This window comes from Heloderma suspectum, chromosome 3, assembly GCF_057233095.1.
Source record: "Heloderma suspectum isolate Gila_16-S chromosome 3, 16-S_ref, whole genome shotgun sequence".
Lineage (NCBI taxonomy): Eukaryota > Metazoa > Chordata > Lepidosauria > Squamata > Helodermatidae > Heloderma > Heloderma suspectum.
This window is the reverse complement of record NC_139460.1, coordinates 288,952,539-289,096,717: the sequence shown is the minus strand read 5'-3', so window position 1 is coordinate 289,096,717 and position 144,179 is coordinate 288,952,539. Positions and strand designations below refer to the sequence as shown.

General features: G+C 43.0%; 1 protein-coding gene across 2 annotated transcripts; it reads left to right on the top strand.

The window, feature by feature from the left end:
- The first annotated feature begins 35,889 nt into the window (after window positions 1-35,889).
- Window positions 35,890-133,461, top strand: PLOD2 (procollagen-lysine,2-oxoglutarate 5-dioxygenase 2). 2 transcript variants are annotated; one of them, XM_084847223.1, is made up of 20 exons: window positions 35,890-36,601; window positions 58,469-58,560; window positions 63,985-64,121; window positions 86,992-87,155; window positions 91,864-91,976; window positions 93,539-93,602; window positions 94,298-94,395; window positions 94,659-94,760; window positions 98,065-98,190; window positions 109,807-109,928; window positions 113,627-113,731; window positions 115,184-115,309; window positions 115,944-116,085; window positions 117,226-117,288; window positions 120,602-120,715; window positions 121,177-121,242; window positions 123,688-123,792; window positions 126,216-126,362; window positions 127,377-127,502; window positions 128,262-133,461. In XM_084847223.1, the coding sequence occupies exons 1-20, from the start codon at window positions 36,490-36,492 to the stop codon at window positions 128,415-128,417; spliced, it is 2,280 nt and encodes a 759-aa protein (XP_084703349.1). In that variant the 5' UTR covers window positions 35,890-36,489; the 3' UTR covers window positions 128,418-133,461. The 2 variants fall into 2 exon arrangements, with proteins under 2 accessions (XP_084703349.1, XP_084703350.1); XM_084847224.1 differs by lacking the exon at window positions 117,226-117,288.
- Window positions 133,462-144,179: the final 10,718 nt, after the last annotated feature.

The window sequence follows — 144,179 nt, the reverse complement described above, 5'->3', positions numbered from 1 at the left end:
TATCTAGTTCATTTTCCTTCCTAGATTCCCCTTTTTGTGATCTTCAATGACTTTGCCATCTTATGCTACTTTGGCTCCTTGGCCAAACTTAAGCTATAGCTGTGCTATGACACTTTATGATATGCCTTCTTAGACTACAGTTATACACTGGCAATATGATTACTATGTGATTAGCAGAGGATATATGCTTGCATATAAGGTTTTATGTACCTCCATTCTCCTTCAGTTTCAGTTTCTGAATTGCTGCCATACAAACATAGGTGGTGGGTTTCATTAGAGGTGGTGGATCACAAGTTGTACAGATTTGATTTGGAGGTTTGCTAACTCCTGATTCATACACATGGGGCTGGGTGGTTGAAATAGGAGAGTACAGACAGAGGTCCATTCTGGTAATTCTCTGTGTGAAGCAGTTTCTCATACAGTTGGGTAATTCTAACTATGTTCATGACAAATTTTTTTGGATGGAGTGGGAAGGAGGAGGAGAAGGGTCATGATGGTACGGTTGAATTGCCAAAAAAACACATGTCAAAGCACTTCACAAAAACAGCTTGCTAAGAAGCAGTGCTCCCTGATGTATGAATCAGGCCTCAGCAGGAACAGATGGAGAAAATCAGCTACTAACCAATGTCTGTAGCCACACCCACTTTTCTGCTGTTTTGGCCAAAGAGAAACTATGTGACAATCATCTTTGCCTCAAGCATTGCAAGACAGAGGTGCTCATCATGAAGGGTCCTAATTCAGCTATCGAGGTATGTCAACCAGGTCTGAATGCGGTTGCATTCCCTCTGAAGGAGCAAGTTTGTTACTTGGGGGTGCTTCTTGACCCAACCCTACTACTCCTGGTGCCCCAGGTGGAGGCAACAGTGAGAAGTGCCTGTTATCAGCTTCAGCTGATATGCCAGCTATGCCCATTCCTGGAACATGTGGACCTGGTAATGGTGGCGCACGTGCTTGTATCCTCTAGGCTTGATTTCTGTAATGCGCTGTACATTGTGGCTGCCTTTATATTTAGTTTGGAAACTTCAACTGGTACAAAATATGGTAGCCAGGTTGGTCTCTGGGACACCCCATGGAGACCATATTACACTGGTTTTCAAATCTTTAGATGGGCTGCCCATTTGTTTCCGAGCAAAATATAAAGTGCTGGTTCTTACATTTAAAGCCTTACATGGTCTAGGCCCAAGGTACCTTAGGGAGCGCCTTCTCCCCTACGTCCCAGTCCTCCACCTAAGGTCCCCTGAGGGCTATCTGTTCTGGTGCCTAATGTGAGACTGGCAGCCGCATGCAAGAGGACCTTCTCCTTTGCCGCCCCTCAGTTGTGGAATGACCTGCCAGTTGGAATGCGCTTGCTGACCTCGTTGAAGGTTTCTAAACAGGCATTAAAGACTATTATTCTGGCAGGCCTTCCCTGTTTAGAACTTTTGTTCCTTTTGTTGACTTTTGTATACTATTTTTAAGCAGTGTTGTTTTAAGTTGTGTTTTATTGTTGGATTTTTTAAAAAAATTGTTTTTAGTTCAAAGTTGTTTTTAGTTATATGTTTTTTGTCCGTATGTTTTTATGTAAATGGTTTTTAAACTCTGTATTTTGTATTTAAATGTTTTAACTTTTGTAAACCACCCAGAGAGCTTCAGCTATGGGGCAGTATAGAAATAATAACAACAACAACAACAATAATAATTATAAGCATTAGAACACTATGCGCTCTGTAGGGCTGCAATCTGATGCACACTTACCTTGGAATAAAGCCCATTTAATTCTGTGGGGCTTACTTCTGAGTAGACATGCATAGAGTTGTGCTGTACAGGCCAGAAAGGGGGACAGAATCTCTCAACTATGTATTGTAACCAGAAAGTACAGGAAGCTGAGAAAGTACAATCCCTATGTATGTTGCATGCCTACAAAAAGTGGTAGGAAATGCAAGGAAACTCCCAAGCATGCTGAAATCTTAACTTATCCCATACTACATCTGGTTTAAAACTCTAGCTCACATGTGCAAAACTGAATCAGTTAAAATAACAATTTTTATCACGTAAGAAGTAAGTTTGGAATATGCACAGTTTCTGGCTTTGTCAAACCTCCAAAAGAAGGTTGTTCCATTATCATTGTACAGCCATGGGTCATGTTTATCTATGCTCCTTACTATTTGAGCATAGTGTACACATGGTAGTGTTAAAAGTGGACAATGGGAAGAATAAGGGGAGGGTTCAACTCAGTCTTTAGCCATACGTGAGTGCACAAACACACACAATTATTTTTCAAATGCCCCAATAATAACTTTTCAAGCCCACAGCATACAGAATGCTCTGGGCTTGAAAAGTTCTGAAAATCTGGGCCATCCTGTAAACTAGGGCAACATCTTCAAGTGCTGAATTAATATTATTCCTATTCAGCTAGTTGCCAATGTGGAAGAAGGAATACTAGCTGTGCTGTTGAACACAGACAAGAACTTACTGTGCCCTGTGTGTCTTTTCCACTGAGCAAACTGTGGGGAGACAAGGACGGCTGTGAGCTAATGTGCAAAATCCCCTGAACACCAAAAAATCCCCCCAAAACGTCAAAATCCAGTGCTGCACTAGAAAAGAACAGTTAAAATAAACACGTTTGCTTTTAGATTCCTAATTCAAAGTTGTGCAAAAGTAGTTGAAACTGTATGCAGGATAAATTCAGTTAAATAAGTATGCCAACTTTTTCTTAATGTGTGTTCCTTTGAAATATTCACCTGAATAGAACACTATATAAGTACCAGGAAGGTGCTAGGAAAGAAAGTTCATGAAAAAAAATGAGGTTTTGCAGAGCAAACTTTATCATGCCAACAATGCAACATTATACGTGTCTCCTCAGAAGTAAGTCTTATTGAGGGCCAAAACAGACATTACTTTACATCCATATCTAGCATCTACATCTTTTAAAATTTTTACTCTACAGTGGGTTCAAGGGGCCCAATCCATATCTAAAAAGCCCCACTAAACCCCATGCTAGGATCCCAGCTGTTTCAAGGACCCTGCCTGTGCCTACTCTAGAATCAAAATAAAATAAAGACATAGCTGCAAGATATGGATTTAAAGTAATGTCTCCTTTGAGCCTGTGTTCAGTGAGACTTACTCCCAACTAAGTGGGTATAGGGTTGCTAACTAAACGGTTTTAATATCATGGCTAGCTTTTTTGCAATTAACTTGGAAAATGACTTTTGCGGAGGGCTTGGTCCCCAAATTAAGGCAGCAATTCTATGTACGCTTATACGGGAGTAAATCCCATGGAACACATGAGTAAATGCATAGAACCAGAGTGTACTAATTATCACTAAAATGCTTCTATTTTTCTAGAACATGATGGAAAGCGAGAGCAGGGAATGACTGTTTTCATAAACGAAACCCCCACCAGTCTCTTGTTCACACAGCAACATGAGCTTTACAGTCAGCAATACCTTTCAGCAGTACTATGAAGGAGACTGACCCAGTTCAGATGTCACACTGGCTGGGAATGACTGATGGGGGAGAAAACTGAATGAACCCTATCTGAGGCCTCTGGAAGTCTGACTGGAAATCACAGGCTTGTAAACCAGCAGCTTTTCCTCACTAAAATATCCAGTAATCTCATGCTGAGTCAACTCCAAATAGACAACCCAAACTGGCTGGAGGGAAAGCAGCCAATATGGAAAATGTGTGTGGATGGCGTACATGGAACAGAGTTCAAGCGCACAACATTTGTTTGAGGAAGATTATATCCAGCTCTCAAGGCCCAATATCATGGCGGTTGCTCTGCTGCACATTAAAAAAAAAAAATTGCCTGATTATTTAAGATTCTTTCCCACAATGTGCCATAAAAATATCCTTTCTTCTTAAAGCTGGGCCAATAATTATTGATTTAGGTCTGTTTAGGGTCATCTCAGGTTCCAGGAATGGGACCTTTCTTGCACCTCCAGATACATTCTGGACAGACAGAATGGCACCAGAGGCACACTCAATGGTTTACAACCTCCCTAAATGCTCCTGAGGTACCTTGTCTTTTCAGGTTCCTTCCCAGACATCCTGTCTTGCATCACACAGCATAAGAGAGTACATTCTTTGTTTGCAGAAGATTCCAGGTTCAATTCCTGCCATCCCCAGGTACAGCTAGGAAAGAATCCTGCCTGACACCCTGGAGAACCACTGCCAGGCAGTGTCGACAGTACTGGGCTAGATGGGCCAATGGCCTGACTCAGTATAAGGCAGCTTCCTATCTTCCTAAGAGCAGCAACTCTCTCCAGCTGCTCTGGCAGTCTGCCTTGAAAACAGAACAGCAGGGTGAGCAAGACTATCATCCGTTTTGTTATCTTAAACAACAGTCTTATTGAATTCAGAAAGGTGAGAAGATGTGGATTAATGGAGAATAGACACTGGCCTGGTTCACACATTCTAACCATAACCTATGGTATGAGTTCTTGAATTCCAGGTTGTCATGATGTGTGAATGTGGCTACACTAACAAACCATCGTTTGTTAAGCTTGAAAACCCCAGAAAGAGAACTCATGGTTTGTTGTTGGGTTGTGAACACTAAGTTGTTTAAACCATGGGCTGCCATTACATGACAACCGAGAACCATGGGTTGTTCATGAGTTGTTTTGCCAGGCTACAAAGGTGGTGGGCAAGACCGGTAAAACAACAATACAACAACAACAACAACAAGTAGTGAGGCGGGTGGCTACTAGGAGGAGGGCTTTTTTTGCTGTGGCACCCCAGCTCTGGAATGAGCTCCCTAGTGAGGTTCGCCTGGCACCTACATTGTATTCTTTCGGTGCCAGGTGAAGACCTTTTTATTTTCCCAGGCATTTTAGCATTTTAGCTTTCTAAATTTTTAGCTTTGCTGTTTTAAATCTGTATTTTAAACTCCTGCACTGCTGCTAGGTTTTATTGTGGTTGTATTGTTATATTGTGGTTTTAACGTTCTATATATTTTAAATTGTTTTATTGTGTGTTATTTGGTTTTAATTTTTGTGAACCGCCCAGAGAGCTTCGGCTATTGGGTGGTATAGAAATAAATAAATAAATAAATAAATAAAACAACACCTCAGTCACTCTACATGCCAGTACTACAGTGCTACAAAGGCATTTGGGATACAGGGAGGGAGCAGGCAAAAGAGGAGGGAGACAAACAACCCAGGGATTGGGAAAACCAACCAGGGTTTGTTTGATCACCTGCCAGGCAAATCATGGATAGAGCAACAAACCATGTATTAAATAAACCATGGACTAGTGTTATGCACAAACCAGACCAATGTGGGCCTCTGTAATTTACCAGGTTTAGTCAGGAAACATCTTTTAGCATAGGAAAAACAGCATCCAGAAAAATAAATGTAAGATTTCAGTTTGTTTTGAAGGAATTACATTACATACAGCTTTGCAAGTGTTTTCATAGTCACGCATAATTACAGACAATAAATCATTACATTGTCAGCAGCACTATGGTACAGAAGGGTATTATAAATCCCCTGGAATATTCAAGAGTTAGAGCATGGAGATATACAGTAAGGAGTTTTAAATCCAGTCTCTATAGACTGCTCACAGTTGCAATCCCTTTTCCTTTCCTTTGCACAGATGAGCCTTCTGCAACCTGGCACCTTCCAGATGTGCTGGTAGTGATAGGAGTTGTAGTCCAGCACATCTGGAGGGTGTCAAGTTGAGGGGGACTGGCATAGATAAGAGATAGACAGAGGGAGCAGAGGTAAAGTCCATGTATACTGCTACAATGTTAAGGACATTTCCTAAATTGATAGACAATGCAAATGCTCCTTCGTCATGTCTCTTACCTCTTTGTATTCCTGGAAGGGAAAATAAAAGTAGGTTCCCAGTGGGCTTTTATAAAACCATGGAAGCTTGGACAACTTTTATAAATACAGCTTCATGTTAGGATACCTGTAATCAGGGCTGGCCCTAGGATAAACAGCGCCCTGGACAAGGAATACCTTTGGTGGCCTTCCCCCTAGTCAGTTTGCAGGGTGACCCGGAGAATTTACGGGGCCTGGTGCAGCTGTGATGTCCATCGAGAATGACATTGCTCAAATCCTTGGTCTCCGCCAGTGTGTTACAGTTTGCACGAGCCAAAGTTTGAAAAACCACATTCTGAGCAGTGGCCATGTACTATGCAACACAGCAGAACTACCATAGGGTTTACTTACAATATTTTTTGTTTTATAACAGTTCCTATATTTTGCTAAGCATTTTTGATTTTATAATATCCATTATTTCTAAGTTCAAAAATAAAAATGGAAAGTTATAAATAAAAAAGGTATCCAGCTGACCTCGTACTACGGCTTTATTTTATTATTATTTATATAGTGCTTATAGTGTTTACAGTATTTGATGCTAAGTGTTCACTGATGCTACCTCAAAGGAAAGCTGTGTTCCACTGATTTTTTACCTAGTGCAAATGACATCAAAGTGAAAATTAAAAAATAAACACACTTGAAAGCTAATTGAAGGAAGATTGTTTTTGTAGTTAGTACCCAAACAACCAGTAGAACCTTAAAAGAAAGGTTATGGACACTTGCTTTTTGCCACTTGCTACAGACGCTACATTTTTTTAAAAACAGCCACTGAGCTCAGCTTGACATCCCCCTCAACTCGGCACCCCCTCAGCTTGGTGCCCTGAGTGACCTCCCAGCTCTCCAACCCCTAAGGCCAGCCCTGCCTGTAATTGTATAAAGGGAATTTTCTCACACTTGTAGGAAAAGCACCTTTATACGTTTGTAGTGATGCTGATTGTATCTCATTCAGGACTGGAGGGCTTCTTTTTTTCATGGCTTTTTTTCTCCAAACTTTATTGGCAACTCTTTCTATATAATATTATTTGTGGAATCAAGAAAAATGTCTCTCTCACACACACACACACACACACACACACAGCAAGTATTTAAAAAAGAAGCATAAGATTGTGTTGCTTTCTGCAATGGTCCTCCACATTGGAGGTTTCCTTGCCATGGCTACAACATCTAAAATAGCTTTCTATGTAGGTCCTCCACAGAGCATTGGGAGTTTCTGCCATTGCCTCTAGAACTTTCCTGTACTGGGACAGAAACCATACTAGACATATTATAAAAAATATGGGAAGGGAAGTCACCAACACGGAATTCCCAGCCACAGAGATGAGAAAATGTAGACTGCCATTACTGCCATTCCTCACTCAAGAGTCTTAGTTCTCTTTGCATTATTATATCAAATCAGGCTCTATAAGGACTGCAGGAAGATTTGAAGACCCTAAAGCAAGGAAGGGCAACATGTGGCCCTCCAAATGTTTTGGCCTACCAGTCCCATCAGCCCTAGCCATCACAACCTATGGTGAAGGATAATGGGAGTTACAGGCCAAAATGTCTGGAGGGCCACAAGTTACCCACCCCTGGCCTAAACGATATACAATATACAATGAGCATATTAATATAGCCAGCCAACCATCTTGCTACGTACATGCACACTATCCTATACACATCACAAATTTGTATGTTATTTTTTTTCCTCGCCAGAAGATTCATCAATGCCATTGAAATCTACGGACAGTCCCATATTGGATTTGTTGTGCTTTGTATTAGGTGTTTAAGGAGAGAAGAGAATAAATTGTGTACTATGTTCCAAACAAAGGATTAGTGAGGAAAATTTCATGCTGCCCCTTCTCAGCATTATATTACATTGGCTCCAGAATGGAGTGAAGGAAAATATTTTCCCATGTAATTTCAGAAGCCATTTTTATGCTATTATTGAATTTCCACAGGTTGTACCCCTAGCATGGCTTGATAATGAACACCATTAATCTCTTGTTCCTTGAGTACTTGAGTACCTGGGAGTCTATAAATTAAGCTATGAAAACATATCACCAGATTCACAACCTAGTTTAAATCAGAGCATTTGGATTTAAGCTGCTTGGGTTTCACTTTGTAGTTAATCAGGCTGTGAGTAAACTACTTCTAAAAGTGGTTTGGGAGAAGCTATGTGCTGCCAAAATACATAAATAGAAAAAACTAAATAATCGCAGTTCAGCTTCAGTTTACAGCTGAATGCTCTGATGTAAATAGGAAAGTATAATGGATTGTAGCCCCCCCCCCCCCCCGAGCCCTCGATTATATAAGGTCCAGATTAGGAATTCAAACTCTACAAGAATCATAAAGAGTTGTTGTTAGCGAGAGCCAACAAAAGGTTCTGAATACCATCCTACAAGGACAACAAAACAATTACCCTTATAGCAGTACTAGGCAGCAATTAAGGAAAAATGTCTGATTGAAGTTTAGGATTAAAGGAACCTAACAAAAATAAAATATATATTTTAGACACTAAGGTTACAATTACAGCAGTAGTTATAATCAGACTTTTAAAATCAGTAGTCAAGCACTTCATTTCTTTCCAAGACTGTAATCTCAGATACTTAACACACATTTATTAGAGGTTCCACATTATGTAGTCACAGAGTTTGCTAAAGCATGGTGCACCTCTTTAAGCCTTGATCTTTCTTGAATGTTTAGTCTGAGTACAGGGGGAATGGCGGGGGCGAAGGGGGAGGAGGAATCTCTTTAGCACCAGACGCGTTAATGTGTTTCCAAGGCATGTGGAGGAGAAGGTTAAAAACACTATAATGAAATATTTTTGCGTAATATTTGAGTGGAGGGTTTTTTCCATGAGACTGGGAAAAACAGAAAATCTTCTGAACTTTCCATTATTTCAGTCTTTTCATTTTTATTTTCCTGGTTCTGAATGAGACACGCAGTTTTTGTCATAATGAGTGCAATCTACATCCCACTAAAATCCATGGCAGAACTCCAGTGGATATTTGTACTGAACAATGTCAGTCTTTCCATGTGAGAAATTGGTTTATCATTTTAAAAGAGGTGAACATTATTTTCAGTGAGCTTGCTAAGAAACTGTTTTGTTAACTAAGATAACAAGCATGACATATTAGCACGCCAGGCCTTCCTGTCCTATTAGCTCAAAGCAGTAGCCCAAATAAATATCCCTGTAATAAATGCTCTTGGGTCATATACCCCCACCCCCACCCCAACAAACAGTACTCATAAACTGGAACTATATTTAGATCCAGTTCATGACAATATTCTAGACTTCTGGTGGGGCCAACCAATGATATTATGGGTTCATTGTACTAACCCAAGCGTATGTGTATGTGGGCAATTTAAATTCTCACTGTGGGGGAATGATTGAATGTAGGATGAATTGCAGGAAGAAAAGAATAAGCTCTGTCATTCCATAAAAGCCACTAATGATCACACTGGTGGAGATGCATGAAGAATGATTCACCCCAGACATGTTGACTTCCACCAGACATGTCAGATTCTCCATCTGTTCGAAGAATCTTCATAGCACTGAAGTGATGTAGTGTACCATTGTGAGAGATGTTTTCCTGTGGTTCTGTTCTCCCCCGGCCTTGCATGTTAATGCTAAAAAAAAAGTTAGTACCTCTTCAGATCTTTGAGTTTTGCCCAAACACCGTTTGTTTGCCTTCAATATTTTATTTGACTGCAGGCCCCAAATCGATGAAGCGTGGTTTCCTTGGCTTCATCCGATGCCACTACAGTATTGTTTGAAGGGTCAGCGCTACCTAGGCAGGGCAAATTGTGGAAGCCCTCCCCAAACAATTATTGGCTTCCCTCCTGGCAATGATCGAGGAGAAAGGACCTGTTCAGGTTTTCCTGCCTGCATGATCCTGCAAACTAGGGCGGCTATTTCCGCATCACCAAAAACAGAGCATAGGACACAGATATGCAAAATCCCCAGCATATGCTAATGTACATGTATAGATGCAAATTTAGAAATAATTACTATAATTTACATGGAAGTACAATATATGTCACCACAGTGGGAAAGACTTTGAGCAGGTGACCTGTGAGTCTGCTGTCCAAGTGCTAACAGTTTATAGGCAACTTCAAGGCTCCTTGCTCTCCCTTCTTATGGTTCTTTATCTTTAAACTTTAAAGAGGACTGTCCCCTGAAAAGTAGGACACATAGTCACCTGACTTCAAATATTATTGCAATGGACTAGGAAAAGTTGTTCCCAAGTCACTGTAACAAGGCATGAACAGGTCATACATCCAAAATGTCTGGCTATTTTAGCAACTTTCCCAACTTGGTGCCCTCCAGATGTCTTGGAATACAACTCCCAATATTACCAGTCAGCATGACTAATGGTCAGAAATGATGGGAGTTGTAGTCCAAAACATCTGGAGGGAACCAACTTGGGGAAGGTTGGGCTATATATCGGATCCAGATCTAGTCATACTTAAGATCAGACCCATGGAGCAGTATCCAATGGAGCACTTACACACCCACCAATGTTGTGATGCCCCACCCCTTGCTGATTCTGTTGCACAAGCAGTGGGTCCCACCAAGTGCATTGCACAAGAAGGACCCACCACTTGTGCAGTGGAGATTTAACACTTCCTAGAGGAAGCCAAAGGTATGCTGTTCAGGGCCACCCAAGACGGACAGGTCATGGTAGAGAGTTCTGACAAAATGTGGTCCACTGGAGAAGGAAATGGCAACCCACTCCAGTATTCTTGCCAAGAAAACCCCATGGAACGTATCACAAGGATAAAAGATATGATACTGGAAGATGAGCCCCTCAGGTTGGAAGGTGTCCAATCTACTACTGGAGAAGAGCAGAGGGAATTTCCAAGTAGCGCCAGAGAGAGTGAAACGGCTGGGCCAAAGCCGAAAGGACACTCAGCTGTGGGTGTGTCTGGAGGTGAAAAGAAAATCCGATACTGTAAAGAACAATATTGCTTAGGAACCTGGAATGTAAGATCAATGAATCAAGGTAAGCTGGAGGTGGTCAAACATGAGATGGCAAGATTGAACATCGACATCTTGGGAATCAGCAAACTAAAATGGACAAACATGGGTGAATTTAATTCAGGTGACCATTATATCTACTACTGTGGGCAAGAATCCCTTAGAAGAAATGGAGTAGCACTCATAGTCAACAAAAGGGTGGGAAAAGCAGTATTGGGGTACAATCTCAAAAATGATAGAATGATCTCAGTATGAATCCAAGGCAAACCATTCAACATCACAGTAATTCAAGTCTATGCCCCAACCACTGAGGCCGAAGAAGCTGAGGTTGATCGGTTCTATGAAAACCTACAACACCTTCTAGAACGAACACCAAAAAAGGATGTCCTCTTCATCATAGGGGATTGGAATGCTAAAGTAGGAAGTCAAGAAATAACCAGGATAACAGGCAAGCATGGCATTGGTGAACAAAATGAAGCAGGACAAAGGCTAATAGAGTTTTTGCAAAGAGAACACACTGATCATAGCAAACACTCTTTTCCAACAGCACAAGAGGCGACTCTACACATGGACATCACCAGATGGTCAATATCGAAATCAGATTGATTATGTACTTTGCAGCCAAAGATGGAGAAGCTCTATACAGTCAGTAAGAACAAGACGTGGACCTGGCTGTGGCTCAGATCATGAGCTTCTTATCGCAAAATTTCAGCTTAAATGGAAGAACGTAGGGAAAACCACTAAACCATTCAGGTATGACCTCAATTATATCCCTTATGAATATACAGTGGAGGTGAGGAATAGATTTCAGGGATTAGACCTGATAGACAGAGTGCCTGAGGAACTATGGACAGCGGTCTGTAACATTGTTCAGGAGGCAGCAACGAAATCCATCCCAAAGAAAAAGAAATGCAAGAAAGCAAAGTGGCTGTCTGATGAGGCTTTACAAGTAGCTCACGAAAGAAGGGAAGCGAAAAGCAAGGGAGAAAGGGGAAGATATACCCCACTGAATGCAGATTTCCAGAGAATAGCAAGGAGAGACAAGAAGGCCTTCTTAAATGAACAAAGCAAAGAAATCGAAGAAAACAATAGAATGGGAAAGTCTAGAGATCTCTTCAAGAAAATCGGAGATCTCAAGGGAACATTTTGTGCAAAGACGGGCATGATAAAGGACAAAGAAGGCAGGTAACAGAAGCAGATGACATTAAGAAGAGGTGGAAAGAATACACAGAAGAACTATACAGGAAAGATCTGAATGTCCCTGATAGCCATGATAGTGCGGTCACTGAACTTGAGCCAGACATCCTAGAGAGTGAAGTCAAGTCGGCCTTAGGAAGCATTAGTAACAAGAAAGTTAGCGGAGGTGACGGTATTCCAGCCGAGCTATTTAAAATCCTAAAAGATGATGCTGTTAAAGTGCTGCATTCAATATGCCAACGAATTTGGAACACTCAACAGTGGCCACAAGACTGGAAAAGGTCAGTTTACATTCCAATGCCAAAGAAGGGCAATGCCAAAGAGTGTTCAAACTACCGTACAATTGCACTCATTTCACATGACAGCAAGGTTATGCTCAAAATCCTACAAGCTAGGCTTCAGCAGTATGTGAACTGAGAACTACCGGAAGTACAAGCTGGGTTTTGAAGAGGCAGAGGAACTAGAGATCAAATGGCCAACATTCACTGGATCATGGAGAAAGCAAGAGAATTCCAGAAAAACGTCTATTTCTGCTTCATTGACTATGCTAAAGTCTTTGATTGTGTGGATCACAACAAACTGTGGCAAATCCTGAGAGATGGGGGTACCAGACCACCTTAGCCATCACCTGAGAAACCTGTACAAGGGTCAAGAAGCAACAGTAAGAACTATTACATGGAACAACCGATTGGTTCAAAATTGGGAAAGGAGTACGACAAGGCTGTATATTGTCGCCCTGCTTATTTAATTTATATGCAGAGTACATCATGAGAAACGCAGGGTTGGATGAATCACAGGTTGGAATTAAGATTGCCAGGAGAATTATCAACAACCTCAGATATGCAGACGATACCACCCTAATGGCAGAAAGTGAAGAGGATCTAAAGAGCCTCTTGTTGAGGGTGAAAGAGGAGAGTGCCAAAGCTGGTTTGAAACTCAACATTAAAAAAACTGAAATCATGGCATCTGGCCCCATCACTTCCTGGCATATAGAAGGGGAAGAAATGGAAGCAGTGACAGATTTTACTTCCTTGGGCTCCAAGATCACTGCAGACGGTGACTGTAGCCATGAAATTAAAAGACGCTTGCTCCTTGGGAGGAAAGCTATGGCAAACCTAGACAGCATAGTAAGAAGCAGAGACATCACCTTGCCGACAAAGGTTCGTATAATCAAAGCTATGGTTTTCCCAGTAGCAACGTATGGCTGTGACTGTGAGAGCTGGACTATAAGGAAGGCTGAGCACCGAAGAATTTACGCTTTCGAACTGCGGTGCTGGAGAAGACTCTTATGAGTCCCCTGGACTGCAAGGAGGTCAAATCAGTCAGTCCTAAAGGAAATCAACCCTGAGTGCTCATTGGAAGGACAGATACTGAAGCTGAAGTGCAAATATTTTGGCCACCTAATGCGAAGAGAAAACTCTCTGGAAAAGACCCTGATGCTGGGAAAGATTGAAGGCAAAAGGAGAAGGGGATGGCAGAGGATGAGATGGCTAGATAGCATCACCAATGCAATGAATATGGACTTGAGCACACTCCGGGAGAGAGCACAGGAAAGGAAGGCCTGCGGTGCTATGGTCCATGGGGTCACGAAGAGTCAGACACGACTGAACGACTGAACAACAACAACAGAGGAAGCCCTGAAATGAGTGGAAAAACCCATTTCTGGATTCAGACAGGTCAGTGGAACTCCCTTATGTGAGCTCCACTGATCTGCCGTGTTCCAGAAATAAGCATTTTTGCTTGTTTCCAGTTGCTCCCAGAAGCACTAAATTTCTGTTCTGCAAGCAGTGGGTACCGCTTGTAGAACAGAATTGGTGGGGCATACATAATCAGTGGGAGCATAACTGTTCTGTTGGATACTGCCCATTGAAATCAATGGGACTTAAATTAGTCATTCCAATGGGTCTATTCTTAAGTATGATGAAGTCAGGATCCAACCCCATAATCATTAATCAATTAGTCACCTAGATAAATTGATTAGAACCTTTCCAGCTATTTAAAACGCCCTTGATTAATGCAACATTTCTTTTATAATGGTAACTATTTTTTTGTAGTAGACTTATAAAAATGTGCAGGTGGTAGCTGCCATCTTAGAAGAGGCATTCTCCCTTTTTCACAAGGTGGGAATGTTTCTTCAAAGTTGTGCACCATATGAAACAAAGAAAGTAGGCCTCCCTGCCCCCTCATAGTATTGATTTTATTAATATGCCAATGGGAGGAGCAATAAACTCACATGGAACCTGGACCAGAGATAACACTACTGCTACATCGGTGGAACAGCTGCCATAGCCAATGTGTGTTCAGCTTGGGAGGGGAAAATACAGTACCAGAAAAAACAGAAAGCCGGGGAAAACAGCAGCCCCCACCCACAGCATCCTGGAAATTCCACCACCACTTACCAATCGAGGATTGTGCCAGCAACAGTGCCCGCACGCCATTTTGCTGGGTACGTAATAACAGTTGGCACATATTTCTTTTGATTATAATCTCACAATAGCAAATAATCAGAGAACACATACTTAGTATTACACACATTATACCTCCCCCATCCCCCCTGCTCCAGTCCTGCTGATTTTGCTCTGGGCTGTTTGTCAGAGCTTCCAACGTTGGCCGTATTCATTAATGGCCCGGTTTCCACTGCTGACAGTTCCATACTAGACCTCCCAGCTTGATTTTGTTATTATTGTGACCAGGTGAAAACGGTAGCACTGCTTGTCTGTGTATGTTAGTTAAGTCAAATATATGCAAATAGTAAGAGACTAACTTCGAGTTGTGCCAGCCGGTCACTCTGTTTCTCCGACTTATGGTTTTTCACTGTCTCATTTGATGATCAGTAGTAGAACACTTTTGTTCACAATAGGAGGTCCCAGGTTCCACCTCTGATATCTCCATCTCAAAGAAAACAGACTGACAAAGGCATCAGGCCAAAGTAGATGCTATGCTAGCTTTATTAATACAGGGCAAGATGGAGTAGAAGCTACAGTTCTGGGAAGTATCTCCACTATGACTGGTTTTCTGGGGCATGTTTGTTGACTGGGGCATGTTGGGAGTTATAGGACTTTTTTCTGTCTAAACATGGCTTCGAAAACCACTGCTGTAGCACAATACTCCGATGATCATGTTACCTATATATTTCCCTGCAGAGAAACAGCAGTGTGTGTGTGTGTGTGTGTGTGTGTGTGTGAGAGAGAGAGAGTGTGTGTGGGGGGGTGCCGAAAGCGAATAGTGCTGGAAGAAGCGAATAGACAGCCCTGATCTATCCCTGCAGCTGCATTTCAGTTAGATAAATGCAGTGCTTTTCCAAAAGGCATTTTCACTGGTGGGGAATGAACTCAGAAGAGCACTTTGAACCATGCAGTGTCACATTTAACCTTTCATAAAAATGCAAATTATATAATAATGCAATACGAAGAGGAATGTATTTTAACATTACATGTGATTTAAAGAAATTTAGCACCTACAATTAACCAAAGATGCTCAGATTTCTGGAAGAATAATTGTATGCACCATGTGCTAAATTTTACCAGGAACATTTTCTGCATTCCCTGCTTTCAGTATTTTTTAGCCATATCACTGCCTTTCTCCAGGTGTAATTCCATTCTCTGCTGAACCTTCCCAGCTTTAGGAAGTTTGGATATGTTTTTTTAAAAACAACTCCCTCAGTTCTTACCAGTATTTGCTTCCGCTGTTTTCTGCACAGTTTACAGGCAACATGTGTAATTTTTCCCATTCTTAAAAGCCTCGAATAATTCCAGTTGTACTGACTCTGTTTTCATTGTTTGCCTTTTTTGCACAGCACTGATGGTCAGTTTTTGGAATTTATTTCTTCTGATACTGCGATTTTAATTTCTGTGGAAGGGAATGTTTTTCTCTCTCATTTTGATCAGGTATTCTTTGAGGAGTATCACCCCCTCCTTTAATTCGAAAATGTCTTTTGCTGAATCAACGGTTGTAGCAACAGCAGTGTCTGAAGAGCGTCTGGCAAAAAGACTCATTAATTTAAGAACGTTTACAGTGGTGTGTTTCATTTCTATATTCTTCCTTTTTGCACTTTGTGAAGGGAGGAATGGGTTGCCCAAGGTCCTGACAGTGTAGTGTCGGCTTCCGCCAGCTGACCACAGCCAGCGGCAATAAATCACCAGCTGATAACAGGGCTGTAAACCTGTCCAAGGCTGGGAAGCGAAAAAGTGGTTTGTAGCAAGGGATGTTTTACCCAGGCAGTGGGGATCTCTACACCTCAAGCTTATTTCACATTCATGGTTGCTCACTCACTGAATTGTGTGGGTCCATTACACGACATCGTCACTGTCCAGTCATTATTCCACTATTTCCTCCCACCTATCCCGTGTTTTCCTCAAACAGAAAAAAATGGGGTATTTTTTCCAGCCCACGGAACAGGAGTGCCATGATCTCCACGTGAAATTCTCCCATAGCAGAAGAATCCGCTCTGCCTGCCTGCTGTGGGCAATTGTTTTTGGTTGTTGGCGGTGCAGTCAGGATGAGGAAGGAAGGCGCAAGGGCAAGAATTGCCTGCTGATTGCATCTCCTGCCTCCACATTTCTCAACTGGAGGGAGAAGAGGGTCAAATGCTTCCCTGCAATGAAGGGAGACACATCTTATCCCCCACCCCACCAAGCTCAGAAGCAACGTCCTCTGTTGTTTCAGAGCACCCTATTAAGATCAATGGGCTTACATGAGGGTTGCAGATTTACAGGGTGATCTTATGTCTACTCAGACGTAAGTCCCATTGAGTTCAATGCGGCTTACCTCCAGGTAAGTGCCCAGGATTGGGGCCAAGAGAAACCAGTTAATCTACAAAATCAAGATTCCGCCCCCCCCTTTGCACACATGCCAGGGAGGGAAGAAGGCGCTCCCTCAGTTCAAACCATGTGGCTGCCGTGAAAAGAAGCCTTTCTTTATCACACAACCGAAAGCAGGAGGGGTAGAAAGGAGTGTGTGTAAAGGCAGTCAGTTGTGATCCTGCATTTAAAACAGAAACAGAGAGCCCCATTTTAAATCAGGATTTTAGGCTGGTGTAGAGATGCCCAGTGAGTCCAAAGCATCGAGGCAAAGAGAAGCCCGTTATCTGATCCAGGGTCCAAAACACATGAGGAAACACATGAGGAAATACGTGCACGGCCGTGCATAAGGGCTGAGGCTGAGTCTGCCAGCCCCTTTTAATGGCCATGACTTGAGGCAGCTGTATCCAATAGGTCCTCCTGCCTCTGAGAGCCTCTCTGTCTTAAACATACAGAGGCTCACCTACACTGCTCCCGGACATGCAGCTGCCTTCGTTCTGCAGGGGTCAGTGGCATTTCACCCTCCAAATCCTCTGGGGAGACTGCAGCTGGGCTTGGAACCTCCACAGGGGGCTTGGGCTCCTTCTGTGCTGGTCCCTTCCCCTGGGTCCAGAGCCTGCTCTTCCCCTTCATCCTCAGATGAGTCTGAGGGGGGCATGACATGTAGGCAGGGACAAACAGTTACCCAGGTAAGGCACCACCACCCCTTATGTTCACCTCAGCCTGAGCCAGGGAACCTTCAGACCTCGCAGGACACCCCCAGGGCTTAAGAAATAGAAGTCCAAGCTGGCATCTTCTATCTCAATCCCTAGGCCTGAAACTTTAAACATTAGCAACAACCAACCAGGAGGCTCTGGATTTAGTGCCAAGGCTTAGTTGGAAGGAAGCACTCATCATAACTCTTGAGCTAAGTGTTATGTTTATTTACATAGGGAAGGGGGAAAAGGAATAACAAGGCATATAAGAACCAGAGTAACATTTGGTAACAATACTTCAGGCAGAAAATAACAAAACTTACCTACATATATCTCCACATGCCTAGGCATAGGTCTTCAAAAGGTGTTGCTCAAAGTCACAAGCCAAAAGCAAGATGGAAGATGAAGACGATACATGGATTTAGTCCCCCGCCCTGACAACTCTGAGGAGATCTCTGTTAGCCTAGCACAGGGTGGCTAGAACAGCATTCCCAAACCCTTAGTGGGGATGGGGAGGGGGGAGAAATACAGTTTCCACAGGAATACACCTGAGATCATTCAGTCCAGTTAACCGAGTCTTGCTCTGACCTTGGAGATAGAAATATGTCAAGATAACCCAAATGTAGGTGGTGGTATCACTACATACAACTTTCCCCTGCCGAAATGGCATCGTAAAGACAGTTAGAGCCTAAAAAGAAAATGGGGGTTCTTGACACACTTCTTTTTAGCATTGTGCACACATACATTTGAGTTTCCTTGGCTACAAAGTTAATCGCTTGACTCATACTCAAGTCGAAGCCTTCTTGGCACTTATATTCAGGAAGAGTGGGCATAGGGCTGCTTTCCTGTACTTTGGCTCTCACATTCCAGTAAATCCTTCCCTGTTGGGCTTCAGGGTTGCCTGTTGGAGCTGGGGACAATGGGGCTGGGAAAGTAAAAAAATACTAGACCAGACCATAATGTGAAGACTAGTAAAAGGTAAGGTGAGGTGGGGTAGTTGGGAAAAGATTCAAAGAATGTAATAGATGAGAATCTGCAAAGTAAATAGGAACAAACTCACTCTCTCCTGCTCTTCACTTTGACCTCCAAGGTACTATTTTATTTACTGTGTATTTAGCAAGTCAAGAGTTAGAGCTCCAGTCAGTGGGCTCCTGTCTGGGCGTGGGCCCTTGGCACATGCCTGACCATGCCTACCCTTGATGCCAGCTCTGCAACAACCTATGTGCATGAGGGACTTGGGGAGCAGTTCAACTTTCCCAGACTCTTTTCTGTCTACTTCCTGTTCTTAGACATAAACTTACTCAAGTGGAGAGTTAATATCTCATCAAGTTTCCATCATATTTCACACTCAAAAATCAAGATGGACAAAGAAGCAAAGGGACAAAGGCTCAGAGCTAAGAAAGGGACAGGACTAGGAGCTTCGTCTTAGGTCTGCTTCCCAGTTAGCACAACCCTGAGTGGTGCTCGAACAATACTTTTAGGGCAGTGTGGAAAGGGCACTTGAGGAATGGTGAGTTTGTGTTTACTGAGAAGGCGAGATGGGCAGAGGAGCAAAGGCACTCACATCCTCAGGTTCAAGAAAGAAGCTGAGTGAATTAAAAAGGACACTTTCCTGGTGGGGAAATGTGAATCTGAATCTGCTGGTGGGGGATTCGTGAGAGCTGGCAGTGGGATTTCTTCACTACTTTATATGTTTAGGCTGTCATGTAAATGTTGGGATATCCAAACACAGAATTTCCACCTCATGTGAAGTTTGGCCTTCAGGAAAGTCTGAAGCCATGAAAAGCCACTGAGAGCCAAGAGCACTGTGGTAGAGTAGATTTCAGTCCACGTGCCTAGGAGGAACCCTAGAGTTCAGGAACCCCTCAAGAAGAAGACATTAAGAGCAAACATGTTTCCCCCTGAATAACTGGTATGTTATTGTTGGGAATATTGCAACCCCATCTACAAGTTACAGAAAGGGAGCAGTGTGGGAGTTAGCTAGTTAATGCATGGGAATTTGGAGCATAGCTAGCCTTAGGATCTCTATAGCCTACAGTGTGGTTTCCTACTCCTCCCCTTCCTTCCCTCCTTCTCTCTCTCTGACCTCCTCCATTGCTGGGAGCAGTTGTTCTTGCTCCCACTACTGCTGGTGTTATAGAACGCAAAGAAATGGATGGAAAAAACTTTGTTTGAAACTCTACGCTGTACCTGCATTTTCATGCAAGAATATTGTGAGTAAACCATTTTACCTTTTCTTCTAAAGAAGAGTGTGGTCTCGTTTTTTGGCCTTGTGTGCATGTGGGACTGGTAAACACTCATTCTGTTCTGCCTTTCTAACAGGAGACATCTTTACCAAATAATTTCCATCAATTATGGTCTACTATGTATATATTTGCTGGAGGACTAAAACAGCTGGAAGACTAAATAGAGGTCGGCTATTAGTAAAGATGTCCCAATTTTGCAGAAAAAAATTCCAGGATGCCAGAAACATCTCTCCTACCCCTCAAACCCCACAAAATGGTACCACTCCAGAGTTGTGCATGTGCGTTTTCCTCGTGCCACTGTGGATCATCCCAGGCAGCAGAAGGCAGCACACAGCTATGGGCCTAAAGGGGAATTTGTGAAATCTGAGTGGGGATGCACAGTCCCAAGTTGTTTATTATATTTTGTATTGATCACTGTACAGCTCAGCTGGACTACAGGGAATACAGGTGACAAAAAAGCACTCAACAGAAGTGGAAAAGCAAAGCAAGACTGGTCCATGAAGGCACAATCTTCCTTATGCCTGCACTTCCATGCTTCTCAATGTTACTTTAATTTCCATGGATGTAACCTTTTGCCCAAATGAAGATTTTTGCATACTGAATATTTTATAAGCATGCTGCCTGGCAAGGGGGAGCTAAATTATGAAAGTATTTCATTCTTGGAAGTGTGCTAAAAATATCCATCTTTTGCTTGGAAGTCCTGTAGCCATAAAATATTTAGTATATATATATAAAAAAATCTTAATGTGTTAATTTGAAAAAATTAAACCAACATTTGGCAGTTCTTTCAAAGTTCATCCCAAGAAGGAGATAAACATGAGATATATCAGTCTGGACTTGAGCCAGAAAGCAGCTTCTCTATGCTCACAGACAAGGCTGAAGGATAGCAACATTTCACATTCTCCAGAGAACTGCACTCAGAAATCAACTTGCTCCAGTGACCACTTGTTGGTGCAGGGGTTGGACTCGATGGCCATGTAGGCCCCTTCCAACCCTACTATTCTATGATTCAGGAGTTCTGGTGGGCATCCAGAGCATGCAGTGAGACAAGGATGTCCCCATGACCCACCTCTTCAATGAAGAGAATGGAGAAGCCCAGTTCAAGTGACCCTGAAGCTGCCTGTTCACGGCCCAGGAGCCCTGACAACACGGGGCACTGAACTGGGAGACTATCCCTCTAAATAAAGGAAATTTAGAGCAGTGGAATCTAAACTTTGGTGTCTCCCTGTGTCAAATCCAGGTTTTGCAAAGACCTTAGGCAAGATACCATCAGTCTGAGAGGACCCCCGCATCCTCACTACTGTCCACTCAATTGCCCTCATCCTTCGGGCCTAATCTGCACCACTATTCAGAAGGAGAGGTGTGCTTCCTCCATGCCTATGTGCCCTGCGTATAGACACTTTTCAGCCAGTTTCACTCAAAAAAAGGTAAAGGTAAAGGTGTCCCCAACCAGTCGTGTCTGACTCTAGGGTGCGGTGCTCATCCCCGTTTCTAAGCCGAAGAGCCAGCGCTGTCCGAAGACGCTTCCGTGGTCATGCACTCGGTTCGAGCACTCGGGTCTCGAACTGCTGTCCTGCTGACTTTCCAGTCTGCAGTTCAGCATCTTATTCAACAAACAGTTCTTTATTGAACAGCCTCTTTCAGTGGAACAACAAAGAAATAACTCTCAGTCCACTGGAAATAAGGAGGTTGTCACAAATGATTTAATGTATTTAATGTATTATAATGTATTTACATAGCCTATCATGGTAAAGGCAGCCACGCAAGGATGCCATTTGCGGCCGCAGCAGCCTGGCCATGGCTGGAACTCTGGCTGCGGCCGGTGGCTCTACAGAGCCGCCGTGGAGCGGAGCCAGATGGGGAGGATTCCGGGGGGAGGGGCGGAGCGCCTCCCTCTGACCGCGGATGCCCCTGTGTGGAGCCAGGTAAGGGATTTGTACATCCCTAGTAAAAAGGGGTGACGCCTGGTAAAAACAAGAGTATTCTCTCCCAGGTCTTCTGAGCCTCATGCTTCTTTGCTGGCTGGGCCGAAAGTAAAGAAATACTCCTGCCCAAAGGAAACTCTCTACTACTCCATCTCAGACTGCTAGGATGTGGCTACAGTAGGCCTGGCTAGCAGATCCTTGATCTCTCCACCCACCAAAGAATACATTTTTAATACTTTAATACAATACAGATCTGGGGGCAGCACAAGACGGCAAGGTGAGTGAAGGCTGCTCATCCTTTTCCTTGCTTTTGTTACTGCTTACAGAGGGCAGGTGGGCTGGTGAAGAGAGCAAGGAGGAAGGGGAACAGGGCTGCTGCCTCCCCCCATGTGGTATAGGCCTCAGTAAGAGCCTGATCATACCGACCCCTGGCACCAGGCTTTTGCCTCCATTGGGAATGTGATGTTTGGGGATGGGCTTTACAGAGCCAACTCGACTGTTAGGCAGATGGTAAAGTTGGCTGCCTCAGTTGGCAGATGCTGGGGGATGCAGGTTCCTCCTGAGCCATCCAGCCATTCTGATCCTCAGCTAGTGAGGGGTAGGGTAGCCTTGGGATTTCCATCCTCGGATGCCAAAATGTCTTGCCGGTAGTTTATACTGGGAAAAAGTGACACCCCAGCTTGGTGTTTTCCAGATGTTTTAGAATTCATCTCCCATCAGCCCTAGTATGGCCAATAGTCAGGAACGCTGGGAGTTGTTACAGATTTTGCCTTGATGGAGTCAGGAAAAGAAACCTGATATTGATGTATACAAATCCCAGAAGAGCTGCTGCTGCTGCACTCTTAAGATGTTGATAGTCTTCATAGTGAATTTACCTAGGGCAACAGGTATCAGTCGAACTGTGGTGCTGGAGAAGACTCTTACGAGTGTCCTGGACTGCAAGGAGGTAAAATCAGTCCATCCTAAAGGAAATCAACCCTGAGTGCTCATTGGAAGGACAGATACTGAAGCTGAAGCTCAAATATTTTGGCCACCTAATGCGAAGAGAAAACTCTCTGGAAAAGACCCTGATGCTGGGAAAGACTGAAGGCAAAAGGAGAAGGGGACGGCAGAGGATGAGATGGCTAGATAGCATCACTGATGCAATGAATATGGACTTGAGCACGCTCCGGGAGAGAGTGCAGGACAGGAAGTATGGTCCATGGGGTCACGAAGAGTCGGACATGACTGAACGACTGAACAACAACAACAACAAAACCGGTATCAGGCCCCTGGAAAGCCTTTGTAAAGGGTCTGGGGAGGAAGAAATGGATCCAAGCCCAATTTTGGATGATTCCTTCCTCCCCCAGCAGCCCACACACACCATCCCACATTGTTCAGGAGGGCTTCCCCCCCCCCCCCCGCAACCCTCCAGATTTTCAGAGGACTAGCTGGTTGAACTGAGGAGGAGGAGATGGGGAACTTTCCTTCTGTGAACTTCCTCAAGGCTCCAATCCTGTACACGCTTACCTGGGAGTAAGTGCCATTGAACTCAATGAGTAGATGTGCATAGGATTGCACTGTAAATTAGCTAAACTTAGGATCCAAGCCTCTGTTACGGGCCATTCTCACCACATAGAAAGGAACAGGAATATTTTAGCTATGTCAGCTTGGTAACAATCAAGAAAGGATGGTTTTCTCACTAGGTTAAACTGGCAAGCACTGAAAGATATATAGAAATAATTCTGTATTCAGGATTTTCCCCATGGGATCTAGAGAGAGACTGCTCTTGGCATTGTCATGTTTGAATTATACGGTGCAGTTACATATTATGTATACAACACTTAATCTTCCAGGATTAATCTAAATGTTTAACTTCCTGTAGGCTTCTTTGGTGGTCTAAGCATCAATTATGGAACCTCTACACTTCCTCAGAACCACAGGTTCAAATCTCAGTAGGGCTGACTCAGCCTTTCATTATTCTAGGGCTGCAAGTCCAAGCGTACTTCCCAGCAGTGCTAGCCCCGTTCTGTGGTGATTCCACATTGCCTAGTCCCTGTGTGTTAACAACAAAATCAACATCTGGAAGCAACCTAGTAAACCAGCTTTCCCTAACCTGGTGCCCTCCAGATGTTTTGGACTACAGCTCCCAGCATTCCTGATCATTAGCCATGCTGGCTGGGGCTGATGAGAGTTGAAGTCCCAAACATCTGACAATGCTGTGTCTCTCTCCCAACCTTCATGTACTGTTGGGAGGGCTTTGCCTCGTTTCAGAAGGATTCAGCTGGCTGGAAGAGAAAGGGAGGTTGCATTTGGATCCTTGATGCCCCCGCCCCATGTTGTATGCCAGATTTGAACATACGAAGCTCTCTTCTGCCAGGTCTGACCCAGTACTGTCTAGTCTGACTGAGCGGCAGTGCTTCTCCGGAGTCTCAGGAAGAGATCGTGACAGCTCAGCTCCTTGAGATCCTTTAACTGGAGATGCCAGGTTTTGAACCTGGGCCTTCTGCATGCAAAGCACAGGCTCTGGCCAATCAGCAACAGCCCGCTCTGATAGCGTCATTTTCTTATTGCATGCAGCTGGGTATAATTCTATTTGGTGGATGGGAATCTGGTACTGAGAAACAGTGACTTGTCCAAGGCTTTTATGAAAATATAAAGCAGCCTTCGCCCAACCTGGTGCCCCCCAGATGTGTTGGACAGACATGCTAGCTAGGAATGATGGGTGCTGCAGCTAGGGATGTTGGAGAATTCTGCCATGGACTCCAGTGAGGCCGGATTCTTTAGAATCCGCCCCCCCCCCCGAGTCCGTGACAGAATGGCCTCCCCCCGCTATCCCTGGAAATACCCCCTGGAACTGACCTACCTGGCGGCAGTGGCGGATGCGGCAGCAGCGGCTCCAGCTTGTCTTCTGGCCGCTGCCGGGCTGCTGCAGCTGCAAATGGCAGCCGTCATAGCGGCTGCCGTTTGCGTGCCTGCATTAGACCATGATAGGCTACATAGATACTTACGTAGCCTATCACAGCAAAGAGTAGGGGCACAAATGGCGGCTGCTACGCCATTTGCACTCCCGCTCTTTGCTGTAATAGGCTACGTAAGTATTTACGTAGCCTATCATGGCAAAAGGCAGGGACGCAAATGGCGTAGCGGCCGCCATTTGTGTCCCTGCCTTTTGCCATGATAGGCTACGTAAATACTTACATAGCCTATCACAGCCTAATGCAAGGATGCAAATGGCGGCTGCTAAAACGGCTGCCATTTGTGGCCGCAGAAGCCTGGCAGTGGCCGGAAGTCTGGCTGCGGCTGGCCCTGGCCGGCGGCTCTGCGGCCTTGCTGCGGAGCGGAGCCAGCTGGGGAGGATTCCCGGGGGAGGGACGGATCGACTCCCCCCCCCCCACCGCGGATGCCCCAGACAAGGTGAGGGATTCATACATCCCTAGCTGCAGCAACACATCTGGAGGGTACCAGGTTAGGGAAGGCTGATATAAAGCCACTTTAAATCACAAAGCTGCCTTATCATTAGTCAAGCCATTGGGCCCTCTAGCCTAGTATCTTCTGCTCAGAGTGGTGGCAGCCCTCTAAGGCCTCAGGCAAGGATCCTTGGGATCTCTTAAACTGGAGAGGTCAAGGTTGGAACCTGAGCCCTATTGCATGCAAAGCATATGCTCTACCACTAAGCTACGAGCCATCCCACCACTGAGCCTTGCAGAACAGGGCACAAGTTAGCTGGAGCAGAGCCCCGAGACTTGGAAGAAATCCAATCTTCTCCCCCCACTTTTTTCTGGAAATAGCATTGAACAAAGAATATGCCAGGCACAGCAGGGTTTGTGATGTAAAGGAAACTTCCTTTGTCTCTGAGTAGTCCTCAAAGAGTCAAGGCACAGCTCTTCCACACTCTGGAGCCCCCCCCCCCCCGCACCTGTAAGCGGCTTTGATGAGTTACTCTTCAGATCTTGATAGGTAAGGTTCAGGGAGTTACATGATGTTACATTTTATTTTAAAAGCAACAGACTTGGTTCTTCTTTAAGGGTGCAGTCCTAGAACTTCCACCCTTGATGATCATGAGCCTCTGAACTCAGAGGCTTACTATCATTCACATCCAGAATGAGAGGCATGGCAGAGGCGATCTTCGCTTCCCCATCCTCCTGCTCTGCATTTTAGCTAGACAGGCTTTTTTGCCCATCCAGCTTAGGCATTCCAGGGTGGGAGGGAAGGAGGGTAGAGAGGCCTCGGGATAGCTAGTATCCTGGCCTCTCCAGTTCCCTCCCCTCCCTGCCCACCGGAACGCCCCCTCTACCCCCTCTCTGAGGACACTTTTGCCTTGGAGAGGCAGCCAGCACGGTTCTCTCTGCACTGGCTGGGAGGGGGAAGGTAGCATGGATTCCTGGCTCCAAGGTCAGAGCGCTGTCTCTTACCTTGGATCTGGGGATCTTAAGTATCCTATGGCCCCCTAGATGCTGTCTAGGAGCCATAGGATTGCTCTCTAAGAAATATACTATTGGAAACTAGAGTCAATTTGATTCTCTGGCCTAATCTGAGGGTTGGCCGCGCTCATATGCTGGAATGCTTGGCAAACATCTTACATGGTTGTTAAGATTAATGGAAGCTCTGAAAGGGGGGCATTTCCTTCTCTATATGTAAAAGCCATAAGCCTGGATCTCCATGTACCCAGGGCGTGAGTTATTAAATATCAATATTCCATAAGATATACTACAAAGATGTGGGTGGTGGCACCCTCCCTCTGAGGAATATAGGCAAAAGGGTGTCTTGCAGCCTGTCCTACCTTACAGGGGTGAAAGTACAGCCATGCGCATTGGTCACAATGCCCTACTGCCATGGACATCTGCCTGAATGGGCCAGGATGGCCTCTTAGAAAAATCCAAACCCATTCCTTGCTGCCTGGCAGTGAAGAGTAGATCAAGAAGCTGCAGCAAATACGCAAGCCATCCCTTTTATCCTGGAGTGGGCAACCTTTTTTCTGTTGAGGGCTGCATTCCCTTGGAAGTAGGGATGTCAGAGAATTCCGCCACGGATCTCGGTGAGGCTGAATGACAGTGCATTCGGCCCCCTGAAATCTGTGGCAGAACGGCCTGCCCCCCCGCCCCCCCACGGATCCCCCCCAGGACGAGACTTACCTGGGGCGGATCTTCCGGGCGGCTGCTGGTCTTCCGACCGGCTGCCGCCGCTGCCATTTCCAGGCTTGTGAAAAGAAAAGACGTGATAGGCTACGTAAAGATTTACGTAGCCTATCATGGCTAGGTTTAAAAAAAAGAGAAAAAAAAGACATGATAGGCTACGTAAATCTTTATGTAGCCTATCATGGTTGGGGGTGGGTTTAAAAAACAAACAAACGCGTACGCAAATGGCGGTGGCTACGGCCGCCGCCATTTGTGTTCCTTCTTTTTACCGTCTTAATCTACGTAAATATTTACGTAGACTATGACGGTGAAAATCAAGAGGAATGCAAACAGCGTAGCGGGCGCTATTTGCGTCCCCTTTTGATTCGCCGTTTTAGCCTATGACGGTGAATGAAAAAGGGACGCAAATAGCGCCCGCTACGCTATTTGCGTTCCCCTTGATTTTCGCCATCATAGTCTACATAAATAGTTACGTAGATTAAGACGGTAAAAAGAAGGAACATTTGCGTACACGGTTGTTGTTGTTGTTTTTTACCCAGAGCCCTCCGCGGCCGGAAATCTGGCTGCAGACGGCTCTGGCCTGGCCGGGCCGGCTGCTCCGCAGAGCTGCCGCGGAGCACAGCCGGCCACTTGAGGATTCCGGGGGGAGGAACGGAGCGCCTCCCCCCCCCGGCCAGGATTCCGGGGAGAGGGACAGAACGCCTCCCCCCCACCATCAACATAATCCGCAAAAGGTAAGTCACTTTCGTACATCCCTACTTGGAAGTAATGTCTCCTGGGCTGCATGCAGACCTCCCCCCCCACACACACAAACACACACACACACTGGTAAGATCATCACCCCCCCCATCCTGTCTTATGATTCTCAAGAGAGGGAGAGCACACTTGTGAGCATGGCATGATGATGGTCATTGTCAAGGTGGTGGACATTGGTCCAGCACCAGCCCTCCACTAGAGGCAGGGGGGACAGGGGATGACACACTGGTGGCTGCATGCAATAAGGCTGCAGGCTTCACACCTGTATTGATTCTTCCTCCCCAGTGTCCCTGACGTAGTGCTGCTCTGCAGTGATGTTCGTTTCAGGCGCATGGGGAAAGGATCAAAATGGCAGCTGGCATGCTCACTCAGTACAGCTGCCTTGCACATCCTGATGATGTATAATCATTCCTATACCACTTTCTGATTATTCATCATCACCACCACCACCACCACTTAAACCTTACTTTATAGAAATCTTCTGTTCATTCACAGAAATCAATAACATGATTCTAGAAATTAGATTCTGGGCCTTAATCCTGTTTCCAACTGTAGCCAGGTAGATGCCAGCAGGAAGCTCATAAGCTTCACTGCCAATTGGTATTTAGAGGCCTGTCATCTCTGAGCAGGGAAGTTTTGTTTAGTTTTTGTGCCTGATGGCTGCTGGGACACTTTTCCTGTTCTGAAAGCTATTACTATGTGTTATATGATGGCCAGCATATTTGCTGTTGTGTACACATGGCAAAGAGCCACAGCAATCCTAATTCCATGGTGCTTGGGCCAGTATGATGCATACAGCCAAAAGCATGTTTGCCATGTGGACATTGAAATTTTGTATTGATCTGATACAATTATGTGAAAGCATTTTCACCACAGATCCTGCCACAAACAATAAAGATCTTATTTTCATGTTTATCAGGCAAATGCTGCATTGGTTTATATTCTGTAGGAACAATATTCTTGTTGATGTGGGGTGGCAAGAAGAAAACACAAGCACTGTGTGTTTTATTTAAAAAACAGACAACAAGGGACTGAATACTGTGCACCATCCCACAACTTATTAGGGCATTAGTGCTTCCCTTGGAAGGAAAGAAAAAACACAGCCCCATGGCTGCATTCGGAAATCAATTAAATAAGTATCATATTACGTGAATTTCAACACATCATGCAGAAGCAAGAAAAAAGTAGTTTACACTATTATCATGGCACAATGAAATACAGATGGATGCTAATCAGAAACATTTGTATTCAGATTTAAAGCCTACATTGTAAAAAACAAATCCCCAAACCCCTTAATTTGTACTGAATTCTCCTGAGATTTTATATGAACCCACAAAATGATTTTTAGACTTGATTGTTATATGTGAGATAACCTACTTTTCGGTAGACATTTCTGCATTATGAACTTTACCATGAAGTAATGTTTATCTCTTGGATGTAGCAGGCACACATGGGTCATTAAGGGCACAATCCTATTCAGACAGGCAGCTGCCTCCAAACTCAGAGGTGACCACCTATCCGATGCAGGGCAGGAGAAACAAGGAGGGGATCATTCCCTCTGCGTTCCTCCTGCCCTGCATTTTCAGCTAGACAGCTGATTGCGGCTGTTTAGCTGTGGGACGGCTGGGTGGGGGAGGAGGCTACTGTACTGTCATATGGGCATTTCCACCCTCCCCACCCTGGAACGCCTCCCGGAACGCCTCTTTCCGGCTGCTCCACGCTCCTCTTGCGAGTGTGGAGGACAGGGCTGTTCCCCGCAGCCTCTGAGGTCGGTTCCTGGAAAACAAGATATCCTATGGCTGTCTAGCAGCTGTCTAGTGGCCATAGGACTGCTCCCTAATGAGATTTTCACAATGCCAAGAAATACATTTCTGGAATGTCTTACTATACTTGTGGCGAGTGTCAGAGTGTTTAATGGGCTTGTCCTTAAATTAGTGAATAATGCAAATATTATATGGCTGAGGGGCCATATTTAGCTTCAGGAAATTAAAAAAAAACATTGATTGATTGATTGATTGATTGAAAGCAACTTGGGATGCTAGAACTACTCAAAAGAAATAATTCCAGTGGGGTAGCTGTGTTAGTCTGGTGCAGCAAAAAAAACCCCAGAGTTTTGTAGCACTTTAATTAACAAATGTTATTATGCCATAAGCTTTTGTAGTTTCATGCATATCTCATAATATGAATAAAGTGTTATGCTGAGTTACAGGTATGTTTGAGGGAGGGTGGGGAGCAGTAGGTTATTGTTGTTATACTGTTTCTAACCATGTATCATTTCATGGTTACACATTTATTACACATGGTTACACATTTATTACACATTACACATTTCACTTACATATTACTTTAAAAGTTAGGCATCTTACTTCATGTGCTGCTATTCTGGTATGTATGTATGTATTTATATAGACAATATCTATGCTGCCCTCAAGCAAAAATTCTCAAGGCACTGGGTACTAAGATACTATTTATTTATTTAATTTCTATACCACCCAATAGCTGAAGCTGTCTGGGCGATTCACAAAAAATAAAACCCTAAAGTGCAGCATAAAACAATATAAAATATGAAAGCTTAAAACCACAGTATAACAGTACAACCAGAATAGAACCTAGCAGCAATGCAGAGATTTAAAATACAGAGTTAAAACACCAGAGCTAAAAGACTAGGAAACTGAAGTGCCAAAATACTGGGAGAATAAAAAGGTCTTCTTCACCTGGTGCTGGAAGTACAATTGTTGTTGTTCAGTCGTTAAGTTGTGTCCGACTCTTCATGACCCCCTGGACCATAGCACGTCAGGCCTTCCTGTCCTCCGCTCTCTCCCGGAGTGTGCTCAAGTTCATATTCATTGCATAGGTGATGCTATCTAGCCATCTCATCCTCTGCCGTCCCCTTTGTCAGGGTAGAAACTGAGCCCAGAGAGCCCCAGAGCAGTTCGGATTCTGAGGAGGAACAGCAATCTCTGGGAGAGGAGTCAGCTCATCCCTCACAGGCTCAGCACCTGGCAGAGATTCCTCCTGCCGGCATTCCAGAGATAGTTCGTGACCCGGGTAGTGAGGGAGTGCGGGAGGGGGCTTCTTAGATGCTCGACGCAGACGCAAAGAGCGACGAGCGATGGAGGGCGCGGAATGGAGGTGTAGCGCCCGTTTGGCGCGCAAGCAACGGCCGCCTCCCATGGACCTAAGGGAAAGAGGGAGGATCTCTCCCTAGCCCATAAGTTCTGGGTCTTCAAGTGACTCTCTTTCAAACGAGGATCAACTGCCTGCTTGAAGCTTAGGCCACGCTGCTGTTCCCTGCTTTAGCAGCTGGTGATTAGCATCTGAAAGAGTCATTAAGTTGTAATGGGATTAAAGCTTTGAAAAGAATTCCCTTTCGTCTGTGTCTTGAGTTGGCTATTGGAATCTATTGAGAGAGGCCGCCAAGGCGTTCCTGACAGCTTGATCCCCGTTCCTCTCTCTCTGTCTCTCTCTCTTTTTTTCTCCTCCTGCCAAATGGAGGGTGCCAGGGACCCGGCAGTGCAAGCTCTGGTGCAAGAGAACCACATCCTCCATGATCAAGTGGCTTAACTGATGACTGCCGTACAGAATCTGCAAGCTGCGGTTCAACCCCCACCACCTCCGATTCCCCCCCGCCGCAAGCGCCCAGTGGCTTTGCCAGAGAAGTTTTCTGGGGAGAAAGGACATTTTCTGATTTTCCGGGCCCAATCGGAGCTGTACATGCGCCTTCGACCTGAGGATTTCCTGGCGGAACAGGTTCGTGTGGACTTCATCGTTAACCTACTTTCAGGCGTGGCAGCTAAATGCGCTTCGGGACTTCTTCTCGCTAATGACCCCCTGCCCGGGGACTATCAAGGTTTCATGACAGTGATGGCCAGATTTTTCGGTGACCCCCTGCGTACACAGACGGCTTCTCGGGAGATTCGCCGCCTCAGGCAGGGCAAGGACTCAGTTTCCAGGTATGTGACAACTTTTCGCTTGCTGATGCAGGATTTACAGTGGAATGATGCCACACTGGTGGCTCAGTTTTTGGACAGTTTGAATGACGAGATCTTGGATGAGTTGGCGCGCACGCCTAGCCCGCCTACTTTGGAGGACCTCATCCAGACCTGCTCCAGATAGATAGTCGGCTGGAGGGCCGCCGGCAGACCCGGCGGGGCGCTGGGGGCTGAGATTTCCTCCTCCCATTCCCCCCTCCCATTTCCTGCCCCCTCCCCCTGCGGTGGGGGCGGAGGAGACCCCGATGTAGCTGGGAGCTACCCGAGCCCCACTGCCGCAGGAGGAACTACAGCGGCGGTGCGCTGAGTGCCGATGCTTTTGGTGTGGAAAACTGGGACATTTCGCCAAAACCTGCCGGGCTAGACCCACAGCTCATCTGCCTCCCCCTCCTCCTCCTTGTCCCCAGGCCTGACTAGACTGTCCCCCAAGCCTGTTGGGGGTCTCCAGTGTGGGGGTGGGTTCCACACCCGGTGGGTGCCTTCTGCAACCCCCCCACCCTCCCATCTTCTATTGCATGTTCACCTCCGCTCCTCCCAGTGGGGTGGGGTGAAGGCCCTGGCTTTAGTGGACTCGGGGGCTACGACCAGTTTCATGGATGAAACCTTCGTCCTCTTCCACAAGATTCCTACCCTGCCTCTTCCTGCCCCCTTGGCAGTGGAGACCATCGATGGATGTCCTCTTTCTTTGGGCGTGGTGACCCAGATTACAGCTCCGCTCACTCTGTGCACCCAGTCCCACATTGAGCAGATTCAGTTTCACTTGGCCAAGGTTCCCCTATATCCAATCGTGCTGGGTGTTTCCTGGCTGCCTCTCAGAGAATTTGCTTATAACAATGCCTGCCATGCTTCCACCTGCCAAACTCCATTTTTTGCCAATTTTGGTTACCACGCCAAGGCTTTCCCATCCACCTTAGCTCCCTCTTCGGTGCCAGTGGCCCATGACTTTTTGGAGGAGTTGCGAGTGGTACACCACCTCTTACGGGACTCCCCCGAGCAAGCCAAGACAGCCTACAAGGCCTCTGCAGACCGGCGGCGCCAGCTGGGTCCGTCTCTGCAACTTGGGGACTGGGTTTGGCTGTCCACCCAATACCTTCCCTCTCACTCGCCTGCAAGGAAGCTCGCGCCTCGCTGCACGGGGCCTTTCCAGATTACGGCCCAAATTAACCCTGTTGCTTTTCGCCTGGCTCTCCCCCACTCCATGAAGATCCATCCTCTTTTTCATTGGTCCTTGCTGTCCTCCCTGGTTTCTGGCGACCGTCATCACTCGGTTGGCTCCCCGTCGCCAGTGCTAGTGGAGGGGGAGGAGGAGTTTGAGGTCGCAGAGATTCTGGACTCTCGCCTTTCTCGCGGCCGCCTGCAATATCTAGTGGACTGGAAGGGGTACAGGCCAGATGAGAGAACCTGGGAACCCTCAGCATGCTCCGTTGCTGCTGAGGTGCTTCCACCAGCTGTACCAAACCTGGGGCCCCAGGGGAGGAGCACAAGAGGGGGCCTTATGGGAGCAGGGATGATGTCAGGGTGGAAACTGAGCCCGGAGAGCCCCAGAGCAGTTCTGATTCTGAGGAGGAACAGCAATCCGTGGGAGTGGAGCCAGCTCATCCCTCACAGGCTCAGCACCTGGCAGAGATTCCTCCTGCCGGCATTCCAGAGATAGTTAGTGACCCGGGTAGTGAGGGAGTGCGGGAGGGGGGTTTCTTAGATGCTCGACGCAGATGCAAAGAGCGATGAGCGATGGAGGGCGTGGAAAAGAGGCGTAGCGCCCGTTTGGCATGCAAGCAACAGCCGCCTCCCATGGACCTAAGGGAAAGAGGGAGGATCTCTCCCTAGCTCTTACGTTCTGGGTCTTCAAGTGACTCTCTTTCAAACGGGGATCAACTGCCTGCCTGAAGCTTAGGCCACGCTGCTGTTCCTTGCTTTAGCCGCTGGTGATTGGCACCTGAAAGAGTGCCAAAAGTTGTAATGGGATTAAAGCTTTGAAAAGAATTCCTTTTCGTCTGTGTCTTGAGCTGGCTATTGGAATCTACTGAGAGAGGCCGCCAAGTAGGGATGTCAGAGAATTTCGCCATGAATCTCGGGGAGGCCGAATGCCAGCGCATTCGGCCCCCCGAAATCGGTGGCGAAACGGTCTGTCCCCCCACCCCCCCCCAGGACGGGACTTACCTTCGGCGAATCTTCCTGGCGGCAGCGGCTGCCGGTCTTCCAACTGGCTGCCTTTGCCGCCATTTCCAAGTTTAAAAAACAAAACAAAACGTGATAGGCTACGTAAAGATTTACGTAGCCTATCGCGGCTAAATTTTAAAAAACACCGTGATAGGCTACGTAAATGTTTACGTAGCCTACCATGGCTGAGTAAAAAAAACCAAAAAAAATGCGCGTACGCAAATGGCGGCGCCCATGGGCGCCGCCATTTGCATTCCTTATTTTGGATTCTTTTGCATTCCTTATTCTGGCACTCCTTATTTTGCATTCCTTATTCTGGCACGTCTTAGTCTACGTAAACATTTACGTAGACCACGGCGAAAATAAGGGGAACGCAAATAGCGTAGATGCTATGCTATTTGCGTTCCCCTTATTTTTGCCATAGTCTATGTAAATGTTTACATAGCCTATCACGTAGTGACGTAGCGTATCACGGGTGACTTTAAAAAAAAAAAAGTGTACACAAATGGCGGCGCCCCATGGGCGCCGCCATTTGCGTTTCTTATTTGGACAGTGGTAGTCTACGTAAAGATTTACATAGACTACGGCGAAATTAAGGGCAATGCAAATAGCATTCCCTTATTTTCGCCGTAGTCTACGTAAATCTTTACGTAGACTACTCGGGCCCAAATAAGGAACGCAAACGCGTACACACTTTTTTTTTTCAAAGTCACCTGTGATAGGCTATGTGACGATTTATCTAGCCATGATAGGCTACGTAAATCGTCACGTAGCCTACCACAGGTGTGTGTGTGTGTGTGTTTTTTAACTACTTTTTTATTTTGTAATGGCGGCGGCAGCAGCCGGTCGGGAGACCGGCCGCCGCCCCCGCCCCCGACGAAACGCCGCCGAACCACTGCCGGGACCCGCCGCTGAGAGGGACATTCGCCGAAGGTAAGTCCCATCCCGGGGGGGGCGGGGGGCCGGCGGAGAATTTCCCCAACACTTTCGGGGGGCCGAATGCGTCAGCACTCGGCCTCCCAAAGATTCGTGGAGAAATTCTCCGCCATCCCTAAATAATTTATACGAACCTTTGTCGGCAAGGTGATGTCTCTGCTTCCTACTATGCTGTCTAGGTTTGCCATAGCTTTCCTCCTAAGGAGCAAGCGTCTTTTAATTTCATGGCTACAGTCACCGTCTGCAGTGATCTTGGAGCCCAAGAAAATAAAATCTGTCACTGCTTCCATTTCTTCCCCTTCTATATGCCAGGAAGTGATGGGGCCAGATGCCATGATTTCAGTTTTTTTAATGTTGAGATTCAAACCAGCTTTGGCACTCTCCTCTTCCACCCTCAACAAGAGGCTCTTTAGATCCTCTTCGCTTTCTGCCATTAGGGTGGTATCGTCTGCGTAACTGAGGTTGTTGATAATTCTCTCGGCAATCTTAATTCCGAACTGTGATTCATCCAACCCGGCATTTCTCATGATGTACTCTGCATATAAGTTAAATAAGCAGGGTGACAATATACAGCCTTGCCATACTCCTTTCCCAATTTTGAACCAATCGGTTGTTCCATGTCCGGTTCTTATTGTTGCTTCTTGGGCCTCGTACAGGTTTCTCAGGAGACAAGTAAGGTGGTCTGGTACTCCCATCTCTTTAAGAATTTGCCACAGTTTGTTGTGATCCACACAATCAAAGCCTTCTTCACACACATAGGCACACAACACAAGGTACTTCTTCACACAGCGCATAGCTAAACTATGGAATTCACTTCCACAAGATGTAGTGATGGCCACCAACTTGCATGGCTTTAAAAGGGGGTTAGACCAATTCCTGGAGGAGAAGGCTACTAGCCCTGATGGCTATGTGCTACCTCCAGTATCAGAGGCAGTATGCCTATGTACACCGGATGCCGGGGAACACGGGCAGGGGAAGGTGCTGTTGTACTCATGCCCTGTTCGTGGGTTTCCCGTGGGCAGCTGGTCGGCCACTGCGTGAACAGAATGCCGGGCTAGACGGCCCCTCGGTGCCACCCAGCAGGGCTGCTCTTATGCTCTTGACTCTCCCACAGCGGGCCCTCGTTCTTGCGCTCTTAAAGCCAGAGCCACGAAGCGCCCCCCGCCCCACGCGCGCCTCCTCGTCTACTGGCGTTCCGGGGAGGCGCGCGACCCACAAGACCGACGTTCCCCAAATACCCGAACTCCGGGTCTGGGCAATGCCTTCGCGTCCCTACTGAGCATGCGCGAGCGCTTCACACATGCTCATTCGAGGACGCCGGGCGATGTCCTCGGCACGGGTACGGTGCAGGCGCGGCCGTGGGAAGTGCGAGAAGGGAGACTGGACGCGAGAAGGAGGACACCCCCTTTCTCCCCCCCCCCTTCATGGCCAATAGCGGGAATCGGGCAGCTGCTGCTGCAGAAGCTCTGGTTTCGCCTGGCTGGCCTCTGCCTGCTGGCTCTCCCCACCCACTCCCTCCTGGCGTATAAAGCTCCAGCGCGCCCCGACGATGCCCTTTGCTTACTGCCCTTAATACAGGGCGAGCGAGAGGACGAGACGGCAGCTGCCCCATCCCTGCGTTAGATCGCAGCTGCTGGAGGCTTTCCCCCGATCCCTTCTGCAAGTGGATTTTTCTGGCTCCCCCCGCCCCCGCCCGGTCCCCCTTTCGATCCTGTGGTCCTGGAGACCTTTCCCAAAGCACGCCCCTTTCGGGAGTTCTGACCGCGGCCACACGCGCTTCGGGCTGCGCAGGGCGTTCAAAGGGCGCCCGGGGAATTCCGCAGACCGCCTCGCAGGGCTCCCTTCGCGGAGCGAACAACGGAGGCAAGAGCCGTCGGTGCTGGCTCGGCTGGAGCGCCGAAGATGGCGAGAAGCACCGCTGGACGCTTCGCCCTCGCCTTGGGTTTAGCCATCCATCTCTTGCAGACGATCCACCCCGCTGAGCTGGAGCCCGACCGATCGCCCATTCCCACAGGTAACTAATCCACTCGGTCTTGCTTCTGTCCCCCGCCGCCCTCCGGTCTTAATATGAGCCAGCCCTCCAACTCTTTGCAAAGATTGCACAAGAGATAGTACAGCAGACGAGAGTGCCTCGTGTCATGTGCAGAGTGCACCAGGCTGCTTTCTAAGAGCTGCTTTCTCTTGTTAATTTCCAAGAGGGGAAGTGCTGGGGCCCTTATTTTGATCTGATTGAACCCCGACAGTTCTCTTAGAAATTCACCGCATTCCCTCCCCTTCCTCCCATCTCCCGCCAGTGTGGCTACTTTGACCTGGATTGGGTTAGGTCCACACTATAATAAAAGGGATGAATGGATGGGTTGCTAATTTATGATCAAGGGGGAAGAGGAGGGAATCTAGGTGTTTTTGCCACCGTTTGTTTAAAAAGTGCTCCCCCCCCCCCGTGTGTGCAAATTTAATCTGAGAGTGTATTGCCCTTAGCAAACATTTGTCAGAGGTGAGGCTCGGGTGCAATGTGGTTCTTCAGTTGCAAGGCAAGTTTGATCAAACCGTTACTTACGAGATCATCTTCCAAATACAAGACAGAAGCCCTGTTGGAGCTTCTGATTTCCTCAGTTTGCAAGCAGTTCTAGTTTGGTTCCTCATATTTCCTATGGAGTTCCTCCACTCACTTGGTGTGTGCCTGCGTTTTGTTCCTATTCTTTATTTCTCTCTTGTCACTTTCCATGTAACTTTCATGTTGAACAGATTTATCTGGAAAATGCCTTCCTGGCCCATCCATATGCAAGTTACAGGCAGAGGTATTTCAAGTTGACTACACCAGCCCTCCAAAACAAGTTTCTTTGAGATAATATTAAAAAGTTCATACTTTAAAGTTTCAAAAGAGAAGGATTTGTTCTGAGATTCTTGGGTCCATTTTACTATGGCTAGATTTTAACACAGAGACCTCTTCAGGTTGGAAGACAAATGAAACTCAGATGTAGATGTAGAGATGGGATGTTCATAAACTTTACTGGATGTATTCCAGATGTACAACAGTGTTAACTATGTGTGTGCATAGATGAGTTGCACATATTTTTATACATGGGAGTGTTTTCAGCATAGGCAGACTGTAACTTGTGGAGGGTCCTTTAGGGCCTGATATGAAGAGTTGAATCATGATTTTCAAACAAGTCATCACTAAGTTGCATTTTCCAGAGGGGCGGCTGTGTTAGTCTGTTGCAGCAAAATACCTGCCAATTTAGGATAACACTTCATGCATCTGATAAAGAGCACTGTAATCCATGAAAATATATGCTGTAATAAATTCTTCATCTTTAAGATGCCACATGATTCTTTGTTATGTTGCATTTGAAAGTGCAAGTGATATAAATATAGTAATGCAAGCTCCAAGCCAGGATGGAAATCCCTTATTTTTCATAGCCAAAAAATGGTAATCCTGCTTTTTGGCATTTCTCTTGTAAGTGTTTTTCCATTTCAGTTTCTTACAGTGCAGTCCTGTACATCTTTAATTGGAAGTAGCTTAATTGTATTCAGTGGAGCATACTCCTACTAAGTGTGTTCAGGATTTCAGCTTTAGTCATGATATTTGACAGACAAACTTGGCCTATGGAAAAACTCAGAGTTCCAGGTAATAGTCTGTCAAACCTAATAACTGTTACTTTTGCAATCCTTTTTTTCTGACCACTTTTCTCATAATGGGATGAATTTCCCTCCCCGCCATGTTCACAGTCTGCTCCTTGGATCCTGTGAAATGCTGGAAAGTGATTTGAAATTCAATCCTCAATGTGTAAAACAGAAGAAAAAAAGGACATGCATAAAATCTGTTTAAAAAGAGTGCCTAAGACATGTTCTCCTACTTTCATTCAAAAGTGACAGTGGGTTTAAAATACGTATCATATTGCTTGCCATATCTTCTTGCTTGAACCCTTAGCTAAAGAAGGCTTTTGATTCTGTTCCCTGCTCTAACTCACATTTCACCTGGGAAATCTATCATCGTGTGTATGTGTGTGCTGGGGGATGGGTTCATACGGTACTAATAAAAAGTTACCTTGGTCTTGATTCACACCTTTGAGGTAGTAAACAGCTGAATTTAAAAATCTATTTTAATTGTTTTGCCATGGAAAAGCAAATCCATTGCTTAAAATATAAATCTTTAATAAATTAGAAATTAAAAAATGAAAATAATTTTATATTGCTTCTTTTATTTTATGCTAAACACTTGTGGGGGAAAAACAAGTGTTATGAGCATGAAAGGTGTAATGGATACACCTTTCTTGCTCATAAATCCTATTTACATCTTGGAACTTTTGTGTTCATGGGTGACTTGCCTTGGGAGGTAATAACATTTCTATTAAATATATGCACTTCTGATGAAGTGGGTTTTTGCCTCTAGTCATGCCACTAACTCAAGGGTACCACAACATCCTTTGTGGTTCTGATGTTGCAGGCTAGCACAAAAGTCTGAATCCAAAAGTCTGAAGCTCTTTTATTACCATATGAATGCAAAAAACAAACAAATCTGGAAATGCATTAAAGCTAGTAAATAGTTACCCAGCTTGCTTGGGACACAGTCTCTACAAATGTCGGGCAATGCAATCCTATAAATTTCTACTCAGCAGTAAGAAGTAAGTTTGGTGGGGCATACACTGGGGTAAGTGGGTGTAGGATTGAAGTGTGGACCTATTTCTGTATTCATGGAATAAACCTCACAGGAGCAATAGATGAATGGGTGAATTCAGTCTGGTGCTAGGAGAGAGAACCTCTTCCCTCTGTAGACTGTGGATCTTGTCCTGCTGAAAGACAGGCTAGTATTGCTGGCTCAGAAACGAGCACATTACCAAATGAACAGGAGCGCAACATGGGAACTTTTTATGCGCAGTGTAGCTAACTTAGGCTCTTTGCCCTAAATAGTGCAGGGGAGGGTTCCCAGGAAGGGAAAGCAGCGGAGACTTCGGGGTTTAACCCAGAAAGGAGTTTTAGTAAAAGCCAATGTGATACAAAATCACAGTGAAGTTACTGAAGGCTGTTCCAAAAAAGAAGGGAGGGAGACTGGAAGAGCTACAGTGAGTCAAGGGTGTTTGTGCCTAGACCTGGAGGATGTGTGTGCGTGCGGTCGGGTGGGGGAGAGAAGTGGCAGAGCAAGGGAAAAAAGGAGGAGTAGCCAGTAGTGAACTGACAGTTTGGGTATGATGAGAGAAAAAGGGAATAGTTTACCTATCCTATGTCTGCTGAGACAAATGTGGAAGGGGAGAGGGAATCCTCAGTGGTTGATTAAGTCAAAAACTGGGCAGGAGTGCAAAGAATATAGGGGGTCAGGTGTTTGCAGGCTAAAGGAGTAGTTCTGCTGAGCAGAAAAGTGGCAAGGGGCTGAGATGCAAAGATGGGCATCCCACTGGGAGCTGAGAGAGGGTGAGGAGAGAGAGAGAGAGTGCCTTGGGCAGTGTGCATGTCCGCAAGACCACTCCAAAATTAGGCTAGGGGTCCCAAAGCAGCTAGATTATTAGGAAACAAAAACATGGTTGTCTGATGAAAGGGTTTTTTTTTGTTTTAAACCAAAAAACAGAGGCACAAAAGAAGTATTGACGCAAGGGCTACATACTGAAAAGGGGATAGTAGATGCTAAACTGGCATTTTTTGGTCCTAGGTAGGTCACTACAGTGTTCAGCACTCTCTCTATTGCTAATGAATGAGTGGCGAGAGATTGGCTTGATTGTATTGCAGTGTGGGGCAGAGTGGCTCAGCACATCCACGATTCCATAGCCCAAGATGCTAAGGGCTAGAGCATTCTCTCTTTCCATTTCAAGGGAAAGGCTAGGCCAGATGATCTGGTATCCTTATTTATTTATTTATTTATTTCATTTCTATACCGCCCAATAGCCGAAGCTCTCTCCTTAGCTGCTTGTTTTTGCCAGCTTGGCAACTATACACAGATGAGATAGAAACTGAGATGGAAATTGGAGGCTTTCTGGAAACAGGATTTGATCAACTTGGACTTTTTACAGATGATTCTTTGAGACACAAAGTCCCTTTCCCAAAACTCTTTGGTGGCAGGAGATGGACTCCTTTCCTGCATCACAGGGTACCTAACAGTTAAACAGCAGTTCAGTATTGCTGATGAAATAGATGCCCTGGCTGCCAGCTAGTTTCCCTCTTTCAATGGACAAAAGGTCTGTGGACTTACCACAGACTCCTGTGTGTAGTGCAGTGTAGCCATATAACTACAGAAGCGCCTATTGATTAGTTGCTGTAGAAGCCACAGTTTGTGGCATTTGTACATGTGATTTTCCTTTTCTTTAAGATAATTTTAAGTTAAGCTCTTCTGTGCTATACTACAAGAGGGCTCATATAATTATCTCCATATTGTAAAAAACATAGCCAACCCCCAAAAGAGGGCCAGTTTATACAGTCCTCTTGGTGATAAACTCTACACATGGGGGGCCACAGCAGTGACTCTTCAACCTGTGTGCAGCCTCAGTCACCATGAGCTTGAATGCACAAATGTAAAATGCTATGTACGATCCTCCTGGTATGTCCGTACATCCAGATATGACCCGGCTGCATGATCTGCCCATTCCCCCTTTTGAAAGAGATGGATTTTAGGGATATACAGGGCTGATTCTACATGTGAGCTCTGTACAAAAGTTGTCCCTGCACCATATGCCGGTGGCAAAAGCAACCATTTTGTGAACTGGCCATAGTCTTAGAACTCCCTGTACCCCATCCCAAACGTTAACGGGTTAATAATAATAATTCAGGAGTAAAGAACTTAATACAAGTAAAGATATTATCTGTAAGGATCTGTGGAATAGTAATAATTCCCCTGATGATAAAGCCATGACCTATTACTCTGAAACAATGGTAATAAAATAAACAATTCTGTGTTATGGAATCTTTTCCATTTTTAAAAAAAACAGTGGATTCTGGTTAAGATAAAATGTAAGAAAATCATCACTGATGTATAACAGATTCTGCTAATTTGCAACCTCCTCTCATGCCTGGAACCCAAACACTGCATGCTTTGTTAACAGCAGTCTCCAGCTTTGCATACATCTCTTTGCCATCTATCAGAAATCAACATCTAATGTAATTGACCTTGTTGTAAGTTCCATTTTCTTCTGCATTTAAATTATTAAAGTAGATTCTGGGCTCATGTCAACACTGATAACAATGGTAATAACGTACAGTGCAATCCTAACTCCCCATCGATGGCTGGAGGGGGTTAGGAGGTATCAGAGGTGGCCCTCCATAAGCTCCCACCGGCAAAGAGAAGCTTTCTGCTGTGTGTGGTAGGGCGGGTTGTAGCCTAGTGTGGCAGACATCTGCACTGTGCCCAGGTAGGTGAAAAGCCGCTGGAAGTTCTCCCATCAGCAGGCAGAATTTCCCACAAAACACAGGGTGTTTTGTGGGCAGTCTATGGCTTGGGATGCCAGTGGCTCTGGATCTAAAGCCCCATGGATCCCCTGAAGGGCATGATCCTCAGGCCCCTTAGCTATACTAGGCTGAAACTGGGATAGTGGAAAGGGGAGGAAATGCCCTCATCTTCTGCCCTGACCAGAGCAAGTTGGCAGGGCTTGGAATGTGGGAGTGTATCTGCCACTCTGCTCCTCCCTGCCTCCCCTCTTTGGATTGCTCAGTGAGAGTAACTGCAGAGCAGGAGTAAACAGCGCTTGTAACTGTGATTTGAACACCATCTATACGACAAGGAATGTCTCATACACAAACCCATTGAACTGAATGGAACATATTCAGGACAGGAGAAATGCATTGTGTAGTGTATCCCAAATTTACTTGGGTTCCCCAATGTTGATGTAACAATTATAATCCAGGTTTCTGTCAGAATGATTTCTTACTGCTGAATGGTTTTCTCTCTCATCCCCAAGCAATCAAAATAAATGAGCTTGTATGGCACATTTCTTTCATTTGGAAATCTGTCATAAATGTGTTATGCATTAAACAGAGACCAAGGGTCTGACTGGGTATAAGGCAGCTTCCGATGTTCCTACATAGCACAATGCAGCAATTACTATGTACTTTTGATTTATGTGACTGACATCCCGTTGAGCTTGATTCTAACAAAGCTAGAGTTTGTTAGAACTTGTTAGTGCTGAAACTACCCAGAAAGAGAGCAAAAATTGAGCGGTCTCCTTTGGAAGCTTCATATCTATTTTAGGCATGTACCATCTGTGGATAATGAAGAAGCCACGACTGTATGCATGCATACATTATTTTTGTTTCATTATTATTTGTAAGTGTATATCTTTTTTGACATTTAAGATGGCCAGCATTTAGTGGGTCTGAAATCTGAAAGCTGGTGTGGTTTCAGTTTTGCATTCTTGCCCCTTTCCTTAAATGGTAAAACGTCACTATGGCAGTCATCTGTACTGCCTCTCTCATGCAACTGGCAATCTTGATCCCCAGGTCAGTTTTGTTGAGGCATGGGAATGTAAACCAACAGTCCTGTTAATATTCAGAAGACTTAAACTGGACGATTTTGACTGGTCTGCACATCGGGAAGTTAGTTCTTTTTTGCCAGAAAAATGTGGTTGCTTCTTCTATAAAGCTTTCACTGTGGGCTTTCTGTGTAGAGTGCATTTAAAATTCATTTTAACATCTGTGGTAAAATTGGAGCAAGTATACAACATGTTTGTAACTTTGGGGAAAGTATTATCTGTTAGGTAATTTTTTAATATCAACTTTTCTAAAATCCAGTTGAACTTGATCCACTTTAATGTAGCTAATAATGTCATCTTTAAAAAGAATGGGTAATGTGGCAATTTTAAATTGAAAACAGCCGTTTTTATTTCAAATGATAGTATTTCTTTGTGTAGTTGAATAACTTATATCCTACCTTTCCAGTTACTAGAACAGCACTCAAGGTAGCTACCAACATTTGAGATAGCAGATACTGGGGTTGAGATGGCACCAGCCTCCCCCATGTTTTCCCTGAGCCCCCTAAGCTAGTCCGCTGCTCTCAAGTCCATTGGAGGATACTGTCCCATTGCCAGTGCGGAAGTAAGAGTCATTTGCCAGTCTGGTCAGATTTGGTCATGGAATGTGTATGTATGTGCGTGGCATCTTGTCCTTTATCTCAGGCAGCAAAATGTTTTGGGCTGACCCTACCCACATTAAATCAGTTCATCTCTAAAGTATCATAGCACGGTTTGTCCAAGTTATTCTCATCTTTAATATCTCCTCCCCCCTGCCCCGAAATCTGTTATATTACAGTGAAAGGAGGCAGATAAGAAATAATGAAATGGGAGATCAAGTATCATGGAAAAGCGGAAGAATGTCCCGGTCAAAAGTCAATGAACTGGGTGCTAAAAGAGTAGTTTAAAGTTTTCTGGGGATCTTGTATTTGCTGCTGTTTAAACAGCTGGCCAAGAAAGAAAGAAAGAAAGAAAGAAAGGGCTTAAGGGCAAGATGTTTTCTCCACCAGTAAACCTTTCTCACTTTGTGAAACTGATGCCAGTTGCTCAGCATTTACCAAAATGTAGTCATGCTGATTATTTAAAAAATCAACCAAAACAGTATGTTAAATTAAGAATGCAGCAGCTGTATGCAGCACCATCAACGGTAAATGGAAAACAGCTTTTCTTTAGTATATAATCGCATATCTTCTCATTGTTCAATTTCAACAGCATTTCATGAACCTTTCCTGAAATAAGGGTTAGTTGAAAGCCTGACACAATAAGTGGCTGCATTCCTGTTTATCACAGGCTGTGAAGTAGCTATAAATCTTTAATGATCATGTCATTTGGTCCTACATCAGACAAATATGCTGAATATTTCTGCCCTACTTAAATAAGTTTTGGTCTAGATTCAGTTAAAGTTAAATTAGTAATGACTGCTTTCCACTGAAAGTAAAGTTTCCAAAGAGTCTCAGGCTGCAATTGTAGGTGTCTAGGTTTCACAGTCTTGGTGGTGACAGACAGATAGATAGACATCTTCTTTTATTATGATAGACGAGGAGGTAGCTCGTCTATCGTCTGAGCCATAGCTCAGCAGTAAAATACATGGCTTGTATGCAGAAGGCCTGAGGTTCAATACCTGGTATTTTCACTTAAAAAAGATCACTGTTAGTATGACTCTGAGTCCTCAGAAAGTTTCTGCCATTTGGGATAGGAGATTCTGGACTTGGTCGGCAGTGGTCTGTCTCCATCTAAATCAGGTTTAAATTCATATGTTATGACTTTATGAATGTGGCTTCTGAAAGCACAAAAGGTTATGAAAATATCCATTTGGCTATTGCATCTATGGATTTATTCAATTTCCTGTAGAGGTTGTATGTACAGTCCTCACGATGCAATTTATGTGGGATCTAAATTACCAGTGTGTAAGTAATTGTAGTGTTCATTCCAGAACTGTAGCTTATTTACTTTTCTGTAACTCAGCACCATTACTTCAGTATGCTGCAGTAGGGAAAGGGAAGATAATGTCGAATTTGGCAAAGCATCTAGAAAGTCTTGACCACACAATTTTTCACCAAATATACTAAGTGAGTGATGTTCATAACTTCTGATTGTTTTCAGAAGTCATTCTTGTGATTGATTCAAGGCCAGTACGAAGACGTCTTATGCCAGGGCTGGTGCATAAACCAGCATTATAAGCTGTACCTGGGATAACCATAAATCAGAAAAATCGAAATTCCAAGAAGGTTCACCACCGACACAGTAGACATTTCCAATTAGACTGGAACAGGAAATAGTTGAAAAGGAAGTGTTTATGCTCCACACTCCATTGAATCACAGATTATATACTAGAAGAACTGAAATTGGTGTTGGAGCACTTGTCAAATTGATCGTTATCCTAGGTGTAGCCGTGGTCATTGGGGTCACGAAGGGTCGGACACGACTGAACGACTGAACAACAACAACAACAGCAGTCACTCCAGACTTACCTCTCTTTTGGATTAGTGTTTATGCTTTATTTATTTATTTATTTATTTATTTATATTTCATTTCATTTCATTGCTATACCCGGAGCTCTCTGGGCAGTTCACAAAAATTAAAACCAAAGAGCACACAATGAAACAATACAAAATATATAAAACATTAAAACCATGGGGTCACGAAGAGTCGGACACGACTGAACGACTGAACAACAACAACAAAAAACAGTACAACCAGAATAAAACCTAGCAGCAATGCAGGGATTTAAAATACAGATTTAAAACAGCAAAGCTAAAAGTCTAAAGAGCTAAAATGTTAAAATGCCTGGGAAAATAAAAAGGTCTTCACCTGGTGCTGGAAAGAATACAATGTAGGTGCCAGGCGAACCTCACTAGGGAGCTCATTCCAGAGCCGGGGTGCCACAGCAGAGAAAGCCCTCCTCCTAGGAGCTACCCTCCTCACTTCCTTTGGCAGGGGCTCACGGAGAAGGGCCTCTGACCAAGAATTCACTATGCACAGTGAAGGAATAGCTGTGTACATGCCTCCCCCATCAGGTTTGTTTAGGCCCAATTGACAGAATTCTTCCTCCTCCCAACTTGGGCTTTTTTATGTATGGCCACAGTGCTTCATCACATGTCACCTTGTATGCTAGGGGGAACGGCAGGGAAAGAAATGACATGAAGCCCATCCCTTCATGCTTTGTCCTATTGCTGGGGCTTAGCAAGCATGTGAACTGGGTTCTTTAACTGTATCTGTTCCATATGCATAGGAAAACAAAAACATCTGAATGTTGCATGTATACATTTAGATTGCAGTGGTGTGCCAATGATTCCGTTCCAAATTGCCAAGTTGCTTTATAGAAGCATTTTTCAGAAAACCTTTTCTTCATTAAGCTGACTTGGTTTAAAATTCCTGCCATTCAGACTTAAAGCTGTTGTAACATAAGTTATCCACATGTTTCACATAATACAAAAGATTGGACCCCCTGCATTGCAGGCATACTCTTCCTTTTGAAAGGCCTAAGAATGCCTGCATTAGAAGTGTCTCATGAAGTCAAGATTTTAAATTCTTTTTTGGGGAAACAGTTGTCACATGTTACTGAGGTGATGAACAGAGAGATCTGGTCATCAGTTAATTTGTTTTAACAGAGATATATCACACATAATAAGTTAATATGTACAAAATGTTTGAATCTGTAGGATGCCTATCAGACCACCCTATAGGCTATGTATTTTTTTAAAAGTCTGGAAAATAAAATAAGGTTGCTGAGTAATTACAAAAGACAATGGTGGAATAGATCTTTGGTTATTACTTGGATATTCCAGTAATAGCCTATTACCCTTGCTAATTATTGTATCATACAGTATAATCCCTTACAATAAACTACCAACAATTCATGCTGAAACTAGGGATGTCCGGTGGATTATAGGACTCTAGCCAAACCATCAGGAAATAGAAAGAAGAACGCACTATATATGGCCATAATTTACATATGAATTTAATTTCATTGGTGGCCTTCAGATTCCTGTCAGTGAAAGAATGCATCCAAGACAATCTGGTGGGAGTAGTTTTTCTTTGCTAAAGAGCCCAGCATTTGATTTTCATGATTGCAAATGTGCTTTTTACAGCAGTGCAAAAGTAGCTGCCATTAGTCAAGCAGACTATGTAATCTTGGACTTATCTGAGTAAACCATTCATATGTTTATGAATAGTTTTAAAAAATGTTACTGAAGTGCTGACTGCTGGATAACCATGTGGGGGGGGGGGTTTGTTGGTCTTTTCCCCTTTGCCCCAGAAAAACAATATAGTGTGTCCATAGGTTTCTGAACGGGGCATGTAGTTATAGCAAGTACATAATCGCCTTGCTTGGCACTGGATTTGATGTCATCTGCTCTGAAATTACCCAAATGTTGGCTTGCTTTGAATAATAATGTATATAGTAACACTGAAACATTATTTTTCTAAATTTGTTCTGAACGTTGTCAGTGGTATGGATATACATATGTTTTTCCTTTAAATTTTGGCACATAATTCAAACATGTAATATGATATTCCTTGAAATATAGGGGCAAAGATGAACTTAATGTGAGTTTTACTTGTCCAAAAAACAAAGCATCTTGGTGGGTTTTTTCTTGTTGTTGAGGAAGTAAAGCATTACCCAGGAGGCATTAAACTGGCCATGTATTGAGATCCTGAGTATTTTTCCTTGATATAATAAAACATTGTGGAGTGTATTGTCTTTCCAGGATGTGCTGTAGAATGTGAACTGACCTGTTATACCCACTGGGTATACAATTGAAATAAATGAAACAACTAAGTTAAGTCCCATTCATTTAATGGGTCTACTCTACATAGCACTAACATTGAACATTACCTGTAGCATTGAAGACATGGAGCATGTCTTATGAGGTTTAAATTCCATTTAGCTGCTACATAGTTCAAGAATCAGTCATTCATTGTCTGCCAGAATTGCTTTGAATTTAATGGCACATAAAATAAATCCCCAGACAGCCCTGAATCCTTACTCTGCAAACCCACAGTGACTCCCCAAAGGAATATATTTTTATTAATGTATTTGGAACATCTGTAAGCTACTTTTTAAAATAGAAATTTCTCAACGTGGTGTACACAAACTAATAAAAACAATTAAAACCTATATCAACATGAAAACAACAAACATGATAAACGTTAAGAGCAAAATAAACAAAAAGAGCAGTAAAAGACCAATACAATCATCTCATTTTAGCCATAAGATCTAACTGTAAGGTTAAAGAACACAGCCACAAGAACAAACGTAATGAAACCCTAAAGCTTATGTTTTAGAGACTGCCTGATGATGAAAAATAAGGAAGGGGCTAACTGTATCTCCCAGGGGAGGGAGTTCCTTAACCTTAGGGTCATCACCTAGAAGGCCCTATCTCTTGTTGCAGCTAACCTAGCTACTGCTCCTGGTGGACACTTGAATAGGGCCTCTGTAGCTGCTCTTAATTGTCAGGCAGGTTGATATTAGGGGTGTATGAGAATTTTGTTTGTGCTTGCAAGACAGTTGTGTATGCCCCATTCACAGCCCTGAATTCAAGTGCGAACAGGAGAACGTGTTCTCTGAAAATATTTGCAGATTCTCAAATATCCACTCTCATTCAAAAGTCTCACAAATTTCAGAGAAAAAGCAGTTCAAAATTCCCCAATGTCATGCTCTAGTCTGTTGGGGAAAGTTGCGCAACTTTGAACAATACTCAAATTTTTGCAGAGTTTTCTTGTTTGATTGCAATTTGTGCAACTTTTCAGTTTGTGCAAATTGGACAGCACTTGCAAGCGCTTGTGGACATCAAAGGAGTGACAAGCATCAAGTTGATGCTTGGAGAATCTGGGCGAACACGAACATTGTTTGCCCATCCCTAGTTGAAAGAAAGAGGTATTTCCTAGCCCTGGTACCTGAGACCTTTAAAAATCAGAAATGCCAGGAATTGCTGCCACCTCCCCTCAACCTTAGTTTCCTGGTGGGTGGGGTGACACTTTTTGCAGCTGGCTTGGGGAGAAGCTAGAGTTTGGGGGGTTTGCTTTGGTGAGTACCCTGAGGCATCCTTTTCCTCTAAGGCTGCCTGGCTATAGTATAGGGGGGCAAGACCTACACTTGGTATTTGGGGCCAGGACCTACACTTGGGGTGTGCTATACAAAGCCATAGGGCTTGTATGAAGGTGATGCAGATAGACCCTCTTCAGGACTTAAATATGTGGGCTAGAGAGGGGAAGTCTAGAGGCATGGCTAGTCATTGCCCCTGCGCTAGTGTAGCTCATCTGGTGGGCTGATGAGGAGGGATCATCCTTCCCTCCTTCAGCCTGGTGGAGCCCACACTGAATGGTAAGAGTTAATTAGATCGGCCGGAAAAAATGTTGGTGTGCAGATCCCCCTGTGTAAAATGAATAAAAGTTGTTGCCCATTTAAATCCCCAACCACCCCCCTGTCTCTTATTTACTGGATAAGGGTACAATGAACCTAAGGGTAAAATCCAGCATTGCACAAGTGGACTTCAACTTGCACAACAAAACTTTCACTTTCCCCCTGAAGCTGCTCCCCAACAGCCCCAAAACTCTGCTCCAGAGCATCCCCCTAAAAATCTGTTCCAGAGCATCCCGCAGAGGGAATCTGTTCCACTGATGAATGCTGTCCTGTTGCCAGATGGACTTTGTTGCATTTTATGCAGACCAAACCACGTCATACAGTATATGTTCTACCACTTAGGTATGTCCTGTGTGATTTATGTCCATCACCTGGTCTATATTGTTCATATGCCCGAAGTGGAAGGTGGATCTGATGTTACAGACAGAGTACAGGTGAACTTGCAGAGCTTATAGGGAATCTCCTTTGTTTGGTGATTATACTCACCTCTAAGGCCGTGCTAAATACAAATTATGTACCCGGCCCAAAGGAGCTTGTAGGAAACACTGGATGCAGCAGACCAGAAAAACTTACAAATTCAGTAATAACTTGGTGAAGCAATCCACAGTGCTCAAGCAAATAAGATAGGGCACTTAACTACAAGGAAAAGTTAAATAAAATAGAAAGAAATCTCTTGGCTTGTCAGTTATTTCCTTTCAACCTCAAGCATGGGAATAGGTCATAGCAAATTGAAATCTGTGTTCATGTATGTGCATACGGTATAGGCCTCACACAGTTGTGCCACCTCAGAATACAGATGTGTATAGTTGGGAAGAAGTGCTTGTTTGTAAGGATCCCATGGCAATGTCTAATCTCCCTGCATTGAGAAAATGAACATGTTGCAGGGGGCAGGGGAGGCAGTTTAAAAGGCTGATCCTCCAACATCCCTAAAGTGCCAGCAGGCAGGGAGAACTTTCTGATCCAAGTTCTGTGGGCACACAAATTGGCAGTTCAAAATGGAATAAATGAGTCACGTCTTGTGTTTCAGGGGCATGCTTCTGATCTCTTGTTTCCATGTCAATGGAAATGTCATTAAAGGGGAAGGATAAAGGTCTTTCTTAAGCCAACCAACCATAGTTAAGAAAACCGTTGCCAAAATTAGATGGTAATTAATTAGTCCAAGCTTTTATTACCATGTTCACCTTCAGATTATCAGTTTTGAGGCTTTGGAATGCCACTGGGCAGAACCACATAAAACAATACTTTTTAAAAAAAAATTGAGAGAGGGGATTTTGAGGAAGGACCTCTCTTTCCTTTGGAATTTGGCTTTGGGAGGAGGAAGTCTTTATGTGATGCAAGAGCACTGCAGGGGGCGGGTGGGTCAGCTCCCACACCACACCCTAACGCCCATGGAGTGGTTTTCTAGCTTTTGATGCTGGCAGAACTTTCGTTTAGCTAGGAGCAAAAGCAAGGGAGTTTCTGATGGAGCAATGATAGTTTCACTGCACTGTCCTATGCATGTTTTTTCAGAAGCAAGCTCTGCTGAGTTCAGTAGGGCTTACTCCCAAGTAAGTGGGCATAGGACTGCAGCCTCAACGTGCCTAAATCAGACAAAATGTTTGGGTGATTGAATTGTTGCTAAATCTTGGCTCTTCCATCTTCTGCTCTGAAGAGTTCCCATGTCCCAGGGATCCACTTTCAGGTACATGTGCTGAGAAAGAATGTATGTAGGTACAGGGGGGCTGCAACATCAAGGTGTTGTGCTCTAGTCCTGTTAATGACCAGCAGCTAGTATGTATGGGAACAGAAACTGACCAAGGAAGTTCTGAAGCAGTGATATTCCAGAGACATGGATCTGTTTACCCAGCAGGGGCGACTGAGAGTTTCTATATCCTCATTTCCAGCTCCTCCTCTTCCTGGTCATCTGCAGGTTCATTGTTTACAGCTGGGTGTTCCCTGACTCCTGAGTAGACCCTTCCTCCTGAGGAGACCCCTGGCGATAACGCCTCCTGGCCATCAAACAGGCACTCCAATGTCAACTCTCAGCTTCCCACCAGGTTTGCTGCTACTTTTATTCTTGAAGACTGGGGTGTGTGTGAAAAGGAGAATCAGGGATCACGGCAGAGCGCAGGTTGTGATTGTAGGGATTACCAAGAGACCTAGGTGAGACATCCTTGAAATGAGACTTTGGAATGCCTCGGGACTGTAGCATGTACCTCTGCGGGATCCCATTTCTTTACCTCCATGCAGGTCTCCCCAGGGTCTTGGTTGGGCAGAATCTTGACAGCTCGCAGTTCTGCAATTCATTTCTGCACTCTAGAACTAATGTGCATAAGTCAAGGTGGACCTGTGCTCACTGTTTCTCTGCACATTGTTTTTCCACACAGTAAACCAACGGCAGAGCCGGCCTGTTCATTATGCAAAATGAGGCGTCTGCATCAGGCAGTGCTCCCTGCAAAGAGTGGCAGATCAGGGTTGTGCTGCTAACTGCTGCTTCTCCACTCAAGCTGCTGTTGACATCAGTGGAGACTTTTTCCATTTCACCACCACATCCACTCATCCCCAGTTTGCCCTACTTCCTTCTGCCTGCCCACCCACTCGTTTGCTCAGCACCTATCTCCTGCTGCCACCCCCTCTCCCGCAGAGCAAGTGAACTAATCCGCCTGACTATAAGGACAACACAGTACGTGCTTGCTGTAGATGGAGGGGAGCATGTTGAAGAGGGAGTGCATGCATGCACTTGTGTGAAAGTAGTGCGTCCAGGTTTTTTGCCATGGGGGGGGGTCGTGCTACCAAAGAGAGGGAAGAGGGGGATGAAATGAGCACATAACTCCTTGTAAAATAATAAAGCAAGCAAGTGCTCTGAATTGTTGTAGAAGCCTAGTGCAGGGAAGAGAAAGGAGCTAGAAGTTGCTTTTTCCATTTCATCAGTAGGGGTGGCAGTAGCTGAAGCCAGCCAAACTCCGGGCTTGTTTTAACCACAGTTCCAGGCTTCCCCCTTCTTCCCCCTTCCAGCATGAGAAAGAGATCTCTGATCAACTTAGTTCCTCAAAGGGGATGGAGTACTGTGTGTGCTTTCTTTTCCCTTACAAATGCTGCCAACACCGCCCCCATTTATTACTTTATCAAAGAGCTGGTCAAACTCAATCCCCTCATCCCCCCCCCCACTTTCCCAAGTGTCCCTCTGTGTGATGGGATGCTTTGTCCTGCTCAGCCTGCCCCAGCAGTGCCCATGTTTTCCCCCAGAGAGCATGCAGCATGAGCATGGCAAACGAAACAAACCTCTTCAGAAAAGACATGAAGCTCAGACTGAAAAAAATAAAAGTTGTCTTTATTGTGCTGGAAATTGGTGAGTGGAGTCCCTTGGAGCCATTGCATTTGTTTCCTTCCCCTCCCTTAAGTTCTCCCCAGGCCCTGCCTTGCCTTTACCTCCCCCTCCCTCCACCACTTCCTTCTTGGTCTAAAAGCTATCTCTGTGTGTGTCTTTTTTGCATTTCTGACATGTGGTCACTTTTCAGGGAAGGGAGTGGGGGGATAATTCTCTGGTTTGCTTTAGGCAGCAGACTGTCTTGGGCCGGCCCTGACCAGGGGTGCAGCGCCTCAGGTGTGGGGGCTAAATTTGGTGCTCCTGGGGACCAATCTGGTCCTCTAGGGTTCATTTAAATGTAAATGTACATTTACGTAGACTACAGCGACCAAATAAGGAACGGGAATGGCGGCTCCCTATGGGGGCCGCCATTATCTGTACACACTTTTTTTTTTTTTTAAAGTCACCTGTGATAGGCTACGTGACGATTCACGTAGCCTATCACGGCTGACTTTGCAAATCTAGCCGTGATAGGCTACGTGAATCGTCACGTAGCCTATCAGGGGACTTTTTTTTTTTTTTCTTTGATTGCAATGGCGGGGGCGGCAGCCGGTCGAAAGACCGGCTGCCGCTCCCGCCCCGCTCGAACACCGGACGAACCGCCAGCCGGACCCGCCGCCAGGAGGGACATTCAGGGAAGGTAAGTCCCGTCCCGGGGGGGGGTGCGGGGTGCGGGGGGGGTGCGGAGGATTTCTCCCCAAAACTTCTTCGGGGGGCCGAACACGTTGGTGCTCGGCCCCCCGAAGTTTCGGGGAGAAATTCTCCGCCATCCCTACCTTGCTATTCTCTGGAACTCTGCATTCAGTTGGATATATCTTCCCCTTTCTCCCTTGCTTTTCACTTCCCTTCTTTCCTCAGCTACTTGTAAAGCCTCATCAGACAGCCACTTGGCTTTCTTGCATTTCTTTTTCTTGGGGATGGATTTCGTTGCTGCCTCCTGAACAATGTTACGGACCTCCGTCCATAGTTCCTCAAGCACTCTGTCTATCAGGTCTAATCCCTGAAATCTATTCCTCACCTCCACTGTATATTCATAAGGGATATGATTTAGGTCATACCTAAATGCTTTAGTGGTTTTCCCTACGTTCTTCAATTTAAGCCGAAATTTTGCAAGAAGCAGCTCATGATCTGAGCCACAGTCAGCTCCAGGTCTTGTTTTGACTGACTGTATAGAGCTTCTCCATCTTTGGCTGCAAAGGACATAATCAATCTGATTTCGATATTGACCATCTGGTGATGTCCATGTGTGGAGTCGTCTCTTGTGCTGTTAGAAAAGAGTGTTTGCTATGATCAGCGCGTTCTCTTGGCAAAACTCTATTAGCTTTTGTCCTGCTTCATTTTGTTCACCAAGGCCATGCCTGCCTGTTATCCCAGTGATTTCTTGACTTCCTACTTTAGCATTCCAATCCCCTATGATGAAGAGGACATCTTTTTTTGGTGTTAGTTCTAGAAGGTGTTGTAGGTCTTCATAGAACCGATCAACCTCAGCTTCTTCGGCATCAGTGGTTGGGGCATAGACTTGTATTACTGTGATGTTGAATGGTTTGCCTTGGATTCGTACTGAGATCATTCTATCATTTTTAAGATTGTACCCCAGTACTGCTTTTCCCGCCCTTTTGTTGACTATGAGTGCTACTCCATTTCTTCTAAGGGATTCTTGCCCACAGTAGTAGATATGATGGTCACCTGAATTAAATTCGCCCATGCCTGTCCATTTGAGTTCACTGATTCCCAAGATGTCGATGTTCAATCTTGCCATCTCATGTTTGACCACCTCCAGCTTACCTTGATTCATTGATCTGACATTCCAGGTTCCTAAACAATATTGTTCTTTACAGCATCGGATTTTATTTTCACCACCAGACACATCCACAGCTGAGTGTCCTTTCGGCTTTAGCCCAGCCGCTTCACTCTTTCTGGCGCTACTTGGAAATACTCTCTGCTCTTCCCCAGTAGTATATTGGACACCTTCCGACCTGAGGGGCTCATCTTCTGGCGTCATATCTTGCATGTGTTATTCTATCATTGTTCTTCTTTGAGTAGTATTAGTAGCTAGAATTGCGAGCTGTGAAATCAGTATAAGTAAATAAAGCCTATGGATTAAAATGAAACTTTGGGGAAAAAAAAGTTTTTTCCAACAGCTTATTTGAGGAAGCCATTCCCCTTCTTCATTTTCAAAGTGTTAGTAATACACTCTGGGGCAGTGAATGTAGCTGTAACTTAATGCATTATTACGGTGTTATTCCAGACACATAATAGACAGGATGACGGCATGTTCTGTCTGTTCTGCCTCTGCATAAGGAATTTCTGTGAGCTCATTCGGTTTATAAGCACCATCACAATAATTTCTTCAGTCTTTTTAGAATTATGTATCATTAATATTCTCAACAACTTCATAATATTGCTGGGTGATGACAACTAAATTACTAAAGCTTAAACATTTTCTAGGCTTTTGACTGAAATGAATCTATAGAGATAATATCTAGTACTGTGCCAAATCCACTCCTGGTCTTCTGCAAGCTCTTAGGTTCCCTGCAAAAGAAACAGTTGTTTTTCTGCTCCCTTTGCAAAGATAGTTAGAATTTTGGGGAAATGTCTTGATGCGCAGGGCTTACCTTACCATAACGAGGTGACCAAGGTGTGTGTGTGTGAGTGTGCATGTGTGCGTGCACGCATGTGCATGTGCTTTTTCTTTTTCAATTGAAGCCCCATTCTTCTGTGCTTTTGCAGCCCCCCCCCCCTTATGCTTTCTGAAAAGCCCCCTAGGGGATTTAACCATGACTTTCTCCCTTGGGTCTTTCCAGAACTGCTCTCTGACTGTTGAGTGCCTGAAAGCTGTTTTGACCACTAGCACTTCACCCATGTTGCAGAGACTTAGTAGGCAGCAGGACCCAGAAGCCTCAAGGGATGAAGTCATAGTTAAGTCTTTTCAGAAAGCACAAGAAGCTGGGGAGGCTGCAAAACACTGGAGAATATAGCACTTAAGTTGAAAAAGAAAGCACACACATTCACACACGGGAGCAAGTTTACCATATTCGGTAGTTAGTAGATCTTGGACTGAGGTTGTATGTGAGTTCAAATGTCATGAATCTGAGCTGAAGTATATTAATACAGTAATGTGGGCCTGTTGGGTTATCCCTTCCCTCGTATGAATTCCCTTTGTGCAGAATACAACTGCTCATCAGTTTAATTGGCATAGTGGTAACCTGTCATTCACTGAGTTGGGTAATGCTTTCCTGGCCAAACAGTCACTCCTCTGATAATTTGCCTTGGGGTAATTAGGTGAAAGTAGCATCTTTATATTTGTTTCAACTACATCTCACACTTGAAGCATTTGGTCTAGTAAAGATGCCTACACTTTTAACGTTCCTGTTTTCATTGGAAGGGTAGATGTAAAATATATCTTTCCTAACCAAGTTCTACAATTGCTGCCAAATCTAAACAGTTCATATAGGAAAATTTAATAAAAAATAATAATTTGGCTTACTCAGTGCCCTATGATCACATTTTCCTCTATACTATATACCTGATGATCTCTCTTCTAAAACTACATAATTGTTGCTCCACAGACTAAAGGTGGGGAAAGTTAGCCGATTCTCTTCCTGTCGTAGCTGCTTTTTTCTGTTCTTTGTGTAAGCCTTCCACAACCTGTATAAGTTCAAGGGGAAGAGAGGGGAAATTGCTAAGGCCCATTTCATAACTTTCAATGGTACCTGTTAATTAGGTACAGTACCATTTTTCTTGTGATGTGTTTAGGTTGCTGTTGTGTACTTAATTTGTTCCTAATGCTGAAATGTCCCCACTACTAGCAGCAACCCTATTTTAAAATAAAATTTTGAAATATGCATACGTTTTCAACTCACTAATCCCCAATAATGTTATTTATGTTATCAAACTGCTGACATAAATAACTTGAAATAACAGATTTTTAATGCATGGACTGGATTTTCCCTTTTGTGCTATAAAAGCAAGCGTATTGAAAATGTATAACCTTCCATGAGTTTGAAGGGCTTCCAAATGGCTTCATTCCTACTTGCTCTGATATTCAAAGACTTGTAAGGCTATTATTGAGAGGCTGAGAATTTCCAAGAATTTGGGTCAGCAATTGTATATTGGGGATGCTGCCAACTTACGATTTTGGCCTGAACTTGTAATGCTGCTCATCCTGGGTAATATGACACAGAGAATTAATTTAGACAGATGTATTCCACAAGCCTGCTTTCAGGATCTCATCATGCCTTGTGGTTTTGACAATTGGCTTTTCAGCATTTAAAGTGACATTTGTTCATGAGCTGAATGGCTGGATGTGGGCTGTTGAAACACTAGGTTATAGTTTATTCGCCTTGAATAAAGGAGAAAGGAACGGTGTAAAACAGAGCCAATGTGGTGCAGTGGTTAGTGGTGCATTGATTAGTTGCCAGTCCAGATTCAAATTCTCATTCAGCTAAGAAGCTCCCTGGATAGCCAAGCTTAGTGCCAGCTATAGCTTTTTGAGGGCTGTTGGGCAAGATACCCTCAATGGGCCCCTTCCTCTGTGAGTCTACCTTCTCACCACTGTTGTCACCAGCTGCTCTTGTGGTGTCCGGTGTTATCCTCATTTACCTCCCTGTCTCTCCTGGAATCCTTCCCACAGAGTAGTTGATGGTAGATGAACCTGTGGGGCAGGGGGAAGGAAAGTCCAGCTGGAGCAGGCCCTGAGATCTTCTTCACCCATCTCTCTCCTGGAATTCTTTCCCCAGGGTAGTTGATAGTAGATGTCCCTGCTGTGCCCTGGGGTTGAGGGGAGTCCAGCTGGGGCAGGCCTTGAGGACTTCACCTGCCTCTCACCCTTTCTCTCCATCAGTCTAACCTACTTCACAGGATGGCGGTTGTTAGGCTCTGAGCGCCTCAATTTATGTATTCATTTCAGTATTTATATTCTGCCTTTTAAGGCAAAAAAAAAAGGATATATAGCTGGTTTTGTTGACAACTGCTTTGAATGTTGTTTATCACAGGCAAATGGGATACAACAGGTGTGTAAATAGCTACTTCCTTAGTTGTCTGTGGTAGTTATTGCCTCCAGTCAAGCAGGGAAGAATGTTTATTTACATATTGGAAGAGAACAAGTTCTGTTTTTCATTCAAGCCATCATCATGCCAATTACAAAGCTGCCTCACTGAGTCGGACCATTGGTCCATCCAGCCAGGTATTCCCAATGTCTGACTCTGACTGGAGGTGGCTCTCCAGGGTCCCAGACAGAGACCTTTCTTAGCCCTGTTACTTGAGATGCCATGCAAGTTATTGAATCTCAGACCTTCTCTGCAGGTGCTCCACTACTTAGCCATGGTCGTTTTTCACAAAAGCAGAAGAAAGAGGCCCTCATCTAGACCAGATGGCCAACATAGAGCTTGGACTCCAAGCTAGTGTTATTGGCAGCATGTTCTGACCAGCCGAGTTTGCCAACTTATGACTGATATAGGAAAGTCTGGGCACGTGCATAGGCAAAATGTTCAACTAGTAATATTTATAGACTTAACTTGCAAAAGTGGAATGTAAGTTTTATAAGTAAATGGAATGAAAAATAAACAGCTACAATCTCCCTGCCCTTATGTTTCATTCTCAAAGACTCAGTTATTCAGTAATATTATTATCTGTTACGAGGTTTTAATAGTAGTTAAGTCAAATTCACAGCTCTTTATCCCTCCTTAAAGTAGCTTATTTCACCTATGAAGAACTAATGCCTCTCTCTTCTTTCCCCTTTACCAGATAAGCTATTAATTCTCACTGTGGCAACCAAGGAAACAGATGGCTTTCACCGATTCATGCAATCAGCAAAGCACTTCAACTACACAGTGAAGGTATTGTGTGCAAAGAGTTTAACTCTCTGTGTGTGGTATGCCTGCGTGCTAAGGCTATGCTATACTAAAATATAACTACTATAGAATGAAGTCATGGAAAATACCTCATAGGTCATTTGCTGTATATATTTGTCAGCTGTGAATTATTCACAAGGTTTGCTGGTGTTGCCTCGTCTAGCTCTTAATATTCCAGATTGTGGGGTCTTCCACTTACCTCAAGAGATTATTCCACAGATTTAAGCGTTGGAAAGGTTTCATTCACAGTCTTTGTAAATATTACCTCTTTCCCTTTCCGTTCAACTTCCCTTATATTTGTTCACTATTTTGTATGTTAAAATTTTTAGGCTATGTTTTATTATAATGTTGTATCATATAATGTTGTAGTTGTAATTTTTGTGAATTGTTGTAGAAATAAATATATAAATAAATATTTTAGTAATCCAAAAACTATCCCCTTTTTTCTGTGACTTCTGAAGAAAATATATCCATTTCCTGGTGTTTACTTATTTTATTTTTAATTTTGGCCCTATCTCAGCTTCTGCTTTTACAAAGTTACTTGTTCATAGAATGTACCGTCCTCTGCCTGACTCTGTAGGAATACATTGGTAACTGAAGTAGGCTGTTTAGGACTTAGCACTGCAACTTCAAGGTAATTTCTTATCACAGAGGTTCAGGGTAATGGAAGTATAGTAAATCTCCTGTACTACTTCCAAACCGTGGAATGTGCTCCCTAAAGAACTACAATTGGCCCTGACTCCCTTGGTTTTTAGGAAGAGAATAAAGACACATCTTTTCAATTTAGTATTTTAAAATGTGTAGTTTATAATTTTAATGTTTTACCATTTTAATGATCTTGTTTTTATAGATTTAGTTTTGATTTTTTAAATTATTGTACACCACCTTAATGGCTTTTTAGCAAATGAAGTGGTATATAAATGCTAATAATAAATAGTAAAGTCTTTGGTTTTTCACATTCTAGATTGTGCTTGCTGTCCCCACTCTCAACCACTGTAACTCCTTTTATTAACTGAACCTATGCTCTTGGATGTTGTGTGCATGTAGGTTCTCTCTACACAAGCAGGATTCAGGAACCCTGAAAAAGGCAGCCTCTGATCATGTGGAGACAGCCTGTGCATGTACAAATCACTTGTGCATAGACTCTGTTTACAAAGAAGGAAAGAAAAGTAAGAGTGGGAAGAAGCGATCTCAGTGGTGTGCATAGGATGGTTTATTAGCCCAACACATTTAGAGTCTGTTGACTCTTCCTCGGGGGCAACCGATTTAGCTCTTTCCCCAAAAAATCAACAACATTATTTTCACACCAACCCAAAGGGATGGTTGAACCCCTGAAATGGAAAAAATGGGTGTGGTCCTGCTGCCATTCTACACATTTACTTATACCCAAGTATTGATTTTGTGAGAAAGAGTTTTGTCTTGCAGTCAGTGTGAAAAGGACTGAATTAGACAATAATGCTCACCTTGTATTTCTGTTGATTCTACTTCATAACCTGCTAGAGCCCTTACCCTTTTTCTTTAGTAAAACAACCACAACAGAATAAACAAAGAAAAACAAATCCCAGCCAACCAGTTAAATAAAAGTCCAACCAAAACACACTGGTTGTTCTGGCACCTCAGTACTATGAAAGTGCTTTGGCTGTGACAGCATGAATGTTTATCCCACTGCAACAGAACACCAGCAATGCAGATTCTCCCCCCACCCCCCAGGCTAGGCAAAACTTAGTATTACACCAGTCCAACAAAACTTCTAACACACACATGGAGTTTTCCTGTCTATTGTGATTCAGCAGTCCTGTCCTTTCCAAACAGCAAATTGCATATAAAGCAGTTTGGCTGTTTTGAGGAGGGCATTTATGACTGCAAGATGCTGAACTGGAAATCATGCTGACAAACAAACTAGGAGATGCCGAGGAGGACTATCCCAGCTTGAAGCTGAAGAATTAATGGAAGCAAGAAGAATAACAAAAGTGCATAACATATGCCATGAAATTTTAGTATTAATATTGAGGATCCCTAAATGATATCCAGGGTTATTAGTCAAAAAGTATTTGTACTAGCAGCAAGAATATAGTAAAAGTGCCTCTGACCACATGGGTAGTCACTTTCCCTTTCCATTCAGCAACTGGCAGCTTGCTCTTCCAACAGAATTAAGAAGGGCTAGTAGTATAGATGCTGTTGTTCCCCATAAGCCTGAGTTTCCTTTAGGTCTCTTTCTGAAACTTAAGCACTTCGCTCACTTCCCTGGCAAGCTGAAGCACAGCACAGTGAGCATCTGTTCTCAAAACAATTGGGTAAAAAAGCTAGAAGGCATTGTCTTTCCTTCTCTCCCAAAGCAATCCACTCCAGATTTTTCTTCCTTCCCTGCAGAAGCTCTTCATAATCAACTTCCCAATAATAAAGCAAAGGAAAATTTCCTTTTGTTTTGGCATGGAAAGGGGTGAGGTGGGGGGCTGGGGGAGAGGAAGCCAGTTGCAAGTGAGGCTGGGGAATGGAGAAAGGCTGAGGGCGACTTAAAATTTCTTTCAGCTTTCTCTTATCCAGTCACTTAATCAATTTACAAAGCAAACCTTTATGGTGTGACAGTGCCCCTTCCCCTCAGACCACCAACTGGATCGTCAATATTTCCAGGAAGAGAAAGGAAGTCAGAGGAAAGGAGGGGAAAGGGAAGAAGCCTTTCCAGGTGCCATTAAGAGCTTGAGAACACAGACTTTCTCGCAAAAATCTGCTCCAGGTTTTTCAGCAGCCTAATTTAGCTGCTGCACTGCAACCTACCTCCCTGAGCATTCTTGTCCCCGGTCTGATGGCGGGTGAGTTTGTCAAAGGTTTATCAATATGATCTGCAGAGATTTATTTTTGACATATATGATTTCACCCCAAGAATCAAGGAAATAAATAATAGTTACAAGTGGAGAGAGAAAACAACAACGCTCCAACCCAAATCTCTCTCTCTCTCTCTCTCTCTCTCTCTCTCTCATTTCATTTCTATGCCGCCCAATAGCCAAAGCTCTCTGGGCAGTTCACAAAAATTAAAACCAAAGAGCACACAATAAAACAAAAGAAAAAATATAAAACATTAAAACCACAGTATAACAATACAACCAGAATAAAACCTAGCAGCAATGCAGGGATTTAAAAGCTAAAAGTCTCGAAAGCTAAAATGCCTGGGAAAATAAAAAGGTCTTCACCTGGCGCCAGAAAGAATACAATGTAGGTGCCCTGTGTTTTCTAACCTGTGTTTTTTCTCCTATCCATTTTTCTTTATCCCTACACTACACTCTTACTCCACTATTGCAGTGTATACTTTCAAGTGTTATACTGCTAGCGCTTATTTTGTTTTAAAAATGGTAAACCTCTTTTCTTTTCTCAGCAAGATGGTGCTGTGGTAATTTAACGTGGTGGAAACTAATTGCTGGGTTAGTGTTTGGTTAGGAATCATCTCATATTTTTTGAGTTATGTCATTGTGTTCAGTGCTGCTTAGGACATGGAAAATTTATGGGTGATGAAATGGTGGCTTAATATGTATTGTTGGAGTGCATGATATTTGAAGGTGTGTGTGAGGCTTTGTTTTGGCTTGTTTTTAATAGAGAAAGGTGACACCATAAACATGCTTACTTCCAAATGAGTTCCATTCGTATTCACTGACTTCTAGAAAATGTGTGTGGATTGTGGAATTAAAATGTCAGAAGAAAGCAATGTTTCTTTTGTGGAAGGGTGGACTGAATGGAAAAATGCTTTCATCTTATTGTTCTACGTAGGACTACTGTTGTAACAACAGCATCCTATTTAGGTGGGTGCTTACTTTAGAAAGGGCTGGGCCAGCCAAAGAAGATCTGATCAGTTGATTGATCAAATATTATCACATAGGTCAATTACGTATATTTAAAACACAAACGTCCTTAGAAAAATAACATGTTGGCTTTCCTCAGCTCATGAAAATTTAGGTTGCAATCCTATGCGTGTTTAGACAGAAAAAAGTCCTACAACTCCCAGCATTCCCCAGCCAGGACTTTTTTTTCTGTTTAAACATGCATAGGAATGCACCCTTAATGTCTCACTTGCACAGGTATCTTATGTGTTTTCCTTTGATCAATAGCTTTAGTGTTTCAACAGCTATTATTTTTCTAGGCCTGAGTCCAATCCCTCATAGGAACTTTAAAGACAAACAGTCAGATCACATGAAGAAGGTAGTCTTTGGTTCCTTCAGCAAACAAGATGGAATCATAGGCAGTCCTAGGCAGTGGCTTTTGCCACTGGTGACTGATTGTGTTCCTGTTTGGAGATTCCGGCAGTTATAGCAAATGCCTAATAGGAAAAGCTTTGTCATGCTGCTAGGTTTGCCTTTGACTGTTGCAGGGATGGGAGGCAAACAGCCCTCTCTCCTGCCCTTGCTAACATGTGACGCCATAATAAAATTAAAAAGTGAGTTGTTACAACTTGGCTTAATGGAATATTTGCTTGTATTTGGCTACAGTCAAATAATGGCTTGAGACATGTCATGATCCTTTTCTCCTTAGGGAAACCACATAAACCAAGTATCTGAAGCTAAGGTCCTGGTGAGGGTCAACTAAACATCTTAAAGCAGGGGTGGGGAACCTCCAGGTTGGGAACCAAATCTGACGCTCTTGGGGTCTCAGTCTGGTCCTCTGGGGTTTCCCAGACGGCTATGCTTCTTTCCCAGGATGCACTTTTCCCCCCTAAACCACCCATCATTTCGTGGTTTCCGAGCTTTTGTGCAGTTCTTTTCCCCATTCTAAAAGGTTGAAATGACTTAGACTTAGTTACTGGCAGCAAAAGCTTTGAGCTATAATATGCTTTTTTTCTTTTTGTATTTTTGGCCCTACCCTATTTGCCTTCGGCCCTGCCCACTTTGTCTTCAGCCCCACCCAGCACTAGAATGCGGCCCCCTAGAGCTCCTTGGAAACTGAATTCAGCCCTCAGGCTGAAAGAGGTTCCCCACCCCTGTGCTAAAGAAAGAAAAGGAGCCATGACTGAATGCCTCTAAGCTAGACTCTCCATTAGCATAACAATACCTGTGGTTGCAGGAGCAATCCTGCTCATGCAGGAGATGAACATTTGGAATATGTGTTTGGTTGACCGGCCAATAGGGCAAAGGGAAGGGCTACAGCTCAGTGACAGAGCACATGTTTTGTATGCAAAAGGTCCCAGGTTTTATCCCTGGCAAGGATAAGAAAGACCCCTGTCTGAAACCCTGGTGAGTTGTTGTCCATTCGTGTAGACTGTACTGAACTATGTGGGCCATGTCTGACACATTATAAGGCAGCTTTCTGTATTCCTATTATTTTTGGGACTGCTACATCAGACTCTTCCTAAATATAATGGTACCCGTTGTTTGGTTTGCAAAACCTGCTTAATACATGAGAAACCACTGTATCCCCTATTCCCAGGTCCTTGGTCAAGGTGAAGAATGGAAAGGAGGAGAAGCTGTAAACGCTATTGGAGGAGGCCAGAAAGTCCGCCTGTTGAAATCTGCGCTTGAGACATATGCTGATCAGGAGGATTTGGTGGTTATGTATGTTGACTGGTAAGACAACTTCCTCATTTTGGCTTTCATACTTCAGTCAGTAGGAAGCTTGAAAAACTTCAGGTTTTGTTGTGACATGCCGCTTTACCATGCAGATATTTTCCTTTTGCCCTAGTTTTCAGCTGGGGAAAGTTAGTGCTTGTTTTCTACTTACAGCGATGTCAGACTGTATGTGGAGCAGACTGTGCTTTTTCACTGGATTTACAGATGTAAAAAGCTGTCTCAGGGCCATGGCTGCTGTACTCCTCAAGGGGTGGGGGTGATGTTATCTAGACTTGACAAGCTGTGAGACACACAGTCCAAACTAAACATTCCTGTATTATGAGTTAGTCATTACTGTCAGAAAGAAATGGGTAAATAAATGGTCCAAATGGCACTTAATAGCAAGCGTTTCTATGGAGAACGCATAGTGAGCAGTAGCAGAGTAACAGCAATCTCATGTTAACGAGTCACACCTGATTTCTAAAATAGGAGGTCAGATGCTGGGGCACAAGCCTAACTGATGATGCAATTCTTTCTGTAGTGGAAGTCTTTCCCACTAATCTGATGTATGGGAAACTGGCTGCAGTTACTTGGTCGTGCCCTTTACTCAAAGATTCTCTTCTTTTACCTCACGTGCTCCAGGCCTTGTCACTGAAAGAAGCTGCAGGGCTGAGGCCTTGTAATCTGTAGCTCATATGAGGCTCAGACATATGCCCTATTCAGGCATTCTGTCAGAGTGGTTAAACTAAATGCATGAGGAGAGGCAGTGTGCTGGCTCCACCCCCTCTGTTACCACATTTGCTTCCCTCTATATGTGGAATGTGACGTTCTGAAGAGGAGAGGCTCCTGGCTTTCCCACTGATTTCAGATGTCTGGGAAACTGGCTGCAATTACTTGGTTATGCACTTTGCTTGAAGATTTTCTTTTACCTCATGTGCTCCAGGCTTTGTCATTGAAAGAAGCTGCAGGGCTGAGGTCTTGTAATCTGTAGCTCATATGAGGCTCAGACATATGCCCTATTCAGGCATTCTGTCAGAGTGGTTAAACTAAATGCATGAGGAGAGGGAGTGTGCTGGCCCCACTCCCTTTGTTCATCGCCCTGTACATGTGGAGGGAGACTTTCTGAAGAGGAGAGGCTCCTGTCTTTCCCACTGATTTCAGATGTATGGGAAACTGGGTGCAGTTACTTGGTCGTCCCCTTGCTTGAAGATTCTCTTCTTTTACCTCACAGTCCCCAGGCCTGCCATTGCAAGAAGCTGCCCTCTACATGTGGTGGGCGATGAAGAGAAGAGGCTCCTGTATCCATGGAGGCTTTCCACACAAATGAAAACACTTGAAATCAGCGTTCTCAATCACATGGAGAGCCTCCAGGGATACAGAAGGCTCTCCTCTTCAGAAAAACGTCATTCACAAGTAGAGGCCAATGAAAATGTGTGAGAAGGGGGCAGGGCTGGCGTGCTCCCTCTCTGCATGCATTTAGTTTAACCGCCTGAATTAAGAACATTTTGAGAACACCAGAATGACTGAATGGTAATTGGTCACCTTTTAAAATATTTTACTCATTTTTTTTGTACTTGCAATTAGAATGCTTGAAGTCTAACAGAATAATGACCATTATAGGTAGAGTGTTATTTTTACCCATCTTGGGAGTTTGTGAGTAGAGAAGTGAAGACAATAATGAATCCAGAGCAAAATGTTATCTGTGATATTGGTCACAGTAAAGTCTGTTCTGTCTGGTCTAATAGCATGAAGATTCAAACCCTCTGCAAGTCATCATTCCATTTACAGCTGCACATGGTAGGGGGTTGGGATCATGCCTGCTGGCCCATCTTACTGATTGAGCCTGATCTCCACATGTTGGAGGTGACATCTGCACAGCGGGGCCTATGCATGTACATTCCAACAGGCACAGGCTCTGGACATGAGATCTGTACCCTTCAGTTGTGTGTACCCTTCACACAGTTTCTCAATTGTGTGACACCATTGCCAATCCATGGAGGTTGGGCAAAATGAATGAGCAGGGCCACTGGGTATTGACTCCCACCACACATGCAGCTGTATGGGAAATAGCTGTCTGAGCTTGGGTTCAGTCCCATTATATGACCCGTGGAAGCCTGCCAAACCAACTTCCTCCGTATGGGAGAAATGGCTAGTCCTCTGGCTAAACTACATCACACCAGAGCAGCGTTCTCTGCTTCCCTGATTAGCTAAGAAAGCAGCTTCTCCATAAAGAGGCAGACTTTTAAAATGGCTGCAGGGGGAAAGAAAAGAAAGATGGAAGTGAAAGACTCGGTGTGTATTGTAAAGAGCCATGTCTGAATTCTGTAACTTGCATGCTGTTTGGGTATAGATTTCTCCCCACAGTGCATATTTTTACTTAAAAAAAAACAAACCCTGTCTGAGGTCTTGCTTATGTGATTAGGTACATCCAAGAAAGCTTTGGAGTCGGTAGGGAGTACTTCTTCACACGGCACATAGTTAAACTATGGAATTTGCTTCCACAAGATGTAGTGATGGCCACCACTGTGGATGGCTTTAAAAGGGGATTGGACAAAATCATGGAGGAGAAGGCTATTGATGGCTACTAGTCCTGATGGCTATATGCTACCTCGAGAATCAGGGGCAGTATGCCTATGTACACCAGTTGCTGGGGAACATGGGCAGGAGGGTGCTGTTGCACTTGTGTCCTGCTTGTGGATTTCCCATGAGCAGCTGATTGGGCACTGTGTGAACAGAATGCTGGACTAAATGGACCCTTGGTCTGATCCAACATGGCTCTTCTTATGTTCTTATGGTTGTTTCAAAGTTGTAACAGGCTGGTGAACTGAGAGTGGAAGGGTGAACTCAGTTTGGTTCACCTCTATGGAGATTACACACTCAGATTTTGAGACTGTGCTTTGCTTCTACTGGCATTTTTACACTGAGCTGCCTTTGCTGTCGCCGGCAAGCCATTCCCCCCTTATTAATAGCTGATTGGATTGTTAGTGGGGAAACACTTCCAGCTATTTGTAGTTGCTGGCATTTAAAAGTATTGGTTGGTAGCTGTAGGTCATGCACTACAGGCAGTGGTGCAGCCAGAACTGGAACTTGGGGCCAAAGTCCAGGGCCCTGCATCCCAGGTGGCCCCTAAGTGACCACCCAGGTAGTGGCAGGTGATGAGGGCAAGAGAAGCAAATTCCATTTTATGCCTGTAGTCATGATGCTGCTATGATCAAAGTGAGTTTAAAATGCAAAACTACACATTCTCAGAGTGTTATTGTTTTTTTAAAATCAAGGTTGGCAAAAAATTGTATTGTTCTAACATATCAGGAAAGTAGAAGCAGTTTTAAAGCATGGAATGATGGTTGGTGGGTGGGGGAGAAGATAAAGGTTATCTGTATTCTTTACACAGTAATACACATCTAAAGGGGGTACCAATAAGATCATTAAGTCCAGAGTCTAAAATTACCTAGCTGCAGCACTCACTACAGGGATGTACTGCAGAACCCTGTGGTGTGGCCCTAGGTCGAATTCTATTTAAATATTGTATTTTGGTTGACTTGATTTATGTGTCATCTTCAGCAGCTGATTAGGTTTATAATGATAACAGATTATCTTCCTGTCTGTGCATCAAACATATTATGTGGAATATTGTATGGGTTCATGGGAATGTATTTACGTTTGTTAAGTTGGATTAATTGAAAAACTCATTTGATGTGTACCTGACTGATTTTTTTGAATGTTTGAATTGAATAGTTAATTCACATGTTCAACATAAGAAGTTCCCTGCTGGATCAGACCAAAGGTCTATCTAATCCAGCTTCCTGTTACCACAGTGGTTAACGAGATGCATATGGGAAGTCCACAAGCAGAACAGGAGTGCAACAGCACCCTTCTCCTTGTGTTCTCTGGCAACTGAAATTCAGAAGGATGCTGCCTCTAATCCTGGAGGGAGCACATAGCAGTCATGACTAGTAGCCATTGATAGCCTTATCTCCCATGCACTTTTCTAATCCCCCTTTAAAGCCATCTAAGTTAATGTCTGTCACCACATATTGTGGCCGCAAATTCCATAGCTTAACTATGTGCTGAGTGAAGAAGTACTTCCTCTTATCTGTCATGAATTTCCCACCATTCAGTTTCATTGGACAAACCCAGGTCTAGTACTGTGACAGAATGAGTAAAACAGCATCTCCATTGAGCTATCCACCATGCCCCCAGTTCTCTTTTCCGGTCAGTCTTGCTGGCAGCTTAGTCTCACATATCAGTGAATATGTGAAGTTATAATTTTTTGCCCGAATGTGCATCGCTTTTTGTTACCTTACACTGAACCACATTTGTCATTTTATTGTACATTTTGCAGTTTGGTGAGATCCTTTTGGAGCTCTTTACCATCCAATTTCACTGTAGGAAATCCATCCACGGCTCCATCACGCCACCTTCAGTAATATTAAATATTGTTTGTCTCTGGGCATCAGGGCCAAAGTGGACATGATACTAAATGTACCTTTGCATTTATCATGCTTTTTTTTTTTTTTTAATGCAGATAGCACCTCCTGGGGACAGATAATTTTTGGGATCACAGGAGGCATGTGGGGATTTATCCCCCCCCCCCAGGGGGGGGAGCTGCAGTCCTGAGGAAAATCCCTCTTCTGAAGCTGGTATTTGCTTGGGTAGAAAAGTTCTCATTGGTGCCATTTAATGTTTGGGCTTCAGTGGTGATAGAGGTCATGAAAATCCAGATGTTGATAAAATACTAGGATTCTAAATGACAAGCAGATTGAGACATTCCACAGTAGTGCTTCAAATACCCTTTGCATGACACAAGAATTAGAACCTGATAATCTCAGTGCCTTTTATGATCATTGGTTTTTTGTTTTTGTTTTTTAAGTGTTAAGATAAATAGCCACTTTGGGCAAAGGAACAAGGAAAATATAGGTTCAAATGAATGTTGGCAGACAGAATTTCAAAGAAGCTGATTAATGAAACATAATTGCAATGGATAACAAAGATGCAATTTAAATGTGTAAACATATCCTTTTCCATATGGCTGCTGCTTTTACCACATCAAAATAGTCTGCATGCCTTAATATGCTACCAGTCCTGGACAGAAAAAGGCAAAGGAATAACATTAGGTCATTCTACCTTGTGGTGGAAAATGTTGTCTGGGAAGCAGTGCTCCAGAGTGCATCTGGTTCTTGTCACTGGCTGAAAGTTTCTGCTGCAACTTTGGAAAGAGGGAAAATACAGCTTCAGCTAGCCAGCACTTTCTCCTCTCAATCAGGCTATTCTGTGTTTTGCACCGTGCTTTATGTCAAATTTGGGCTTTGCCAGCTTGAATGGAGGGTTGTCTTTAGCAAAAGCCTGTAGCATAAGCCAACCATTTTTATTTATTTATTTTGAAAGCTGGAGAACCTCCAAGGGACACTTTTCGCATTTTGCCTTCTGCCAAAGTTTGGGAAAAGCAAAACAGTGGGAGTCTTCATGAACTCACTAGGTAGCTTTATACATATTATTTAATCGGCTTCCTTTCCACAAAGTTCCTAAATACCAGCCATTCTGCTTGGAGCAGTGAAGAAATACTTGTCTTTCCCCCTTTCCTTTTGTAAACCAGTAGCGCTTTCTCCTATCTTTCTTTTTCAGTGGAATTAATTGCCTTTACATGAAGTACAACATGGCATTCAGTTGTACATATTTAATAGCAATGGTACCTCTTTTCTCATGTTTTATAGCTATCTGAGATCTTCAGAGGTCATTCTCTGGGTCTTTTGGCCTTCTGAGATGTAGCAAGTGGTTATCAGAGGTCCTTCAGTGATGGTGCACCAATTCTGGAACACTCTCCAGAGAGCTCACTCCCCTGGCGCACACATGAATGTCATTCTGGTTCCAGTCTAAGAGCTCTTTATTTTCCCGGTCTTAATTGTTGCTGATGTATATTAAACTCCCTGTTGCTTTATACTTTTTGTTCTGCTTTTAATAAGATCTGCTGTTTTTTATTTGTTGATACATAGTTTTTATTGTATTTTTGGATTCTTTTATTGTAAATTGCCTTCTTAATTTTGATTGAAATTAATCATCGGTACGTTATCTGCCCCTAATATGGAAGGATACCATCTGTTCACATCTTGTGTACTTGGTTATTAGAATATCAGCTTGCTTGCTATGGCACCAGATATAATAATTAAATTCTGAAAAATAGTAGTGTCCACAATCACCACTTAACATAACAAGAGTCGTGCTGGATCAGACCAAAGACCCCTCTAGTCCAGCAGTCTGTTCCCACAGTGGCCAACCAGGTACCTGTGAGAAGCCCACAAGCAAGACATGAGGGTAACGGCCCCCTCTCATTGGTGTTCTCCAGCAACTGGTATTCAAAGACATACTGCCTCTTATACTAGAGTTAATATATAGCAAACATGACTAATAGCCAATAACCATTGATAGCCTTATCCTCCATGATTTTGTCTAATCCGCTTTTAAAGCCATCCACGTTGGTGGCCATCACTACGTCTTGTGGTAGCAAATTCAATAGTTTAACTATGTGCCGTGTGAAGAAGTTCCTTCCTTTTATCTGTCCAGATGGGTGAACCAACGCAGAGCTACTTTAAGCGATTTCAGAACGATAGCTACTTGTAATACTTTTATACATGTGTTTTTGTCCTATTAGAAGTGTAGAGTGGCCTCTCTAGTCCAGCAATCTGTTCCCACAGTGGCCAACCAGATGCCTATGGGAAGCCCACAAGCAGGACATGAGCAGAAGAGTATCCTCCCACTCATATTCCCCAACAATTGGTTTTGAGAAGCATGATGCTTCTGATACTGGAGGTAATACATAGCCATCATGAATCATAGCCAATGATAGCTTTATCCTCCATGAATTTGTCTAACCCCTTTTGAAAGCCATCCCTGTAAGTGGCCATCTCTACATCTTACAGTAGCAAATTCCATAGTTTAACTATGTGCTGTGTGAAGAAGTACTTCCTTTTGTCTGTCCTGAGTCTCCCATCATTCAGCTTCATTGGATGACCCCAGATCCTGGTATTGTGAGAAAGGGGAAATCCATCTCTGTATCCACTTTCTCCACACCATGCATAATTTTGTACACCTCTATCATGTCCCACCTTACTTGCTTTTTTCCTAAGTTAAGAGCCCCAGCTGTTGTAACCTTTCTCATAGGGGAATTGCTCCAGTTACTTGATCATTTTGGTTTCAGTTTTCTGCACCTTTTCCAGCTCTGCAAGTCCCTTTCTTAGGTGTGGTGACTAAGGATTTATGAGAGATTTGTTTCCGTTCATTTTTGATCAGCATTTACCCAGTTCATACCTTCTGGATTGAACATGGACTCAGATGCAATCTGCAGTCAAAATCCATACATTTCTGAACTTGCAGTCTGAATCGTAGACAAAAAAAGAAAGAAAAGGAATTGGACAGAATGTGTACATTTGGAAAATACACATGAAAAAGTATACTTTTGAAAAATGCCCATGAATATGCTTTAATCAATGGGAGAAGAATGCATACATTCCAAAGATGCACAAAATTTATGCATATATTTGGGAAAATATGCACAGATTTTCAAGCAAAAAACAACAACAAAGCTCACAATCTGATATGGACTCAAGTCAGAAGAAGCTTTAACATAGAATTCAGAGAACTTCGGCAATTCACACATCTCTAGTGGTGGCCGGAACTGCACATGGTATTCCAAATGTACTCATATCATTGATTTGTATAAGAGTTATTTTTTGAATCTCTTTCCTAATGATGTCCAACATGGAATTTACCTTTATCATGGCAGCCTTCCACTGTTTGTGAAGTCATTCTGGACTAGGGATGTCAGAGAAATCTGTTTGGGGCATGGAGTTCAATAGGTTTTCTTAGGCTCAGCCTGCTGGACTTCGTTTCAGTTCCCACTGTGGCATCTAGCTTGATCTGCAGCAACTCTGGCCAGTTTGTGGATTTTCTGGGGATTTTGTGTGTTTTTTGGAAGGCTCTGCAACTTGTGCAAATTTCTGAGCGATTTGCACAAATTACAGCAAATCTGCGCAAATTAAACAAATTATGGATAAATTTGTGTAATTTTGGCAAATTGTAATTTGCACAAATTGGCCATAATTTTGGACAAATTGCTCAGAAATTTGCATAAATTGCAGAACCTTCCTCCCCTCCCCCAAGTTCAAAAACGTTTTCAGAGTTCATGGAACAGTCTGCATCTTGGCTCGCAGAGACAAAGCACATGCTCGAACTCCATCGAGCAAAAAAAGAACTGGATTTCCCAGTGACAAACGTTCCTATTCTGGGCACATATTAAACCATTCACAAGATCAAATCACTATGTGTAAAGCCATTGAAAACGTCAGCTCCCACTTAAAAAAAAAAATCAGTCTTAAGGTTCTGACATGAATCATAATCACTTCCTTCTTCAGGGAATTTTATATCTCTTTTTCAGTAAAATTCCTTTGCTGTGGCTTACAGTATTCAGTAGCCAAGTATTTATGTGGAAGTAGATACATTTTAGCGGACAATGTAAAGTGCTGCAGTATATTTTCACTCTGGTTTTCTGTGATCACAGAGGAATAGAGACCAGCTATAGCAATACATTAATAATCATTTTCCCTATATCAGACACTGAGGTCCGAGTCTGACCAATATAAAGGATACCAAGTTCACTATTAAAAAGGACTGTATCTTTCAGAAATACCATTTTTATTACATTTCTGTACTGCCTGTTTGCTGAAGTTCTCTCAGTGGTTTACAAGATAAAGCCTAAAATCATAAAATACAATAACGTAGTAAAATATGATATAAAAACCATAAGATTAAAACAGAATAAAACCGAATATACTTCTGTTTTTGCAGATAGCAACAAAATTTCTGTGAAAGGATTGCTTTAAAAAACAACCACCCTGAAACCTCATGTTTTCATTCTATGAGGCATGTCAGATTTGTCTTGCAAGCTAAGTTCCCCTCTTATCCTACCTATTAAGGATTTTTTTAAGCATCAAAGAAGAAAAGTGCCCAGCTAAATCACATAATAACTTCTGAACAAGGCATTTCTTTTGCAGTGGAACTTTACCATGGTGGTGTGGCTTCTGTAATGGCTTATAACTAAGCAGTTATGCTGGTTGTAGTTTGTTTTTAATTCAGATTAGTTAACTCTGAAAACCTTTCTTCACACACTGCTCTGACAGGGTTCCATTCAGTAATTGTAAGTTACTTCTTGGACCTGGTGCCAATGAACCGATTTCTTTGTTTGTTTTCTCCCCTCAGGAAATACCTTCCATACAGCATTCTACTTTGGATCAGGGAAATCTTTTAACTCTTTAAAGCAGCCTTCCCCACCCTGGCGGTCTCCAGCTGTGCTTGACTGCAACTCCCATATTTTCTAGCCAGTATGGCCAATGGCATTAAAGAATGTTATTGCTCCTTGGTACATTTTTGGGGTGATTCCCATTTTCTTAGTATCTACTTCAGCAGTCCTTAAAGTTTCTGAGGGATTATATTGTACCTTTCCTGCATGTTCAGTTCTGGATCCATCGATTTTTATCCTAACCTTCTCATAGAGTCCGGACAGAGTGCATGGTGACACCAAGCTTGGGAAATAGGTTGGGGTAAGACAATGACTGGCCCAAGATCACCAGGTAAGGTTTTGTGGGTGAGGGAGCAATTGAACCCGGGTGTCCTTGGGCCTAGTCTGGTTAATATCCACCTTGGGCCTAGTCTGAGTTAATATCCACCTTGTCACATTGGTTCTCTTTTTGCTGGACACATTACCCATGTTTCACATATACAGCGTTTCCCCTCCTCTTTTGTACTGAGTTCATACTGTCAACAAGATTCCATAATGGGCAGATTGGTAGCCAAACACAGCTTTAGGTCCAAGGGAAGGTTTTACTAATTTGTTCTGGTTCTGTAACTGGGGCTGCTCCATTCACTCGGACACCAATATCCATTGGAACTGCTCCATCAGCACTGTGACAGAATCTCGGGGCGGGTGGTGCAGCTATGTCAAGGAGAAGTGGAGCCAACACTGGACCATTGCACCTTTCCTAAGTGCTACTGGACTGTTTCTATTCTCCTAGTGGTGAGGCGGTATTTTTCGAGGGAAAGGATTTTAAGGTGTATTTAGAGAGACTTGGGCCACAGCTGGATGGCCAGGGATAGGATGTAATTTCGGCTGCTGCAGAGCAAGCCTATTTTGCAAGCAGACTACAGATGTCTCGACTCTAGCCCTACTTACCTCATCATGGTGACATCATCCTTTCAAGCATAATGGGAGATGAACATAAACTTGAATTAACAAAAAGTAAGTGGAGTTAATAAAAGACAGTCTGGTGGAGTGAGAAGAAAAAGAATCCCCTATTTTGCCATGCAAAAGCACACCTAACTCTGCTCTAAAGCCTCTGCTACTGGAATAGAACCAGAGACTGATCTTGTGCCAGTTGTTAGTCATATAGCCCATCTTTGAACATAATGTGGCATGGTCATTGCATGTCCTGTTCTTGCTCAACCCCCCACTCCTGGTTTCACTTTTGGTACAGCTAATACGTCATAGAAGAGGTATTAAGCTTCTCATGTTTTTATGATGTCTGGAATGTCTCACTTCCTAGATATCATTCCACTGCTCCTTCTCTTCTACCATCAGAGTTGGATGCAGATTCCACTAACAGTGCTGAAGGTTCCCATTGCAGTGGTGGAGAATGGGAGACCAGGAGAGGAAGGTTGGAGGCAGCCAAGGATCTCAGGATGCTACAGTACCAGCAACAAGGGAGTATATTCTGGCAAGCTTGTGGTGGGGAAGGGGAATGTTATACTAGACTTTATGCTAGGGTATAAAATCTTCTTTATACCCTAATAATGGATGTGTACATCCAGAAAATGTCTTCGCTATCTAGGCTGAGTTGGCCCCATGGGCACTAATGAGACTTTGTTCCCTTGCCACTGTTAGATTACTGTAGCGATTGGGCCCAGCACCTCTCTAGACGCACCCCCAACAGACATGGGTGATTCAGAGTCCAAGGGGGAGGAGGCTGAGGGGTTTGTTGAGGCGTCAAGGTTGCAGGAGACTGGCAGTCCCAGACTGGAGGTTGTCCAGGTGCAAGCTAATCAGTTGAAAAGTAGCCAGCCAGGGCCCTCTTCACCCATGGGGATGCCAGAGCAGCAGAAGGAGGAGGAGTTAGAAATACGAGATCCCAAGGAGAGACATTGGGCTAGGCGAGGGGAGCAACATCAACTCGTAAGGCATTCCAAAAGGCTGGCCATGCAGGGAAGATCCCTCTGGAAAGACCCACTTTAAGGGAGGGACTTAAGCAGCCACTCAGGTTGTCGAAGAGATGACTGGTGCCAGTTTTCGTTGCAACTATCTAACATAGTGCATTAACCAAAGGGAGTTGTTTGTAGTCTAAGTGGTCCTGTGGTCCAGCAAAGCTGTCTAAAAGATTTCACCACTGTTTGTGGATTCCAACTGTAAACTGAGGCACTGCTGATCTAACTGCAGTTTGCATAATAAAAGCAATTGTTTTGCACTTCTTCTCTGATCACAAAGAGAAACCGGAGTCTGAGCACTTGACAGTTACTTGCCTGGAGAAGAGAACAGAAGAAGGCAGCAAAGGGAGTGTGGGTTGGGGAAAGGATGAAGGAAGCACGATATCTCAAACAGCTGGAGGAGCAACAGCAAGAGAATACTGGCTGAGAAGTTGGATGTGTGTTGTGACAAATATTTGCCTCAGGAGTCTTTGCAAGATTCCTGCACCAACCTGCATAATAGGCTACCTTGCAAAAAATTTTCCTAAAATATTTTGGTGTCTCCCTCTCTCAGAAGCATATCTCTGTCATATGTTTATAAAAGATATAAAGAAACAAATGAAATATAAGGGAAAGGTATTCTTATATTAAGGTTGAATTAGTTTGATTCCAGCAAGGCATTCTAGCAGAAGCGTTTGTGCTGACATGCTGTAACTTTTCACTGACTTCTAAGCTTGCTGAGATGAGAAAAGCAAGGTAGAATATTTTCCCATCTAAACAGGAAAAATAGCATGTATGTTCCAGATAAGAAATCTGAAGAAAGGATGTCTGCGTACATGTACTATTGTCATTAGGTTTTGTTTATGTTGGGCCGCGGTGGCTTAGTGGTTAAGACGCTGAATTGCAGACCAGAAGGTCGGCAGGGCAGCAGTTCGAGACCCGAGTGCTGCGTGACGGAGTGAGCTTCCGTCTTCAGTCCCAGCTTCTGCCAACCTAGCAGTTCGAAAGCTAGAAATTGCAAGTAGATAAATAGGTACCGCCTCGACAGGAAAGGTAACAGCGTTCCGTGCACCTCGGTGTTCAGTCATGCCGGCCACATGACCACGGAAGCGCCTTCGGACAGTGCTGGCTCTTCGGCTTAGAAATGGAGATGAGCACCACACCCTAGAGTCGGACACGACTGGTTAGAGACACTTTTTTTTTTTTTGCTTATGATGCAAAGGAGTGAAAGATGACATGAAATATTGTGAGAAGTAAACAGAACTGAAAGACAACTCATATTTAAAATAGCCAAACAGTAAACCTACAGAAGTGAAGCAAATGGTATCCTGTTTCAGGAACTTAAAGAAATGAGTTGCTCAGCAGAGCTGACAAGAATACAAAGTAAATATATTACTCCCCAAAATCATAGCTGGGAACTTCGGAATAATAATAACTAATTGTTAGAGAAATTCTGCTTTTGGGGGGGGGGAAATATCACATTAGCAGCACAAAAAGAGATCATATAAATATGAGAAGCAAACTACAAAAACATCAGGACCAGACATCAACTTTCATTGAAGGACACAACATCTGTCCTCACGGAAGAACAATGGCACCGGTCCTCACTGACTTCTCTGCTCCTTTTTTGCTCCATCTCAGAAATGTTGTTTGGGTGAGAAACTTTAATCTTTACAATGAATGACATGGTCCTGAAACGATTCTTTAAGAAGCTTTTTGAAGTGGGTTTTGCTTGTATCAATTATGTATATGCTATTTGGTCTGTGCTCTTACATCATATTTTTTAAAAATGTAAAAACTGCTTAAGATTTTGAAGTAAATGATTAAAAAAAACCCCACACCTGATCTTAGAGTCCTCTATCTAAAAATTTGGTGAGCTCATACCAGAGGTCAGCAAAGTCTGTATTCTCAGTGGCACTTTGTTCTGGGAAAAATGGCATGGCATATGTTGCCTTCTGATCCATGATGGAACTAAGTACAAAAATCCCATCTCATAGAATCCTTAGGCAAGGACCAAATCCATCACAGTGTATGTGTGTTGCAGAAAGTGGGGAGATGATAGCAGAAAGGAAAATAGGGAAATAATACATCTTCTATATTAGAGGTGGTGAGCTTCAGGCCTTCGGTCCCAATCTGTCCCTCTGGAGTTCCCCAGAGTATGCTGGTATTTTTGACCCAACCCTTTTTTGCCTTTGGCCCCACCCTCTACTGGAATGCAGCTCCTGAGAGCTTCTCCAAAACTGAATTCAGCCTTGGGTTGGCAGAAGCTCCCCACTCCTGTTCTATGCCCTGCACAGTTTTGTAGAGTGCAGAACAATTTGAGTACAGATTCATGATTACAAAATGAACACAAATAAGGTATTTTGTTCTCTCTCTCTCTCTCTCTCTCTGTGGACTGAAGCTGCCAAACTACAAGAAGTTTTGCTGTGTTTGCATCTGCAATTGTAGCTGCCTGGGAGACTGAGGAGGAGGGAGGGGAAGGATGGAGGCCGGCCAAGGATCCTGGAGTGCTTGGCAGCAGGGGAATACTTCCTGGCAAGCTTATGGTGGAGGAGGGGGAAATAGAAGAAGGCATCAATCTTCTTTATACTCTAGTAATCTATGTGTATGCCGAAACAATATTTGAAGCACTGCCGAAGGACAATTGGGGATAACTAGGAACATAAAAAATATGAAGAGCCTGCAGATGCAGCCGCATGCACCAAGAAGTAAAACTTTGTGATTTTAAGCCAAGAAGAGCAATTCTGGGCTTTCCAAAGGCCACTGAAACAGGTGCTGTTGAATTGTAATCCAGTGGTTCTGCTTGTAGTGATTGAGCTATGTAACTTTAAGGAAGATAAGAAGTCTCTGCATTTTATTGGCTACATATTTTTATCTACTATATTTGCAAAGAAGGCAATTGTTAGAGGCAAACAGTATGATGATGGCAGAGCAGTGATTAGTCTGAATGGATCGAAGTAAATAATTTGCTTGACAAAGGCCTCTTTGATTTAACGAGTTTGTGGTGGAATCATTCTAATGGGGAATGATGTTCATTTACTGTCAGCCTTTTTCTTGGTCTATAAGGAAACAAACAATGGTATGTGTTGTTGTGATCCAGCACTGTGTCTTAGGACCTGCAGTAACTCCTGCGATAACCTCATTGTACTGAAATTTGGCACACCAAAGCCAATATATCACTTTTCTTCGGGGAAACATGAGTTGGCAAAGGAAGAACAAAACAAGTGCTTGTTAGAAACCATCTTGATATAAGCAAACCATTTTGCACTCCACTGTGCTTTTGTCTTGGTATTACCCCTTGTCAAATGAGCACAGTAAGGCATTGTGTATATATACCTGATGGTGCACTCCTAAACATTTCTTCTCAAATGTCTTCCTGTAACTCGGTAGGAAATGTTGGCAACACCAGCAAAATGCTGTAGTTTGTGATATCATGTGGTGCAACATTTAGGGTGCTTCAACCTAAACAATTGTTTGTTGCCGTAAAAGGCATTAAGAGCACTCTGTTAGGCTCTGAAAAATTGTGTGAATTGGCGCTGCCAGCAGAGAACACCGACTGTCACAGGTGTTTGGGACTGTAGTGCAATAGCACAACCATGGAAGAGTGAACAGCTTTAGTCTAAGTAATGCCACAGTAATTAAACATATAATGCCATAGGGTTGTGGTATTTTGAGCATGTACAGAAAGAGCATACAATTTGGTACTAAACATACAGTTCAGCATTTTTAGGGCCAAAGCAGATGTCATAAAATATAAGAAATAGCCCTGGCATTATGTCATTGTATGCCTTTCATTCTGCCTTGCATCTATGCTGTGATGGCATCACATCTGGTTTGTATCACAGGAAAGAATAAAGAGATGGGGAGAGGCAGCATGTCCTAACACGTTTAGTCCACCCCTTAAAATCTCAGCATTTATATTTTAGGGGAAAAGCCAATTTCTAGCCAGCATTGCTGCCAAGATAGGCTTGAAAATGTGTGAGAAATCTCTGGTGAAAGCTTTGAAGGCAGAAGGAGGCATAGCAGGGTTTACAGTGGTCAAAGAGCTGGGCTTCCGTGCCTCCCGGGATGAATAAAAGCAGAATAAATGTACATGGTTTATATAGGTTGCAGGATTCAGCTTTGCTTGATGTAGAATGGAGGAGAGTAATACCTTCTTCTTCTTCTTCTTCTTCTTCTTCTTCTTCTTCTTCTTCTTCTTCTTCTTCTTCTTCTTCTTCACAGCTTGCATGCAGTTCTGCAGACTATTCACATATTCGTCCCTTTAGGATGACTATATAGGGCCGCATGCCTCAATCCCCAACCTCCATTTTTATCCAAACCAGTGAACAAGGCCCATGCACATTCATAGGCTTTGGTGAAAGTGTGACAGTCAGGGAAAGGACGACAGGTACAGTCTTGCTTACTTCTTCCCCAATGTGGAGGAACACATTAACAGTCCTCTGGTCTCCTCCTGATTTTTAATGCATTCTCTGTGTTGTGCAATGTTTACTTTTTTCTTTCCTTATCATTTAAAGGTGTGCACTCTTAAGATCATTTGGGTGGTTGAAGTGACCCACTAATTCAGGGGTGTTGAACCTCGGGCTCACAGGGCACCCGAATTTGGCCTGTGCCATCTCTAAGGGTTCCTCCAAGGGGCAGGGCTTAGGCTCCAAGCCCCGCCCCCTGGAGGAATCCCCCTGGAGGGTATCGCTACTGCTATCTTTGAACTCAGATTGGAGACGGCAGTGGGGATGCCAGGTGCCCTAGGTCAGACTCGCCCGCACAGGGGAGAATGGCCTCTCTTCCCTGCATAGGCAAGTCCTGCTGCTGTTCATCCCCATCACTAATTACTGACTAATTCATACTAATCCATGTTTTGAACTGAGACAAAGATGGAGTTGATGTGGGTGGGGAGTAGTTTTTAAAAAAGAAATACAAAGACTGTGCTCATTTGAATGATCACATCTTGGTTTATTAAGTCAAAATATGCTCATTCATTTTGCCTGTGAATGCAGCCCCTTTGTGCAAGTTGTGATTAAACCAGGAAGCTTCTAATTAAACATAGTTTTCTATTTCATCCTATCTGGGAAACTATGGTTATCAGCTTTAGATAACCACGATATTAAGCCAACATCAAACCACATTTTAATATTCTGGCTTGTTCCAAAATAATTTCCTGGTTCTGTTGACTCTGGAAACAATGTTTAATTAGAAGCTTTGTGGTCTAATTTTGGTCTCTGTGTCTGAGCAAAAGACTCACACATATCTCAGTTTAATAAACCGAGCTATGATCATCCAAACCAAGTCAATGAGTTTCTAATCTCATGGTAACTGCATGGAACTAGAGTATTGTAGTTATTCTGGATTATTTAATCACAACCAGGATAGTGAGTATGTGCGCTTGGATCATGTTAAAATCCTCATTTTACAAAGGTGAGGAGTAAAAATCACTTTCCATAAATGATATCTAATGAATGAAATCTAATAAATGAATTCAGCAGCTGTTGCTTTAAGATAAATACTTAACTTGAACAAACCAATGATATTTTTATATGAATTGAAAAGTTTAGGGCTAACTTCTCATGTCTGCCCCAAGATGACAAAAATGATTGTGTGAGAACATTACATTAGAAAGATTTTGCTTATCAGATACTAAGGACGCAGTCCTATGGCTGCTAGACAGCACCTAGACAGCCATGGGATTTTTCGTTTACTGGGAACTGAGCTTGGAGCCAGCGCTCCGAGGTTGGTTCTCAGAAAACTGACCCTGCTCCCACGCCACCTCGTAGGTGGTGCAGTTTGTTCCCAGATCCATGCTTGTAAGAGCAATGTGGAGTGGCTAAAATGGGGGCGTTCCTGCGGGAGGGGACAGCAGAACCATCATTACGATGCTTCCTATGTGCCATCTGGCCTCCCCCCTCCCGCCCCCACTCTGAGGTGCCCTGGCTAGACAGCCGAAATCGGCCATCTAGCCACAAATGCAGGGCAGCCGGAGCACAGCGGAGAAGTTCCCCCCGCGCTCCACCCACCCTGCATTAGATAGTCGGTCACCTCTGAGTTTGGAGGCAGCTGACTATCCCCATAGGATTGCGCCCTAAAGGGTATTTTTCTTTGGAAAATTTGGAAAGAACATATAAGGTTGCTGCTCCTAAAGTGTTGCAGCTGTCTGCAGCTGTCTTCTAGATTTGTAAGGCATCGTTACAAGAAAATGCATAGGTTCCCCTTGTGACTTGTTTCCCTGTTGCTCAGAAACAAATTTAAACTTACAATAAAAATGTGCTGTTTCTGGGACAAGACCATTAGTGTTTCTGAAGGCTTTTATTATGCCAAATCACATCTGTGACTGCCAATACCTTTCAGAAGTTTTGATGTAACAGAATGTAGTTGTTCAGTCATTAAGTCATGTCCGACTCTTCGTGACCCCATGGACCATAGCACGCCAGGCCTTCCTGTCCTCCACTCTCTCCCAGAGTGTGCTCAAGTTCATATTCATTGTATCGGTGATGCTATCTAGCCATCTCATCCTCTGCCATCCCCTTCTTTTGCCTTCAATCTTTCCCAGCATCAGGGTCTTTTCCAGTGACTTTTCTCTTCGCATTAGGTGGCCAAAATATTGGAGCTTCAGCTTCAGTATCTGACCTTCCAATGAGCAGTCAGGGTTGATTTCCTGTAGGATTGACTGATTTGACCTTCTTGCAGTCCAGGGGACTCTTAAGCGTTTTCTCCAGCACCACAGTTTGAAGGCATCAATTCTTCGGCGCTCAGCCTTCCTTATAGTCCAGCTCTCACAGCCATACATTGCTACTGGGAAAACCATAGCTTTGATTATACAAACCTTTGTCGGCAAGGTGATGTCTCTGCTTCTTACTATGCTGTCTAGGTTTGCCATACCTTTCCTCCCAAGGAGCAAGCATCTTTCAATTTCATGGCTACAGTCACCATCTGCGATGATCTTGGAGCCCAAGAAAGTAAAATCTGTCACTGCTTCCATTTCTTCCCCTTCTATATGCCAGGAAGTGATGGGGCCACATGTCATGATCTTAGTTTTTTTTTAATGTTGAGTTTCAAACCAGCTTTGGCACTCTCCACTTTCACCCTCAACAAGAGGCTCTTTAGATCCTCTTCGCTTTCTGCCATTAGGGTGGTATAGTTTGTGTATCTGAGGTTGTTGATAATTCTCCCGGCAATCTTAATTCCGAACTGTGATTCATCCAACCCGGCGTTTCTCATGATGTACTCTGCATATAAGTTAAATAAGCAGCGACAATATACAGCCTTGTCATACTCCTTTCCCAATTTTGAACCACTCGGTTGTTCCATGTCTGGTTCTTACTGTTGCTTCTTGACCCTTGTACAGGTTTCTCAGGAGACAGGTAAGGTGGTCTGGTACTCCCATCTCTTTAAGAATTTGCACAGTTTGTTGTGATCCACACAATCAAAGGCTTTAGCGTAGTCAATGAAGCAGAAATAGACGTTTTTCTGGAATTCTCTTGCTTTCTCCATGATCCAGCAAACGTTGGTGATTTGATCTCTAGTTCCTCTGCCTCTTCGAAACCCAGCTTGTACTTCTGGTAGTTCTTGGTTCACATACTGCTGAAGCCTAGCTTGTAGGATTTTGAGCATCACCTTGCTGGCATGTGAAATGAGTGCAATTGTACGGTAGTTTGAACACTCTTTGGCATTGCCCTTCTTTGGCATTGGAATGTAAACTGACCTTTTCCAGTCTTGTGGCCACTGTTGAGTGCTCCAGATTTGTTGGCATATTAAGTGCAGCACTTTAACAGTATCATCTTTTAGGATTTTAAATAGCTCAGTTGGAATACTGTCCTCTTGGCTAGCTTTGTTGTTAGTAATGCTTCCTAAGGCCCACTTGACTTCACTCTCTAGGATGTCCGGCTCAAGTTCAGTGACCGCACTATCATGGCTATCAGGAACATTAAGATCTTTCTTGTATAGTTCTTCTGTGTAATCTTTCTACCTCTTCTTAATCTCATCTGCTTCTGTTAGGTCCCTGCCTTCTTTGTCCTTTATCATGCCCGTCTTTGCACAAAAAGCTCCCTTGATATCTCCGATTTTCTTGAAAAGATCTCTAGTCTTTCCCATTCTATTGTTTTCCTCCATTTCTTTTCATTGTTCATTTAAGAAGGCCTTCTTGTCTCTCCTTGCTATTCTCTGGAAATCTGCATTCAGTGGGGTATATCTTCCCCTTTCTCCCTTGCTTTTCACTTCCCTTCTTTCCTCAGCTACTTGTAAAGCATCATCAGACAGCCACTTTTCTTTCTTTCATTTCTTTTTCTTTGGGATGGATTTCGTTGCTGCCTCCTGAACAATGTTACAGACCTCCGTCCATAGTTCCTCAGGCACTCTGTCTATCAGGTCTAATCCCTTAAATCTATTCCTCACCTCCACTGTATATTCATAAGGGATATGATTTAGGTCATACCTGAATGCTTTAGTGGTTTTCCCTACGTTCTTCAATTTAAACCAAAATTTTGCAAGAAGCAGCTCATGATCTGAGCCACAAGACTCCAGGTCTTGTTTTGACTGACTGTATAGAGCTTCCCCATGTTTGGCTGCAAAGGACATAATCAGTCTGATTTCGATATTGACCATCTGGTGATGTCCATGTGTAGAGTCGCCTCTTGTGCTGTTGGAAAAGAGTGTTTGCTATGATCAGCATGTTCTCTTGGCAAAACTGTATTAGCCTTTGTCCTGCTTCATTTTGTACACCAAGGCCATGCTTGCCTGTTATCCTGGTTATTTCTTGACTTCCTGCTTTAGCATTCCAATCCCGTATGATGAAAAGGACATCTTTTTTTGGTGTTCGTTCTAGAAGGTGTTGTAGGTCTTCATAGAACCGATCAACCTCAGCTTCTTCGGCCTCAGTGGTTGGGGCATAGACTTGAATTACTGTGATGTTGAATGGTTTGCCTTGGATTCGTACTGAGATCATTCTATCGTTTTTGAGATTGTACCCCAGTACTGCTTTTCCCACCCTTTTGTTGACTATGAGTGCTACTCCATTTCTTCTGAGGGATTCTTGCCCACAGTACTAGATAAATGGTCACCTGAATTAAATTCGCCCATGCTTGTCCATTTTAGTTTGCTGATTCCCAAGATGTCGATGTTCAATCTTGCCATCTCATGTTTGACCACCTCCAGCTTACCTTGATTCATAGATCTTACATTCCAGGTTCCTAAACAATATTGTTCTTTACAGCATCGAACTTTCTTTTACCACCAGACACATTCACAGCCGAGTGCCCTTTCGGCTTTGGCCCAGCCGCTTCACTCTCTCTGGCGCTACTTGGAAATTTCCCAGTAGTATATTTGGACACCTTCCAACCTGAGGGGCTCATCTTCCAGCATGATATCTTTTAGCCTTGTGATACGTTCCATGGGGTTTTCTTGGCAAGGATACTGGAGTGGGTTGCCATTTCCTTCTCCAGTGGACCACATTTTGTCAGAACTCTCCACCATGGCCTGTCTGTCTTGGGTGGCCCTGCACAGCCTAGCTTATGGCTTCACTGAGTTACACAAGCCCCTTCACTACAACAAGGCAGTGATCCATGAAGATCCATCCACAGAATACGTGGTCCTAATTTTCTTTCTTTTTTAAGTTGCTTTTGACTCAAAGCTATGTGGTGCTTCTAAACAGACAGCTCCTAGCACTACCATTTCAAAGGGATTCCACAGCTATTCTATCCCACTTAAAACATATTTCCTATTGTAAGAAAAAAAAAGATGGAAGAAGTGGTGGGGAAAACACAGGAGTTTTATAAATGGAAGAAAACATTGTCTGGTCTGCCATAAAATTCTGTGAATGTGACAGACCAATTGTACAATAAAAACATCACCTGGAAGCAGCCACGGTAAGGTTAAAAAAGAAAGAAAATTGTGACAGAATACATGGTCCTAATTTTCTTTCTTTTTTAACCTTACCGTGGGTGCTTCCAGGTGATGTTTTTATTGACACAGTCTTCCAGTTTTGGGTGTGTGTATGTGAAAGTGGATATTCAGATTAGGGATTCTGTTGGTGAACTGCCCATTCCACTGCTCAACAGTTTCCCTCCCTGAGCTAGTCACAGTGGTCTTGGTGTTGGTGCTGGAGTCTGCTCAGCTTCTTGTGGGATTTCAACATATATGCTGAGGCCACCTTGTCAGGAGTGCCTCAGACTTCATGGCCTCCCTGGCAACTATAGCGCTGTCCCAGTTAGTATCTGGCCCCACTCATTCAGCTGGGCATACTTTGGATCTGGTGTTTTGTCTAGGGTAGGATGAAGGTGATCAGTGGGTGGAGGAACTTCCATAGCTCCGTTGTTATGGACAGATCACTACTTGTTGGGGTATAGATTTGCTGAGACTCAGAGCCTCTGCAGGGGTGAGGGTGGGGGCAATAAAGATAGTCTGCCCCTGGAGACTGATGGATCCAGATGGTTTTCTGATAGGTCTTGGGGAATTTCTTGTCACCTCAGTAGGTGATTCTGTCGAAGCCCTGGTTGACTTCGGGAATGGACAAATAGTCCAGGCAGTTAACACAATCACTCTTGAGTGTCCTCTCCAATGGAGTAGAGCCAAATGAGCCCCCTGGTTTTCCAGGATGGTGTACGTGATGAAACAAGTGGGACGTTTACTAGAGTGATGTTGGTGGAAAAACTGGAAAAGTCCAATAGAACACGGGCTAGAGCTCATTTTAAAGCCTGCTTCATGGCAGGGAGGCTGGTGAAGAAACTGTACTTCACCATTGCATCTGCACAGAGTCACCCACTAGAGCTTTGTCAGAGGTCAGAGACCTATTACTCTCTGGCCCACAAGAAGAAAAGGTGGACCACTCAGCCTGTTGTGACTAATTTACGCAACACTTTGCAGATAAAATAGATTGTATCTGCGTCAACTTGGATGTCATAGTTGATACAGATCCAGTGTATATAATTTTTGTTCCTGCTTCTCCAGTTACAGTGGATACTTTTCAATTCATACAGCCTGAGGATGCTGACAGGAGAGATGAGGCCTACCACTTGCATGCTGGACCCTCGTCCTTCCTGGCTTATAAAAGCAGCTGGGGGTGGGTAGGAGGGGAACTGGCTGAGTGGGTACCTGTGTGGAGTTTCATCATTCTTCTAAATCACGAGTGGGCAGTGTGGGGGGCATATTGCCCCCACCAGTGGCTGCCCCCCGCCACCAGATCTGCTGCTGAATTTCAGTGGCAGCAATCCCCTGCACAGTTTTTGCATTAAAACAAGTGATACAGGAAACACACACCTTGCTTTTAAGCAAAACGGCACTCTTGGGAGGCTTCCAAAAACATATTTTTGTTTGGGAAGAAGGTGTGCACTCCCAATCCACTTTGTTTTAAAGCAAAATTGCTGCTATTTTTTGCTGTTGCTGCTACACAGCCAAATTTAGGCAGCAAACTTGGTGCTGTTGCAGCGGCGGGGTCCGTGTGTTGCTCACGTGTGTTCTAAATTTTAAATCTGCATCTGAAATAACGTCTGAATATGAGATGTCTTCTGAATCCTTACAATATGTAAGACAGCATAGCCTTGAGCTCCTTTTTTGATAGAAAGGCAGGCTGTACATTTAATAAATATTTACTTCTGTTTTGAATGCTTAATTATGGATGTCCCCGTTAAGCCTAGAAAAGACTTTTAACAGTCATCTTTTCCCCCCTTTCAAACTCCAGCTATGATGTTATATTTGCTGGAGGACCTGAAGAGTTGTTAAAGAAGTTCCAGCAAGCTAATCACAAGGTAGTATTTCCAGCCGATGGATTGATATGGCCTGATAAAAGACTGTCAGATAAATATCCTATTGTTCGCAGTGGAAAACGATTCCTTAATGCAGGAGGTAAGCTGTATTTGTAAATACTAAAGGTTTCCTTCAACTGCTGTTGGAAAAACTGTTCTCTCACTGTCATACACTTATATGCACATTCATTTGTATCTGTTTGGGGTATTTTCAAGATGAAATACAGGCTAAATGATTAGTAAGTAAATTAGTGTATCCAGACATGCTATTTTTCACCCACCTCAACATGACTATCAATATAGGCATAGATAGGAAGATGTAAGACAGGAAAAAAGTAGAGGAGAGAAAGAAGAGGGGAAAGAAAAAGAGAGGAGGGAGAAAAGGTTAATTGGGTGACAAAAGAGCTACCAGAATGATGCCATCTTAAAGCCTATAATTTTAACCATCAACAATTGTATATGTTAGTTCAGCCTTTCCCAACCTGGTGTCCTCCAGATATTTTGGATTTCAACTCCCATAAACCCTACCCAACATGGCCAGTGGTCATGTACAACAGTACAACATCCTGGGAGTTGTAATCTAAAATATCTGGAAGGAACAAGGAAGGCTGTGTTAGTCCTTCAAACCCAATCCTAAGCACGTTTATTTAACAGTGAGATCACTGGGGATTAATTCCTAGTAAGAAATATTGCAGCTTTAATTACCAGTCTAGTTTTATGTATACATGGGAAACCAATTTCAGAAACATTAATAAACAACTTTATATGATTTTCTTCAAATACAAAGTTGCATTCCAGTCTTATAACAATAGGTATCCCTTTAACTGGAACCTGCAAAAATACTTCTAAAGCGAATTGAGGGTTTCCTTCTCAGGCAAAACATTTGAGGAATTCTGAAGAAAGCCAAGATAACTTGTGATAAGACAAGTAAAACTTTCCTGTGTGAGTGTGTGCAGGGGGTGGTGGTGTTGCAATCCCTAAAAATATTGTAATTGTTGGGTATGCCGGAAGGTCAGCAGGACAGCAGTTCGAGACCTGAGTGCTGCGTGACGGAGTGAGCTCCCGTCTTCAGTCCCAGCTTCTGCCAACCTAGCAGTTCAAAAGCAAGAAATTGCAAGTAGATAAATAGGTACCGCTTTGGCGGGAAAGGTAACAGCGTTCCGTGCACCTCGGTGTTCAGTCATGCCGGCCACATGACCACGGAAGCATCTTCGGGCAGCGCTGGCTCTTCGGCTTAGAAATGGAGATGAGCACCACACCCTAGAGTCAGACACGACTGGTTGGGAAAACCTATACCTTTTTATCATAGATTGGCCTTTTGTTTTATCAGGCCTTTGCTTGACAAAGATGGTCAAATTGGGAGACGTATTCTTATTGTGACATTTTCCCGAAGTGGGAAAAGTTTGCACTTCCTATTTTAGAAAAGTTCATCTCCCTGTTTGTCCCTTTCCATGACTCATTTTTTTCAGCCAAACCATCCCTGAGTTTTCATATATTGCCATTTAGGCCCAGTGTCGGCACCTGGTTTCCTTGGGCAGCTGCGAAAGATTCAGCAACTCTGCAGGGTCCACTACTGACACTTGCCTGCCTTCCTGCTTGCCCTGGGCTCCCTTTAATTTTTGTTCTGAGTCCCCTTTGATTTTTCCCTCAGTGCTCCAATGCAGTGAACATCCCACCAGGCTTGGGGAAGCCACCATCGTAGTTCTCTCAATGCCTCTGAAATAGCATCACTCTGGGACACTGTGGGAAATTAAAATGCCTGCTGGTCACCCAGCCACCACCCAGTAAGCCTACCAATGTAGAAGGGGGGCCATCAGAGGACACTTTGCCCAGGACCCCCTCAAACTAGCTGCAATTACCTTCTGACTAGCCCTGTCCTATCCTGGTTACATATTTATCGATTGTTCCCATCTACGCTAGAATTATTAGCAATCTGTGCAGCAGCTGTGCCACCTGAACAGGTGTTGTGTTGATAGTGTCATAATATGGTTAAGTAGAAAATTGGAGATCTCAAGGGAACGTTTTGTGCAAAGACGGGCATGATAAAGGACAGAGAAGGCAGGGACCTAACAGAAGCAGATGAGATTAAGAAGAGGTGGCAAGAATACACAGAAGAACTATACAGGAATGATCTTAATGTCCCTGTTAGCCATGATAGTGCGGTCACTGAACTTGAGCCGGACATCCTAGAGGGTGAAGTCAAGTGGGCCTTAGGAAGCATTAGTAACAACAAAGATAGTGGAGATGACAGTATTCCAGCTGAGCTATTTAAAATCCTAAAAGATGATGCTGTTAAAGTGCTGCATTCAATATGCCAACAAATTTGGAACACTCAACAATGGTCGCAAGACTGGAAAAGGTCAGTTTACATTCCAATTCCAAAGAAGGGCAAAGCTAAAGAGTGTTCAAACTACCGCACAATTGCGCTCATTTCACATGCCAGCAAGGTGATGCTCAAAATCCTACAAGCTAGGCTTCAGCAGTATGCGAACCGAGAACTACCGGAAGTACAAGCTGGGTTTCGAAGAGGCAGAGGAACTAGAGATCAAATCACCAACGTTTGCTGGATCATGGAGAAAGCAAGAGAATTCCAGAAAAACGTCTATTTCTGCTTCATTGACTACGCTAAAGCCTTTGATTGTGTGGATCACAACAAACTGTGGCAAATTCTTAAAGTGATGGGAGTACCAGACCACCTGACCTGTCTCCTGAGAAACCTGTACGAGGCCCAAGAAGCAACAGTAAGAACCAGACATGGAACAACCGAGTGGTTCAAAATTGGGAAAGGAGTACGACAAGGCTGCATATTGTCACCCTGCTTATTTAACTTATATGCAGAGTACATCATGAGAAACGCCGGGTTGGATGAATCACAGTTCGGAATTAAGATTGCTGGGAGAATTATCAACAACCTCCGATATGCAGATGATACCACCCTAATGGCAGAAAGCGAAGAGGATCTCAAGAGCCTCTTGTTGAGGGTGAAAGAGGAGAGTGCAAAAGCTGGTTTGAAACTCAACATTAAAAAAACGAAGATCATGGCATCTGGCCCCATCACTTTCTGGCATATAGAAGGAGAAGAAATGGAAGCAGTGACAGATTTTACTTTCTTGGGCTCCAAGGTCACCGCAGACGGTGACTGTAGCCATGAAATTAAAAGACGCTTGCTCCTTGGGAGGGAAGCTATGGCAAACCTAGACAGCATAGTCAGAAGCAGAGACATCACCTTGCCGACAAAGGTCCGTCTAATCAAAGCTATGGTTTTCCCAGTAGTAATGTATGGCTGTGAGAGCTGGACTATAAGGAAGGCTGAGTGCCGAAGAATTGATGCTTTCGAACTGTGATGCTGGAGAAGACTCTTACGAGTGCCCTGGACTGCAAGGAGGTCAAATCAGTCCATCCTAAAGGAAATCAACCCTGAGTGCTCATTGGAAGGACAGATACTGAAGCTGAAGCTCCAATATTTTGGCCACCTAATGCGAAGAGAAAACTCTCTGGAAAAAACTCTGATTCTGGGAAAGACTGAAGGCAAAAGGAGAAGGGGACGACAGAGGATGAGATGGCTAGATAGCATCACCGATGCAATGAATATGAACTTGGGCACACTCCGGGAGAGAGCGCAGGACAGGAAGGCCTGGCGTGCTATGGTCCATGGGGTCACCAAGAGTCGGACACGACTGAACGACTGAACAACAACAACAAGTCACTAGGTAGCACTAGACTTAGTTGTATCTATGTGGAGTCAGGAATTTCCTGTTAGTGTTCTGTTCTTATTGGAGACAATAAAGTTTTTGTCTAGCTTCCTGACTGGTATGTTCTCTAAGCCTTCCATGACAGGTGTCTGGGAGTACCTGAAGTTTGTAGATGCAAGTGTGTCACTTACTCTGAGTTTTTATACCATTCATTCATGGACAGGGAATGCTCTGAACTAAGGTGTCTGTGTATGTGTTTTAGCAATGGTGTACTCTCTAGAGAGATTTGGATAGCTTGGGCGTCCGCTGGCTCTACAAAGATTCCACAACCTGTTTTGATTTTGCTTAAATTATCACTGCAGATTAGTCTTTTGCAGGTGTTTAGCTTGCTTGCATGAGGGCTAAAAGTGGGAAGAGGCTGATAAAGGATTCCCTATTGAATCAAGGCTTTTAGTTGCCTTCAAGTAAACTGAGCCCCCTTCAGACTTTTATCCTCAACATGGGAAGGGGGAAGACCAAGCAGACAGGGATGTTGCGGGGGAGGCCTTGCATGGGAGTGGGAAGCCCCACTTTTAGCCCTTATATAAGCAGGCACTAAGATGTCTTCAGAATGTGGTGTTGTGTACAGCATGGTTGACTGGGGCTGGGATCGTATGCAAACTTATCTTGGAGAAAGAGTGTGAGTTGGACATGTATAGGAGTAGACATTATAGGATCATGCTGCACATTTCCTTTACCATTCTGGAATTAAGATTCCTTCCTTACTCTGATGACAGGTGGAAACAATATTCAAATTTCATGCATTGTCCCTGAGTCTGATTTTTCTCTTAGGAGCGATTAACAGAACCAAACCCACACCTGGTAGAGGTTTCTTAGTCCTAAGAAAGAAATCTAAACTACAATATAAAGTAAGCAAAGTGATTCAGGAACTTAGCACACACACACCCGCCCCCAAGAATACTTTGTCTGGAAATTGGTAAGGAAATTTCACACAGCCTCTCCTACAGGAATGTTAAAGTCTCCCTAAGTTTGGGGTTAGGTGCCCTAGAAAACTCATTTTTAGTGCAAATAATGACATAAGTATTTATTTAGTTCAGTCTATATGGTTTCTTTCAGGATTTATTGGTTATTCTCCATCTGTAAACAGCATTGTACAACAATGGAACCTCCAAGATAATGATGATGATCAGCTTTTTTATACCAAAATTTATATCGACCCATTGAAGAGGGTATGTAGAACCTTATCACTGGTGATTCTTGTGATGTGGAGTATGTCTGCTTTGCTAACAATTGCTAAAAGCGCATGAAGGAGTAAGATGAGATTCTGGCTCCATAAGGGTGAGTTGAAAAATTCAGAATGGCATGCCATGGATTAGTGGTGTGCTATAAGGACTTCTGAACATACTAAAAAGAAATTTCTGCACAAATTTTTGCTTTTTGAAATGTATCTAGGAATGAAAAGCTGAGTACTTTCTAGACCACAGGATAGGTATGTATTTGTTCAGAGCTCTGGAAAAACTTTTTTTTTTTTGCTGTTCTAAAATAAAAGCCTTGGTCATGTTCAAGAAAGTTGGATTTCTAGAGTTACACTGCCATTGGCCCAATCCAGCGGTTGCAACAGTATGTTCACGGAAGGAGACATCTGTGCAGTGATCCCTATGTAGATGGAAAATTGCACATGTAAATGGTGCCTTCATGCCCAGTTCTTCAGCTCTATCCAACATCTGGAGCTATGCATGCAGAGCCCTTTAAAGGAAGCTGTTCAGGCAGGAAAACAAACAGTTGGATTCAACCCTAGTCCCCCTTTAATGAGAAATCTTGGGGCACAAGATTTCAGCATTTATTGAATACAATTATTAGCATCCCAAATTTCAGGTTGCAAATCCTTCCGAGACTGTTACAAGTAACATCAAAAAACATTTTAAAAAATACAGTAAGCAATATCAACATATAATAAGTCAACGGGATGTTTCCCATGAGGCACCTGGTGGTAGATGACCTTGGGGTGAGGAGAAGACAATCCAGATGGATCAGGAGCAGATGCTTGATGTCATCTTTGCCTGCCTTCATCACTTTCCTGGAACTGTTTTTAAAAAGGAGCTATGCATGTGGAGCTCCAGCTGCTCTGCATATGCTCTGTTGGATTGGAACAACTAGTTTTAAGATTTAGACACCCTGATAATAAAGCTAGTACATGAGTTTTCCATTGATTTCAACTGAATGTACAGAAATCTGTGGCTGACAGATCCGTAGAAGTGGTCTCTGGGAACATGGCCTGCTGCTCTCTTTAGCAAAGCACAAATAAGGAAAGCCAGTGTATATAGAGCAATGATACCTATACTGGAATCACTAATACTATTCTGTATGTATCATGGTACATTTTCAACTTTTATTCAGTTTTTTTAAAAGCTGCTAATCTATTAGTGCTTTTTGGCAGATACTCTCCTACTATATACTGCCAAATCACCATTCTTTAGGAAGTCATGAACTTAATTGCTTAACTTATAAAACAGAAAGCAAGACTTCGGTACTAGGGTCATATAAACAGTTTGTTAATTAATCATAAGTTCTTGATGAGGGGTGAATCTCTGTGACATGCTGACCTAGGAAGATATATGAAGTATTGAGAAAGATCTGGCTGAAAAATTAAGGTTCTGAAAATGAATTATCAGCAAAACATGCCCTTGTGGTTTTTAGATAGTTTACATTTGTCAAGATGTTTGAATTCAATTTTTACTGTCCTGGATTTTACAATGCCTCATTTAGTATATTTGCTGTTCTTACATTTTAGGAACGTATTAATATTACCTTGGATCACAAGTGCAACATTTTCCAGACTCTAAATGGAGCTGTTGGTATGTATGCTGAAGTGCCTTTTGAATGATGTCTTCCTTGCTAGTTCTGCTTTGCCTATTTTATCTAATATACTCAAGGGTCTATTTGTATATTATATGTCATGTGGAATTACTGTTGATTAGTGGCAGGTCTTGGCCATGTGCACTCCCTTACCAGAAGGGAAATTCAAATACCAAATAGGAGATCCTGCAGCTATTTGAACATTGGATCACTCCTGACCTTGGAAAATTAAAACCACTTTAAATAACTCTCATTTTATTATCATTATTTCTCCCCACAAGAGAAGTAGGAGAGGGGTGGGGTGCTGAGAAAAAGCTAGAGGCCTACCTCTGGTCTTTTCCCAGGAACAATCTTGAGGGAAATGATAGCATATGAACAGGCCTTATCTTGCCAAGCAAGTGTTGGGAAAAGGACATATTTGTCAGAATCTGAGGATGCAAATGATCCATTGTACTAAACAGGATCTTGAGATTCTTTGATCACATCATCACCATCATTTTGTGGTACTTAATATTTACTCTGATATGTTCCTGCTGATGTCTGGAATGAGTGCCTTGAGGATTGAAGGTTTAAGTGACAGGAAATACAGAAATATGTATAAAAGTGGATTCTCAGGCTAATGTAAAGAACATTATGACATCCTTGTTTGAGTAATGTATTAACTTTGAGCTATTATCTTTCTGGTGGGCTGCAGATGAAGTTCTTCTGAAGTTTGAAGAAGGAAGAAGCCGAGCTCGGAATTCTGTGTATGACACTTTGCCAGTCACTCTTCATGGAAATGGCCCAACTAAAGTAAGTGACAGTGACTTTGCTTCCAGAAAGACTTTTCAATGTGAGGACAGAGAAACTAAAATTGTAGCATAATTGTAGTTTGTAGCATAATGGGGATTAGTTAGGAGTGACAGAAGGGCCCCATGCATCACATATTACCTCCTGCCCTGTTGAGTGAGCACTACAGCAATGCTCTGTGGAATGAGCCTTTAATTGAAAGCTAGAGAAACAGGGTTTATTATCCTGTTGAACTGATTCGAGCTGTTTTTGTCCCCCTTACCTAGCTCAATCTCAACTACTTTGGAAATTATATCCCTAATGGCTGGACCCGTGAAACTGGATGTGGTGCCTGTGATGAAGATATACTAGATCTAGACACATTCACTGTAAGTACATGTTGCATGCAGTTGAATTATTTCATAAGCAGAGCTATATAATGATGAAGTCAGCATTGTCCATTGTCCAGCTCCATGTTCACCTAGACTGGGCTGTATATACTTTCATTTTCCCCACCATTTTTCCCTGCCTTGCTTTCTGCAGTATTTCCATCCTGCCACCATCTGCCTTTACTTCATTTCCACAACTCTTCCCAACTTATCACAACTGCATTTTAGCCCTGTAAAGTGGGGTCTGGAACTTGTAAAAGTCAGTTCCTCAGGAAGGGTTGGAAAACTACCATGGTTGATGTCCTTTAGATTTCTATTGTGAGGAGACAAAATTATGATAGTTCAGTGTGGAAGCTGAGAACTGTGTGTAGAGTTGCTATTTGGTTTAGTCAAGATCTGACTGAAATATAATTCTTTACTATTTGAACTATTAGACATCCCAGAAAGTTTCCTTATTTTGACACAAAATTCTTCTTTGCTCACTTCTGCTACTTTCCAAATCCTCGCTCAGCCTTTTGCTTGGCTTTTCTCCCACCCTCATGAACAGACTTGCCACCATGACTTCTCTGTCTCTGGTCATAATAGGGCAGGATTCAAAGTTTCCAAGGGGAGGGCAACAAGGTAGTCAGGGACTGATGGAATAGTAAGCAAATGAGATAGTGAACTGAGGCAAGACAAAATGGTTTATACAGAACCAAGGGTTAGGAAAGGCTTGGTGCTATAGATGGAAACAGGGCACAGAAAAGCACAGAGGCAGAGGATGAATGTGAAGAGATGAAGTCTGGCTGGAAGAAGAGGTGCAGACTGAGAGGTGGGTTGGGAAGCAGCAATTCAAGGAAAGATGACTGGAAGACAAAGATGTCTGAGATACAGAGGCAGTTGAGAGCCAAAAATGATGTAGGGCTGGGGTGAAGACCCATGTATAGCTTAAGGCCAGGGTTGCCAGCATGGTGCCTGTAGGCACCAATGTGCCCGTGGACATCTCTTGGCACCTTCTGGTTCCCTGCCCCTCCTGATTTTTATTTTATTAAGATTTTTTTAAAAAAAATATAACTGGGAGGCTGGCATACTGTAAATCTAAGGGCCACTCTCTAGTACCATCTGTAATTGGGTTCAAAATAGTAGTTTTGTGTTTTAGAGCTCAGTCCCCATCTCTGTCTTGTACTTAAGTTCTTGGGGAAATTACTGTTCTTTCATTCTCAGCAGTTTGCCTTCTGGAAAATGAGTGTTTTGAGAGTGGTTATGACCATGATAGCAGCCATTTTATGAATGCCTTCCCATCCCATGGCAGTCATTTTGTGATAGCGGCCATGACACTGTCAAAATTCCAAATGTGCCCATGAACTCAGAAAGGTTGGGGACCCTTGGCTTATGGATAGGAAGGCAGATAACAGGAAATACATATATAAGGAAAACGCTCAAGGAGGCTGGGGAACTTTGATTCAGGAAGTCCAAAGGGGTCAGTTGGGATGTGGGCATCAATTGGGTATATTAATTTGGCAGCTAAGCTCTAATAGGTTTAAGACCTCATGTTTGGCTGTAAATTTCCTAATTGGCTTCATGCACAATTTGAAGGAGGCAAAGGCAAAATGTTGGCAGTGAAATGGGCTGCTTTACCTATTGACCACTGCATGGTCTATATAAGGGTAGTACAGAGAAGAAAATGGTGCTTATCAGGATAAGCATGATGACGTGTTTTGTGGTTTCACATCTAGACACTGACTTCATGAAATTTTAGCACATCTTGATATCTCAGACAGACGGATCTGGAGGTGTGGGGGATTTGCCAGCCCCTTCATTTATTTAGTTTCAGTCTGAAGTGCTGCACAGTTTCCAAATGTTTATATAAGGTGTCTGGTACAGAGCTAGAAATATAATTTTGTCTTACTGGCACATGTTTGTGCATGTAATTGCACTGTGTTCTTCGTCTTTGTTGATTCGACTAGAACAGAAAGGTTCCCCAACCCCACACAGACATTTAGTTGTGATTCTGGTTACATTTAGAATGCAGTTGAGAAATGGGTTTATTTCCAAGTTCCAAGATGAGGAGGTTGTGAGTGGCTTCGTACATTTAGCAAGCTGGTAGGTAATATTGTAACTTGTTTTCAGCTCATAAGCTCAGGAAACATAGTTCCACTGCAGTCCTAGGTCTAGCACGGATATAACCACACACCTTCCATGTACTGTGCAAGTGTAACACATACAAGACATATTGACCAAGCTTACTGTGAAATCTTACATGGGGATCAAAAGCCTGTTGGAACACTGAGGTTATTGAATAGAAATGGGTAGAACCAACCACTTATATTCTAGAAATGTCTTGGTGGACTTGGATTTTCTATCAAAAGAGGTGCTGATGTTCCTCCCTAAAGTGAATTCCGGTTGTTCAAAGGGAGAACTATGAATTCCAGTAGCTTTGGTGAAGCAGTATAACATTCCACTCATGTACATAGGTCTTCTGCACATATATGATAAGTGTGCTGCGTTGGCACAGGAGGTCACTGTACCTCTGCAGCATTTCCTAATTGTTCTGAAGCCTTCTGGACTCATCTTGGAATCCATCAAACCCCTTATACCTCAGGTTCTATTCCACCATGGCTCTATGAGGAGTGGACCTACAAGCTTGCTATGAAATTCCTTTCGGTGCAGAATTAGGTGATGCCTCTAATTTCGAGAATTAAGAAATACTTGGGATATTTGAGTTACAAATATGTGACTTTTTTTTTCTTTATAGTTCTAGTAAATTAACTTTTTAAGATCAGGCTGCCAATTATAATTATATTGTACATAAATATTGTATAAGTATCTAGTTGTTTTTATTATAACATAACTGTAGTTATTCCACAGAACTATGTAGTCGTTAAAAAAAATTGCTCCTATTTATGTATGACCAGTGATTTACAGTGCAGTTCTATACATCTCTACTCAGAAATCTCATTGATTTCAATGGGGCTTATTTGCAGCTAAATGGGCATAGGATTGCCGCCTAAAACTATCAGTTTCCCAGGTAGCAATTTGCACACATATTTAATGAGACTGTTGTATGGATTCTTTTAGTATCTTTTAAGCTATTTTACTAATGTATGTGAGCAATAGTAACTCAAAACTACAATTTAAAGTGTTATTCAAAGTTATAACTTGCATAAAATTGTAAGAAAAAAAGGATGTTGGATTCTCACAGCGTGCAATTTATTTTCCAAGATATGTTATGAAGTTAACTGTAGTTGAATACAAGACCATTCCTACTCTGTCAGACTTTGAAGTAAACACTTTGCACTTTTTTTGTCCACGTATTATATTTTAGGAGAATCCAACAGTAACAATTGGTGTTTTCATTGAACAACCAACTCCTTTCCTGCCTAGGTTTTTAGACAGATTGTTGAATCTGGAGTATGCAAAGGAAAAATTGAGCTTCTTCATTCATAATAACGTAAGTACTTTATAACTAGGTGGTAAGTGAGCAGTTATTTTTGTAAATTAGTAAATGAATTCCCACATGCTAATTCCTTCATTCTACACCAGTATATTGCTATGTTAAGAACATTGTTGTTGTTCAGTCGTTAAGTCGTGTCTGACTCTTCATGACCCCATGGACCATAGTGTAGCAGAAATCAGAGTCAGAGAGACCACGGGGTGAAGGAAAATGAGTACTTCTTTATTTAACGTGCGGGCTTAAGGCTGGAATCACTTCCAAAGAGCCAGAAGCCCCGAGGCATAGCCACACATTACTTTTATAGAGATGATGACACACAAGCGACCCTTTCTCCCACCCCCTCTCCTGTGGTTTTACAGTTGGTACAGTTGTTTATAGTACAGGAAATGGGCCATAGGACATTCTATCTTGAGAACAAGGATACAGTCTTGCAGTAAGCAAAAAGGCAAAATCATGACTGTGTTGTGCAGTTCGGCTTGCTGACAGGGGAAGTCTCTACATTGCTGTTCCTGCCAAACTATGCTAGCTCAGCAAGAACATGAGACCACTTAGTCTGACCCCCGACATGGCTGCTACATTCCCCCCTTAAATGCATAATTTTATTACAATTATAGCATTTCATTACACAAGTAGACATCTCGGTTGGCAAGGCATAACACAGGATTTTTTATGGCAACTTTCTTATTTAATATCTTGTTGAGCTATTAAAGCATAGCGGACGGCTGTTTTTGTGGCTGAGGCAATAAACAGATTGTTTAAGCAACGCATAAACCAGGGGATGCAGAGGCATAACAGTACCCCTACCACTGCTACTGGTAAAATCAGAACAAATAATGCTTTGAGCCAGCTGAGATCTGGAAGCCAAGAGGTCAACCAGTCAAGCCAATTATGTTGCTCTATTTTGATGTCAGCGACTATTTGGTGCAGTTTGTTGATCTGTTCATCTACAGCATTGCCATTATCAGTTAAGTTAAAGCAACAGAGCTTTTGGTGTGTCTCACAACCCAAATGATGAAGAAGGAAGAGGTAATCTATACCAGCTCTATTTTCTAGAACCGCACCTCTTAGATCACGCAACTTCTTTATTTAATAATGACAATGCTCGTGAGGTGGCATTTATACTTTTGGCCAAGCTGCACGCTAACCGGTTGATTTTCAGACCATCAGCCAAGGCTAAACCTGGAACACCAACTAGTGACATCGCTAAGACCAATTTTTCCGAGTCAGAGTATAGCTGCACATGACTATTACAATCTTCAGTCAGTTGCAGTGCTCGAGGCTGCCGTTGACGGATTTTTTTAGGCCACGGGGGAAGGAATGGCACTAGGCGACTGAGGCAACATGGTTGGTTATCGGACAAGTTGGCAGGAATAAATGACCAAGTGCGGGAACCACATGTCTAAAACTATCCATGAGGCAAAAGTATGTGGGCCTCATTAAAAGATATATTTTGAATTTCATTACAGTGGAAGGGGGGGACCAGGGATGGCTTTACATTTTCCGGAAGATTTTTGACAATTGGGCATTCGCGCACACGTAGCATTTGTTCCAGCAACAATGGGGGTGCGTAAATTCTGTAGGGGGTAGGATCTTTGCAACCACACCCCAATCAGCATTTTGGGAGTAAGTTAAACTTACGCTATAAACTCTTAACATGGTATCTTTTTGAATTCTTTCAGGATGGTTACAGACAGGTATTAGACGTGCTAATAAGCCTGTTTGCAGGTATATCTTTTGGTAAACAAAAATACTTTATCCCAGTGATGTTAGCTAAGTGAAGCCAGTAATTATCAGCAAATTGCTGGGACAAACTACCTTCTCCAGGGGCAGGCCCCCCTTTTTTACATCTTATTAGGGAAACACAATACAACACTACTAACACTACAACACGCATGTTTGATCTTTTTTGGGATCTGACCGTACGCCGGGCAGCTATTCACCTGGCTAGCTGCAGCAGGGTCTAGTCCCCTTCTTAAATTCTCCAGGTGCAGGTCTGACCGTACACTGGGTGGACAGTCTCCAGGTGTGCCCACAGTAAGGTCTAGCCTGAGTCTTCTTACTGCCTTTTCAGAATGATTTTTAAAGGATTTTTAGGATGTCTGTTTACAGTCCATTCCCCTCCTTTCGCTCTCTTGACTTGTGTTTAATGTACACGAGTTCATAGCTGTGGGGGTGGAAAGTATAACAGTTTTTGGTCCTCTCCATCTGGGAGTCAAAGGGTCATTTTTCCCTCTTTAACTCATACTTTATCTCCTGGTTGGAAAGGATGAATCTCTGTAATGGGAATTGAGGCTTATTTTCTAAGACAAAGCGACGCTGGGCTTGAAGAACTTTGCCCAGTGTTTAGACTTCTTGTTTAAGGCTAACGTTTGCTTGCTCTTGATGCTGCTCCAGTGTCAATTATGAAGTCAATGTCATGGCCCCTCACAGTGGCAGTGAGTAGGGGCTTCCCGGGGCTGAGATTAAGGGGGCCCGGTCTGTCTTATTTAAGACTTTTGGCTTTAGCCACTTTAATGAAGGGGGCTTCTTTATACATTTTTTATAGACCCCTGCTTTCCAATTTGGTTGCTAACTAAGCTGTCTCCTCCCTCGCCCGTTCTGGCCCCTTTGGTTTTCTCTTTCATGTATTTGATTTATTTCATTTGGGCATTTACGCCACCAATGTCCATCTTGTCTGCACTGGGCACACTGGTTTATTCTTAAGAATCTTCTGCCTCTGCCGGGTCTTTTTCATTTCTTCGTCTACGTTTTCTTGGGCCTCTGGGTTGAGGGGGGCATACTGGCGATAGGCATTTAAAAGACACTCCAAGTACGCTCTGGGGGCTTCGGTGGCACCTTGCAGCACTTTAGACACTTTGGTTATATTAACTGACTTTTTCATACTTGCTCTCATGGCTTCTAACGGCAGGGTTTGATACTGGGTGAGGTGCTTTAGCCCCGCTTGTGTGTTGGGAGAGAGAACTTTTGCTTTTTCTCTCTTTTGCTGATCTGCCTGTATTGCAGATCATGTTTCAAACTTTTTATATAAAACTTCCCGCTCTATGCACCAGCCTTGTCTTTTTGCAAGTTAAACTCACTTACTTAAACTTTTCTGCCCTACACTAGTCCCAATGACGCACATTTGGGGTAGGCTGTTCTTCTCCTTCTAGTTACATTTTCTCATCTTAAAGAACTATTACATTATTGTGGCTACTTTATCCTGAGTAATAAGCTCTAGGCATAACCAGCTGCTTCCAATTTACCCTGGGGCAACTATGGCCACGCTTTTTCTTTATAAATGTTTTCTCTCTTTGCTTCTTGCCTCCTTTTTCTTCTTTTTTTTTTCTTCTCTATCTGTCTGCCACTTTTTCGATTTCTCTGTCTTTTTCTACTCGTCAACCATTGGGAACCACACTCAGTATCATTTGGAGTTGCAACTAACAGTAAAAACATCTGCAAATATCACATATATTTTATGATATCTAAGAAATCATAAAATATACACAATAAACTTTTTTTTGCAATTTAACACAATGAATGGAAAACACTTTTTGCATGGGTAAGGCATGATGGAGCAGATCCAGCAATTATACTGCTCTTCTGGCTGAAAGCTCAGGGCCCATTAAAATCAAGGGACGGGCATACTCACACACGCAAAGAGTTTTAGGTCACCATTTTTGCATCGGCAACTCTATGCTGCATGAGTTCTGGCAGAAGGAAATCTAAAAGTTATAGATCAAACTTAGCCTGCTGTACACTGAGCTGACTACAAACACAGACACACGGTCTACAGCAATGAGAGTTCAAGTTTATGAAAAGCTTCACAGCACTGTCCATGGAAAGTCTTTGACAATTCAAAATTTTAGTCCATGTGCAGAGTGTCTCTAAAAAGCCCAGATGATGGAGCCAAACAGAGAAGGCTCTGGGAAATGAAGATGAGATGTTTCCAGCAAAGGCTCCCCACTTTGCATCAGTTTAAAAAAGGGGAAGTGTGGCCCTACACCCCTTCTGACAGACAAGGGCCTTTAACTTTTTAGCAAGGCCTCTGTCTAAACAGAGCGGCACAGCTCAGCTCTCTAGCCGTGACGCTTTAACCTGGGCAACTCCTCTGTAAATTTTATTTTACTTCCATCAGGTTCTCACAGACATCTTTTCTAGCTTCTCTGCCTGCCAAGGCCAGACCAGCTAGGGAGTTCGGTGACTCCTCCTGGCTCTGAGAACGCTGACGGAGATAAGCTCATACAGACTTTGACATTTTAAAAACTTACTTTTTTTTCTCTTTCCTTTAATCTGGTACACGAAAGCAAAGTGCCGAAACTCAGGACACTGGGGGGGTGATGGGCATCGCCTTATACTTGTATTTTTTTCAGGCAGCCATTAATCTTCTTCAGGGAGGTGGTGGGGTGATTTGCAGGACTTCAAAGGCAAGCTTCCCAGTTTGTTTGTATTTGTAAATCCCAAGCTTAAAACAGGACACGATGAGGTACAGGGCAGCCAAATCTTTGCTTTGGCACGGGCAACAAATAACTCAGGTTAGCTTTCTTTGCTGGGGTCTCAAACAGGAAAACAGTCTTAATTTAAAGTTGTAACATCACTGACAGCGTCAGCCAGCCAGCTACACAGATTTCACTGTTTTTCAAGACAGTTACTCCAATATCTTCTTTTCTTCTCAATCAGGTTGGGTCTCCCAGCTTACACAGTTTATTGCAGCTTCCAGGAGCATGGTAGTAGCATAATTTTGGCTTGGCCAGGAACATGCTGTCTGGTTTCTCGGTCTCTTCAGCACACACACTCAGGCAGTTTAACACTGGACACTCAAATCAGTGAGATTTCTTCATTGCAGGGAATCCCACGGCAAAAGCTTAATGGTTACGCTCTTCAGAAATCATATGGCTGATGGTCTACAGGCTCTATGAAATTCTAGGACAGTTCAAAGCTAAACACGGCTACCTTGACAGAGATCTTCATCATGGTCTCTCTGCTTCATTCTGCCTTGGGACCGTCCTATGGGCATGGCATACTTTCCACTCGAAGAGGGGTCTAGCCTGTGCCCTGGGGGCTGATTCTTCACCTTTATTTCATTTTGCGCCTTCATCTTCTGGGTCTTCATTTTCAGTTTCCATTTCTTAGGGATTTCATCTCAATTAGGCGAGGTGATGATGTTGCACAACTCAGAACGTTGTGGGCAATTCTCCTGCTGCCCTCCCAGCGCAATAGGCTAACGGTTACTTCTTCGGCCTCACACTCCCACGCTTCGTCAAAAGCCAGGCTATCTTGCAACATTTCTCTGATTAACAGCCTCAGATCTTGTTCTTTTTTTTTTCTCTCAGCTCGACCTTGAGCTTTTTTGCTATTCCCTCTCTCTATTCTGAATCCTTTTAAAAAAATCTTTTTCCTTTTTTTTTTTAACATACATCTCAAGGGGGTGCAAGTCTTGCTTCCCCCACCTCCCATAGCCTCTCTTCTAAGATAAAGACAGACACAAGGAGGGAAAGGGGATTGGTCAGTGAGTAAGGGGTCTCACTGGCCGACACAAAAGGAATTTCACACCACGCACTTTGCTACTGGCCTGGGCACCCGGACAGTCAATGGTATGCATCAGAAACCGCAGTAGCCACTCACACCATCATCAATCTCTCCACTGCATTCATATGTCCCTGCCACCCACTTTTCCCACTTTTCACTAGAGCAGAAAGCAGCTTCCCCAGCTTCCTCAGCTTCCTGCTGAGTACTGGCCACGCTGAGTACTGGCGCCCGCTCGGGGGTGTGATCAGGCCCCCCTTCTACCTGCAAGGAGTAGGTTCTTTTTGTATACGTATACCAACACTGACCTTCTTCATAAGGCGGGGCCCTCTTTTTTTCTGCCCAGTGGCCTTTCTCCCTAAAGGCGGGGCCCACTTTTACTCCATACTTGCCTTACTCCTGAAGGCTTCCAATGTGGGTTTCAACTCAATTGCAGCTGCGATACAGGCAGGGCTCAAGTTCCTTCCTCCGCTTCCCAAGGTTCTCTTGCTGCTCGCTGCCGTTTGGGCGATCCCGGCGCAGGCTCCCTCCCGTTTACCCGACAAAAAGGTCGGTGGCGCCAAGAAAGGGAGGCGTGCGCCGAGCTCTCCCTCCCGGTGCGGCAATAAAGAGCAGGCAACTGCCACCTCTCTGTCTCAGAGCCTGCCACATCCGAGTCACGGCACCATTTATGTAGCAGAAATCAGAGTCAGAGAGACCACGGAGTGAAGGAAAATGAATACTTCTTTATTTAACGCGCGGGCTTAAGGCTGGAATCACTTCCAAAGAGCCAGAAGCCCCGAGTCATAGCCACACATTACTTTTATAGAGATGATGACACACAAGCGACCCTTTCTCCCACCCCCTCTCCTGTGGTTTTACAGTTGGTACAGTTGTTTATAGTACAGGAAATGGGCCATAGGACATTCTATCTTGAGAACAAGGATACAGTCTTGCAGTAAGCAAAAAGGCAAAATCATGACTGTGTTGTGCAATTCGGCTTGCTGACAGGGGAAGTCTCTACATTGTTGTTCATGCCAAACTATGCTAGCTCAGCAAGAACATGAGACCACTTAGTCTGACCCCCGACATGGCTGCTACAATAGCACGCCAGGCCTTCCTGTCCTCCGCTCTCTCCCAGAGTGTGCTCAAGTTCATGTTCATTGCATCGGTGATGCTATCTAGCCATCTCATCCTCTGCCGTCCCCTTCTCCTTTTGCCTTCAATCTTTCCCAGCATCAGGGTCTTTTCCAGTGGGTTTTCTCTTCGCATTAGGTGGCCAAAATATTTGAGCTTCAGCTTCATTAAGAACATTACTAAACTTTTAAATACTTGGTTTCTATGGTGTTTGAAAGCTTAGTTTAGAAATTTGCAGGAGAAAAATATCACATCCACAAGTATGAAATTACTCCTGCAAATCATTTTTGAAATCCAATTGTTTAGGCCCACAGGGTGTGGAGGTTTAACCACAGGAGGGTGTGTGTGTGTACACATGGGGGTGTCTGTAGATATGCTTTCCATTGGGATGAACAATTCATTTGGACAAATGCAGCCTCCACATTCTCCAGTTCCTTTTCCACTGAAGCTTCAGATCTGAAGGTCGGTCTCTTTCTCTCTCATTCTCTCTCTCTCTGAAGATTTTTTTGCCGTGGTTGTACACTCTATTTAACTTCATTGGTGTAGAGTTAGAAAATATAGCCAGCTCAGGCCACTGCTTTTCTTCATTTTGTCAGGAACAGCTTAAGATAGTTGTTTGTGCCTGGAGACTTGGTCTCAGGAAGGGAGAAGTGAGCAGTGGCACCAGTGGGGTGGCTAACTTGCTAGTGACCCTTCATGGTTGCAGAAGGAGAGGGAAATAACTTTAAGTGCTGAGTGGTGGAGATGATTGCATGGTTGCTGAGCAGATAGATACCTGCTGACATAGTCACAGTGGCCTGCAACTACTTTGGGGTGACTATTCTGTTTGCTGTTGCAACCTCCACCACCACATCCTGTGCCTAAAGTTAAGGCTGGGAATCTCCCTCACCTGGGGGCCCCTGGCAGTTTTGCCTATTGGATCATCTGCTGGAAGTGTGGAATGAACAATTTCAGGGACCACTCCATTTTAGAGCCTTTGTAAGCCAAGTATATAATGCAGGCATATCAGTGGGAGACTCCTCCCTCTTAACACTAATGTAAAAAAGAGCAGAGGAGGGCATAATGAATTGTGATAATTACTTTGATGAAAATGAACTTTGTCTGCAGTATGCTGGCGTGGAAAATTAACTAGAGAATCAACGTATTGGCCCACGAATAGCACAATTCTATACGTGTGTACTCAGAACTAAGTCCCATTGTGTTCACTGAGTTTATTCCCAAGTAAGTGAGAATAGGATTGCAGCCTAAGGAGTTAACACTTCTGAAGAATAATATAGATGACCTAAACTAATAGCTGACCTTGGACTAGTTTCTCCTAACTTTTGTTGCTAAATTTACAGTATTTTGTTTTTTATTGGGAAACAATAAATTGTTTTTATTGGGAATTTACTGCAGTTTATCATAATATTTTTTAGTAAGCAATACATCCAAGCTCAAAGTGGAAGTTGTTTGAGTATAAATAAAGCAGAACATAAAGCCAAAGTGACTTTTATCACTTACTTTGGGAATGATTATCTACAGGTCTGCAGTAAATAAATAACTGAGTGACTATATGAATTAGAATAACTTCAGTTGGAAGAATGATAAAATATCATTTTATTTTTAATGTTGTGCTGTGAGTTTAGCTGCTGTATTAACAATACTTATAAATCAACTATATTATAAAATAATTACCTTTAGCAAAGTTAGAACACATTTCTTCTTTGCATGAGAAATACAAAAATATTTGCATTTTTCTGGTTCATTTGTTTTTCTTCTCTGATTTCATCATTAGCTAAGTCCTGTTTTCAGTTGCCTATTACTACTACTACTACCACCATTATTATTATTGCTAAAATTAATTGTTTTTTTCCATTCATCCTGCCTGTACCTTGCTTCTTTTATTTTATCCCAGTTGGGTTTACTGTAATTGTAAGTCACGTTTTGTTGTTTTTCCCTATTCCTACCCTAAGGTTCTTGTTTCTGTTTTGAATTCTGCTGCTCCTCACCTGTCTTATTTTTCCTGCATACTAATACCTTGTTTCTGTGCTTATTTTTCTTTTTATTGGTTAACTTCTTCCTCTTTGCATCCAGTTTAAGATGTTATTTACTTTAGGTATATCCATACTCTATCACCTGCTTATTTTTCAGTGTTGGTATATTCTTGTCCCTTGGTCTTTTTACTTCTGGTTCTTTCTTTTGCCATTTTTATTGTTTTAAAACACTACAGAAAGTAGAAATAAATTAAAAACAACTTGCTGTTATACAGAACACCAAATTCCAAGTATATCTTTACAGTCATTAAAAAGGATTACCAATCATCGACATTCTCATTCCAGTGCAGGTTAAAATATTCCGAAATATTCTCAAAATGATAAATACTATACACGCTTTTCATACCTGCATTGCTAGTTTAAGTGTACTATGTACAGCTGAATCCCACAATTTGATACGCCATTCTCCAAATCTTGGAATTTGAGGGAATTTGGCATACACAATCCTGGCAGCCACATCACATGAAAAAAGCAAAATGTATGTTATATCTGGAGACTTTCTCTTTAAAACAATGTTAATAAATATCTGTATTAACTCTTGTTAATCTTGCTCCAAGAATATCATTAATGCCCTTAAATATGAGCTGCCAATATTTCTTAGCTTTCACAGAAAACCACCAACAGCTAACAAATTCCCCTTTTACTCTCCCACAATTCCAACAAATATTTAAGCCTCTCTTATTAATTTTTAACAATTTAGCTGGAGGTTGGTACCACTGCAGGGTCATCTTTTAAAAATCCTGACGTAGAAAGGAAGCAGTAATATATGTATTCACTTTTGTCCAAAGATAAGACCATTCGTCTGTAGAGATCACGACTAGTAAATTAGCTGCTCATCTGGCCACAGACCCTGGGCTCACTTCCATTATAATAATGCCTGATAGATATTTGAGACAGCACCCTGTTAGGGTTTGAGATCAGAAAATATTCAAACTAAACCTATCCCCTATTTAAACCCTATGCTTAGTGGTTCCAACAGAAAATGACAAATCTGCAAGTATTAAAAAAATCCTTCCATTTCTCAACATACATGCCCATATTATTTTATTTGACCATCTCGCAGCTAATCCTTATTTTTTAAAAAATGATCCTTTGGGTTACCCATTTTTGAAAATTGCCAAGAAAACCTTCTTTGTTAAAAGAATGGGTTCAAATGGTTGCAGCAGGGAAGCAACCATCATGGCTGCTCCCCCTGCCCCCGCACATGCAGTAGAGGTTGTAGGGTGGGTACGAAGCCACTGCTATGCCACGTGCTGGGTGCAGAAGGCATGCCAACCTGATCTGCAGCATGGGGAATAATGCAAATCGTGGTTGTCCACGCAGCGGGGGCAGGGCGAGCAGCCATGATGGTTGCTTCCCCTGCTGCGATCATCCAAACGTGGCCAAAGTTGGAATCCAAAAGAACAAAAGCAATGGGTGAATGAGCAGGAAGTAAGTGTCTTTATTTGTCCTATGATTTCCATAAACCATTCATAATTATGCTACTGTTAATGTGTCCAAACCAGGAATCAAGCAGTGCGTTTAAGGGGATCCTGTCAAACCATCCTCTGATCCTTTGCTGCTTGCAAACCCCATATTTCTTCCATTGTCATACACCATTTTTCTCTGTATACACCATATCTCTGGAGTTCTCTTTAGCCATTTTCAGGCATTTAATCTGGACTTGTTCAAAGGGCTTGATCTTAAATAAGCATATGTAGGGGAAGAGGTGTCAGGCTCAACCCCCAATCTGTGCACCTTTGTTTCTATTTCTGAAGGAAGTCTATGTAATTAGGAATGTCAGGGAAATCCATTGAGGGGGGTAGAGTTCTATGAGTTTTCCTAGGCTTGGTCCCACAGACTTGGTTTCAGTTCCTGCTGCGGTGCTCAACTCGATCTGCAACGAGTCAGGCCAGTTTGCAGATTTTCCAGAAATTTTGCGCATGGGGGGGAGGTTTTTCAATTTGCGCAATTCAACCATAATTTGCACAGATTGCTCAGAAATGTGTTCAAATTGTGGAACCTTCTCAAAGAAAAATATTAAAAATGTTTCCAGAGTTCAGGGAACAGCCCATAGCTCAGCTCACAGTCGCAAAGCGAGTCATACACACCGCGAATTTCCCAGCAACAGAAATCCCTAGGTTTACTTCAGATATTGAAATAAATGCATGTAGGTCAGGGATAGAATCTGCTACCATAATTCACCTTCCCAGACACATGTGATGATTCTGCCTGGGTAGAATGACCGAAAAGGACCCTTACCAGCCCAAATTCATTCAACTGATTTGTTTCTCTCATCCTCCAGCCCTCTTTTTTCTATTCAGAAAACACTCTTAAAATTCATTTGGTTCAGCTACCTTATATCTAAGGGTTTGGGGCCTCCTCCTTCTCCAGTGTTTAATTTTATTTTCTATTTGGTGTTTTGTTCTTTGTCTATATTTGAGACCATTGGGTAGGGTCTGTCTTCTTACATGTTTTAACAGCACACAGTTTCTTAGGCACTTCACAAATAAGATATATTATTATTGCTACATTTGCTTGCTGATCCATGATATAGTTAGAGAGAAATCCTAAGGCTGGTCCAGTGACTGTACATGTCTGGATTGGGAGTTTTCCCCTTCTCTCCATCCTGCAGAAGCACAAAACAGACAACCTAAACATACTCATCCACAACACTTCCCTGTTAGGAAAGTGACAGTGCAATCCTATATGTGTCTACTCAGAAGTAAGTCCCATTGAACGCAATGGGTTTTACATCCAAGTAACTGTGTATAGGATTGTAGCCTGAGGGAGAGTCTGAACCAAAAGCAGAGAAAGAAGAATCCCTACATTTATAATTTATTCCAGACTTGATGGATTGTAGCCTATATTTCCAGCTTGCCTTCTGATACACTGAAGACTAGCACTGAACTGTTTCATTTCGTGTTTAGCTTTTACACAGTATTACTGTTTTTCCATTAATTCTGAATTTTAACACTTCCAGGAGGTTTACCATGAAAAGCATATCAAGAACTTTTGGGAAAAAGCCAAGCATATGATCGAAACTATAAAAATTGTTGGACCTGAAGAATATCTGAGTCAAGCTGATGCCAGGAACATGGGAATGTAATTTTGTTTTTAATCATTTTTCTTTTAAATGCAGATATTAATGCAAAGAAAATCCTTAAGGGTTGAATGGAAGGTGTCTAATTAAAATGAACAAGTAACAAACTGATCTTTTCTGACATGCCCCAGCTACATATTGTGTTTATGAGCAATGTCTATGCTTAGTTGTAAGATCATTTCTTGTTGACTAGGACATAATGATCCATCATTGAGATTTTCAACATATGTTTCTAGAGTAGAAAGGATAACAGTTTATGTTGAAACAGAGCAGATGTTGTGGGTTATTCATCAGCATCTCTGCTAAGATCATTACTTTATTTTTAGTTTATTTTTTTAAAAATTCTACACTGCTTCTCAGCAGAAGATTCCAAGGCAGCTATTTTTTTAAAAAAATCAATATCTAGCATTAACAATAAAACATAATTACATAAACAATAAAAACCAATAAAAATAGCAGGAAGAGCAGCAATAAAAGTAGAGAAACGGTAGGAATGAAATAAATCATCCATTAAAAGTCCCGGATCATAAAACTGCCTTGATTTGGCATCAAAAAGCAAGTAAAGTAGGCACAAGCTGTGTGTCTCCATGTATAACTGGTCCCCCACCACCAAAAAGGCAGTGTCTCCAGTCACTACCAACCTCCAAGGGTGTCAAGAGTATTTGAGCACAGGAAATCACAAATTAAGCATCCCTACTTAAGCACTTGTGAGCAGAATTGATCCTGCTGGCAAGTATTCACAGGGCTGTGCACATCTTGATCCTATGAGTCGCCAACACCCCTTCCTGCCCAAAGCCCAGAAGCTTGTCTTTGGGACATGAGAAACGGGCTGTAGTGGCAGCATTGATGGGGACTGGAATTGTGTCCCAGAATTCCCAGTGGAAAATAGATGCTATGCACAATGATGGTAGATCTTTCTCCTTGGTGGGAATGTCCCATGTAGCATCAGTTTTCCACTGTGTATTCTGGGACTTATAGTCCCAGGGCAGAATCCACTGGGGCGCTTTTGCCCCCACCTATACTCTGGACCCCACAGATTCTGTTGCTCAAGCAGTGAGTCCCACTGATTCTGTTGCGCAAGTGGGACTCATCGCTTGTGAAACAGAGATTTAGCACTTCCCAGGGAAGCCCCCAAATGGGCGGAAATGTTCGTTTCTCAATTGGGACGGTTCAGTGGCGCTTCCTTGTGTGAGCTCCACCAACCTGCTCCGTTCCAGAAACGAGCATTTTTGCTTGTTTTTAGTTGCCGCCGGAAGCACTAAATCTTGGTTGCGCAAGTGGTGTACACTGTTTGCGGATGGAAATTGGTGGGGCATAAGAGAAACGGTGGGGTCATAAATGTCCCATTTGGATTCTGCCCCCAGTGAAAAAAGATGATCTGCCAAGATTCAGTCACCTAAGTCATTGGCCCCCAAGGCCACGGCCCAAGTTCCTTGGTCTTGGGGAAGGGAAAATGGTGGAGATGGCCATCTTTGTGAGCACCTTTAAGCCTTTACCAGCATTTGCATCGAATGCTCACAAAGCCCCTCAAGGTTTTGTGAGCATTCAGTTGGAACACCAGCAAGGGATTGACCCCTTTTGATGCCATCTGCAGGATGTTCGTGCATCCCTAGCCATCTCACCTTTGAAGGCAGCATCACCCAATGGGGATCTGAAAGAGGAGACGCATGTTTGTAAATCTTAAAATTTACAACAGCGTTCTCAAATCTGTGTATGAAAAGAAACTTAATGTATAGTCATATACATTTAAAAGCACATAGGAACAATATAAGGTATGCTGGAATCAGAGGTTTAGGATCTGTTTCATGATGTAGCGCTTTCAATTCAAGTGGATTCTATAACATGTTGAGTCAAATTCTGTGAGTTTCCTGCCACGTCTTTCCCATTACTTCCAGACACACCAACCACTCCTATAAACCAATATGTCTCATGTTGAAGCATCTAGAAGCAACCCTGTCATGTCAATCACCTAAGTCATTTACCCATTCCAAATGTTGATCAGGTTAATTGCAGGATTACTATGAGTGTCAACAGGATAATGTCCCCAGAGAGTTGTGGAAGCCAACTGGATTCACAAGTCTTTGGGAACAGACCACCTGAAGTTGTACTTCACCCCTGAGCTACAACTTGGTCCATTACCAGCTCCATGAGAAACCACACCACCCTTTACTCTCAAATAACCTTTCTACAGAACAGTGAGGAATGCTTCACCCAGTCTATGACTTGCAACATGTGTTGGGCCAATAGTATACACCTGGTTTCTGTCTCATCGGAAGTAAAAAATTAAGCAGTATGTGGTAGATTGTGATAGAACAGAAAATGCGACAGATATTCATAGTGATACTGAAATGATAAATATGGTTCAGCTTGCATGATCAATTCCTGGAATTGTCGCCATCCCCATCCCCATCCCCCCCCCCCACATATTGGGGGAGGTGAACTTTCCAGTTGCACCTAGAAATGTATCTCTGCTTGCACCTAGAAATGTATTACTCTACTAGAGTAATATATGAGGATCACCTCCTCCTATATGTACCTGCCTGGATCCTAAGATCTTCTTCAGAGGTCCTTCTCCGGGAGCCCCTGCCAAAGGAAGTGAGGCAGGTGGCTACCAGGAAGAGGGCCTTTTCTGCTGTGGCACCCCGGCTGTGGAATGAGCTCCCCAGAGAGGTTCGTCTGGTGCCTGCTTTGTACTCCTTTTGGCACCAGGTGAAGACCTTTTTATTTTCCCAGCCATTTTAGCATTCTGGTCTTTTAGCTGTCCTCTTTTAAAACTGTATTTTAAATCTCTGCATTGCTGCTAGGTTTTATTCTGGTTGTACTTTTATAATGTAGTTTTAATCTTTCATATTTTATATTGTTTTATGCTGTGCCTTGTGGTTTCAAGTTTTGTGAACTGCCCAGAGAGCTTCGGCTATTGGGCAGTATAGAAATAAATAAATAAATAAATAAATAAATAAATAAATGTATAAAACATTATTCTTTTTACTTTTATTTAGCTTCCAGTTTGGGACCGATGTAGCCCTGGCAGCTTCCATGGACTCTCCATGGGAGCTTTCTCAAACAGCTTTTTCAAAGGTTGAAAAACCTTTTCATCTCGCCCCTAGAAATGAAAGGGGGGGCAAGGCAAATAGCTCTGGATTTTTGCCTGGAGTAAGGTAACCCCCATGCGATAGTGGAGGAGCTGGATGCCAGGGTTTCCCCCAGGGCTGTACCAATGCAAAAAGCTGTAATGAGACTCTTATCTTATAGGAGAAAACAGGGCTGGTGTGTTCCATAACAATATATCCTGCAAGAAAAATCTGCAACCTATGAGGGACGATTTATTTATTTTTATTTAAAGTAAATTATATCGCTTTTCCAAAATCTCTCAAAGCAGTTTAAAAAACCCCCCTACAACTACTAAATAAAGCTATAAAAATAAAACACTAAAAAGACAAAGCCAACAAAACCCAGGACATATTGTTTAGCTATAGAAACAATACTCTTGGATGCCTGTTTAATGAACTAACTTATATGCTTGGTATTTTAATTTGTTTTCTCTAATAGTTCAGTTGCCAAAGTAAGTGTCTAATGAAAGAAACTTCTTAAATTTGTCCATTCTGTATTCCACTACAACTGTCTGTTTACAGCTATTGCAAGCTATTTGGAACTAGACATGTTTACAAGGCTAATGGCTTGTCTGTCTTTCTTTTTCAAGGGATGTCTGTCGGCAGAATAAAGAATGTGACTATTATTTCAGCATAGATGCAGATGTTGTTTTAATGAACCCAAAGACTTTAAAACTCCTCATAGAACAAAATAGGTATGCTTAAGGTGGGGAAGGAGGGTGTAAACTTACTCATTCCAGTTCTTTCAGTGGCTTGCACAGGTTCACAGAGTAATTCCTTAAAATAGCTTTTTATCATTGAAGAAAGGACAATGTTTCTTACAGAGAAGAATATTTACACATTTCTTTATGTGAAAGCTTGCTTGTCATCACGACTTTGGGTGCTCCTGTTAATGTGTGTTGTGTTCTGTCATTGAGGTTGCTAGTATGGACATGCTACGAGCATGTTTTTTGTGCACCGCAGCAGAAAGGCAGCTCCTTCAGAATGTTTGCTTACAGGTTAGAATATTTTTTTGCGTTTGAAGACAATATGTCCGTAAGTAAAAGAATCCATCACTGAAGGATATAAAGAGCTGCCTTATCAGTCACACCATTAATTCATCTAGCCAAGTACTTTTCTGCCCTGATTGACAGCAGCGCTCCAAGATTTTTCCCAGCTATGGAAATGGAAAAGGCAGTGTCTAAGATCTTGAATATGCAAAGCAAGTTGTAAGGCTTGTCACAAGATCTCAGCCCCTGAAAGAGTTCTCAGCCCCCGCTTATGTCAGAGGACAAGGCTTGGCGCAAACCTCTGTCTCTCTTCTTTGACCTCAGAGCCTCAGCTCATCATAGTGGGAGTCGAGGACTGTCTATCCCTCCTTCCTGCAAACTGACTATGGTTGCAATCTGATGCATGTTAAGAAATGCTGGGAGTTCAAAGTGTCTTTACCGTTCCAAGAGCCTTTTTTCTTCTCTGGTGCTTTGCTACACCTTTTCCTTCACAATATTTCATTGGGTGACATCCAGTGGGCTGGATCCAGTGTTAGTCTAGCTAAAGTCCCATTCATGTCAACAGGGTTACTCTTAAGTGGGAGTAATGTTGGATACAACCCTCCATTTTGTAAGCCCTCTTCCTCTTCTCTCACTTCCTCAATGTTCTTTGGTACCTGAAGCTGCCCCTCCTGTTCATCAAACACCTCTGCTTTCCTGCCCCTGCCCTTATCCAGTCCAGCTGGGCTTAATTCGAACCAGCTGCCACGGGCAGAGAGTCAAATCTTCTCCCTCTCCCTCCCTGACTCAGCTCACATATGCTTAGCTCCTGCAACTGCTGCATTACAAATATGCCTTATATGTCATTGCTGGGTTAAAGTGATGGTTATAAATATTCATCAGTGAGTCCTGAAAAATGGACTAGCCTGTACATGCCTGGGCCAAATTTAGAAATGCCCACTTTATCTAGGCATCTCATAAGGAAGCCACAAGAAGCACTGGTTGGACTCTAAAGAGGTCTGTGGCATCAGTATCCTGCTGTTCCATTTTTTAACCAGTTTCCCTGCAGTTCCTCAATTATAGAGCTGCTCCTATTGTCTTTTATAGTTGCCTCCTATAAAAAAATTCAAAGCATTAGCACTTGTTAACCTCCAACTTAACCTTTTTTTATTTTTACAGAAAGATGATTGCTCCTCTCGTAATGCGTCATGGGAAGCTTTGGTCCAACTTTTGGGGTGCACTAAGTCCCGATGGATATTATGCTCGATCTGAAGACTATGTGGATATTGTCCAAGGAAACAGAGTGTGAGTTAACCTTAGGTTGCTTAGTAATTCCATGTGCATATATATATCAGCCAGCAACGTAATTCTTCTTTGGCTAACAAATATAAATACTAAAGGCTTCAGACATTAGAGTTGTGGGGGTTTAGGGGAGGGATTGTTTTATTCTTTACAGAACTAACTTATTAAACATATGATGAGCTGGTAGACATGTGTTGTGTTTTTCCTCAGTGAAGGTTTTCAGATGTGAAAGACCTTTTAAGAATTGGTCAGTTCTATATTAGTGGTTTCCAATCTTTTTTTGGTTGAGGAATGCCTGTAACATAGTGTAATATCCTGTGGAACTCAAACCCTTCTCCCTGCTCATCCCAATAACAAAAGTAAAACTAGTAATAAATAATTTATGTAGCAATTACAAAATTTCATGGAAGCCCATTTGAAGCCAGTTTAGTATTCTGTCTTGTTTGGAAGGTGTTGACCATAGTTTTCTAGTTCAGATGAAATGAGATACTATAGTTAATGGCAGACTTCCTAGTTTGTTTCTTCACTCACATGAAGAACGAAAGGGATTGCATGGGTGGCTCTGGCGAAAAGCGTCGTTCATCTCTTGGCCAGTTGTGAATATTTCTTGTAACACCTTTTACCATTCGTTTCACAGAGGTGTATGGAATGTCCCTTATGTGGCTAATATATACTTGATCAAAGGACAGACTCTCAGATCTGAGTTGAAAGAGAGAAACTATTTTGCACGTGATAGATTGGATTCGGATATGGCCCTCTGCAGAAATGCCAGGGAAATGGTAAGATGCATGTGATGCAGCTGCTTTGAAAATGTCTTGCTACTCTTTGGTTGTTACTCTTCCTTTCAAATGAAACGTACTAGCCAATTTTGGGGAGTCGATTTTTTTTGCGACTTCTTACCATATTAACAATGGCAGCAGTTTAATTCACAATACAGCTCTTTTACTGAAGTATACTTAAATTCATAATATTATATGCTGCCTAGTTCTAGTTCTGAGTGCAAAATTACTTTTTTATAATTTTAATTTATCAATTTCTATTTCATATGGCAATTATAGCTTAGCACTGATTTTGTTTTTATTTTTCTAAATTTTAGTCTTGGGTTAATGAAATTGCAAACACTGTATTAGATGAAAGACACAATAGCACTGATGTCACATTGTTGCATTTTAGAATTGTCTTTTTCAAGGGCATGAATGATTGATTCTATTATTTCAAGGCAGATTAAATTTTGCTAAACAGGAGCAATGCTCCTTGTCGTTAATAGCATTTAATGGATGTTAGCGTTATGAGAACGTTATATGAATATCATTGCAATACAAATGTAAATCTGTATTTGTACTGATATTTACATTAGTTCCAGAACAGAAACAAATGACAGCTATTTCCAGGCAATGTAGCATTGAAAAATAATTTTGCTGAATTGAACGAGAAAAGTTGGCAAGTATTAAAGTTTATTCCCTCCTTTAACAAGGCATGATTTTCTTTTGTTCATACTCATTCTGCAGAATAGCCCAATCAACATTCTGTTGTTCTCAACTTTCCCGGCATCAGTTATTGCAATCTGTGCTTACCATGTGTTCATGTTCAACTAATCTGACTTGGTGGCTCATCAGGAAAAAAAACCAAACCTTTTCTTATTCTCATGCTGTGAAGCAGCCTGGTACGAGCTTGTTTGTGTGTTGTTCTTGTTTTTATCGCAGTAGATAAGGGGCTGATAGATTGCGTTTTTAACCTGTACATGATAAGCTTTGCTTGGAGCTGCATGCTGTTTGCAAAGGTTCCTCTGGAATACCAGCTTTTGACTAAAGGATGTTGTTTATCTAACATGGCAGTGGAAACCTAATACAGCTCTAACCATGCAAAAGAGAGCAATGATGTGAGTCAACTGATGTGGTGCTTCTCCTCCTTCATTTTAGACCTTGCAAAGGGAAAAAGACTCCCCTTCTGCGGAAACATTCCATATGCTCAGACCCCCAAAGGTTTTGCACTCTCTCTTTTTATTTATTTATTACAATGCAGTATTTCTCTCCTAGGGGAAACTCTTCCCTGGTTTTCCTTCCTCGTAGTAATAACTAGATACAACCTTTTTATCTTGAGCTTTTACAAAATCAATCTGCTTTTTGGTGGACATGCAGAAACATAATGAAAAGAACCATGAGTTCATGGCAAACAGCTGTTAGTGCTGCTCTGCAAATGCTTGTGAAAGAGATTGTGCAAGGGTTCATGCAGTGATATATTACCTAGGTTCTATAGGCGGTTCTCACACTTCAGGTTTCCCAGTGTCTTGCAAAACCTCTTACACAAGTGGAAGGACATACTTTTACTTTTCCCCAGATGTCCTACTTTCCCTACAACTCCTATCATCCTCAGCCAACATGACCAATGGTCAGGGATGGTGGGAGTTGTAGTCCAACAGCTTCTGGTGTAATATGTGAAACAGCCCTTCTGCATTTAGAAGATGCCTTCTGCATGCCGAATAGCAAATTTTGATCCAACCATGGCAAATTCCCCACAATTTTGGAAAGCATAGGCAAGTGTGTTAGCATACTGAAGCGTGTATACAGCTGCACAAAAATGAAACAAAATATGAACCTTATGTCATTTGTATATATGAGGCCCTTTTCTAACAATTACATTTGATGTGGTATAATCGCCAAATGTTGGCTTTCCTCATCCTTCTGATATAAGGTGTTCTTGTGATACAGCTCCGTGGTCCCTAGAGGTTAAACAAAAACAGACCGCATCCCGAGAATCATGCATTTTGAGACACCAAGTGATAACAGATGCTGACATTCCAATTTTCATTGGAATGTCTGTGTAATTTCCATTGAGACTAATGGATGCTGAGGATTTTAATCCTCCTATGTCTATTTAGATAACTTTTATTTGCTATTTAAAATGCAAAATATGTAGCCCTGTTAATAAATTAATGAAGCTACTCATTACAGGAGAGGTGGTTGTCATTGATGGCCCATTGAGGAAGCTACAGCTAGTAGCATGAAGCTAAATTTCAAAACAGACATAATTATTTAAATGGAAGAGTAGTAAAAGCATTGGAATATACTGCCAAAATGAATGAGCTCTCTTTCCTAGTCTTCAAGTCAAGAACCAAACATCCATCAGAAAAAAAAATCATTTAGTTAAATACAATTTAATGGGTTTTGTGCAGGTATAACTGGATGCAGTTCAATGGGTTGTGGTGTTGAGGCCAAGTTACCCAATCTCTGTTGTTTGTTCCAGCCTTAGAATCTAGAATTTGCTTAATAAAGGTTGCTTGCTGTTCCCCTAACACACATTTTTCACTATCTCATTTTGATGAAAACTGAAGCTCTGTCATACTACAGAAAGAGAGAACATACTGTGGGTTTCCTTCATTTGACATGAGAAATTATGTCTCTAAAGAAATGACAAAATTTTAAATACACCTATTTTTAGAAGCATGTTTACCACTGCCTTTTTCCAGTTCTATGCTGATGCAACTCCATTGGAAGTAATGGAGCATAAAACTGGACAGTGGTGTGGTGTATTTTTGTTGCATAGAGAAGTGGTACATAAGCATTATTTAGCTATTTTTGACAATGCTTTTTAATGCAGCTTTCTGTATTTTAATAAGAGCAATGGACTGAGCACATGTTTAATGTATTTATTAGTAAGATAGTGCTTCAACTTCTTTGTAGACCAAAAATAAGACTTACACCCAACCCTTAAATACTTAAGTTGGCATATCTGCCTGCAGTGATTGTGCAATGTATTCTGAGATAGCATTTTTCATTCTATAAGCTAAGCACCTGGGACATTTGCAGACATCCGCTTCCGTAGTGACATAGCTACAAACCCAAAAGCAAAACAGAAAGTACCTTGTAAAAGACATAGCTATTATCATGTAGGGTTTGAAGTTACTATCACTACTTTTGTTCAATGGCTGCTGCCTTATGCTGATCCTACTAGTATCTTTGGACTAGAGGTCATCAGCATGAGGATTAGCATGGCTGACATCTGGCTTGCAGGTGGCCAGCATGCTTGGTGTATCAGTGTATGAGTCATCCAGAAAACCACCACATTTGTCAGAAAAAGCAAATGTCCTGAAGCACCCTTATTCAAGATGGCATGGGAAGTCATAGGTTTGGGCCAGGACAAGCACAGACGTACCTTTGATTGAAAATTGAGAAGTGATTTTAGAACAAGTTGGTCTAGAAAAAGGAAATAATCTTTCCAAATTTATTTACTAATTTGAAGTCATGTAGTTCTAATGTGGTTATATGTTAATTTTGGTTTTCATCCTTATTTAAGCATTATACAGACGTTTGTGTTTTTCAACTTATTCATAACATTAACAATTTTGGGATGAATATTTTCATTACAGGTCAGTTCATCAAAGGAATTCATAGGAAATGGACTGAAATGGTCCATAGTATTCTGACCCTGACTTTCTTTTCTTCTAGTATTCTTTATCTGAAATCACCAAATTTGTATTTGTTAGATATTTAGCTGTTCGGACAACTACATTAAAGTGTACAGGAAAACAAAATACCAGTGTTTCACCTATGAATGAGTCCTGATGATAGTTGATCATCTGTTACATCAATTTACAGGTGTTAAGGGCATAATCCAGAGTTCTGTGTGTGGGTCTCTGATAGAAATGCGGAGGTCATGTATGGAACTTCTCCTTCCTTTACATCCATGAATTGGGAATGTTTCATGTCAGCCTTCCCCAACCTGGGCCTGTCCAGATGTTTTGAACTCCGACCCCCATCAGTCCCAGCCAGCATGAGCAATAGTCAGGAATCCCAGGAGGTGTGGTCCAAAACATTTGGACAGCACCAGGTTAGGGGAGCCTGCTCCATATGCACAATGAAAGTCTTCCATTGCAAGCATAGGCTTTACATGGAAGAGAATGCAATAGACTTTGCATCCATCAGAATCCCTGCTTAGCTTTCCTAAATCCAACAAAAGAACCTTTTATAGCTAGAATTTCATATACAAATACAAATGCATTTTGTATAGAGTTGTGTTGGTTCGGGAATCGGCTGATAGTGAAATTGGATAATGAGTCTTGAATGACCAGAGGACTGCATAATAGAGGGTTGGATGATGGATCTGGACTAAGTTAGTTGACCTTAACCTCCATTGATTTCAATGGGAACTATATCACATCATGACTAACTTAAGCTCCACTGATTTCAGTGGGCCTACTCAAAGTATAACTAAATCTGGATCCAACCCATAGTTTCTTCAGCATTTCCAAATGCTAAGTGCAATCACTAACATAAGAATGTTTCTGTCTGGTGGTAGGGTGTCTTTATGTACATCACTAACAGACATGAATTTGGAAGACTTTTGTCAACTGCGAACTACAATACTTCTCACTACAGCAATGACCTCTGGCAGATCTTTGAAAATCCTGTGGTATGTATCAAAGTACACTAAAATTATTTTCAGGGTTTTTATCTGATGCTTTTTAAAAAATGCACCTTTTTTAGAAAATACATCACAAAAGGGTGTTCTTTAGTGCTGAGCTTCCACAGTTTAATTTTTCAGCTTAATTTCTTTGTCATAGTTTCCTTGTTCAGTTTGAAGAAAATTTATGTGCTCTAATGGTGCTTCCAGATGAGGCTTTTAATGTGCAAACACCCTGTCTTATCCACAACATTTACAGTGGTATCCAAATGACATCATCTTCTGTTTGTAAACCTGCTTCTGTCTCTTTTCTCACCAGAAAAAAATCTGTTAAGGTGGAAAAGACAGAATAGCTGTATAATGCCTTTTGATTGGTAATGCTCGGAGTCTTCCATCTGGAAGCACCCTAAGCAATTCTGTGCATTTTTAAAATCTAACAAGCAAATTTTTCTTCAAATTATTCTTCCTAGGACTGGAAGGAAATCTACATAAACCCCAACTATTCAAAAATCTTCACTGAAAATATAGTGGAACAAGTAGGTAGAAGTTTTCCTTAACAAAGGTCTTACAATGTGATTTTCAAAGTGAGATTAGTGCAGCTGCCAGACTAGGTGTTTCGTATGGAATTGCCATGCTTTGTTTACTCACTTTTTGCAGAGCATCCACATGATAGTCCTCTAATCATTGTCCTCCTGTATTATCCCTGTGGTTTTTCTGTCATTTCACAGACCAATCCTGTAGGCGTAATCCTATCGGGGTGGCTGTAAGCCTCCAAACCCGTAGGCTTACGGCCATCCAATGCAGAGCGGGAGGAGCAGCGGAGGCGATCTTCGCCTCCACACTCTTCCCGCTCCACATTTTGGATAGACAGGCTTTTCAACTGTCCAGCTGGGGCGCATCAGAGTGAGAGGGAAGGAGGCTGGGGCGGCCTGGGGATATGTTGTAAGCTAGCCTCCCCAGTCCCCCCACACCCACTGGCATGCCTCCTTTCCCTACTCTCCAAGGTCTCCCTGCTCCAGCTGCAAGGGGAAGAGGGAAGGAGCAGGGAGTTTGGATTTCTGATTCCAACCTCAGATCCAGGAATCCGAACTATCCTATGGCCCCCAAGATGGAGGATTGCTCTCTCCATCTGACTTTTTTGAGGAAGATGGAAGAGTAGCGTAACCTGCGCAAGTGTAGATGCCTATAGTGCTACTCTTCCATCTTTTTTTTTTTAAGAGCTGCGGTTTTGATGTGGGCAGTGACGTCTTAGGCAGTTGAACCTAGCACAGCTCATTCACCATTACCTTGGCAGCAGGTGCCTTTTTATCACTCTTAATTCTTTACATTTATATTTTGATTGGCGCTAAAATGTTTTTTCAGCTTTAGTTTTTTAAAAAAATATATATTAAAAGGTTAGCAAAAATACTGCTTCAATGGTGATTCAATTAATTAATTAATTAATTCAATTAGCTAATGCTAATTTTAACAATTATGGGGGGAAATATGGAATAAACACATTCTAGCGATGTGGGGTTTTTTGTAATTAAACCCTTCCAGACTACACTGTGAATCCAAAACAAACATTGAACACTTTGTTTTGGTTTTTTGTTTTGTTTTTTTACTCTTCAAGAGTAGTAATTAAATGAATAAGTGCTTTTTGCTAAATAAATATTTTTAAAGGATCACCCAGTATTTTTTCCCCCAAAATGGCCACTGTGGTGAATTGAGCCTTCCCCACCCCCAGGAGCCATAACCTATCCACTGGTGTGCATGGAGCATAGAGGAATGGATATACATGAAAAGTACGATGTGGCCAATAGTGTGGAAAGCCAATTGCAATCCTGCTTGTAGATTATAGGAGAAGAGCAATGATTATTAGCACTAGGGGCTACCTGCCTGAAAGCAGCCTTGGAGCCTATTTGGGCTCATTTTAACCCAGCCCAGGCTGGTGATGGTTGCAAGTATCCATGCCAAACAGAGATAGGGGTGTGTGTGTGTGTGTGTGTGTGTGTGTGTGTGTGTTTGAAATCCATGATGGAGCAGAACAGAGAAGGTAAGTTCTAGGGGAAGAAAACTCACAAAGGGGCTAAACGTATTTGTGAGTCAAGCCGAAGTTCAAAGGGAGTTTGACTCTTGAGTAGAAAAATGCTTGTTATTTCTGCGTGCTCTCTCTCTCTCGCGCGCGCACTCTCTCTCTCTCTCTCTCAATCTCCTTGTGCATGTGTGTACATGTTTCTGTAGCCCACCCCAGAAATCCAAATTTTGGCAGCTGGACTAATGAGTGTGTGTATGTTCCAAAACATCTTTGCTTAGACTCCGAAAACCCATTCTTCTGACTTAACTTTGCATGCCATGCTAGTCCATGCTCTTTCTCCCCCATATGCATATGGGAAGACTTGGCAGGGTGCAATAATGAACACCAGCCAGGCTCATGTCAGAGTTGCACAGCGTGGGAGGAGCGGCCCAGATCCTTGGAATAACTGGAGACCTGGGCAGCTGCTTGAGCTGCTCACATCATAGTGCAAGTTTTGCTAGGGCAAACCAAACAACTGGAGAAGCAAATGCTCTTTTTCTCCAGTATGAGAATACTAGTAAGATCAATGCAATTGTGACATTCTGATGTGGGCACTTGTGGGCTATATGAGAGGAAACATCTCTATACTGACTGACCCCAAACAGCCACTGAAACGGTTTCTCCTTTCAGATAATTAGTGATTTCACATAAGTTTCTGTCATGTAGCTGGCCAAATCATTATACAGGATAACCAAAAGTATGACTATTTTATTAAATCCACAAGCTGAAAGACAGCAAATCACATTTTTTTAAAAATTAAAGGAGTGAGTCTGGTTGATATAGTTGTGGACCAAGAATTATTTCAGTACTGCTCTGTCAAAATTCAGAGATGTAAAACAGAAGCTCTGTGGCACCCTTGTCTAATACCATATGAAGCACAGAACACTAACCCAAGGGTACATATGTGTATGTTTCCCACTTACAGCCATGCCCAGATGTGTTTTGGTTCCCCATATTTTCTGAAACAGCCTGTGATGAACTGGTGCAGGAGATGGAACATTTTGGACAATGGTCTGGTGGAAAGCACCATGTGAGTATAATTTTGGGGAAGTCTTTTTAAGCTATTACAAAGTATGTATACCTGAGAAAAGGTGAGCATGATCCAACCTTTCTGTGCGTGCAGAACAGGGCTGCTGGATGCCACTGGTACCCTTGGGAATCCCATTCCTAGTACTAGCCAGCATAATGCAGTGCGCATGCACACAGTCAAGGGCCAGAGGAGGACATAAAGGGGTCCCTTGAGTTCTGTGGTGAGAGAGGCAGAATCATGACCTGTGTTTTAACTGGGCTGCAATCTTTAATTGCTAGATCAATAAATTAAACTTTTAGTTGAGTAATTGGATGGGGATAATATTAATCAGTGATGGTAAGAGTTCAGGCCACATTTATTATGTTTAACGTTTTGATTCTGGATATCTATTTACAAAAAATACCAAATATGGTACAATTGTTTGTTTATTTATTAATTTAATTTATATCCCGCCTTTTTGCAACAACAACAACAAATGATGCTCAAGTTGGCCAACAATGAAATACAGATTAAGAGCAAAATTGTAATTAAAACATAACATAAAAACAAATAAATTTTAAAAAAACCCAAAAGAAAGAAACAGCACCCAACCAATTAAAACCTCCTTCAGCAGCAGACCAGTTTACGTGCCAAAGACCTGGCAGAATAAAAACATCTTTGCCTGCCAGTGGACAGACAACAGAAAGGGGGCTGTGAAGGTTTGAGGCAAAGGGAAAAAGTCAGGCTTAGAGGACTGGAGTTTTCTCATGGGAGAGGGTAACCCTGAGAGGAGTAGTTTCATTTCTCCAGATTAGTGTCAGTTTCATTTTTCCAATTGAGTTTCATTTCTTCAGGTCTGAAGCAGTACTTTCGGTCTTGAGGGAGGAGGGTTTATAAGGAGAGAGACAGACAGACAGACGGTAAGAGTCAGGAAGACCTGGCTGCAGCCAGAGCAAGAGCAGAGACACCCAGAGCCTGAAGTGAGAGCCGAGTCTGAAGAGTGAGTAGGAAGAAGCAGTCTAGAAAAGTCTAAGTACAGCTAGGGTAAAGGAACATGTGTTTTGCTACTTTTATTTTCTTTTAAGACCTTTTGTATCACTCAGCTCTATTGTATTACAACCTTTAGTTGTAATTTGTTTGCTTTTGCACTGTTGTGGTTAAACCCTGTGTCAGTCACCCCACGTCTACAGCCTGAACCCTACGTTAGGGAAGGGGAAGTTTAAAAGAAGGAAGGCAGGACTGTTAAGGAGGCAAGAGGTCCTTAAGGGGTTGATCGGGGGGTCCAGGTCATAAGGGGAACCTTGACAGGGCCAACCTAGCTTCCTGCAGCAGGGAGTTCCAGAGCCTAGGAATGACCACTGAGAAGGCCCCCACTCATGTCTCCAATGGCTTAGATCCAGCGTTCCTCCCATTAACAGGAGCACACCCTGAGCTGATTCTTGCTCAGGACACTCCTGCCAGCAGGGAGGGAAGTAATCCTCGCTGATTCCTCAGTCTCCCTGCAGCTCCCAGCTCCCCTTCCCATGCTGTTCCAGGGGGCTCCCCAACCCTCCAGAGCAGATGGGAGGGGCAGGGTAGAGGACTGCAGAGGAAAGGGGGTACTGGTGAAGATGGTGTGTGTCTCTGTTCCACCAGAAGAAATGCTCTGCTGCATCAGAAGCCTTCCCTGGATGGAAAGAACCCTTCCATCCACAGAAGACATATCCTGGTTCCAACCCAATAATGAGAACAGCATGACAGAAATAATTGTACAATGAAACTGACAATACAGTCAAAACGATATTGCAGAATACAAATGCACTATCAAAAACCATCTGCAAGAACATTCATCATAGATTTAAATCAAAGTACACAATTAGTTTAGGTTGAAATCCATATTAAATTTTGACTTTGTAAACTTGATATGGAGTTATATTCAGGTTCTCACGTGTTGCTACAATAAGGAATGCGAAATAAAATATTAAAGATGGTATTTTCTTCTAACAATGAATGACTTTGTTGTCATTTTAATTATTAAATTGTAAGTCAGATTATCAGCACCAGCATCTTAAAAAGAAGATGATTAATCATATGAAATCTCTTCAGTCATCTGACTTGTTCAAGCATAAAGATTTTTATGCAGCATATATTGATATATTTAGTTTCTACTAAGTTAATCGGTGAATGGAAGAATGCTTTGTATCCTTAATTCCTTACACAGTAAGTTTGGTATAAGAAGTCTGGCATTTTGGTCCTCAAAACGAAGCCAAACAACAGGTAAAGAAATATCTTTGTGTTGGAATGTACTGGAATATGGAAACTTGCGACTTACACTGAGACATGCTGCGTGCCTTATGAAGTGTTCTGTGTGATGTGAAAGCATCTTCTTTTGCCCAAAGAAGCGGGTCTAATAAAATATATAAGGTATTTCCATATGGAATGAACTCTGTGATGTCTTGTCTTAGGACAGCCGCATTTCTGGAGGATATGAAAATGTTCCAACTGATGACATTCACATGAAGCAAGTTGGGCTGGAAAGTGTGTGGCTACACTTTATTAGAGAATTCATAGCACCTGTTACACTAAAAGTATTTGCTGGCTACTATACAAAGGTAAGTGAAAACTGTTACTCAAATGTAAAAGGTTATGGGTTCGATCCACTTGAGCATGGGTTAAGCACCTATCACTCATACTGTTGCTTGATTCTATGAACTCTAAGGAGAAAGATCTTTGAATCCAGGCCTCACGAATGAGAATGATTTTGAGAATGTTCAGATGTTGGAAGTAGTCCTGGCAAGCTGAACAGATACCCATTTGCCTAGTCCCTCTGGTAATATAAGTGTGTGGACACACATGCAGGCAGTGTGCAGAGAAAAGGAGGCCTGTGTATGGCTCTCAGATTGCTATCCAATCCTCTGCTTCTGCACCATGCAGATTACTCATACTTTGAAGCACGAGTAACTTGTATCATCATCCATCCATCCATCCATCCATCCACTTCTATTATTTATAAAGCTCCTAGTATGCAACCTATTGTTTATGTGTGTGTGTGTGTGTATATACACACACACACATACATATACACATACATACATATATATACACACACACACACACACACGTGCGCACGCGTGGAGAGAGAGATTGGTGTAAAGCGGCACAACAGGAGGCTCTGGATCCGCTGTGGATGCTCTCAGTCTTCAGGTAAAAGGTATAAGAAAGACAGAAAGACTAACACAGTATTAAAAATATTAATTTATTATATATTTATATTTTTTAATACTCTGTTGTTAGTCTTTCTATCTTTCTCTCCCTGCAGGCTCAGCATCTTAAAAGCAAGACAAAGTAAGAGGGGAGCTGTAAATGAAGTAGATACTGCACAAGGTGGGAGAGATGGTGCATGAAAGGCATAGATACTTTGATTGATTGATTGATTGATTGATTGATTGCATTTCTATACTGCCCCATAGCCAATGCTCTCTGGGCGGTTTACAAAAATTAAGATACTTGAAGCTAAACCACATATATTCAGTGTCTTAAGGAGAATACTTAATGTGTTGATCCGAGATCAGTTCTCTCTCTTTTTAAAAAACAAAACAAAAACCCATCCCATTATTTCTTTCCAGGGCCATGCCTTGCTGAATTTTGTTGTGAAATACACCACTGAAAGACAGCGTTCCCTCAGACCTCATCATGACTCATCTACGTTTACCATCAACATAGCTCTCAACAAAGTCGGAGAAGATTTTCAAGTAAGTTTGGAGGGCCTCTAGTTTAATTAAGATTGCTTTTTCAGCATCTCAGCTGTAGTTCCGACAAAAATGTTTCTCCCAGATACACTTCGGAGACCCAAGTTAAGAAGTCGATACCACAGACCTTAAAGTTGGTACTGGCCTATGTTCTGGTAAAACATTAGAACAGAGTTTCTTGTGTGCTGGCTGGGGGATGATGGGAGGTCACCAGATGGGAAAAGCTGGATTAGGTCTAGGGAACCTCCAGTTGCTGTTGCCTGGACTAGAAGAACTTGGAGAGAATGGGAAGTATCCAATTGTGCCCCAGTGCTAGCGCTAATGACATTGCACTAGCATAAACCAATGCTTGCTTAATGTAACTAGTGCTTGTTAAGATAAATTCGTTGGCAAATCTCCACTTTCCCCATTGCTTTAGCAATCACTAGTTACATTGCACAAGCACTGGTTTACAGTAGTGCAGTGTTATTAGCACTACTGCTGGTGCACAGCTGGATACTACCCAAAGCTCAGTGAAATATATCTGGCATGCCATTTTCACAAATGGCATTGCACATCAGGGGAAAGACCTGTATCTGAATTGGAATGGGACCCCCGATATCATAGGAAGTTAAGATGGAATATCATCCAACCAGAGCATATTGCTGCTCCAAATTAACACACTTGTTTCAGAATGGAATTGTAATGTCTGGAGAACTCCCAGTTTCTATTGATTTCTGTGGAATTACTTAGACTAAGACTACATTTCTGATTCTCTTATAGGGAGGTGGATGTAAATTTCTGAGATACAACTGCTCAATTGAATCGCCCAGGAAAGGATGGAGTTTCATGCACCCAGGAAGACTTACTCATTTACACGAGGGACTTCCCATTTTGAAAGGAACAAGATACATTGCAGTATCATTTATTGACCCTTAATTTTATTTCCCTGGCCACTTAAAGACAACTTTTGGCAATCCATGACAAACTCTTATTTATAGTTCTTCTCCCAGAAGATGGTGACAAAAGAAGCTTCTTCTAGACAACTATGCTTTACTTCGGGCTAAAATATTGGGCTGGGGGAGGAATCAAACACTTGCAATAATCTGATCTGAGCCTTGAGTTGCAAAGTTAAAAAATACTTTAATTTCTCTCCCTTTCTGTCTTAAAGAGAGGGGAAATGCCCCAATGCAGACAATCTGTAAAGCTTTTCATGTGGGTTTTTCATCCATAACATTATGAATAAACTTCAAGATGCATTTTGTGCATATCTTGATTGAAGAAAATCATATTGGTTAACTATGCTCATTTTTCCAAGAAAGAAATACATTATAGATAAATGCAAAACACTGGCAAAAAATATATATGGTTTATTAGGGTACTATAAAATGGCTTTAAAAGAAGAAATGCTCCAATAGGAAATCTCTTCTGCTCACCAGGTGTCTTTTAATTGGACAGAACTACTCTGAAAATAACTTTTTGCACCAGCTCAGGGCTGGCAGCCCGGGCTCTCTGTGTGGAAACTTTCCAATGCCAAGTTGTCTTGGAAACCAAATTTTCTACTCTTATTGAACACTACTTGAATCTTGCATCAGGAGATCAAAAAAGTTGAAGTTGCTCTTTTAAAAAAATTGCAGGGTTTTCACTTGCCTTTGTTTTTTAAGGAATCCGTTTTAAATAATTCCTGCTGTGCCTACTGTTTGTAATTTAAAGGTTACACTTGAAAAAATGCTAAAACCATGAAACCTGAGGTGCTAAAATGCACATATTTTTAAGTCTTGTGGAAAATAAAGAATTCTTAAATTAAGAGAGGCTCTTGGCTCGTTTGCTTTTTAAAAAATATATACAGTATTTGGTCTCTGTTTTGTGAGCAGATTGCATTAGGTTTTTTAAAAATTAAAATCACATTTGGAGTGCTTTAAGTAAATTAATAAATGTTTTGCATTTTTTATCCATATTTAGGCAACTTGCAATAGCGATGCTTGTTTTACATTTTGGCTACCGGAGTGGAAGAGCTGCGGTAGGCTAGCTTGCTGGAAGCTTGGTGGTAATCAGTGGAGGCTGGTGGCTCTGATTTTGGTGGGCCCATGATTCCATTCTGGGTTTTAGCCAGAACAAGCCAGAACTCTAGAGGAGCCATCCAAGGTGCTGACCCCATCCCCCAATTGGGATCATCACCTTGCATAGCTTCTTTAGAGTTGTGGCTGGTTCTGAGTAAAACCCAGAATGGATTTACAGCCCCACCAGAATCGGAGCCGCCAGCCTTCGTTGGCAGTAATGGAATTCCTTGTGCACTGGACTCCTACAAGTGAACTAGTATCACAGGACAGGATCCTGCATCAGAGTGACTGCAGGAATCCTTATACAGTGGGGAAAGTACTTCAGCCTATATTCTCCCTGAGTTTATGGTTGAAGGGTAGCCCATACATGTGAATCACATTGATGAATACTTACAGTTCAGTTAGGCAAAAACCACTATCCTGTTTATTGATAAATTTCTGTATTAAAGCAGAAACATATTTGGCAATACTTAACAGCTGTTGTAAATCTCCTTTTCCCCCTTATCATTTATGCAATATCTGCTCAATGAATGTCAGTATTCCATGGTAGAGAAGGCAAACAGGTGAACCACACAAGGTGCTGAAGGAAATGATATAATTATTTCTAAAAGTGAGTTGTCTTGAGTGTAATTACTCTTTGTCAGAAGCAATAGTTATTTGTAGTCTCCCGAGTGAAGAATTTATTTGACCTTTGAGAGAGCATTTCAGGAGAACTTTCTTTTTGTGCCTAAAATCATTCTGTGACCAGGTTTGGACAAAACACCATGGCTGTTCGGAGGTTATTTAATCCACAAACCCGCGAATGCCAGGTTGCATATCCAAGCCCTTCTTGGGGGTTGTTGTGTCATGTGAACCCAGTGAGCATGGGTTATGCAAGAGTTAAACAACCCTCACATAATCCTAAAACAGACCTTGGGGTTGCATATTCAAAATGGTGGTGATACGTGCCTCGCACACTCCGCAGGCTGTTGTGTCATGTGAACAGCCCCTATGTGTGCATGGAACTTTGATGGGTTTTGTTTCCATCAGCCTTTCTATGACTGATCCATAGAGTCCCCTGGCATTATCGCGCGTGTGTGTGTGTGTTTAGGAGCATGAGTGGGGGGAATTCTGCCAATGTGCAAATGGAAGCAACTCTGTCATTCTCAGGATCTCTACCCTCTTCCCAAAACAGACCTAGCCTACAATGCCAATAACTAGAACTTCAACTTAATTCAACTTGGTCATTTCCTTATTTTTTCCGTTTTGTAGCTTACTGATTGCAAAAGAGCATTGGCATGGTGGGTTTACACTCTGGACAGCTTCCTTTAAATGTAAATACTGCTGAATGACTGGCCTCTTTTGTTGAGATCTATGCTGCACCTATGCAAATCACGGAACTCAGAAACCTCCAAGATTCCATATCGTGAAAGCTGTCTTTGTTTAATGAGGTTATTACTGGCATTAGACTGTGATCTCTTGGAGTAGCACAGCACTGTGTGGCCCACCTAGATGAGTTGTTGTGAAAAAAACAGTCTTCATTAAATCACTGCATACTCACCAGATTGACGCTGTCAAAGCTGACTAGGGGCACAGTCCTATCGATTGCGCCCTCAGTGATTGGAAGCCCCTGAACTCAGAGGCATCTGATAACCCAGTGCAAGGCAGGAGGAACACCAGAGATGATCCTGCCCTGCAGATTTTGCTAGACAGGCTTTTTAGCCCATCTAGCGAGGGTGCTTTGGAGGGGGAGGGAAGGAGGCTGGAGTAGGCTCAGAATAACTTGTATCCTGGCCTATCCGGTCTCCTCCCCTCTCTGCCCACCGGAACACCCCCTTTTATCCTCCAAGGTCGCTTTTTGACCTCGGTAGGCCGCCAGTGTGGTTTTTTCCACGCCAGCTGCAAGGGGGCGGGGTGGTGGTGTTCAAATCTCCAACTCCCCCTTTCAAGGTTGGAGCGCTGTCTCTGACCTCGGAAGGGGAATCCCAACAATCCTGTGTTCTCAGGGGACACTTGCCCAGGACCATAGCATTGCTCTCTACATGACTATGGTTATTTATTTATTTCATTTATATCCCACCTTTCTTCCATCATGGAACTCAAGGTGGGCTACATGTGGTTCCCCAGTGGTCTCTGTCACCCTTTCAGGTAGGGCCTACATGGAATATCTTCCATAACAGCACAGTCTTATACATGTCTACTCAAGATGTTCATCCCATTGAGTTCAATGCTGCTTACCCCAGATAAATGTGTTCAGGATTGAAGACTGGTTATTTTTATGTCAAGGACAGTAAGTGGCAGTACAGAAATCCCCTGATTTGTCTCAAAGGCCAAACTACTTGCCTGAATGACATCACTTCATCGTAAAGGACTTTGGTATAGGAAGCAACAGTGTTGGCCTTCTGCTTATTCAGGTGCTAGGGCAGATGGCTTGCCCGGCTTCCAGAATTTCAATGAAGCATTCTGAGGACTTGCCTCCTGACATATGCCACTTTCCTGGCCTTGAATTCATGCCAAACAGATGCCATAAATTTGATTCAATTTAAAAAGAGAGATGATGTAATTCCATGTCCTGTATGTATGATCGTTTTATCTGCAGTCCTTCATTCCCCAGGTTATTTTGAGCTCTTTCCAGGGAAAGTGAGAAATATTATTTCATGCCACATTACATTAGACAACCTTGTAATTTGGGCTCTTTTTTGGCCCTGAGTCACTGGATTCCCTCAGAGGAGAGGAAGACACTGTTGGTTAAGTAGGAGGCAAGAAATGAGGGGGCAGGCAGAACTGGAAGGATGAGCAGAGCTAAGCTGACTTGTTCACTGGCTTCCAGTCCTCCACAGATCCAGTGGAGAGTAATTACATGTATTGCACAAAAATAATGGTCTCAAACAGGGGTAGGCAACCTAGTGCCCTCCAGATGTTTTTGGACTACAACCCCAAGAATCTCTGATGATAGGCCATGCTGGCTGGGGCCTTTGGGAGTTGTAGTCCAAAACATCTGGAGGGCACCAGGTTGCCTATCCCTGGTTTAGAAAGACCCTTAACTCATGTTAAATCTTAGAGAATCTAAGAATCTTGCAAGAATCTTAGAGGACTCCCGTATTTTCAAGTAGGGTGGCCATGTATGAGTCACCAAAACAGGAAATGTGTCACCCCACAAAAGGCCAAAGAAAACAGAACTGCATAACATGTCTGTACTAATTTTAGGCACAAGTTTAGAAATAACTACTATAACTGAAATAGAAATACAATGCTTCTTACCATAGAGGGGGAGACTGTGGCAAGGTGATCTATGTGCCGGTTCAGTCTGTTGATGGGCAATTTCAAGGCCCTGATGGCCCTCCTTTCGTAGGGTTCTCTCTCTTTAAACTTGGACTGGATAGCTCTTCAAATGGGGAACACTTTCAAACAAAGGACTGGCAGTGCTTCAAATAGAGGGCTGCCTTCTGTAAAGTAAGACACAATGACCACTGTATTTTTGAGACTTTCTCTAGGGATGCCAACCAAAGCTTAAATGTGTATGTACTACTTTCAGAGATGAGGTAAGACATTCATTAGGTAGACATTGATGACTGGGATTAAGCATGGGATTATTTTAGTTGTATGTATATTTTTGTGTCTGGTACCTTTTCTTTACATTTTATTTCTCTGTTCGTGTATGTTTACATTTTAAATATATTTCTCTGAGTGCATGTGTGTGTGTGTGTGTGCACACAGAGTTTTAGAGATACAGAGGTTCAGTTTACATAGTGTTAGTTTACCTGAGTTTTAGGAACAGGCCGAACCATATAAACAGCCATCCAAAAAGTATTCTTGGGTTTGTCTCTGAACTTACAGCAAATTGTTTTTAGCAAATTTGCCCACATCTATATTGATTTAAAATCTAAAAGGAACAGTGTTGGGCAAAAAAAAAAAATAAAAAAAAAAATTCTATTTGGAGGTCTTGACCAGCAGAAAATCAAGATCCTGACTAAGAAGTTATTTTCTTACCAAATAGAAAAGTTTCATAGTTTCCACAGGAATAGATGAATGGAACTATTACATGACCAAACTCCCAGAAAAGGTACGGAAGTATACTTGAAGAACCACATCTATTTTGTTAGGTTTGTTTTTGCTACCTGTCTATTTCTGCTTGGTTTGTTTTGAACAAATTCAAGGTCATGATCCAGCCAAAGTTAGACAGTTTCAAGTTCCATTGATAACACTATGAGAAAGTTAAACATACACTTAACTTACCCATTGAAATCAATAACATTTAACAGTACTGTAACTTTGGCTGCCTTGTGTTGAGGTTTTCTGGAAAGACAAGCTTAAAACTGAATAGTGAGGATTTATGTGCTTAACCCAATGTCCCAAAGAAGCTTTCTCAGTTTTTTTCCCCCCTTCCAAGTCATTTTTTTTTTTTTTAACCCATACGCATGGCTCTACCATTTTTGTTTTTATATCATTTTTAAATTAAAGTCATTTCTGAATTAAAGTCAGAAGCATCCTGGGTTCATTTTAACCGGGATTAAGAAATGTCAGACATGAAATAAGTGAAGTAAATGGAAGGCAAGGGCAATTTGCAAGACAGAAAGTGGTAACACAAAACTCTGCCTCCTAATATAAATTGCTTAAAGCAGAGTTGGGGAAACAAAGCAGAGGCTAAGTGGGAGCCTCCAAATATTGTTGGACTCCATCAGCCCCTGTCAGCATGTCCAGTAATTGGGGATGATGGGAACAGTAGTCCAACAAGATTTGGAGGACCAAAGATCCTCCTGCCCAGCTTAAAAGTCTGCACTGGGATTTAGTATTTACTTGCACACACCACTCCCTAATTAGGCTAAGGCTTGCCTTTTTGTTTCCAATAAGCACCCCTGGCTTCATATATAACAAGGCTGGTAGTCTTGGTTTTGGCCTACAGCATCCATCAGCCCCAGCCAGTACAGCCAATGGTGAGGGATCATGGGAACTGAAAGCCAAACCTTTTGGAGGGCCACAATTTGTCTCCCCCTGATATATAACAAAGCTGATCTAGGATTAAAATAAATAATGTATTTAAAATATGGAATATAGAAGCAACTCGGCTTATACCAAAATGTATTCATAAGCTTTATCTTTGCACAATTATGACCAGGCATTACTCTTTCTCCAACTGAATTAAACTTCTTGTTTTTTAAGAAAATCAAATTGTCTCTATTTGGCCATGCAATTTTGTAAACTGCAAGTACAGAAGGAGTTGAAGATGAGTTTTAAACGTACTGATAATCAACAGAAATGAAATCTTTCAACAGCATTGGCCTAGGCTAAGCAATTTCTGATTCTAATCAGCACAGCCTGCTTGTCAGTAATTGAGTAGGAAGCTGGCTGTGCAACCTTAATGACCATCCCTCATAGAGGTGTTCTATTCTAGCATGCTGCTGACACAACCAAGATCAAATTTCCTTTGTAGATTCCATGCTGTTTTAAATGCCACCTGTATTTATTTATACTTACATACATACATACCGCCCAATAAATAGCCAAAGCACTCTGGGCAGTTCACAATTAAAACCATAAAATATTCCTAGGGAGCAATCCTATGGCCACTAGTCAGCAGTTAGATGGCCATAGGTTATCTCGTTTTCCAGGAACTGACCTTCCTTCTCTTGCACACTGCCTTGCAGGCAGCATGGAGAAGCCCCGTCCTCCGCGCTCGCAAGAGGAGCACGGAGTGGCTCAAACGGGGCATGCCAGGGGGCGTTCTGGGGTGGGGCTGGCGGAAATGTTGGTACGACACATCCAATATATCATCCGGCAGCCTCCTCCCCCACTCGGCCCTCCTGCGGCTAGACAGCCGAAATCAGCTGTCTAGCTAAAAATGCAGGGCAGGAGGAGCATGGAGGGAATGATCCCCTCTGTGCTTCTCCTGCCCGGCATTGGATAGGCAGCCGCCTCCGAGTTCGGAGACAGCTGCCTATCTGGATAAGATTGTGCCCTTCACAAGACATAATATAAAGCTTTTAAGAGTTTAAAACCAAAGTAAAACCCAGCAACAGTTACAGCCCAGGGAAAGCAAAGATCCTGGCTGCAGAGATCCAAACGCATTAATGATTGGCTGACTCCTATATCCTGAATAAAAGGCACACGTTAATGGAGTCTGGTCAGCAGGACTCCATTTTATCCTCCTTCCATATTTCTCAGACATCGAGATTCTTCATAGGCTACAGAATTTTGCCACCACCATAGCATTGACCCCTTTAATTTTCCTTTCCCACTTCTGTTAAATGAGCTTTTATTTTCTGCAAGAGCTATTCGAGAGTTTATTTATGTTTATACTTAAACTGCTGGCCAGCCTTTATTTCCCCAGATAGGAGAGAGCAAGCTGCAGTAAACCTATTACTCAGATTTCTAGATACACAAAATGGTTTTCAGCATAATTTTCTGCATGGTCTGATTCTAAAGAAAACAATTGTTGATCCCATTTATATCTTGCTCTTCTAGCTGTGAGGGAGCTCATGGCTAGGAATATATGTGCACACACCTGTTTCATCTTCACAACAACCTCCTTAAAATAAGTTACCCCGAGAGATAACTGGCCACACAGTGAGCTGCGTGACCAAGAAGAAATGTGACCCTGCATAGTGGAACATAGAGAGCTGCCTTTTACAGATCCAATGGTCCATCTAGCCCAGTACTGTCAAAACTGACTGGCAGCAGCTCTACAGGGTTTCAGGCAGGATTCCTTCCTAGCCCTACCTGGAGAGGACCAGGATTGGATTTGGGACTTCCTACATGCAAAGCATGTGCTTTACCACTAACCTATGGTCCCTCTCTTAGACCTCCACACCACAAATCCAAATCCTATGGACAGAAAAGCTGTGGCTCTCCAAACCTTTTTGGACTACAGTCGCCACCATCCCTGACCAATCATTGGCCATGCTGGCTAGGGCTGACGGGAGTTGGAGTCCAACATCTGTAGGGCTACTGCTTCCCCACCCCTGCTTTATCTGCTACGCCACACTGCCTGTCCTCCCAAGCAAAACGATTCAATTCTTAAACGAAATCATGACACTTGGCATCTCTCGTCTGATTTTGTCAATGTCCATGAAATAAGCTGTCTTTTCAAATAGCTGCAGAAATTGTGCTGATCCAGAGTTTGGTGCATAATGTTGCATGCTAAGATCTCCCCGGCTCAACAGTGAGAGTATTCGGGTGCTTCCAGAAGAGGTGTTTATTGTAGAATTGCCCTGACTCATACATGGAATTAAGGGGCATCCAGATGACATCACCTTGCATTTGTAACTCTCCCATTGTTGCTTCTGTCTTTTTTCTTTCTTTCCCCCAAAGATCAATTAAGGAGGAAAAGACAGAACAACCGCACAATGCCATCCGTCTGGAAGCACCCTTGCAATCACCTCGCCTCCCAGCAATATTGTCAGAGCTAATAGTGATGATGTTCTGTTCAACAGCAAGACAGCAGTGACGAGGCATCTATCCCTTGGTATTTGGATGTGAGTTTGTTTTTCCACTGTAGCCAGGACCTGGGCTAGGAGAAGTATCCAATGCTGGCACTCTGCCAGCTCTAAACACGTAGCGCTACTGGAAACAACCACAAGCACAACAGGAAACTAGAGCTTCATAGCTCAACCCAGGAAACTAGCAGAAACAACCATTTCCCTAACAAGACAAGTCAGCGGAGCTCCCTTCTTTGAGCTCCACTGACTTGTCTAATTGCGGAAGCAGTCATTTCATCTCATTTCAATTTGCACTAGCCAGCTCTCATTTCCTATTATGCTAGCCGATATTCCCATTAGTGCAGCAGCAGGATTGGATACTGCCCTAGGCCTTATGTTCGTAGCCCCAACATGAAACAGAAGAGAAAGGTTCCCCCTCTGATCTACATCAAGGCCCCACCCTTAGAAAGCCAACCAGCGCCCTTAGGAAGCCAGTTGTCTCCAGAAGTGGGGCCAGGTTCATAGAATGGTGGTAGATTGGCCTAGACTTAGAATGGCCACCAGTTCTCTGACCCCCTGCAACAGACACAGTTGAGGAGGCAGTAAGGGTCATCGCTTTTGCTTTCACTCAGCACCTTTGCCATGTATGGAACTGCATTCAAAGAGAAGTTTGTTCATACATATAGTTGATGCTTACTGGATAAGAGCAATTGGGTAAAGTTTCAGACATCTGAGAAGATTTCCTCCCCATAATTAACTGCAAATTATTTCTGTGGAGATAACATATGAAAATTAAACTTGAGATTCGGCATTTCTTCCCAAGCCTGGGAAAAACACAATATTGAGACTTCAATTGATTTTTTAATCTACATATTTAAAGGTTTTCACTGCATGTTGATTTGCAGTAATTAAAATCCTATGGTAAAATTCGGTGCTTGCTGCGTAATGAGAAAGTTTTTGCTCATTATTATTGAAGATATATCCAGAGAAACAAATAATGAAGTGCCCAACTCCCATTTCTTTTGCTGAATCTACTAAAAAAAGTGGAACTATCTTTTCTGATGTGTTTCTACAGATGGCTGCAGCATTCTGACGGGGCCTTTCTGTGGGTGCAGGGCAAATGGATCAGCTTACAGCGCAGGATAAACAATTCTAACAAGGTGAGAATGAAATATAAGGGCCAGTCCTGCCATTAGGGAGAGTGAGGCAATTGCCTCAGGCAGCTGATTTCGGGCGACGTGAAAGTGCAGAAAATGTATTTAGTTTATTATGGTTGGATTTCTACTGCCAATGAGAGGAGGGGGGTGCTTGTGGGATTTGTTAGTTTTTATTTTTATTTTATTTTTTTGCATCAGGTGCCAAAATAATTTGTCTGGCCTTGGGCACTATACACCTTGAATGGGAGAGAGGACATTTGTTGCTCCACCTGAGGTAGCAAAATGTCTGGGGTGAGCCCTGGCTAAATGGAAATTCAAAACACATAATTATAGTGGGAACATTCACAGAATAATAAATATAGAGCAGTATCCTATACTGCTGCCAGTGGAAGCTGGTGGCTCCAGTGTCAGTGGGGCAGTGAATCTGCTGTGGGTTTCAGTCAGAACTCTAAGGGCACAATCCTAACTAGTTATGTGGCCACCTCCGAACTCGGAGACGACTGCCTATCCAAAGCAAGGCAGGAGAAACACGGGGTGGATCGTTCCCTCCACGCCTCTCCTGCCTTGCTGTTTTTCACTAAACAGCCGTTTTTGGCTGTCTAGCAGTGGGGGGCCAACCAGGAGAGGAAGCTGCCATATGACACATTGGATGTGTCATACGCGCAGCTCTGCTCTCCCTGCCCCGGAAGGCCCCCCAGCCCTGCCCCTTTTCTTGCAAGCACGGAGGATGGGGCTTCTCCGCACTGCCTCTGAGGCAGTGCTGATGAGAGGGGCCGTCAGTTTTCCAGGAACTGACCTCGGAGCACGGGCTCCAAGGTTGGTTCTTGGAAATGAGCATATCCTATGGCCCACTAGACAGTGTCTAGCGGCCATAGGATTGCTCTCTAAAGGAGTTATACAAGGTGTGATTGTTCCTTTAGAGTTCTGACTGGTTCTGACTGAAACCCGGAGCGGATACACCACACCACTGACATTGGAGCCACCAGCCTCCACTGTTTGCTGCTATGCCTCCATTAGTTCTGTTTCTCCAATAGAATGGACCGCTAGAGCAACAAGAACTAGCAGTTCCTGAAGTAACCCCAGAAATGAGCAGAAATGCTCATTTACAGAACAGGACAGATCAGCGGAACTCCCTTCTGTGAGCTGCACTGACCTGCCCCATTCCAGAAATGAGCCTTGCCACTTGTTTCTGGTTGTTTCAAGAATCACTGGTTCCGCTAGCATCTGTTCTGCTAGTGTGCAGGCGGTGTAGGATAGTATCATGAATATAATACTGGATTAGTACCGGGGAGAGCCAGGGTCAAATCCTCTCTTAGCTATGAAGCTCATGAGTCCTTATCTTTTAGCTTAACCTACATCACAAAGTTGGTGTGCAGATAAAATGAGAAAGGGGAGATAGTGATGCACCCTGCCTTGAGAGAAGAAAGAATGGCAGGATATCAATGTAATCACCAACAAGCACAACAGTTTAAGAGCCCGTTTGAATGTGCACCAGTAGTACATAGTACATCCTCTCCCAGATGTTGCCACTTCAAACTACAGAAGGGGTTCACATATTTGGATGCTCCCACGCTTAAAAGCAACAAAATGTCCCCAAACACAGAAAGAGTGCACACATAACAACAAGGGATTTGGCTTAGCCTTCTCCCTGACATGGCGGTTTTTTATGTACAGTGACTATTTGAATGGGGTAACATTTAAATATGTGACCACCATGCATTTTAAGGTGAGAGACAGTGGCATGGCATCCCATTTGGAAAACAATATTTCAGTGAACTCAAGCAAGAAATAAGGCTTTGGGAAATGTTTTTCCCAAAGAAAAAACAAAAGGGAATTCAGGGTGCTTCCAGTTGAAGGGAGACTAGTGCTAGTAAAAAAAAAACCAAATATACGTGATAGGCTACGTAATGATTTACGTAGCCTATCATGGCTAGATTTTCAAAGTCAGCCATGATAGGCTACGTAAATCTTTATGTAGCCTATCACGGGTGACTTTGGGGGGGAAAAAAAAAGCGCGTACGCAATGGCGGCGCCCATGGGCGCCGCCATTTGCGTTCCTTGTTTGGGCAGGAGTAGTCTACGTAAAGACTACGGCAAAAATAAGGGCAACGCAAATCGTTACGTAGCCTATCACGTGTGTGTTTTTTTTAATTTACTTTTCTTATTTCGCGGCCGGGGAGACGGGGCGCTCCCCCCTGGCCTGAATTTCGGTGGCGAGGGATGGGGCGCCTCCCTCCGGCCTGAATTTCGGCTGGGAGGGGCGGGGCGCCTCCCCCCCCCCGCCAAGAACTTCGGAGGGAGAACTGAAGCGCCTCCCCCCCAACGCGAAGCAAGCTGCAGGACCAGGTAAGGGACTTTCGTCCATCCTTAGAAGGCAGTAAGCTGGTGTGGTGCTAAAATTCAGCAGGGGGGGGCAGGGGGGGTGCGCCTTGACCTTGAGGCACAGCAGCTCCGAGGTACACATGGAGCTCCCACACTTCCGATGATGACTTTATTCTCCCAAGTGCTCATCAGAGGGAAATACAGAGGGCATAGGAAACTGCCTTACATCTGCCAGGTCAGACGATTTCTCCAGCTAGCCAATGGCTGTCTATTCTGACTGGCAGCAACTGCCCGGAGGGGCTGGCAGATGCCTTTCAGATCACCTGTTACATCTTTTTCTTCTTTTTAACTGGAGATACCAACAAGGGAGGGGCCACAGCTCAGTGTGATAGAGCACGTGCTTTGCATACAAGAAGGTCCCAGGTTCGATCCCCGGCTTCTCCTGGTAGGGCGAAGAAAGAATGCTGCCTGAAACCCTGGAGAGCCGCTGCCAGTCAGTGTCGACAGTACTGGGCTAGGTGGACCAATGGTTTGACTCAGTATAAGGCAGCTTCCTATGTTCCTATGTAATTGAAGCTGGGACCTTCTGCATGCAACACATGCATTCTACCATGGAGCTAGGGTCTCTCCTTGGTTGAGAAGAAAGAATATTGTTGCGCTAATTCAAACCTGAAGAAATAGCATACGCTAAAGTCCTTCCTGGACTGTTAACATCAGAGACTACAGACTGGGGATCCATAGAATTATAGAATCATAGAATCATAGAATAGTAGGGCTAGAAGGGGCCTACAAGACCATCGAGTCCAACCCCCTGCTCAATGCAGGAATCCAAGTCAAAGCATCTAAGTCAAAGCTTCCAGATGGGGCTTTTATCCCACCTTTTATCACCCTGCCTTGTTCACAGAATTTCACTAGGGGTCCAGATGACAACATCTTGAACTCATAACTCTCCTGTGTTTTCCCATTTCTTCTGCCTTTTTCTGTGCTGCAGAAAATCCATTATGGAAAAAAAGACAAAATGGCTGCACAAAGCCTCCTGGCTGTTAGCACTAATCCCCCTTCAACTGGAAGCACCCTGAATTCCCTTTTGTTTTTTCTTTGGGAAAAACATTTCCCAAAGCCTTATTTCTTGCTTGAGTTCACTGAAATATTGTTTTCCAAGTGGGATGCCATGCCACTAACTCTCACCTTAAAATGCATGGTGGTCACATATTTAAATGTTACCCCATTCAAATAGTCACATATTTAAATGTTACCCCATTCAAATAGTCATGGGTGACTTTGGGAAAAAAAAAAAGCGCGTACGCAATGGCGGCGCCCATGGGCGCCGCCATTTGCATACGCGCTTTTGGTTTTTTTAAAGTCACCCGTGATAGGCTACGTAAAGATTTACGTAGCCTATCACGGCTGACTTTGAAAATCTAGCCATGATAGGCTATGTAAATCGTTACGTAGCCTATCATGTTTTTTTTTTTTACTTTACTTTGTAATGGCAGTGGCGGCAGCCGGTCGGAAGACCGGCCGCCGCCCCCACCGAAACGCCACCGAAACGCCGCCGGGACCTGCCGCCGAGAGGGACATTCGAAGGAGGTAAGTCCCATCCCGGGGGGGGTGGGGGGGTGGGGGGGTGGCGGAGAATTTCACCACCAATTTCAGGGGGCCGAATGCGTTGGCATTCGGCCTCCCAGAGATTCGTGGAGAAATTCTCCGCCATCCCTTCACTGTGAACAAAGACAATCGATTCTCAATCTAGTAGTACTTTGGTCCACTCGTTACATTTATTAGCAAACCTTTGAGCAACTCCTTTGTTAATCACCTTTTCCCAGCCTTATCGTTGGTAACTACTTCTCCCCTGGCCTGAGCACATTTCTTTGGCTTTGTCATTGATATTTAAAATCAACTGCTGGAATTTCCCTCTCATTTACTTTCTCTTTGATAATCCTCTTGCATTGACTGCAGTATTTAAAAGGCATTAATCATTTTTATACTTTAATCCTGCTGCTTTTTAATTGCTCTGCGTGTCAGGATATCAAGAGAAAGCCCTCTGTCCATTTCAGGCCTGCCGTTGCATTCAGACCTGCAAGTAATTGACAGTTTTCTAGTGTTTATGCTGAGCTGTGACTTTAACCCAGCTCTTTGACAGAATTAGAGAATTAGAAGTGGCCCAATGGATTATCTAGTTCAGGGGTAGGAATTGTTCTGGCCCCGGAAGCTGTACTGCCTCCCAGGGCATCTTCCAGGTGCCAGATGTCATCAGGGGACAGGGCTCTCCCTCCCAAAGCCCGTGTCCTTCCCCAAAGTCCTGCCCCGATATTATCTGACTCCTTTCTTTGTGCAGAGAGAAATACAGATCAATCACTCTGTGTCCTGCTCTGTATGGTGAAAAGGATTGCCTTTCTCTGTTCAGTGCTAGAGAAAGGCTGTCTTTCTCCAGTGCTGAGTACTGGTGGTGCATTGGAGAGAAGCTGGTGGGCCAGATGCAGAACTCCCATGGGCCAGAAGCTTCCCATCTCTGATCTATTCTAACCCTCTGCTTCAAGGAGGAACATTCAGTGCAGCAGCCTGATGTATCCTTGTCCAACCACTCCCTTTGGAAAACCTCTAAGGAAGGAGAATGCACCATCCGCATCAGCTGAGAACTGCTGCACATGGAAGAAGCTTTAGGATCTGAAAGGTTTGCTCGTGGCATTTTCTTGAGCAAGTCTCCTGAAAGGACAAAGACCCAGAAGATGGCAGATGGTAGCTGAAGAGTTCAGCTGGATCAAAATGTGTCAGTACCAAGTTGGACTCCATAGTGATGAAACTAGGTCTTATTGTAGAATAAAAGGCTTGGTTCAGGCAGCAAAACTCTGGAATTTCTCCAGTGGGAACAAGAAGCAAGATGGCTTCAGGACAGCTGACTGGAGCTGGGCCACAACAGGACATTGTGGTAGCAACTGCTACTTCGCAGTTGGCAGCCTATATGCCCTGGCTGCTCAGCTCTCTCCTTTTGGCTCTATTAATATTATGATTTATGATTTATTTGATTTATATTCCTCCCTGCTGTATGCCCCGGCCATGAGCTTCCAAGATTTAGAGGTGCTGAGAAAGTGATAAGTCAGATCCAGGTTTGCTTACAAGGAGACGTTTATTGAGTACTTACAGCACACAGGTGTACCCAATGGTTGGATCAGACAAAAACTCTGAAACAAGAAGTGCTACAAGATTATTTTTTATAACATACATGTTATTCAGGCATAGCAGTGAGATAGTATGACAGGTGCAAGGATGAATTAGAGTTCATCTACAACTTTCCCAGCCTAGCCTAACAGTGCTTAGTAACATGTTTGGCAGAAGCAAGATGATCGTAATTTTCTCAGCATGGACACCTCTGGCTTAAGATAAACATAGCTTCACTTCTCAGGCACATCATAGGCTCTGATAAGATAAATGGTATCAGAGCTCCTTAGCACGGAATGTGCTGAGGGGGTGCTACACCGGCCTTTGATTCATCTTACGAGCTGAGAGGCCCAACTGCAAGGGGTTGCAACGAATAATGAACCAAAGCAGAGAGCATTATGGATTTCTAAGCATCTGTAAAACTACTGTTAGCTTGCTTACAGGCTTGGGGCTCTACACGTTCCTTAGAAGAAACCTAGGGCACCTAACAACCCATATAAAACAGTACAACATATAAACAGCATTAAAATCATAACTCTAAAATTACAACCATAATAAAATACAACAAACCATCACTAAATCAGTTAAACACTTGCCTATACCCCAAAG

Coding starts and splice junctions, on each gene's coding strand:
- PLOD2 (XM_084847223.1), top strand. CDS start 36,490: ATGGCGAGAAGCACCGCTGGACGCTTCGCCCTCGCCTTGGGTTTAGCC. Junction 94,396..94,658: donor ATGGAAATGGCCCAACTAAA/GTAAGTGACAGT, acceptor CCCCTTACCTAG/CTCAATCTCAACTACTTTGG. Junction 116,086..117,225: donor GCAGAAATGCCAGGGAAATG/GTAAGATGCATG, acceptor CCTTCATTTTAG/ACCTTGCAAAGGGAAAAAGA.